Source organism: Phodopus roborovskii, unplaced genomic scaffold, assembly GCF_943737965.1.
Source record: "Phodopus roborovskii unplaced genomic scaffold, PHOROB, whole genome shotgun sequence".
NCBI classification, from domain to species: domain Eukaryota; kingdom Metazoa; phylum Chordata; class Mammalia; order Rodentia; family Cricetidae; genus Phodopus; species Phodopus roborovskii.
The window spans coordinates 1,590,965-1,708,371 of NW_026126461.1; the positions used below are offsets into that span (position 1 = coordinate 1,590,965).

General features: G+C 47.1%; 1 protein-coding gene across 1 annotated transcript; it reads left to right on the forward strand.

Annotated features, from left to right (window-relative positions):
• Positions 1–5,215: 5,215 nt before the first annotated feature.
• Positions 5,216–101,618, forward strand: Inpp5d (inositol polyphosphate-5-phosphatase D). The gene is made up of 27 exons (XM_051190732.1): positions 5,216–5,702; positions 19,048–19,111; positions 48,314–48,461; positions 50,672–50,843; positions 52,926–53,066; positions 57,435–57,522; positions 63,034–63,114; positions 63,234–63,305; positions 64,584–64,707; positions 73,128–73,234; positions 75,541–75,643; positions 77,144–77,340; positions 77,767–77,884; positions 78,999–79,095; positions 79,576–79,714; positions 81,093–81,201; positions 81,348–81,436; positions 83,820–83,901; positions 87,355–87,444; positions 88,345–88,458; positions 89,727–89,809; positions 90,653–90,740; positions 91,852–92,001; positions 93,349–93,445; positions 94,205–94,480; positions 98,001–98,592; positions 100,465–101,618. The coding sequence occupies exons 1-27, from the start codon at positions 5,560–5,562 to the stop codon at positions 100,465–100,467; spliced, it is 3,567 nt and encodes a 1,188-aa protein (XP_051046689.1). The 5' UTR covers positions 5,216–5,559; the 3' UTR covers positions 100,468–101,618.
• The last annotated feature ends 15,789 nt before the right edge of the window (positions 101,619–117,407 follow it).

The window sequence follows — 117,407 nt, forward strand, 5'->3', positions numbered from 1 at the left end:
AACAAAATAATTTTATGGTTAGGGGTCACAACAACATAAGGAACCGTATTAAGAGTTAGCAGCATTAGGAAGGTTGAGAACCACTATACTAGATGGATAGATGATTGAAGGATAGATGGACATATTGGTTCCCCAGTAGCTCAGGAGACAAGCAAGTCCAAGTCTTTCAGGTAAGAGTGGACGCTGCAGTTAGAATGAGTAGGCAATCTTCTGGCAAGTGCCTCTCTTAAAGCCTTCAAGCCTTTGGGTGAGCCCAACCCACCACAAGAAGGATAATTTGCTTTACTCGATGCCTACTGATTCCAATGATAATTTCTTCTTTAAAAGTGCCTTCACAGGGACATCTGGAGTAATACTTGACCAAACCTCTGGCCCCTCTGCTAATTAAGTTGACTGATAAAATTATCATTATGACTGTCTTTGCATTTGGTAATGTTGTGAGTGCTGATGCTCCCTGCTCCAGGTAATAAGTGACATGTGCTTATTTTCCCAGAGTAGCAAGGGAGTACAGAACAGCAAAGGGGTTTGACGGACACGGGAAGGAAGGGAAGTATGAAGACTGATCCATGTTTGCCTGCTCATGTGTGGTGTGGCCTCTACTGTCTCAATTCCCATCCAAACAACTGGTACTTCATGGTTCTTTTTCTCCTGTTTCTCCATCCATCAGTCATCTATCTAACAGGTGTATTGATAGATATGTAGATTTGCATTCAGGTTAGAATGTAACTCAGTGGTAGAGTGCTTACCTAGTATGTGTGAGGCCTAAAGTTCAATTCTCAGAACTGAATAAAACAATGAAATCCATATACATACATACATACATACATACATACATACATATATATATATCCAATCACTTGTTGATGTAGTAATGCATTACTTAACAACAGTAGTCCCTTTTCAGCCCCCAGAGTCGAATCTATCCCAGTAGAAGGACCCCTGGACAGGTAGATTGCTGGTGTTCCCATTGTACCTCTCTTCTAGATTTTTCCAATGAAGAGATGCAGCCTTCGCCTTTTAGACACAGAATTTGTGATGTCTGGCGCCAGTCCTGTGAGCTGGCTCTTCCAACACAGCTCTCTCTGTTCCTCCAGGAGCTCTAGAGATGGCCCAGTGCCCAAGACAGAGGCCTGCCAGACCACCCTGTTGCTGTCACTAACTTGACTTCCCAGAAAGTTTCCAAGCCTCCCTCCAGTGCCCTGATACTGGCCATAGCTGGCAAGGATGCTCTAACTGGGCTTGCGACCATGTGAGTATTAATCTTACTTCTCTTCCTCAGATATTATCCAAACCTCTGCCCCAGATGAGAGATTAACAGATTGCCCAAAGAAGCATAGAGCTCCATACCAATATATGTGGCTTCCAGAAATAGCCTGGGGAACAGGTCATTCCTGTGTGACCCTAAGTACCAAGTGGAGCAGAGGTGGTGTGCTGTAGAGTATTAAAGATTTGTTACATTTGTTTGTGCTGTGGAACATTTGTTTAATGATACAAAGATGTGTTGCATTCTTTTATGTTGCATTTATTTGACTCTAAAAATCTGTGTTACTTTGCCTGTCTAAAACAGCTGATTGGTCTAATAAAGAGGTGAACGGCCAATAGCAAAGCAGGAGAAAGGATAGGTGAGGCTGGCAGGAAGAGAGACTAAATAAGTCAAAGGGTGAAGAGTAAAAACAACTACAGTGGTGTCAGATGCCCTTTAACCTCTGTGGCCCTGCCAACCTGATCCAGACAGCCACTCCTCCCCTCTGGAGGCCCCCAACCTCCAGTATTCTTCTCCAATAGCAACTGGGAATTTGGATGCACAATGCCCACAGGAGCATCTCTCTCACCTCCCATTCCTACTGCATTGCTGCGTGCCTGTTCTTCCATATGGATGGCTGGTCTGTAGTCATCTTTGAAAAAGATCGCCCTATAGGAGTGGGACAAGTAAAACTTAAGATGTCCAGAGAACATGACCCAGTAATATGTTGTTATAAAATTCAGATCGGTAAGTTCAAGATTACAAGAAAACAAAATCCCAGCACCTGGAAAATAGGGGCAGAAGGATAAGAATTCAAGGTCAGTCTAGAACACATAATCAGTCTGTGTCTTGTTAAAAAAAAAAATGTAAGTGAATTATCATCATTTGCTTGCATGTCCTAGGTAAGTCTGGCATTGTGGTCATGAACAAAGCAAAGGTACAATGTCAGGAAGCCAAATTCCAGGGCAGCCTGTGTGAACAAACCGGCAATGTTCATTAACTAGCAGAAGGGCATGGAGCTAGGGAAATCTGGAAGCTGCATGCTCAGGTTCTGCAGAGCTCTGGCACTGTGAATGAAGCAGCTGTTGTTACCCTTAGTGTTCAATGGAAACACAGAGTCAGCCAGGACAGTATATCAGACAATGATAAGGCCCCAAGGCTGGAGCAGTAAAACAGAAAAGCATAAAGATGCTTTATGTGCTCACACTAGTCTTTGATCGTTTGTTATTCCTTTTCTGACTGTCATTCCTAGTACTCACTGTCTCCTCTCTTCATCTCAGGAGGTTCTGTGGACTTTGTGGCATAATTTAACTGAATTATTGATGGAGACAAAAGCTCTACGCACCATCAGGGCAATGTTGATCCTATGTCAGGGTCTTCTCATAGTAGAGAGGACATGGGAACTTACTGTGTTCATGCCCCAGGCATGTGTGTAGGGAAGGAACTAAAGAAGGATGGGCCTTGAAAAGCAGGGAAGCATGAATGTGCCATGTGTGTGTTACATATATAGTAAGCGATCCTTTTTTATTTTATTTATTTATTTGTTTGTTTGTTTGTTTGTTTTTGTTTTTGACAGAGTTTCTCTGTGTAGCCCTGGCTGTCCTTGAGCTTCTTTGTAGACTAGGCTAGCCTCACACTTACAGAGATCTGACTGCCTGCCTCTGCCTCCTGAGTTCTGGGATTAAAGGTGTATGCCACCACTGCCTGGCTTGTAGTAGGCAATTTTATTGAGTTAAAAGGCAACCAGATGTGGCAATACACATCTTTAATCCCAACACTTTAATTCCAGGAGACAAAAGCAGGGGCATCTCTGTGAGTTTGAGGCCAGCCTGATCTGTATAGCAAGTTCCAAGCCAATAAGGGCTATGTAGTGAGACCTTGTCTCAAAACAACAACAATGGAATGGAGAAAAAGGATGTAGGAAGGAGCCAGGGATAAGAGAGAACTCTAAAGGCCACACCCCCCAGTGATCTACTTCCTCTAGCTGGGCCTCACCTTCTCACCTTTCACCTTCTTTCAATAACATGCATTCACTAAAGGATCAATCTATATTAGGTCTGATTGTCTCTGGAAATGCCCTGGCAGACACCCCCAGAGGTGTGCTTTACCAGTTTCCTAAGTGCTTCTTAGCCCAGCGAAGTTGACAGGCAAGGTTAACCACACCAGGAGGGATACGGGCAACAGAAGGGATGCTGAGAGGTGCAGAGGGCACTTATCCATGAGTGAGTCGGTCTCGGATGCTGAGGGATCGATAGAGCTGAGTTAGTCAAAGCACAGAGGGGCTAAGACTGTGATGGATCTGGATCCTCGTGATGGACTCTGGAGGCCCCAGGGATAAGAACAATGAAACAGTTGACAGAGGTGTTCAAGATAGAGAAGAGAGGGGTTCAAGGGTACATGTTGTACATGCGATGGACAGAAACTTCCCAAGAACAGGGTGGATGAGGTTCTGTGAATGTGAGAGGCCTCCATGATCAGCCCATTATAGAGTTTGCCCAGATGGCTAGGCAAAGTCAGAATGTGGAAGTGAGCTCTAGACACCACTGTCCCCTCCCTTTGGCTCGGGACCTGGCTGGAGGGGACTTTGACCAAGAGAGTGCTCTGTTTACTCTCTGACTTCTCACAAGCTGTGCCCTGCAGGCCCTAGGGCTCTCTTTGTGGATGTCATCAGCACAGGCCCCAGGCTCTCCTCACACTGGAGCTCCTTTCAGTGCACTCTTCAGGCTAAAGAAGAGGAAACTGAGGCTGGGAGCGACAAGAAACTCGGCTAAGCTTGGGGTGGGGTGGGGGCTGCCTGGCTTAGATCTGTTGTTACTTATTATGAGACAAGGTTCAGGTGAAGGAATGAAGGAGCGTCACTTCTGCCATAAGCCAACACTTTGCATTTTCCCCTTGATGGACTTGGCCTGAGGAATGAGGCCACCTCGCTATGGGGTCCAAGGGACAGTGGTTACCTTAGAGCTTGCAGAACTCAGCTGGTAACCTTTGAGAGGTGAGCAAATGTGGTCATGTCCAGGCCCAGAGGGAGTGGGCCAACTGACCTTTTGGGCTACTGTGATGCGGAAGTCAGTAACAAATGTCACCCAAGTGGCCAGCTTGCTCCATGAGGATATGTAAGTCCCTCCGTGAGCTTTTCCCCCTAAGTGCCCAGCAGAGGTCCAGAGGGATCAGTGCACCCGATATAGGGACAGAGTGGTGCCCATGGAGAATGGGTGACCACAGAGTGAGTGAAATCCAGTCTCCAAGCTGTCCCGAGACACTTGGAGTCCTCAGGAGGGCGGCTGTCACGATTGGCCCCGCACAGGGATGGTGTATGTCTGGAACCCTGGGAGTCTCCAGTGAGGAGAGAGTTGGAAACCTATGCTCCCTCCATTTTACTGCTGTGGTCTAAGCCTTAGTTCGATTTGAGAAGCTCTGCTCCTTGGGTGTGTTTTAGATTCACTCCTGTTAACTGGGACGAACAGGCTATAGACCACCATTGTGGAGAAGTCACAGAGGAGTCACTGTGGAGAGCTTCGAGTAGCTAGGCCATCACATCCACAGACGAGAGCAGAGAGAAACAACTGTGTGCATGCCTCTCGCTTGCTTGTGTTAGCTCTGTTTCTCTACCCTTGTATAGTTCAGCACTTGCTGCCTAGGGATTAGTGCCGCCCACAGTAGGCTGGGTCTTCTGACATCAATAAACTTCACTAAGACAACTCCCCCCCACCGTCAAGCCACCCCCATGTAAACATTGCCTTATTGAGACTCTCTCTTCCCAGGTAATTCTAGGTTGTGTCAGTTTAATGATGAAAGCTAACCATCACAAGTATGTTGGGAATGGTGCAAAATGGAAAAGGGTTAGGACTGCCCTTGTGGATATCTGCACAGGTTTCCAAATGGCCATTCCTTCTATCCATCCACACATACTAGGCCACACTTGAGAAGCCAGCCATGAAACCTGATGCTAAAAGAGCCTACGCCTTTCCCTGAGAAGAACTCGGGCTGATAATAGAAGCTTCTGGAGGTTGAGTCCCATGCAGGAGATACTGAAAGCCAGTGAGTGAGAGGGTGGGGCGGGCAGCCAGTGGCTGGGCTGGGTGGGAAGGTAGATGATGGCCCCCCCAACTTGGTTTCTATAATGAGGAAGTTCTCTGCAGCTCAGTTTCCTCTCCCTCGCTGAGCGCCTGAAACAGGAAGTCAGTCAGTTAAGCTGGTAGTAGCAGCTAGAGGCAACTTCTGAGAGGCAACAGGCTGCAGGTCTCAGCCTACGGCCCTTAAGTGCTCTGCTGGTGTGTCCGTCCTGGGAGTGGCTGCTGACCCAGCCCAGGAGACCCATGCCTGCCATGGTCCCTGGGTGGAACCATGGCAACATTACCCGCTCCAAGGCAGAGGAGCTGCTTTCCAGGGCCGGCAAGGACGGCAGTTTCCTTGTGCGTGCCAGCGAGTCCATCCCCCGGGCCTACGCGCTCTGCGTGCTGTGAGTACCTGTCTCCTCCCAACTGTCAGATCCAGGGACCCTGAGGGGTGAATCAAAAGGGGAACCCTGTGATGGCTTGAGTTACTTTCATGTCACAGGATGGTGGGGCATGGCTGGCATGTTGTTACCCTACGGGGAGGGTAGAGGTGGGCAGCCTCTGAGGCCCAATTTAGACCTTGGCTTTGGAGTTTAGGGGGCCTGTGTCATGACAGGCTGTGCAGAGCTGGGGCTCTCTAAGTCACTCTGGGCCTGGCTCACACTGTAGTCCTTCATGACCTGCGCTGCCAGGGGCCTTCCTGGACTCTGATAGCGGGAGAAGCTGTCCTCACTTTAAGCCAGGAAGAAACTCGGGCCTCTCTGGTGGAGAATATGTTGGAAAACATCTTGGTCAACATAAGTGTCAGTCAGGGACCCATAAAAGGGCTATGGTGACAAGAGGGATCCCTTCCTCCACACAGCTGTGGTCTCGGAGCTGAGTCTGGAGTGCATTTAGTCAGGAATGAACCTCTCACCCAGAAGTGTTATTCCAGGTAGTGAGGACAGGGAAGCCTCAGAGCTGCTCTTTGAGCATGTCTCTGGCCCTCCGTGCACTCAGCTGCATCCCCATCCAGCTGGGTCTCTGCCCCTATTGGTTCCCCCTACAGCCCAGAGTGGAGATGTTGCTGAATGGGCGGGTTATCCTAACAACAGAGGAAACAGCTACTTGCTGAAGGTTCCTTTTTAACACTCCATCTGTCTAGTGTTTGAGGAAGGCCCTTACCCCTACAGCCCTGTGGTCTGACTCTGTCCCAGCTTCAGACTGGAGCAGGGCAGGAACATAGTCAGGAAGGGTGTGTCCACTTGAACAGCTCAGGTAGCATCAGACAGAAGGTCTCTGAACTGACAGAAAGAGCTTTCAGAACAGCCAGGGCCCTCCTATCTTCATGCAGGAGGGAAGTGGGTGACTGACCACAGACGGTTCTGAGCTCTGACTCATGTTGGGACCTGCTGTGCTAGGCATTTATTGGCTGGTTTCGTCTTCAAGACAATCAAGAGTGGGGTCCTAGAACCCCTAGACCTGCAGATGAGGAGTGTGAGGCTTGGACATACGAGGGACCTTGAACAGACAAGGCTAAGGTCATTTGCTCCCAGAGACCATGAGTTTTTGCTGCCCACCTCCTTCTGCCACCATCAAGGTGGCCAACCCAGTGGATAGAGTAGAACAAGGGGAGCTAGGGTGTTCATGGAGTTGGGGCTGGGGCGCACTAGAAACCGGTGCAGGCTCATGGCTGGCTGACCTTCTTGCCGTGCTGGAGTTAGCAAGCAGCTTCCTGCACGCCCACCAGCGTGTCTCAGGAGAAGGGCTGCAGGTGGCCAGGACCTCCCCAAAGCACGTCCCTTGGGAACCTACCAGTGAGGGGCCTTAAAGAGGGAAGGAAGGTACTTTTTAGCATCCACATTTCTTTTCTGCCCCAGTGGGATTTGGGCCAGGGGCAAATCTGTTGGGAGTTGGCTATGGGCTGAGAGACTGGTGGTGTGCCTGGGTTACAAATGAGAGCCATGGCATGGCTTCTCTTACTCTAAGTGGTAGCATCTGGAAGGCTGAAGTCAGAGGAGGAACAGCCTGGCTGAGCCCTAAGAGTCTTTCAGGACCTTTAGGCAGATAGCCCTTGGCCTTTTTCCTTCCCTACCTCAGCTACCTTAGGCTCCTGCAAAGGCAAAGTGATTTGGAGATTTTCAAACCAATTGGGTGACTACTATAACCGAAGTGATGGAATAAAGCACCCTTTCATGTCTCCCCCCAAAATGCAGGAGAGGCATATATTTTCTTATTTGAAAACTTGTTAGAAGCCAGCCCTTTAATGCAAAGAGACTTAACTTCCTGAAAAACAAACTTGACACCCTCACTTTCCCCTGTGCCCTGTGGATGATGGAACCTCATCTACTTCATCTCCCACCCCTACCTCATCCCCCCCCCATCTGCCCTGGCCAGAGTCCAGGCTCCTGTCAGAGGAGATCAAGGCAGTAACATCGGGGCAACAGCAGGGTAGAGGTAAGGGAAGGGGCTGCAAAGCAGAGGTGGTGTGCAGGGTGGAGGTGGGTACAGGGTGCAGGGTGGAGGGGGGTACAGGGTGCAGGGTGGAGGCGGGGTACAGGGTGCAGGGTGGAGGGGGGTACAGGGTACAGGGTGGAGGCGGGGTACAGGGTGCAGGGTGGAGGCGGGGTACAGGGTGCAGGGTGGAGGTGGGTACAGGGTGCAGGGTGGAGGCGGGGGAAGGAGAGAGGCGGGGTAAGGAGAGAGGTGGGTATAGGGCAGTAGAGTTTTCTTCAGTTTTGGAGGTAATAGATTTGGCATGTGAGCCGTCTTCCCTGGACACCAGCCAGTCTGTGCAGCTATGGGCCAGGAGCTTAGTGGCCCTGAAGCCGGAGCTTCATCCATGTCCCTTCTTGTGACGGAAAGGATGGCATTGAGGCCTCATGCCTGTGGCTTGGGTGTGTGTGGCGCTCTGGAAAGAGCAAAGTCTTGTCAGGAGGACCTTCCGGATAGGAGATTTGACTAAACACAATCAGGGAGAGGGAGGTAAATGCTGGAAGACAAGGTTGCAATTCAGTACCACCCATGTGACATAAGAACGCAGTTCACCCCACACCCTGGCCTTCTTCATTTCCTGAGAGAGATCAGTCCCGTCATCTACCACCAATCAAGAGGGATTTTGTCACTTCTCAGTCACCCAAAGAGCCTTGGTTTAGGGCAGCCTGGAGTTGCACTGGGGGCTTAGAGCACTGTCTTGGGGAGATCTTGCTAGTATGATTGGAGTCCTACTCTGCCTTCCTTGAAAGGGAGTGTGAGCTCTTGTAAGTGGGGTCTGTGTCGTCTTCCCTCACTTCTACTCAGCCCCTCCATGGTGAGTTAGCTATGCTCCAGGGAGCCTGTGGGCCCTGGGTTAGATATTGGCCAGGTGGATGGAGGCCATTTAAGAGGCTCTGGGGCTCAGGAGCAGGGACAGCACAGCTGCCTGGTACTGTGTGCTACAGAGAAGACAATGCTTTTGAGGGTAGATCAGCTGATGCAAGGTCTGTGGGCCAGCCAGGTAGCTTCTTTTTTTGCTTCAGCTACATTGGAAGAATTTGAATGATGTCCAGCACTTGGGTGCTACTTGATCTTCCTGGAAGAGCTGATTGGGACCAGATAGAACCCAAATTCAGCTAGGTCAAGTTAGCTGCTGCCCATGAGTGGCATTTCCCCCGAACCACTCCGAAGCCGTCTGGCTTCCTCTCTTGCTGGGGCAATGTGGCTGCTTTTGATGTGTGAGGGATTCCTCAGCATGTGACCTCCCATAGTGCACCCAGGCCTGATGGTGGCTTGGGAGCCCTGGCAGTGCAGAAAGAGGGACATTTACCACCAAATCTGCCCTCAGAGAGGGCATTCTAGTAATTTGAAGGAAAGCATGTGACCAGCCACTGGTATGAGAGCAGGCCCCAAGGCTGCCAGAGGTGATAAATCAGGCTGGGTTTTCGGGACTAATGGACAGCCGCGTGAGGACTGTGTCACACCTGTTTTTTGGTGGAAAGAGATGAATCACAGAGAAGGGCTTCCCAGGTTGGAAATGCAGAGGGTCATGGCATGGATTGTGCTGTGAGAGGGTGTGCTATCATCCAACCTCCCTTTAAAGTTTCTGTGAGATCCACAGCTTGCTAATGCCCTTTGTGCAAATCCAATGTGGTGTTGTTTTACCATATCTGGCATTGAAGGCAAATGAGGAAATGCCAGCATAGGCAGAAGCCAGAGCTGGAAGCCCACAACCTCCTGAAGTCCTCTGTCTGAGGATGGCGCTCTTGAAGATTACTCCTGTGTCCAAGACTGGGGGGGGGGTGCTGAACCCAGGGAGGACCATTTAATTATATCACTTATGTGCCGTTACAAAGAAAGACTGTGTTTATGCCCAGGTACAGGGTAGCACTGGCTGAGGTGCATTTTGCAACTCTGCCTATCGCATAGGTTACACTCACCTGTGCAAGGACATTAGCACTTTTAAACAACAACCCCATCTCTCTGGGGCATGAGGCTTCTAGATGGAACAAGAATTCTGCTATTGCTCCCCAATTCATGCCAGGTCATGTGGTCCTGAGGGGCAAGACTTGCTTAGAACCTGGTTAGAATCCTTTTGTGGTATTAGCAAGACAGCCAGAACCCAACTCCAAAGTGGGGCTGGCCAGGACTGTCCATGGCTTACATTGCTCCAGCGAGGTTAGCACACACTCTGTAAAGCCAACTGTCCACATGACAGTTTGTGGTTCAGTGGTCCTTAGTGCAGCCACATAGTCATGCAACCAACACCACTGTCCAGTTTCAGGGCATTCTCATTGTCCCCAAAGGCCAACCCCACACCCACAAGCAGCTGCTTGTTGCTGCCCTTTCCCCGGACCTCTGGAAGAGCCAATTCACTTTCCATCTCTAAGGACTTACCTGACCTGGGAATTTTTCAGTTTGTGGGATTATGTAACGTGTGGCTTTTGGTGTCTGAATTTGTTCACTCGGCATCATGCCTTCAAGCTCACCTAACTTGTAGCAGACATCCATCTTTTGGGCAGCTCATTAGTAACCCGTTGTGTGGGCACTCCACAGTCACCTGTTGAATGACATTTGCACTGTTTTTTACCTTTTTATTGCTGTGAGCAATGCCCCTGTGAAAAGTCATGAACTAGCCTCTGTGTGGATGTCTGCTTGCAGTAGTCTTGGGTGCGGATGGCCCTGAGAGGCAGGGCTGGGTCATGTGGTGATTCGATGTTTAGCATTTTCAGGGACTGCTGGACCCTTGTGCTCATCTGTGGCACCCTCTCACCAGCCATATGTGAGGGCCCAGTTTTTCCACCGGTTTGTTATCTGGGGGGAGTGTGTGTGTGTGTGTGTGTGTGTGTGTGTGTGTGTGCGTGTTCACATCAGCCAGAGGACAACCTCAGGAGTTGGTCCTCTCCTTCTTCCATGTGGGTCCCAGGGACCAAACTCAGGCAGTCAGGCTTGGTGGCGAACGCCCTAACCCTCTGAGCCATCTCGCCAGCCTCACCTTTTCCATTTGTTGTTTGTGTTTTACGAGAGAACTTGTCACGTAGGTTAGGCCGGCTGATGAGAGAATGTACATTCTGGGCATCAAACTTAGATTATGCTTTCCAGGGAAGTGCTTTACCTCTCTCCCCGGCCCCTTGCTTGTCTGCGTGTTTGTGAGCTGCGGTCTCATGTAGCCTAGGCCAGCCTGAAACTTTCTATTACAGTCAAAATTGGTCTTGAACTCCTGATCCTCCTGCCTCCACCTCCTGAATGTGTTTGCTGCCACATCTGCCTGTGTTTTTTATTCTACCCAGCTTAGTGGCTGTGAAGAAACATCCATCTGTGACTTTAAGTTCTATCCCTAATGTCACTAATTCCTTATTTGGAGAACTGTCTATACTGCCTTTACACATTCGAATAGCTAGATCATTGAGAGGATAAAATAGGAAGACAGGAGTAAGATGAATATCCCAAGGCCTAGCCTGAGACTGGCTGGAGTATACCCACCATGTGCTTTGCATATGTAAAAATACAGCTGGCCATCAGTTTTATGAGCTGAAAACAACCAGTGATGTCCCAGGTACAGAGGAGCAGAGGTCCCATCTGTGAAGAAAGTTCCATGACAGGAGGAGCTGTGACGGTGCCACTTCCGGGACTTCCTGGAGGCCTCTGGGAGACACGGAGCTGTCATGTGGGGCCTCCACAGAGGAAGTTCTCAAAGCGATTGAGGCAGGAAGAGGACTTCAATGACGCAAGAATGTCTGGTGGCTGCTGCGCCACCAGGGTAGACCTCCTGGAAGCCTGCAGGGGGGAGGGGAGTGGTCTCAGTACAGACACAGAAAAAGAACGCCCAGGGGAACAGAGAGTGAAGATGAAGTCTAGAGGAGAGGCAGGCCCTGGTAACCTTCCCATCCCAGCTCCATCTTAGTAAGGAGTTGCCAAAGGGATGAAGTCCCACAGTTGTGAACAAGCTGGACAGGACACAGAATGTTCTATGAGAGGGAGCTCCATATTGGCAGCTGTAGTGGGCTCTTGACCTTCGGGAGAGAGTGGGAAAGAGGCGTGGAGAAGGAGCATATGAAATGTGTGGGGTCAGATTTGGTTCATGACAAATTTGCCCATCTTGTAAAGTTGCTTCAACTTAGCGTGCATGTTCTCATGTTCTTTTTGTCTCCGTCACTGGGGAAACCATCTTATTGGGCTAGAGAGATGGCTCAGTTGGTAATGGGTTTGTCTTGCAACAACAAGGACCTGAGTTCAATCCCTACAACTCAACTTACACAAAAAAAGCCAAGTGTGATGATGTATGCTTATAATCCCAGTGCTAGGGAGGCAGAGACAAGAGGGTCCCTGGGGTTCACTGACTAGCTGGCCTAGCTGAATTAATGAGCCCCAGGCCTGTGAGAGAGTGAGAGACCCTGTCTCAAAAAAAAAAAAAAAAGATGGATAGATAGATACACACATACATACATACATACATACATACATACATACATACATAGATGATAGATGGCATCTGAGGGAGGACACTCAAGATTGTCCTGTGGCTGCTACTCCCATATTTATACATGTACACTTGTGCCCCTAAACAAATACATGGGGGTGGATGGAGACATACTATTAACATGTACCAGAACCCCTGTCAGTTTGGGTTTAGTTTGCAATGGGGATAATACTGTGGAGTGCTGGCCAAAGGAATCTCTGCAGAAAGGGAGTGCTCTCTTGGCCTGGCAGCTGGAGTGAGCAGTGTAGGAGTGGACAGAGCTAAACAGTGCGCCTTCTTTTGGGTAACAGAAATGGTATTGGATGTGTTTGCCGGAACACGCATCTAACTCCACACTCAGAAAGCCGAGGCAGGAGATTGCTGAGCGTTTCAGATCAGCCTCCCAGGCCTACACAGTGAGACCCTGTCCCAGGTTCAACTCCACAAAGAGTTAAGCATGAAGTCAAAAGTACAAAACAACAACAAAAAACCTAGCACCCAGTTACTGAGAGACTACCATAAGCCTTGTTGATCTGTTGGTATGTCTTCTCATTCTCTCTCCATATATATGTAATCTTCATTATAACACACACACACATGCACACGCACGCATGCACGCACACACACACACACACACACACACACGCACCACAGAGAGCACCACCTTTCATTTGTGGTCTGAGGTTTCCAGCAACTTCAATTTTTCCCACCTAGTTAGAATTTCTTCCTAAACATCTTGCTGAAAGCACAGACTTCCCTTCCAGGATGGTTCATGCTTTTGGAATGGTTCTTTGATTGTCTGACATTTATATTATCGGCACTCTTGCTGTAAGTGTGACAGCAGCAAGGAAGATCTTCCAACGGAGTTGTTACACACATTACTGGTTACAAATCCCCAAGGGATGATTAGATCACAGAGCAGGAACCTTCAAAGGCTGTGGATACAAAATGGCAAATTGGTTTCCAGAGGTTTTGACTTAATTTTTGCTTCTGGCAAGCAGCATAAGAGAGCACCTACCTCATTCCAATCCTATTCTGCATATTGTTGCTTTTAAGAAAATTACAGTGTCTGTGGTGCAAGGTCATCCTTGCTCGTTTTGATTTACTTTTGATGGCTGATCTTGATAGCCTGTTGGCCATCTTCTTTTGTAGATGGTCCTCTCTATTCTCTTAGCCTCTTTTCTTCAATTAAAACTTTATTTAGCTTGGGAAGAAGGATTGTTATGTGTTCCAGGCCACCATAGACTATATAATGAGGTCTCGCCTCAACAAAAGGTAGAGTGGGGCTGGAGATGTAGCCCAGTGGTTAAGTGCTTACCTAGTGTGCATGAGGTACTGGGTTCAATCCCCAGCATCAGAGATGCTGCAAGCTTCATTATCTGCCTATGTGAGTTATTTATGTCATGTTTGTTGCAAATACATTTTTACGATGGTTTGCCTTTAAGCTTTATATTCTCTGACATGAAAGGATCATAATGTTTGCAAAACCTATTGCTTTTTTTCTTTTGTTTTCTTTTGTGACAGGGACTCCTTCTGCATGCAGAAATCCACTCATGAGGGTTAGGACTGCGTCTTTGTAGCTAATCAACTCTGGTTAAGGGAGAAAGCTCCAACAGTTTATCTAATGACCCTAGGCCCTAGCCTCCTCATCTGAAAACTAAGCATAAGAGGATCTATGCAGTAGAATTGCTGTGTGTGTTCCCTGAATAATATGTATTGTGTGTTTAGCATCCTGACTACATAAATATAGCAGTGGCTGTGGCTGTTGTTTCCATATTTTTTATTGTTCACATTTCAGGCTTAAATCTTGTTGGACTTAATGTAATGGATGACAAATGATAAAGATTTGTGCTTGTTTTTCTCAAGCAGCCATCTTTCTCCAGCCTCTTATTAAATGATTTATCCCCTTTCCCACCATGATTCCTTTGTCTGCCACTTATTAAATCTTACAAAGTTCTTTGTTGGTTATTTATCTGTCCAAGTATGTCCTATGTCACTATTGTTACAAAGACATTAGCATAATTTTGCAATTTTGGGGGTATTTTCTTTTATATTATCTTATATTCAAGTTTTTTTTCCTGTTAAACCAGATAATAATGTTTTTCAAGTTGGACAAAACTTCCTATCGTAATTTTCATTGGGATGGCAGGAAATCCTTATGTAATCTGAGCTTGACATTTTAGTGACATTCAGTCTTATTATGTTATCTCTTTGATTGTATAATGTTTTTTATACAGACCCTGAGTATTTCTTGTTAGGGTCTTTGCTGATGACTTTATATTTTTGTTACCATTGTTAATGTTACATTTCCCCATAGTTACTGGATCACAATAACCAATTGCCTGAACCAAATTTTATGCTTTCACCTTTTACTCTGTCACTTTCTTGGACCATTCTTCATTGATCTTGCAGCTGATTCTTTTATCTTTCCTTTTTAAGGAAATTTTATCATCTGTGGTATGTGCAGTACCATACATGTGCGAAGATGTGTGTGCACATTTTTGTGTTTTCCTGTTGTATTGGCTGGTTTTGTGTATCAACTTGACACAAGCTAGGAGCATGAGAGAGACAGGAGCCTCAGTTGAGGAAATGCCTCCATGAGATCCAGCTATAAGCCATTTTCTCAATCATTAGTAATCAGTGTGGGGGGGGGAGAGGGTACAGCCCATGATAGATGATGCTATTCCTGGGCTGGTGGTCCTGGGTTCTGTAAGAAAGCAGGCTGAGCAAGTCATGGGGAACAAGCTAGTAAGCAGAATGACCTCTGCATCAGCTCCTGCCTCCATGTTTCTGCCCTGCTTGAGTTCCTGTCCACATGGAAGTGTAAGCCAAATAAACCCTTTCCTCCCCAACTTGCCTTTTGGTCATGATGTGTTTGTCACAGTAATAGAAACCCTAACTAAGACACCTGTGTGTGTGAGGAGAGGCCAGAGGAGGACATCTGATCTCCTAATCTATCACTCTCTGCCTTGTTCCCTTGATACAGTGTCTTACTGAACATAGAGCTTGCTGTTTTGGGGTAGGCTAGCTGACCAGAACCAGCAAGCTTCCTGTCTCTGCTACACACACACACACACACACACACACACACACACACACACACACACCAGAACTGTAGTTATGGATGTATAAATACACACCTGGATTTTTTTTTTTTTTTAATTTTGAGACAGGGTTTCACTATGTAGCTCTGGCTGGTTTAGAACTCACAGAGATGTGCCTACTTTCAAGCGCTGGGACTCAAGACACACACCATCACACAGACTTTATCCCCTGCTCTTACATGGGGTCTAGGGATCTGAACTCAGGTCTGAATGCTTGCACAACATTCTCAGCAACCTAGCCTTCTCCCCAGCCCTAGGTCTTCTGAATAGGCCTTCACATCACCCACAAATCCAGATCATAGTCTTCCCTTCCGAAAGCTTACACCACTTACTCAAATTTCATAGCTCATCACATCGACCGGTATTTCTAAGTCATATAATGGGGCCTGATATAAAAAGGAAATGACTACCTTAAGGAGGATCTCTTATACCCTGTCAAATAAGTCCTCTCTTTCCTGGGGATTGCCTTTTGGTCGGGGTGGAACTAGGACATGTGGGTCCTAGGAATGGAGATTTACCTCCCTGGGCCTCACCATGCTGTTTTGGAACAATAGGTTTATTTAAGACAGAGATAACTCCTTTATGTCCCTTGTGGAGTAAGGAACTGTCTTTTGAATAGTAATGTATTTTACAGTCTAGTGATTCCTTTTCTGACAACTGTGTGTGGGGGCAGCGGGGGCGGGGGCTTCTTTTAGAGTAGAAACTTCGTTTCTGGCCTTATCAAACAAACAAGAAGGAAGGGGGTAAGAGGTCCTCCGAGGCCAATAAGACCAGGCGGTATTGGGCCAAGTGGCAAACCCTTAACAGATAGATGGGGGCTCCCTTCCAGGGACCTTACTCCAAGTCTTTGCTTCCTAAAGCTTTAGGTCAAGAGTGACAACTTGGGTCCCTGTGGCTGGGGAGAGTGTTGTGCCTGCCTTTCCTCAGCTTCTCGTCTGCTGACCACTTGGACCTTTCTCCTCTTGTATCTGTTCTGGAGGGGCCCCTCTAAGCAACAGATGGCCTCTGTCAATGCATGGATCTTAGCTCTGTGACACCAATGTTCTTTAGGTTTGGACAGTAAGTGTCAAACACTCTTGCTTCCCGGAGCTATGTCCATTCTCTCTTATTCTGTGCTAGACAAAATGACTTAACCTCTCTTTTCATTGGGGCATGGGGACAGGGTCACTACGTAGCCCAGGTTGGCTTTGAAGTCTCCATCCTCCTGCTTCAGCCTCCCAGTTGCTGGGATTATAGGTGCACAGGACCATGCCCAACTCCAGATGACTTTCTGAATGCAGACTTTCCATTTTGCCTGTCTTCTATCCCATCTTGCCCAGAAGTGTGCAGCATTTAGCCTTGAAACAAGAAAACGCATGCCAAGAGTGTTTGCTAGAAATTAGAAGTGACACATAGCAGGAGTCACAGTGGGATTTACAGGCAATAACAGGAGCAGATCATGCGGTGAGGCAAGCCCTCGTGTCTGTTTTCAAGTTCGATTTCTCTGCCTCTCTGTGGAACTCACTGGGTAAAAAGCATTTCTGGCCATTATTGGTGTCATTTGACCAGGAATCATCAGACTTGGCCAGTTTCCCTGCTTGAATAGGACTGTCCTCTCTTCTCGTGGTGAAACACGATTTCTCATGCTATTAATTTCTGAATCGCCCCCCCCTTCACCCAACCCCTACCCCAGGAAAGGCAACTTCCCACTTCTGCTCCTCCTGCAGGACCAGCTCACATCTGCCACTTGGACCCAGCGGAGCAAGTCAAGTGGCAATTCTGCCCTTAGACCCCCTTCCCTTGAAAATGGAAGATGTCCTATGGTGACGGAAGGGAGGGCTGCCCTGATCTGAATCCCCAGTGAGGATATTAGTACAAAATTAAATTTCAAAGAGTTCTGAGGCCTCCACGGGAGGTCAGCCACACTACTCCCGTTCACCAGCGGCTGCCCTTATCCCTGTTCTCATGTGGAATATTTGCCACATATGTGTGCACAGGTCAACCCATGTGCAAATGCATGACACATATGTCCACATGTGCATCCACATAACATACACACATGCACGTATGGATGAATAGCACACTTCCACAATGCTGAGAGCAGGCTGCATATGGATCCATGGTAGAGCACGCGACTAGCATATGAGCAGCCCTGGATTTGATCCTTGACTCCACAGAGGGGACTCCACAGGGGGCCTGAGAGAGCCATCCTCACCCTCCCAAGCCTTTGATTATCTGTAAGAGGAAATGTCAGGGCTCCTAAGAGATAAACCCTGAGCTGGGCCCCCTGGCTCTGCACAGGTTTGAGGTGAGGAGCCATGGGGATGGGGAAGGGGATGCGTGAGGATTCTCGGTGTTCCAGAGATATCTCTGAAGATGTGAGATACTACCAGAGGGTGGTAGTATCATCTTGGGCTGTGGATATAGATAGGTTCTTGGGGGTGGGGGTGGGGGACAGAAAATTGTCTAAAGCCAGAAGAACTTTCCAGAGATTTCCCATGGGGGATGAAGCAGCAAAGTTATGAAATCTCCCAAAAGCATTGCCCCAAATTTTCTTTAGATACATATGAATGCAAAGCTGTAAAAGAAATGATTATAAAGCTGGCTACATAAAGGCATAAAATTCCACAGCTACAAAAGACAACCAATCACACCGTTGGAATGAATGGTAACACAGATCAGGGTTCTGCAAACAGGCACAAGGTGGCATAAAGAAAAGGAAAGACAAAGACGTACAAAGGAATTCAAAGAAAAAGAAACAGAAACAGCCAAGAACGAGAACAAACTGAACCTTTCTCACAGGGAGAGGCAAATTAAGGCAAGCTGTCTGTGTTCTTCCTCTCTCAGATTTGCAAAGATTAAGAAATCTGATAAACCAGTCAGCAGGGTGTGGGGAAATAGACACTCTCATATCCGTTAGGAGGAAGAAAAAACGACAGCCTCTCCGTTAAAATACAGACATGGTGGCTCACACCTGTAATCCCAGCGCTCGAGAGGCTGAGGCAGGAGGATGACCACCAGTTTGAAGTGGGTGTAGGCTACATAAACGTGCATGTGCGGACGAACACCTGTGTGTAAAATGCCTATGTCTAGCTGACTGCTTAGTTTCGTTTATCTGTGATAACTAACAAACGCTGACTGACACACGTAGTGTCTAGTGTGGCCTAGGCACTACTACCCTTCCTGGCAGCAAGGAGACGTGGCATTGCTATCATCTTAATTTTTATGATGAGCTGTTTGTTGGCTGCAGCATAAAGCAGGGAGTCTGGGGGGAAGGAGCCAAGCAGGGGGAGGGAGGTCTCAGCAGAAGGTAGGTACTGGGGGCCTCACTTTGGCCAATGTGTTGCCTCTGAGGTTGGACTGGAGACCCAGTTATCACACCATCTTCCTGAGCCCCTGGGAGTTTTAGTTCTTCAAACATGTCTCTTGCTCCATTATCTTGGACAACACAGCAGCTAAAAGGTTGAGGAAGCCCCTCTAGGATGAAGCATTTAGATCAGACTCCCATGGCTGTCTAGCAGTGACATACATGGCACATCCATGGCCACTCTGTGTGCTGGGGGTTGAGGGGAAGTGCTGTATGCAGGACTGGGAGACCTCAGGTTTGGCTCCGCCTCAGAACACCATCAATCCTGACATTTGGAGCTTTTGTGTGCAGACTCCCCAAGCTATGTCAGAAAGCCTCGTCCTCCTTGGTCTGAGCAAACTTTGTTTTCCTGCATGGTTTCTAATGTCATCTTTGATCTATTTCAGGTTCCGGAATTGCGTTTACACTTACAGGATTCTGCCCAACGAGGATGATAAATTCACTGTTCAGGTAAGTCCTGAACAAACTTGTGCCTTTCTCCGGGAGAAAGTGAAAAAGCAGGTGGTCTGAAGAGCCTCCATGTGAGGACCTGGCAGAGCTTAGCGTTGTCCCCAAAGACATGTTTTGGGCTGAGTAAATAACAGTGACTCTTCATAGGTGACAGTGGGAAGATGATAGTCACACACGCCAGCGACAGTTGGTGGCCTTGGCTGAGAGAAGGACATGATAGTGAAGGGAGCCGAGCCAGTGGCTGGGTCTCCATGCATTATTTTCTTTGACTACCACAAATGAGCAAATGCTAGTGGTCCAGGAAGCGGCAAAGGGCAGTGAGCTTGCAAGGGAACAAGATCAGGTGAGACGGTGGCTTTAAATTCCCATAACCCGCTTCTGCCCAATGCTGATAGTCATGGCATCTGAATTCGCTGGATAAAGACAAGATACACAAAGCCATAAAGAAACCAATTATTTATTTACAGGGTATGCCATGGTATGCTTGTAGAGGTGAGAGGACAATTTTCACGAGTTAGTTCTCTCTGCCATGTGGGTTCTGAGGAACTGAACTCAAATCCTGAGGCTTGGTAGCAAATGCCTGTACCTACTGAGTCATCTTACCAACCACAGCTGCACTTTAAAAGGAAAATATCAGCAGTGCCAATTGAACCCTGAGAAGTCCATCTTGGTACAGTTGGTGTGGCAAACATAAGGGCTTTGTTTGACCATGTGTGTGACAGCTGAGTGACTTGGAAGCTATATTTTGCCTGGCTTCATTAAGAGAACATGGAGGTGTAAAGAAAGAAGGAGGTGACAGTCTCAGTGTCCTCGGTAGAGGAGGGGCTGTGTGTCACTAAGTTCCCGGGGACCACAGCAAGAGCCACAGCAGCATGTGGCTCACGTTGGAGCAGTGCAGGAAGAGGGTAGACAAGCATTTAGGGACTGTGGCACTAGAATGGCAAGGAACAAAATTTTCAGGGTTTAGCTGAAGAGAAAGTAGAAATGGGAAGGGACATTGATGAATTCCAAAACTTGAAGGACACGATTAATTACTTAGGCCTAAGAGGTAGACTCACAACAGCCTTGACAAAAGACAGCCCCTGGAAAAGCCCCTAGAGACGTGGAAGAGAGAGAAGCTATGAGCAAAGGAAAGCCTTGCAGAGTGACTAGTGATGTAATTCAGAAGAAATCCCTTCAATCACTCCCACCAGCCTCTTGGTTCCGAGAGAGGCTGGATGGGGACTGGCTCCACCCAGATGTGGCAGAACCGCCTGCTGAGGGACAGATCTGCTCACACTGGGCTTCATGGGAGAGGCCAGTGTGAGCTCTACGGCATGGCATGGCGTTGTGCTGTTTAAGCCTCTCTCCCCGTCAGATTAGTCTAGGGGTCATAGAACGCCAGCCCGGTCTTCAGTGGAAATCACCAGGACAGACTTTGGGCACACTTAAGCAAACACTGTTTTTGAGGTTTCGGCAAATGTTCGTCATCTGAATACTTTCTCAGATGTGGACTTCGCAGCTTCTGAAGGAAGACATGGTTGGCTGGGGAAGGTGGCTTAGGCAAGTGGTGGGCCTCTGTGGTCTCTACTTTATCCAAGTCTAGGACTGTGTGAACTTTGCCTGGAGGCATGGGTTCCATTGAAGGTGGCTTCCTGCTAGGAGTCAACTCTCTTAAGTTAAAAGTCAGTCGGTGTCTTTGATCTCCCACTCTGTGGTTTCTTCTATTCCTTCAAAGTGATGAAAACTTTAAGTATGACTGGAAAAGACATGACTTTGTGGCTTCTTGCCCACAGCTTGTAAACCTGTAACTTTGTCTGTCTGGAGTCTGTGCCCACGTTGTCTTCACACTCTTGCTGTGGTGGCTTCCTGTAACCCCATAAATGACCACAGACCTTGAGTGGCTCTTAACTGAGAGCTTCAGTGGGCTTAGGGGGTCACTCTGGCTAACTTGTGCAAGGGAGGGACACTGTCCCTGGTGGCCCGAAGGACGCTAGGCTAGCCCAGGGCTTGGGCCCAGAGGAGCTGGGGCCTGGCTGGGTTCTACCTCAGTGAGTCAGCTCTTCTCTGTGGGCTTGCTCCTCCCCTGCTGACTGACAGCAGTGCCCTTCTCAAGGCCCAATCCCCAGAGGGAATCTGATTGGCTCTGCCACCAACAGCTTTCTCTGTCTGAACCACTCACAGGCTACCGAGCTCTATGTTGTTTGGCTGTTAGGAAGCAGGTGTCTGCCCACCACTGACAGACAGGGGACAGAGCAGAACCTCTTATGGCCACCTCGACAAGGGCAGTAGACAGGTAGTTTTCAAGGAAGAGATATGGCCTTGCTAGACATAATTGTTTCCAATCTTGCACTTGACCTTCTTGGACACCAATACCAGCTAACTAAGGGACAAGAAACCATGAACCAAGATGGTCTAGGACATTCCTCACCTGTGAGGATATCCTTTCCTATTAAAACGCAAAAACACAGGTGCTAGTGGCTAGGTATGTTGCGCAATTGGTAGAGAGCCTGCCTAGCAATTGCAGCCCACAGTTCCATTCCCCAGTACTGCATAATGCCTGGCCTAGTAGCACACGCATGTAATCTTAGCACTTAGGGATAGAGGTGAGGTGATGGAAAGTTCAAAGTCACCCTCGGCTACACAGTGAAAGAGCCCACACTACATGAGACCCTGCCTCAAACACACAAACACATGCCACCCTAAGTTAACAGATTTGACTACTGAGAAGCAAATCAAAGCTCACAGCCAGTGAAGCCAAGTCAGAGCTGTCCTGCAGGAAGCCCCAGTACTGGTCACAGCTTATTTTAACTCCAGTTCCTCTTTTCATGTTGAAATAAAAACCTGCATTCTTTCCTGAGTTTAGCCACAGTTTCTGTATAACTCATTCCTTATACCCGAAGCCATTTGGTGTCAGCAGAAGCAGGAGCTAGGCTGAGACACTGCGCAGTGGAACATTAAGACTGTTTCATGGATGGGAGGTAGGGCAGCAGTCTCTCTGAGATGGGCCCTTCCTCACCTGCTTGGATGGGATTTGGTCATGAACAGCACTGGGCCATGTGCCCCACGCCTTCAGGACTTTGCTGACCCTGACTTTGTTCAGAGACTGCTGGGAAACCAAACAGGAAAGCAGAATGTCACATTTTCCCTGCTGTGGTCACAGTTCTGTGAAAGGGTGGGGGTAGTGGTCTGCATGGAGGCCATTCCTCCCTTCACTGCCCTCATTCTTAGGGAGATAGCCATGTTCAAACCTTGGTAAGAAGGGAGACAGCCATATCTACTTCCTCGGTCTGCAAGGTGAGAAAAGGACAGGAACACGGAAGAAAATGCGAAGGTATGAGAAGGAGAGGCGAGTAGTATAAAGAGAGAAAGCAAGGGAAGACATGGGGGGGGACAGTAAGAGAGAAAGGGAAAGATAATGAGGGAAGGAAGAGCCGAGAAAAGGGAAGGTTTGGATGAGATGGGAACAGTTTCTACAAAGGGAACGTGGGTGTTGTATGAGAAGCAGCAGAGCTGATGGTGAGGGAGGGTGGCTGTGACAGTATCTATTAGGACTATGGGAAGGTGTCTGGGGCAGCTGTGTACCCCAGGCTCTGTTCCCTGTGCTGAAAGTGAGGATCTGCAGTGATCCCAGGAGACCGTGAAGCAGCTTTAAGACAGGTCCTTAGACCCAGAGACTCTTCTGCAGTAAGGTTCATGTTGACCTCCTCTGGGTACTGTGTGAGACCAGAGGCAGGCAGGATGGTCAGCCCATTAGGTCCCAGGCTCCCACACCCAGAGATGGGGTTCTTGCGAATCCTGGGTCCTTCCTGAAACGACAAAGGAAGTAACTCCCCCCTCGGGGAAGTGGCACCCATCATGGCTGGTGGCTTCAGAATGAGTTGTTGTCCCAGTGCTGCCTTCTGGAACAGCTCTGCTCCCCGGGAAGCAAGGGAAGGTCTGAGGCAGGACAAGGTGACTTAACAGGCAACTGCATTGTAGCTGAGGGAGGCTGCAGGGCTCCGGGCAGCCCCTAGACATGGTACCCTAATCAGGCCCACCACTGAAGTGAGTAGGGGCCTTGCTGCCTGATGCTTCCTATGAATAAAAAGAAAAAATAGCCCTGCTCGCCACTCAATCACACAGATATCTCTGAGAACTTCCTGTCTCTGCTGAGCTGGCAGCGTATCAGGATTAAGGACTGTGAAGACTGGGGTACCATGACTCTTCACGCATGTCTCCAAGAAGAGGGACTCCGAGATGATCTTTCTCACAGAGGCTAGTCTTTCAGACAGAAGGAAACCCCAGTGGCCAGAGCCTGCCATGACCTGTGTAGGTCAGACTGTGACTCAAGTTCCTGGTCCCTGGTGGTGTCTGTCGCGTGGCAGTGCGGCATCTGGAGAAGGAACAAAACCACGGTCTAAGAGCTGGCCTGTCACAAGCGTCTGGGAGGGCAAACGGTTGAGTCGTTGTTATGAAGTTCAGGAAGCGGGTGGCAGCTGTTATTGTTCTGAGTGGTCACCAAGTGAAATAAAGATTCCGTCTGAGCCTTTGGGCAAAGGATGTGGCTCAAACACAGGCTTCCTGAAGTTGCAAAAGCCGGGGCGCAGAGCAGGTTCAGGGGTTAGCATGGCCATGCGAGGACACGGGGCCCCTTTGTGTCATGGAAGCCATGTTCTGGGGTCCTAAATCTTAATTTTTCTTTTTTTCTTTCTTTCTTTCTTTTTTTTTTTTGGTCTGTTGCAAACATGAACAGATTTATTTTTATAATCCTCTGATTCTCTCAAAACATATTGCAGCTGGGTTCACGTGAAAGGGAAATTCTTGAGACCAAGTTTTCCTTCAATATTTCCCATAGGTGTAGTTCCGTAGCCTTTGAGTAGGCAGTGAAACTGAGTCCCAGGCACCAACCCAAGGCCAAGTTCATGCTGTTCTAGTAGAGGGATGGGCCTTATTGTCTTCTCTCTCCATGCCATTTTCCTCCCGTGGCTAACGTCTGGATTGTTTTAAGTATGATCACTTTGCAAACTCAGGTCTTTCTTTGACTCAAAGGTGGTGGTTGTTGTTTTTTTTCCAGCTCATCTGTTTTATTTTCTCAGATTCTGCTGAGGAAATCAAGTCTCTCTCTCATTTGTTAGCCGTCCAGAGCATCCTAACCCTCAGGAACAAACACCCCCCTCCTTCTCCTAGAAGCCTGTGGGAGATACAATTCATTCCCCGGTGTTTGGGGAAAGGGCTCATTCTATCTGCCCTCTCTACCTCTAAATGACTGTCATTTTCTCCCGCCATCTCTGCACACCCCAGCCATCTTGTTGCTACTTCTCCATCGCCCAGAGCCTTATGGTCTGCTTTAGTTTTGCTGGAAACGCCATCCTTTCTTGTCCCACATAGCACAGAGCTGACGCTAGCCATGCCTTGAAGGTAACAGGCCCTAATTAGACCAGGGAACAGTATGCAATCCCAGTCAATGAGATGTGACAGAAAGACTCTGTGAGGAGTCCAATCAAAGACTTTCTTAGAAACAGACGCAAGACAAAATGGCTCCCTTCCCACCAAATGAGATATGGTGGGTGAGTGGAGTTGCTGCTGCTGTTTTGCAACCATAAGAAAAGGTAACCACAGAGTGAGGTCAGCGTGCAGAGCAGAAACATAAAACGAACCCCAGCCTGAATGGCACCATTGGATTCACTGCACAGAACTAACAAGCCTGGGGGCGGGGGGGGGGGGGTGGCCAGCCACAGGGCTTCCTATTTAGTGAGATGATTCCTTTGTTTTTAAAGTACTTAGAGGGTTATCTGTTACCTGCAGCTGAAAGCACCCCAACATACAAGGTTTGGCCCACTCTAGGGAATCTCAAAACAAAGAATACGTTTTGAATTGAGCGCCAACATCACTTCACCACAGCCTATAAGCAATGGTTGGCAGCCTCTTAAACACCCCTCTCCTTAGTCCCAGCCAGCACCATGCTGACATGACTGGCTCTGCCCCCACCACACACTCCTAATGACTTGTCTATGGGCTCAATATCCTAGTTCTCTAACTCAAATCAGAAAAGGCACAAAAATCAATCACCATGTTAGCAACCTCTGTGCCCGGGGAAGACATCTCAATTTCTGGCTCTCTGTGGGATGATTTAGTTTCCCATCTCAGCTTTGCCCTTTGAGATCCGGGGCCACTAACTTCTCACCCACCCATTCTCTGCCCAGAAACACAGCTAGCCAATGAGCCCAGCCTTCACTATCTGCAGTCCTCAGGGACACCTCCCCCACGCCGTCTGCCCAGGGCTCAGTAGATTCCCCTAAGATAAACGATGAGTGGGTGGGATAATCTTGACCTCAAGATGAAAATGCTCACAGGAAGAACAAGGGGGATTAGTGTGGTCCGAGAGAACTGGAGACAGCAATAGGCATCCTCCCAATCCCAGGGATCCACGAAGGCTACCGAGTACCACAGTCCTCAAGGTTAACATCTGAGGGTTGCTGTGTCAGCGTGTGCTGGCCCTCTCAGATTCTTTTCTTTAAGGAAGGTAAAAAGCAGGAATAAGGGCGTTCCAATAAAAAATAGGAAACACAAGTAAAATCCCCTCACCCGGAGACCAGTTCCCCTTCCTGGGAAAGTCTCAGTGTGAATACATTTCTCTCCAGTGCAGCTGTAGAGTCTGTAATGTGTTTGACACTTCAGAAATAGCATTGGAACATGCCGAGGGCTCACAGAGGCATTCTTTAAAGGTCTGTGCAGGGAAGAGCTGCAAAAGCTTGGCTATAGGGGCTGGGGCAGTGGGTTGGTCTGGAACACACTTGCCTTGCAAGCACAAGGACCTAAGATCGATTCTCAGAAACAAAATGACAGCACTTGGTGGGGTGAGAATTACTCTCAGCACTGGGCAAGAGACAGGGAGATCCATGGAGCTTACCTGGCCCAGGCTAATGAGGGACCCTATCTCAAAAGATCCTGAGGAGGTCAGCCGAGGTAATACCTAGTCGCCACAGGAATGCACATACACGTGTACAAAAACATGCATACGTATGTGCACACATGCGTAAGTATACACAAACAAGAGGAAGAAACTATTGACATCTCAACAGCAACAACTGGCTTCCATAGAACACCACATATATACACACAAAGAAATACATAATTTAATTTTTTTTAAATTTGGGAATAATTATATGATGTCTGCTCTGCTAAACAGTTGTGTCCGGTATGAAGTGCACTGGGATTCCTTTTTGAACAGTGTTGGGCTTGTTGCCTAGGAACAGACACTACAGGTTGAGTGACCCTCTTTGGGGAGCAGAAGTGGTTTGAATTTAGGACTTTTCCCCCTGGATGTTGGAATATGTGTATATACAACCTGAGACCAAAGGCCAAGGCAGGGCCTAGACCCAAGTGAAAACACAGGACCCTTTTGTTTCCTATAGACCTTACACAGCTAGCCTGAAAGCCACTCTCTAAGTACACTTAGCATTCCTGTTTTTCGACTAAGACCTGTCCTGTGACGTCAGGTGTAGAATTCCCCACTTGTGGCATCTGCTGGTTTACACAAAAAGTTTGGAATTTTTGAAGCGTTTCGGATTTGGGGGTTTTGGATTAGAAGTACTCCCTGCCTTAGTCCCTGTTCTATGGCTGTGAAGAGACACCATGACTCTTACCAAAGAAAGCATTTTAACTGGAGCCTTGCTTACAGTTTCAGAGCTTTAGTCCATTATCATGGTGGCGAATATGGTGGCACACAGGCAGACATGGTGCTGGAGAAGCAGCTGAGAGTTCTATATCCAAATCTACAGGCAGAGAGACACTGGGCCTGGCATAGGCTTTTGAAGCCTCAAAACCTACCCCACAGTGACACACTTCCTCCAACGAGGCCACACCTACTTCAACAAAGCCACGCCTCCTAACCCCTCTAACCCTTTTCAAATAGTGCCACTCCCTGATGACTGAGCATTCAAATGTGTGAGCCCATGGGGACCATTCTTATCCAAACCACCGCAGCCCCTCTGTAATAATTAATGTGACAATAGCATCTATCACTTGAGTCCTCCGAAAAGTGTGCATGTGTTATATTTAAAACCTTCAAGGCAAAAACTGGCTGGCAGTGTGATCTTTTGGTTCTTGAATTTTATTAATTAGTTGTTGATTACAGTTACACTGGCTGCTGGCCTCCTGGGAGAGAAGACTCCTCCTTAGGCTGGAATTACCCTTGGTCAAGTGCAGGCTGGAGGCTGCTCTGCGTTGTGGGAGAAATAGCTGGTCTGCCTACAAACAGTTGCTACTCACACACACACACACACAGAGCAAGCTTTCTTTACTAAGAAAGAGACTTATGTTGAAGACTTTTATTGTAGATTTGGCCAAGTTACCTTGCCCAAAACTTTGTCAAGTGAGCCTCCCCCTGATACCTCTTAGCTCCTACCAAGTCCCCTCCGCTCAGTACTGGACATTATCTGTGTCTGTAAGGTTCCTCAAACAATGGGTGAAGTTTGCATTCTCAGCATGTTGTTTTGCATTTCCCGTGTTAGAAATGACATTAGGCCTTTCTTCACATGTGTACTCATTGTTTGCATCTCTTTTCTTGTAACTTGCATGTTTATTTTTTTGTCAATGTTTTCCTGCTTTTTTGTCTGTCTGTCTGAAGTAGAACTGGTCGCTTTTGTAGCAGGTTGGCAGCACACTGGCTATGTAACTGAGGCTGGCTTAAAACCTCCATTCTTTTGCTTCTGCACTTGATGTTCTTTTGGAGGATGTGGGTTTCATTCCCAGCACCCATATGGTGGCTCACAATCATCCGTGACCCCAATTTTAGGGGACCCAACAAGCACACATGTGATGCACACACATGGATGCAGGTAAAACATTCGTGTGTGTGTGTGTGTGTGTGTGTGTGTGTGTGTGTGTGTTGTATATATTGGTGTGTGTATGCATATGTGGTGTGTGTGTGTGTGTGTGTGTGTTGTATATGTGTGGTGTGTGTGTGTGTTGTATATGTGTGGTGTGTGTGTGTGTGGTTTGTATATGTGTGTGGTATGTGTGCCATTTGTGCCTACAGGCTGGAGGTCACTGTCCAGCGCCTTTCCTTGATCACTCTCTTGCTTTATTTTTTGCAACATTGACCTTTAGATCATTAATTCCACTAGGCTGTCTGACCAGTGAGCTGCAGGGTTCCACCTGTCTCTAACCCCATCACCACTGCTGGGGTTACATGCACACCCCACCACACCCCTGCTCTTTATTTGACTTTTTGGGGATCTGAACTCAGGTCTTTTTTGCTTGTGCAGCAGAAAATTTGTAGACTAAATCATCTCTCCAGCCCCTCCCCCTTAGTGAGATTATTTATAGTCTATCATGTCTTGTGAAATGTTTAAATGGAGGCTGGGATATACTTCAGTTACTGCTTGCCTAGCACACATGGTGGAGCCCTGTGGTCGGTCAATCAGCACCGTATAACACTGGGCGTGGTGGCACACACCTGTAATCCCAGTACTTGGGGAGTGCAGGTGGGACAAACAGAAGATCAAGGTCATTTTCAGCTAAATAGGGAGTTTGCAGCTAGCCTGGGCAACATGAGATCCTGTTTCAAAATATATATATTTAGTTTTCATGTGGATTCTGGGTCTTGTGACTCACCAATTTCAATTATCGGGAGAAAGTAGCATTTTTTTTTTCTTATTTTCTAACTCTTATCGTGTTTTTATGTCAAGTTCTTTATTTTGACATGTTCTATAAAATGGGGAATATAATTTTTCTTCCCAGTGACTCAGCATCCTCAAATAGTAAACAGTCCACCCTTTCCTGCTGACTCATGATTCATCAGCCCATATGCTAATTTTCCTCTGCATCTCAGTCTGGATGAAGACTCCTCCTTCTGTTCCCCTGACCCATTAGTCTCTTCCTGCAGTGAAGCAGCTATGCTCATTGGCAGCAGTGCTAGTCCCTGTGGCCTATTCCTGATTTCTGCTCCAGAAAGAGGCTATAAATCAGGACTAGGAATAAAAAGGCATGCCTGGAGAAAGGCATTGACCAGACAGTGCCACAGCAGGGCAGCAAAGGGGACAGGAAGTAGGTAAATATTACACAGGTCAGCAGAGGTCCTGTGAGACGTCCACTGTGGACGTGTTAGTTAAAGCTCAGTGGTAGGTAATGCTCAGCACCAGGCACCAGAAGCTCTCAGATGAGCATCCCACAGTATGTCCTTAAAGGAGAAGGAAATCTTCCTGCTAGGACCATCCTTACAAGATGCAAAGACCTCAGCTATTTGGAGAACAAGCAACTGCTGCTCCATTTTCCTTCAGGTCAAGCTCTGAGTTCTGTCCACCAGTCAGTATGTCCTCTTCTTACTCATGATGTACTCTGCCTGGTATCTCCTTCCTGAGGGGCCTTTGGAACCCAGTGCTGCGGGGTTCCTCTCCCATTCAGCACTCTTCCCAGGGAGCTCAGCTTGGCCAGCTCTTGCTTCCAGAAGGCGATGCCAAACCTTTCCTCACACTGTGTTTGCTGTGAAACTCTTTCTTGCGTGTATGTCTTCCTCTAGCTTGTTTTTCTCTGAACTTCACATGGCCACGGCTGGCATGTTACTTCGGAACACTGAGATCCTCTTTCTTCTGGTTCGGTCACCCAGCAAGCTGGAGATGCAGCCTTGTGTCAGTAAGCCCATATCTAACAATCTGAGCAGCTGATGGAGCAGAAACCTGTGTGCATGTTGACTTGGTCTCACTGAGCCTGTGTGGTCTCCAACAACTCATGAATGCATTTCTCAAGATGCTTTGTCCAAATCTATATGTATGAGATTTAGAGTCACAAGCAGGTGGCTGCTGTGTTAAATAGGGTTTAGCACTGTTGGTTATCTGGCAGATGTTTTTCTTTAGTGACAGATCAAAGAAAAAAAATCTTAATATTCAGAGATTTTCCCACATAATTATCGACATTCTTGGCTTCTTTTGAAAAAAAAAAATGAAGTTCTGGTGAACTGAGGCTTCCATTCCCCCGTGATAATATGCTGGAGATGGGTGGAACCTTGTCCCCTTCAATGCCATAGTTCCCTCCTCATCTGCTATCTCAGCCAAGCCTGTTCTACCATGGATACAAAAACGAATCCTCTTGTTATGGAAAGGGGAGGGATTTGTGAGCCCAGCCCCCCCCCAAGATTTATAAGCACTTAACAATGTCCAGGGGAAGGAGAGACCATTTCTTCAGTAGTGTAGCCACTGGTAAGTTGCCCATGCTCCTACATCTACACTCTCATAAACAACCCTGATTAAACTCATCAGTACACACACATATGCACGCACACACACACACATACTCATACACAAATGCGCACATACACACACAGAGTGAATGAGACATAAAGAGGGGGGTTAGAAACAGAAAGAGATCAGCAGGAGTGTGAGGGGAACAACAGAGGGTAATAGGGGTGAATGTGAACAACATACATTACACACACACACACACACACACACACACACACACATATATATATATATATATAACATCCCAATGCAACCTGTTATTGTGTATAATTAATGTATACCAATCTAAAAGCAAACAAACAGGCACTGACCTACTACACAAGATGTGAAAATCCGTTTTTGCTGACTGGATGAGTTCCCAGTACACACCCACTGGTTCCTAGACCACTACACACTGCATTTTCTCATAGGCCCCTGCTTTGGCAAAGTAACCTAAAACCTTACCCAGGATGCACATGAAGCCACCAAAGTGTGAACTGCAGAGTAAGCTATCTCACCCATTGTGAAAGTCGCAACTTCCCCATCTGCCCTTCCCCTTAGGTCTACCCTCCCCCACAGTTCAACTCTCATGCTTAGAGTTCTCTTCCTTTCCTGGGATGGGGCTTGTGTGTCACAGCAGCAGGTGTAACTGCAGCTCCTTGACTGCCTTGGCCTCAGGCCTCAGGTCTCAGGTTGGACTGGGCCTTGCTCAGTTCCTCTGGGCAGCAGGAGGCTCCAGTGGTGACTTTCAGTTCCTCTGAGGGCTAGTGTTTATCGAAGCCACTGTCTACCTACCTGAGCTTCTGGTCCCAGAGCAAGGGGAGCTGGAGGGCTCATGACTGTCATGACAGCTTGCCAAGCAAAGAACACTTTGTTCTTGTCTCTTTCCGGCATCTCTTGGCCTCAGACAACCCCACCACCCACCAAAGCAGGCTGGAAGCTTCCTGTTTTGGTCTGGGCCTTTGCCATCTTTAAGTGGGAAAATCTTTGTCCTTGATGAATACTGCTTTCCTTCTGCATTGCCCCAACAGTCATTAACCTTTTTGTGACCGCTGTACTTTTTCCTGATCCAATGTTGCCTTCTAATGCGGGGACCATGTAGAAGGAAAACCAGGTGTGGACAGAGGCCCAGCCTGTAGGAATTGGAGAGATGATGTCGTCTACGTGGCCGATGTCACTCCATATGACATATGAAGTAGCAGACTTTTGACAGTTGTTCTCCAACAGGGGGAAAAAATGACCCATCATCTGCCCATGTCAATACTCCCACTACGGTGCCCACGGGATGGAGCTTTGAGCAGCCAGCTCTTGGGGTTTCTGAAGAATTGGGATTTAATCCAGTAGGGACCACAGGTAACAACCTAGTATAGTGTGGCATAAACTCTAATTGGAAGAGCTGGCAAGGTCAGCAGCCTTATCAGGTCGCCTTGTCCTAGTTAGGGTTTCTATTGTTGTGGTGAAACACCATGACCAAAATCAAGTTGGTGAGGAAAGGGTTTATTTGGCTCATACTTCCATACTGCAGTCCATCGTTGAAGGAAGTCAGGACAGGAACTCAAACAGGCCAGAGCTGATGCAGAGTCCCTGGAGAGGTGCTTCTTGCTGGCTTGCTCCCCATGGCTTGCTCAGCCTATTTTCTTATAGAACCCAGGACCACCAGCCAAGGGATGTCACCACCCACCATGGGCGGGGCCCTCCCCTATCAGCTAGCATACAACCACATCACGTGGAGGGAATTGAAGTTCCCTCCTCCCGGATGACTTTACCTTGTGTCTAGTTGACATAGAACTAGCTGGCACACTCCTGTAGCTCACGGTGGTGGTGTGGGGTGTTGTCAGATATATCCACAATCACTTCCATCTATCTCAGAGTCCCTTCAGGCTCCAAACCCTATCCATAGTTGTTTAATTTCAGAGTTTTCTTTTTGTCACTTTTTTTTGGGGGGGGGGGCGGGGAGAGGATTTTTTTTCCACCTGCCTCTTTTACGGACTTGATGGTGTAATCAAACTTCCCACCGCAAATTTGAAAAGTGGGAGGCGATCCTGATCCCTGGGGATGATGACTCACTCGAGCCTTGTGCTTACAGCACCAGCTAACTTAAGCTCTTAGCCAAATAGGTCTTACACCCCTTCTTCACTGGCAGGGAGACCGGCATAGTCCGAGTGTTAAGTATGACACTCCCACGACCAAATGTCCCGATAAGAAGCAGCTTAAGGAAGTGAGGTTTATTATGGCTCACGGTTTGAGGAGATGTGGTCCATTGAAGTGGGGAAGCATTGTAATGGGAGCATAAGGTGACTGACTGGCCTTACTGCATCCACTGGCAGGAAGCTGAAAGAGACAAATGCCGGTGCTCAGCCGGCCTTCTCTTTTTTCACTTTTTTTTTTTTTAATTGAGTGGCAGATATAATGCTTTAAAAACAAAATCAATTGTGCACATTAAAAAAAAAATCTGAAAACCTGGAGTTTTACTTCCTCTCCACATGTGTAAATTCTAGCAACTCTTGGCCTTTGTTCCTCCCCCATGGATATAACAGGAACTTGATGGGGATGTCCTCCTGTATATATGCTTCTCTTATTGGTTAATGAATAAAACACTGTTCATCCAATGAGGCAGGAAGATAGGTGGTTTAGGAGACAAGGAGAATTCTGGGAAAGGTAGGCAGTGGGAGCCCACCAGAGCTGCAATACTGCCGAAGGAGTAATACTATGCCAGGCATTACCGGGTAAGCCACAGCCTCGTGGCAATACAAAGATTGATAGAAATGAGTTAGTAATTAAGACAGAGCTAGCCAATGAGAAGCTCTAGTCATCGGCCACATAATTAATAGAGCGTCTGTGTGTTTATTTGGGGCTGAAGGGCGGCTGCAGAACCCTGCGGGCCAGGAAATGTTCGTCAACAGGAACTAAATGGAAATTTCTTTAAGGGGTAATTCTCCCTTGTGCCACAGTCACCACCTCTCCCTAGTGTCTTACCCTGCCTACCTCACTCACATTCTTCAGATTTTATACCTTCTCCAATGTTACTTATTCCTGTCCAGTTCTTTTGCACTTATTAATTTTACATTTGTATCTATCTATTTGACAGGATGTTGTTGTTCTGTAACCCAAGCTTGAACTAACCATGGTAGCTTACATTTGTTTCCAACCAGCAGTGATCCTCCACGTGCTGGGATTACAGGTGTGAACCATCAGGCTTTGCTCTCTCTTCATTTAACCAAAGGGGGGGGGGGGAACTCAAGCACAAAATCTTTTGGCAATAAATTCAGATCAGAGAGCTAGGAACCAATATTAATCAATTTAGATGATCAAAACCATAGCCCAAGCTCATCACAAAGCAGTAACTTTACAAAATGATTTAATTTAAGCCTTTCTACTGTATAACATGTGTACATGACTTCCCCTCCATAGGCAACCATTTAAGGAGCGTCTTCTGTTTGATACTTCCCACAGAATGTATTTTGTATGCACACATCTTTGACTCAAGTGATATCCCAGGTCTCATTCTGGTTTCTATTGTTTTCTATCCGAGAATCTTTGTAAGTTTTTTTTTCAAATTTTTAAGTTGTATTTATTTATAATGCATATGTACACATGTACATGTACCATAACACATACATGGAGGTCACAGAAAAACCTGTGGGGGTTGGCTCTCTTCTTTTGCCTTGTGGGTCTCAGAGATAAAACTCAGATTGTTAGTCTAGGCGGCAAGTGCCTTGACCTGGTGGGCTATCTCACTGGCACTACAAGATTTTTCCATGTTAGCTGAGTGTGGTGGCTCATGCCTTTAATTAATTTCAGTACTTGGGAGGCTGAGGCAGACAGACCTCTGAGTTCAAGGCCAGCCTGGTCTACAGAATGAGTTCCAAGACAGCCAGGGCTACACAGAGAAACCCTGTCTCACAACAAAACCAACATTTTTTCCCCATGTTGGCGCATACCCATCCAATCCTTGCTTCCTGCTGATGGGATATCCTGTGTGTGCCTTGATCAACCTCACCTGTCCAGTCTTCCAGGGGCACTCACCCAGGCTCCCTCCAAATCTTACCTGCCATGTACTAACCTGTGATCATGATCCACAGTATGAGCCGTATGCTACAGGCTAGGAGTGGAATTGTTATATCATGGGATATTAGCCCTTGGGAGGGAGCAGCAGGTGGATCTCTGTGATTTCAAGGCCAGCCTGATCTACAGAACGTGTTCCAGTTTAGCCAAGGCTACACAGAGAAAGTCTATCAACAAAATACAATAACAACAACAGCAAAACTAAAAATCATGCTTTGGACCCAGGAGTAAGCAGTCACACCACGAACCTGGTAGGAACACTGTAAATTTTAACGCTAACAGCATGTGAACAGTCTGCTGTCTTACTGAGCATCCATCTCTAGTCACTGAAGCCCACCTCTGATGTTAAAGGGTAATGTGTGGTATATCCTGGATAATAGCTTCCATGCGCAAGAATTGCTTTGGAGAGTGGAGGGCACCAGGTAGAGGTTCTGGGAACCACGTGAGAGGACCGGGGGCGGGCGGGGGGGGGGGGACTGAAGACCTCCACAAAGATTGAGATGGAAGGACAGTGAACCCCGTGAAGCTGGAATGATTGTGTTAGAGATTTATCCCTGGTGACAGTCCCGCTGTTAAAATGAACTGAGTAGCACTGGACCAGATACTCAATCTCTCACAGCTTCAGCTTCCTTGGACCAGTGAAGATGATTACATCATAAAGTTCAGTAAAAGGAAGATCCTTGGGGAACACTCATTTTCCCATTGTCTGTGCATGACCTTTTCATGACCCTGCATGCTGTCGACTGTCATTTGAGCAACACACTAGAGACCCCACTTTAACTCTGTGCTAGAATTAAAAGTGGTTTGTTTCCCCATCCAAAAAAAGTCTGTATACTAACAATAAACATTGATTTTTTTTTCCTTCTCCTGGCTTATACAGTCTGGTCATCAGACACTGACTGACCTAACTGGGGTCTGCTGGGTCAAGTTGGACCCCAGGCATCTGGTCAGATCTGGGTCTGCTTCTTATATGTTCTTGTTCCAGGATGATGGGCATCTCTTCTAGAAGCTCATAGGTTCCAGGGGTGTCAAGAAGAGACCCATACCACTCTCTGCTCAGAATTGGTTTGTTTGCCCACATTAAGTTGGCTAAGGCAAGTCACATGGCTGAGTCACACTGATAGGACAAAGAAGTAGGTCTCTCACATTGAAGTATAAGATGTCGCAAAGCCCTGGGATGTGGATATGGATCCATATTTCCACAACAGGGAAAGTCTGCTCTGCCACAGCTGCCTCGCTTTCACGAGGAGAAAGTGTAGCAATGGTTTCCACAGGTATCTGACAACCTCACTGCAATGCTGGGATGAGGCACAATGTCTAGTTGTCTTCTCTGACCCCAATAATCAAAACCCCATCTTGTCCCAGAGTTTCATTGTGTCCCGGGGAACCAGATGAAGTTTCCTCCATCCAAATACCTGTTCCATATGCTGACAGATGGCATTGCCATCATTCCCTTCTTTAGTCACTGTGGTGATACCAGAGAGCTCTGCGGAAGCACCTAGAGCTGTCATAGCCAGGGATGTATAAGATGTTCAAAGTGCTTCATAAGCTGCTCAAATCCTTAAAAAAAAAAAAAAGTTGGGTCTTGATCCACAACCCAGATTCAAGACAGTGGGGTCATGGATTTGGGCCCAGTGACCCTTGCCCCTCAGCAGGGATCACAGCACATGGGAGATAAAGCTGAAGGAGCCCAAGTAGATACTGGCATAGGAGATCCCTGGAATCCTGAGTTTCCCCAGCAGGAGGGTGCCAGGGGCTGAGGGCAGAACCCATACTAAGTCATCCCACAGGGTCTTCTCAAAGGCATATGAGCAAAACACTAGTGTAAAGAGGACCCTGCCTCTGATGGATAGCCTGGTGCTCCCTAGATATCTAGGTCAGCAAAAATGATTTCATTGTGGCTCCCGCCTCATAGTTGGAGCTGGAGCAGGGTTAGCATTGTGTCCACTTGTATTCCTTATACTGCTGGTGTCCTTCCTAGAGCTATGTGGCATTCCCTTCTGCTCATTACTCTGCACTTGCTTTCCAAGTCCTGTTTGGGAGTCCCAAGATGGCACAAAGCAGCAGAAATAGGATTTTGCCCAGAGAAATGAGTGCCAGCCTACTGCCCCTACCTTCATCTCCATTGGGAAGGAAGAGCAGGGTCCCCCATACAGGGTCCTCCCAAACCCCACCCAAACCACCGTCTGAGCCCAGCAAGCTTGAATCTTCAGGTACCACTCATTTGGATTAATTAAGCCTACAGGAGCTGAGAGAGAAGAGGGTAGGGTCCACCTTGACTTCCATTCTTAAGTCTGCCAGACAGCTTCTCCCACTCACAAGCAAGTCCCTGTATGAGGGGACTTTGGCAGGAGCCAGATCCACCGTACCCAATTGCTCATGCCACCTTGAATTCTCTAACCCCAAGCCCAAGACCTGTGCCAATCAAGGGGATACTGCCCCTCCCCAGGCAAGCCTCATATCACTGCAGGTAAGACAACAGCTTGTACTCACTTAGTGAAAGCTTGCCTGGGGCTTTCACCACCTTCTCACCTCTATCCACTCGCCCAAAACTACCAGACTCCTGGATTGCTTTTATGTTCTTACTGTATCTGAATTATTCCAGTTGTCTGAGCACTGTAGACGACCCAAGATAGCTACATATTTTATACAAAGCCTCTAAAAGTATATAAACCTGGAATGGTTTTATATGGACCTCTAAAATCTGACACTTTTAGACAAACTCTTTCCTGTATATACATGTGTGTGTGCATGTGTGTATATGCCTGCATGTGCACATGCTAAAGAAATGATCTAGGTTACATAAACTGAATGCTTTTTATAATCATGTTGTGCTCAAAAAAATGTTTGCATGTAACTAACTAAGGTATAAACCATTCCCAGACTGGTTGTCTTAAAAAATAATAATAATAATAATAACTTACTTTGAAAGTAATTTGACTTAGGAAGATTTTAAGAACAGTATAAAGAATTGCATTTTCCTCTCTCGTTTTCCCCCACTGAGCATCTTAACATGTAGTATGCTGATTGTTCTCTCATATTACCATTTGTTTTTCTCAGTTACTAAAGAGTAAGAGTTGACGATGCCCTGTTGCCCCTCTTCTCTTCTGCCATAGCCGCATTCAGCCATCACAATCAGGACATTAATACTGATCCACCATCCAATCCCAAAACTCCGTCCAAACCTCTCCAACAGCCTCAGCAGCAATATAAAAATATCCTATGTGTGTATTTATGTAAACCATAACTTACATACATAAAACAATTTTCCTCCTGGGCCAGTGTTCAATCCGGAGTCACATGTGACATGTACCCGTCCTGTCTCTTTAATGCTCTAAAGCTGGGCATGCTGTTGTATTGTCCCTTCTTTCATGACATTGACTTTTGCTTCCTTCTTCCTTCCTTCCTTCCTTCCTTCCTTTCTTTCTTTCTCCCTCCCTCCTTTCCTCCCTCTCCCTCCCTTCCTCTCCCTCAACCCCCCCCTCTTTCTTTTTCTTTAAGAACTAGCTAGTAATTCTGTAGGCTGCCTCTTGATTTGAGTTCTCCTGGCTTTCCCCATGACTGGGTGCAGTCTTGTCATTCCATCGGAACTTCTCAACAGTGGTGCACCCACTCCAGAAGGGGCATGGGTCACTCTGTCCTGTTGGGGTAAACTTAGAGTATGGGGCTAAGATGGCATCTCCAGGATTTCCTCTTTGCAAAAGTACTATCGATACTTATTAAGGTTTTCATTCTCTCTCTCTCTCTCTCTCTCTCTCTCTCTCTCTCTCTCTCTCTCTCTCTCTGTGTGTGTGTGTGTGTGTGTGTGTGTGTGTGTGTGCTTGGGGTTGAAACCAGAGTCCCATACATGTTAGCCACTCTGCCACTGAGATATATCTCCCCCAGGAATTTAAAATCGTTCCAGGTTTCACAGTAAGTACAAGGCCAGCTTAGACTATGAGTCCCTGTCTAAAATAATAAAAATAAAATAAATAACCGAAGTCAGGTAAAATCATGAGTCTGAGTGGAGCTTGGGATAAATAATAAGACCCTGTCTCCAGATAAAATAAATAAATAACAACCTGATAACTAAGCTCAGGGTATGCCTCGGGGGTAGATTGCTTGCCTACCATACCTTATGCTTCAAATTTGATACCTAAGGTGTAAATAAAATAAAATTAGAAGATTCATCAGACACACACAATTTTGTGGAAATAGTCTGAGACTGTCTATTCCATCCCTGGCTTTAGCATCTCCTGGTGAAACTTGCCTGAATCAATTATTATAACAATGCCTGCCAAAAGCTAACTGCCCCTTCCTGTCATTGGTTTCACGGTTATTAATTGGCATTCTACCATGGGAGGAGCTTGCCCCCTGGTTTATTTATTAAAGATCGACTCATGAATTCTCATTGTACTCAGTGGATTGTAACTATTTTCATTATTCATTTTGATGTCCAGATTGTGCTAACTGCTGTCTCCCACTGTTCTTCCAGTTGGTTCCTGGCTCTTTTTTTTTTTTTTTTTTTTTTTTTTAACAAATTGTCTTCATGTTCGAAGCATGTCTTCCCTCTCTAGAGCAGTGTGGTTCGCAACCTTATTAATGCTGTGACCCTTTAACACTGTTCCTCATGTTGTGTTGATACCTAACCATACAATTATTTGTGTTGCTGTTTCATAACCATAATTTTGCTACCATTATGAATAGCAATGTAAATATTTTTTGGAAATAGAGGTTTGCCAAAGGGGTTGTGATCCACAGGTTGAGAACCACTGCTCTAGAGCAGTAGATATTACAGGTTCTGCCGTACTATCCTGGCGCCAGATTGTAGGCTGTTAGCTGAATAAAAGGATCTCTGGATCTTCCTAATGGGGAAAGATGTTTGCCACCCCAAGATTTGAGCAATGAGTGTGCTCATTGGCGTTAGTGAGTTATTACTTCTAGGCCCTCTCAGCAGACAAAACCAGGAAATGGTGTGTGTCTGTGCGCGCACACTTGTGTGTGTGTGTGTGTGTGTGTGTACATGCACATTCATATTTTTCACCTGGAATCACCTACATATTAAAGACAACGAGTTTGAGGGTCTAGAAAGATGTGAAAAGCACTTTCTGTGCAATCCTGAGCACCAAAATTTTTATCCCAGCACCCAGGCAGAAGGCATACATTTCTGCCCATACATCATTATAATAATTCCTGCAGCCATCATTATAATAATTGATTTAGTGAAGTTTCACCAGGAGGTCTACAATCAGGGATGAGATAGATAGTTTCAGACTATTTCCACAAGCCTGTGTGTGTGTGTGTGTGTGTGTGTGTGTGTGTGTGTTGGATTTTCTAGTTTTATTTTATTTACACCTTAGGTATCAAATTCAGAGCGTTAGGTATGCTAGGTAAGCAATTACCCCTGAGACAGGAGGACTTCAGGAGCTTGCTGGCTTCCAGAAAAGCTGAGAAAAAAATGATTGCCAGGTTCAAGGGAGACTCTGCCTCAAAAGAGGGGTGATAAAAGAGGACACCTGACACCCTCCTTAAACACACACACACACACACACACACACACACACACACACACACACACTGAATTCGCACTGTTCAAGATCCCATTCCAATCCAAAGCTGCAGAGTTGCTCTGCAGCTCCTTCCCCAGCCTGGCTTGCATCCTTCTGCTTGTTCCCTAGCAGGTAGGGAGCCAGTCAGTCCCCTGCTCTGCTGTCCCTTTGGCTTGACCATCCCCAGTGGCTTCCCAGGCCCTGGATACTTCCTTATCTCAGCCTCCACTGTGTCTCCAGCCCAGTTAGCTGTGCCCTTCTGCATCTTGACCATCTCCATGATCCCAGATCGGAAATTGACCCTAGCTACTTCAAGGCGATGAAACATTGAAAATGTGTTAATAAAAAGTGGAAAGGGAGCTGGGCATGGTGGGTCACACCTATAATTCCAATACTTGGAAGCTGAGGTGGAAGGATCTCAAGCTCTGGACCAGCCTGAGCTATATGGTGACTGCCAGTCCAGCCAGGGCTCCAGAGTGAAATCCTTTCTCAGTGCGTGTGTGAAGGGGTGTTCGCTGTCTTCTAAGGGGATGTGCTATAGAGGTGCCACTCTAAGCCTTATAACTACTCAAAGGTTTCTGAGACCAAAGCAGCCTCCAAAACTATTCCCAGCCCAATCCCCTCTTTCCCCAGGCCCTGGGTCTCTCTAGCTGGCTGTACTTCCTGGGTGTATTAGTGTTCTAGCTGTACCAGTTCCCCACCCTGCCCATTTCTCCTTCTTGCCACTGTACCTCCCTAATTCGAGCACAGCACCCTCTCATGACCCATGCTGCAGCTAAAGTGATGTCAACCTGGCCAGCTGTAATTGTCACATTCCAGAAGCCAAGGCAGGTGGAGGATGAGTTTAAGTTAAATCTAGGCTATAATGTGAGCCCTTGTGTCAAAAAAAAAAAAAAATTAAAACAACAGTCCATTTATACTACATATATATATATACACCCCAACACTTAAACACTCCCGGGAGCTTCAAATCACTTTTTTTTTTTTTAATGCAAATGCTGCCAAAGCCCCCAGAGACCCAAGGAACCATGCTCTCTCTCCTATTTCTTCACCCCTGTTGAGTCTGTAATTCTCAAGAAGACATTTGGTTGAGGCAGAGGAGGTGACTAGACATTGAGAAGAACCCTGCAGGCTGAATGGAGATAGAGGAAACCACGTGGGGGCGAGACCCAGGAAAAGGTGTGTCCTAACCACAGTGATAACCACATAGGAAAATGGCACATCTTGGTATCCACTGTGCTGAGCAGCTTGGAGCAGAACACAAAAGCCTGGCCAGGCCCACTGATCTCTAAGCTTCCCCAACTCTCCTCCCAGCCAGCATTGCTCTAAGCTCTTCTGTCTAAGTTGTATCCCTGGAGCACCCCAAGGCCCGGACTGAATCTAGCTCATGCCTATTCCTCCTTCACCATCATTCCAACTTCCACAGACCCAGGGTCCTTGCTGAGGAGCAGAAATAGTAAGAGCAGCCCTATGTACAGCAGACTAACCTATGTTCGCCCCCTGCCTAAGCCCTACTTCTCCTGACTTTCTCCTTGGGCTTGAAGCAAGCGCTTGGATGTAGTGGAAACGTGCACAGAGCTTCTTGTTTGGTTTGAGTTTTCCACTTCACACTTCCCATCATCTATAAAATCTCCATGGTAACTAAATACCTGGCCTCTAACTGCCTCTATCGCTGAAGATGGCCTTGAATCCCTGATGCTCCCGACTCTGCCTCCTGAGTGCTGGCCTTGCAGGTCTGCAGCCCGGTTCTGGATATTCTTTTCAATGAAAAATGAAAGGGAGCTGCCCAGACCTTTGGGAGTGGCCACCTGAAGCGCCATGCTTCCTGCTTCACGGCTGGCAGACTTCCTCCCCTGTGCCCAGTTTTATTTCAGTTCTGCATTTAGAGATGGCAGACGGTGCTGACATTAAAATTATCGCCTGGGAAATTTCAGCTTGTCTAGGGTTCTGACCTCCCTGGCCTGCTCTCCCTCCCCCTCCCCTGAGGGTGTTCTCAGTCACCCTGAGGATTGAATCTGGAAAGGCACTGTCAGTCTGGATACCAGCTGTCCTTCAGCTGCCCTTTGTCTTTAAAGACATTAGCACCTTCCTCTTCCTGACACCCCATCCCCCAGTCTGAGGGGGGTAGGCTTGAGCCCGACTTTGTGCTTTCTAGGATATTGCTGTCTGGTAGGTGCAAGTACCCAGCGCCAGGAGAATAAGATCTCTCTCTGTCCAGCTGGGCAGTCTGAATTCCTCTGCCTTCCTCCACCTCTTCCAATGGCGAGGTCTGTTTTTAATAAGTAGATATAGCTCAGAACAATGGTGGGTCATTATGTATCTAACAAGTTTCCCTTGTTAAAATACTTGGGCTATAAAGCTAGGTTTCTCAAGGCTCTTGTGAACTTGTAGGGGAGGCAGGCTCTGAAATTGTATCCCGAGGCAGAGTGAACTGGGCTCTGTGGGTTGCTGTCTATAAAGACCTTATAGAAATGCTGTTTCTGGATATTCATTATAGGCATATTAATTAATTGGAGGCAAGGGAATAGGTTATATTTTGTTTTGTAATAATTTGAAATAGTTTGAATAATTTGTAATAGTTTGAAAATACGGTAATACTTACCTTATTTTCGTGTGTGTGAATTTTGATTCTGAACGTGTCCAGTCTGTTGATTAAGCAAATCTAAGAGAGAGGTCTGCCTCAAGCCTGGGATATCCCAGTTACAGGCTGTTTGAAGTAGAAACAGGTTGGGGCTGAGGACAGCGCTCAGTGGAAGGCACCACCCAGCATGCACCAGACCCAACACCATGACAAATATTTTTCATCAGTCATGCTCATCTTCATTTTTTCTAATCAAGCCGCCTGCCACATGTTCTAGTTGATCTGTTAAAGAGAAAATGGATGCACCCCTGGCAAATAGAAGGGAAGAGTCACAGTGGAGCAGGAGTCCCCTGGGTATCCCTGAGGGGTATCCCAAGCAAGGGAACATCCATCAATAAACAGCTCAGGAATGTGTTAGCAGTACACAGCTAACACGAGACCTTTGGAGTTCCTTCTCTATTTCAAAATTACTTGATGCATCTTTTAAGGAAGGTCATAGCTGCAGAATGAGGAACAAGAGCTGGCAGCCTGGACGTTTAGAATCCAGGGCCACACCCCTCCTCGGGCAGAGCACCATGATCAGGGCCTTCTTGATCTGAGCCCCTGTCCCATGCAATGCGCAGGCGCTGTTCTCCGCCTGTGAACTTAAGTACTGAGATTCTTCTATTTGCCAGTCCATTCACTGCCCTGGGTTCCCTTTGGGTTTAACAGTGGGAGCCCCAGACAGGCGACAAGAGCGTGAGAGGAAGACAGTGAAGAATCGGTCCATCCCTGTGAGGTCCTGTGGGCCACTGCACAGAGGCCTCCATCCCTGCTGGGTGCTCTCTCTGGGTTCCAGCATTACCCTTCCCCTGGGAGCTTCCAGGGGCTGGGGTAAGCTGCTCCCCTCAGTAATTAGCCCTGGGACTCTGCTCCGCTACCTACCAAACTCTCCCCAGACTCCAAATTTATATGACGCTTGCTTCTTGCTAGGACTCTGACTAATGCCTGTGACAACTTTCTACACTTTAAAATAGTTGAAAAAGTTTGCTGGGTGATGGTGGGGCATGCCTTTAATCCCAGCACTCAGGAGGCAGAGGCAGATAGATCTCTGTGAGTTCGAGGCCAGCCTGGTCTACAAAGTGAGTTCCAGGACAGCCAGGGCTGCACAGAGAAACCCTGCCTCAAAAACAAACCAACAATAGTTGCAAAAGCATCAGGCTTGGGATTGTTGGGAGGGAAGGGGGCACACTGTCTCCCCACCCCTCACAGCTTCTCTGTATCTCTACACTCACAGAAGTGCCTGTCCTAGTTGATGTAATAACAAAAAGCAGTTTAGGAAAGAACAGATTTATTTTTGCTCACAATTCCACATTACAGTTCTTCGTAACAGGGAAATGGAAGTGGCAGACAGGCTGTGGGGGCACAGTCTTTAATCCCAGCACTCGGGAGGCAGAGGCAGGCACTGAATTCAAGGCCAGCCTGATCTATAGAGTGAGTTCTAGGACAGCCAGGGCTACACAGAGGAACCCTGTCTCAAAACAAACAAACTAACCGACAAACAAACACAAAAGCAACCCCCAGAAAAGAAAAGAAAGAAGGTGGCAAGAACTTCAACAGCTACTCACATCCACAGTCAAGAGCACGGAGAAATGCATGCATTCATGTATATATTCCACTCAGGTCCTCCACTCACTCTTACACAGTCCAGGACCCAAAGCTAGAGAACGGTGCCACCCATAGTGGGCTGGCTCTTCCCAATCTACTAAGTTAAGATAGCACTCCCTCCCCCCACCCACACACACACATTCCACCTGAGCTAGACAGTCCCTCACTGAGTGTCTCTTCCTAGGTAATTCTAAATTGTGTCAAGGTCACAATTAAGACCAACCACCACAGTCCCACCACCGCTCTTCCAGGCTCCACATTTTTGCCTATCATTCTGGTCCCATTGTAGAAACCCAGAGACGGTAATTTCCAGGTGCCTAGCTTGTCAGGAAGTGTGGTTGATCTAGATGTAGTATGCAAACCTAGCTTCTGGTGAGGGGGAGGGCGGCTCTCAGGCAGGTAGACATGGCACTATCTAATGTAGGAAGGGACTCAAGGACATTACTGATCTTCCTGCCCCACAGTCAGTACACTGCCTCTATTTGACGGGAACTTTGAGCCGCACTACAACAGGGCTTAGGGTATCACGGCCAGACAGCAACTTTGAGTTTGCTTTTTGTCTGCTCAAAGAGCCACTGATGCCATCATGGGGCCTCCCCCTTCCAAAGGCTTTACCTCCAAATGTGAATATAGGGATTGCCTTTCCAACACTAGACTAGGGGACGCAATCCAAAGTGCCCCACTCTTAGAGAGTGGTGCCTGTGTGGGAGGAGGAGCGAAGTTTCCCTCCACAGTAGGGCCATTACCCACTAGCTAAGCATCCACCCAGAGGTGCCTGCTTCACCACCCTTGAAGTCTGAACTCAACTCTGCATTCCCCATCTTCCTGGAAGCCTGTGCCACCTGGGTAGTCAGCCACCATGGGCTGCCAGGCCCTGCTCCCTGACCCCTCTGACTGGTGCAAACACAAGCAGTGGCCCTCTCCCTCTCTCTCTCCTCTTTCCCTCTCTCTTCTTTTTTTCCAGTGATACGGCATATTGTGCATCTCATCTTGGGTGCCCAAATCGCATGTGCTTTCACACACGCAATCCTCAGGCACTCGCCATCCCCTGCTAAGACTCCTTTCACGGATTTACACACGGACCAGCCTACCTGATCCATTTCTTTGATATTTTCATACTCTTTCCAAATGCACAATGGCATGCCGTCCATTAGGTGTAACCCCAGCCCCCGACAGGAACTCACATACTTACAACCGCTTTAACTGAATTGACTTCAAAGGTCTTACATCTCATCAAGTTATGTCTGTTATTCCATTCTTGTTTGCATTTGAACAATTGAAAGACTATTCTGGAAATCTCGGTTGGTTAACTCACAAGAGATTATGGCAGTGTGGAGCTTTGAGAAAACAAGAGACTTTAATGAAAAGAATAAACGAACAGTTTTGTTAAGCTCTCTACAAATTTACTAAAACAGCCTAAGCCATAAACACACACACACAGAGAGAGAGATTTTTGTATGCAGTGCACATGAACACGCAAGTACACTTGGCAGACAGAGGGAGGCAGGGAGCCTTGTCTTCGCTACAGTGTGGAAGACTCATGAGCCTGGGTTCAGAGATAAGTCTGAGAGCTCGCATTCCTCGTTGTATCAGTTGCTTGTCCCATTGCTGTGACAACATACCTAACAAAAGCGACTTGAGGAGGAAAGGGGTTAGTTTGGTGTACAGTTCCAGGGGATACAGTCCACCTTGATGGGGGATGGGAAAGGTGCAGCAGGAGAAGCAGCGGTAGCTGATCACACTGTTCATACCCAGGAAGCAGAGAATGGTGAGTGTTGGTATCCGTTTGCTTCGTCCATTTTATTCATTTCTGGACCTCAGTCCATGGGGTGATGTCACCTCCATTTAGGATGGGCCTTCAATAACCCTAACCTAGACAGGCCCAAAGACTTGTATCCATGGCAAATCTTAATCCCATCAAGTTGGCAGGACACTTCATTCTGTTCCACTCACCTATGATCCTGATGTCACCAGATCATGGTCCTACCAAGTCTCCCAAATGAAGCCCTCCAACTCTCCGAAATGAGTGAATCTAATGTAGAGGTGATTGAGTCAGCCACCTGCTCGCCCTCCTGTGAGGACTTTCTAACCCAGAGCCATCTTCTTAGTGACCTCATAAGTAGTGGGTCTCTTTCAGCAAGAAGGCAACCAGCAGCTGCTCAAGAAACAGTTCAACCTCTGACCTCTAAACCTGAAGACAGGGACAGCTGGACATGGTGGCTCAGGCCTGTAATTCCAACATCCAGGTAGCTAAGGCAGGAGGATTGTCATGAGTTTGAGTTCAGTCTGAGCTACAATGTAAGACATTGTCTTAAAAGACAAGAGTGAACTATGGGTACTCCAGACTTGGTGTTTGGAGGCCCAGGTAGAGAAACTGTAACCCTGCAAAGCCACAGAAGACACATTAGAGAAAAGGGTTATGTGGTTCCTACCCCTCAGTATCTTAGTCTCTTGCTCCAATCTGGCTGCCGGCAGGGATATTGTCTTAGCAAGGGTATGCCTAGATGGATGAAAGGGCATCTTGGTGGGGGCTAGGCTAGATGTTCAGAGAAGACCTTGAATTTTCTGCTGCAGTTCCCTCTTCTACCAACATACAAGAGTCCCGGTCCAAGTGTTGGAACGGTAGAGCAGAGTTACCTCCACCATCAACAGCAGGGACACAAAGTGGTGAAGATCCCCGGGTTGCTTGGGCCACTTCCTGACCTTTAATTAAAACAAGCATAACCAAGGCCTGGATAGGTGGCCATGTGGCTAAGAGCACTGGCTGCTCTTGTAGAGGACCCAGGATTCAGTTTCTAGCACCCACGTGGATACCACGCACTGATCTCTAACTCCAGTGGGTACTGCACTCACGTGGTGCACATGCAAATATGAAAGCAAAACATACACATAAAATAATTTTATCTGTAAAAAGGTAGCTAAATCTAGCATAGTAGTGCACACCTTTCATCCCAGCACTCAGGAGGCAGGAACAAATAAATCTCTGTGAGTTCCAGGCCAACTAGGACTGCATGGTGAAACCAGTCTCAAAAACTAAACAAACGAAAACAGAATTATAACAAATGAAAAAAATCACAATAACAAGTTTTCCTGTTTTTAAAAGTAATAATCTGTCACAGTGGCACACACTTGTGATTTTAAGCACCTGAGAGTCTGAGGCAGGAGCATGGTTGCAAGTTTGAGGCCACCTTGTGCTACATAGCCAGACCCCAGTTCAAAACCTTAAATAAACAAACAACAAACAAACAAGCCTTGTTTGGTGGCATGTGTCCTTATTCCAAGTTAATCTGGGGTTTGAGCCAGGAGAAGGATGAACTCAAGCTTAGCCTGGATAATTTAGAGAAACTCTGCCTCAAAATTAAGTTAAAAGGGGCAGGAAACAACTGTGCCCTGTATGTATGCCCTATGTCTGTAATCCCAGCACTCAGGAGGCGGAGGTAGGAGATGTAGCACATGGTAGGATGCTCACCTAGCACGTGCAAAACCCTAGGTTCAATCCCCAGCACTGTAAATATGAGTAATTAATAAACAAATAGCCCAGGGCTGGGAGTGTCATTTAGTGGTAGGGTTGTGCTTTGCATGTGTGAGGATCTGAGTTCAACCTTCAACACCAAAAATAAAAAAAATATTTTTAGAAGTGATCTTTGTTTGGGGGGGGGGAGCAAAAATAGCTCTGTTCAGCACACACACCTAAACTATTAAAAATAGAACTCTTGGGCCTTTGAAATATGGTGATTTTTTTCAAAAATCTATATTTCCTAATTTGGGTATAAAAAATACTATATTTGTACAGTGAAATACTTATAAAAATAACTGCTAAAAAGAGAAAATAGTTTTTTGTTTTGTTTGTTTGGTTTTGGTTTTTTGAGACGGGGTTTCTCTGTGGTTTTGGAGGCTGTCCTGGAACTAGCTTTTGTAGACCAGGTTGGTCTTGAACTCACAGAGATCTGCCTGCCTCTGCCTCCTGAGTGCCTGGATTAAAGGCGTGTGCCACCACCGCCCTGCAAAAGAATAGTTTTTAAAACACCCCTATTTGCACCTTTGCAGAGGGCTCCTGGGGGCCACTGGCTACAGGATGTGGGGTGTGGGTGGAGAGCCTGCAGCTTTCTCTGGAGTATGGCCACCCCTGTCTCTTCGGTCTCTGCTGCAGGTGGACCTTGTGGTTGGGTGGCATTCCAGTTAAAATGTACTCTGTCCTCAGGCATCCGAAGGTGTCCCCATGAGGTTCTTCACAAAGTTGGACCAGCTCATCGAGTTTTACAAGAAAGAAAACATGGGGCTGGTGACCCACCTGCAGTACCCTGTGCCCCTGGAGGAGGACGCCATCGACGAGGCTGAAGAGGACACTGGTAAGAAGGGAGGAGAGGGTGCCAAGGGTGGGGAGGGAGGCGCCAGCAGGACTCTCGTCTCCCGGGTGCTCACAGAGCAGAGGGCCTTGCTGGCAGAGGGTGAGTATAGCACAGTGAGGATGGGTGGGGAACACGGGCTCCAAAGTCAGGTGTGGACCAGATTTCCTGCTCTCCAGCTTGTTGCCTTTGTGACTTTGGGTGACTTCGACTCTGAAGCACAAGCTTCCCTTTAAAGAGATTAGGTAACAATGACAGGTATCAGATGCCACAGGATCAGATGAGCCCATGAATGGACCTTCATTCACAGTCCACAGCAAACTCTCCTCCACACATGAAGCTCCCATCCCCGTTCATCACCATAACGAAAACAAGGCGATCCTTGCACCTAAGTGAGAGCTGGACCAAGTGCTTCTTCTTGTACCATCATTAAAGGCAACAAAAAAAAAAAAAAAAAAAAAAAAAAAAAAAAAATTGGCCATGGTGGTACATCCCCGAAATTGGGGAGGCTGAGGCAGGAGGAGCATGCGTTTGAGCTAGCCTGAGCTACATAGTGAGACACTACCATCTCTAAAGAGGCTCCTGAAATATGTCATGGAGAGACAGCTAATTAGAGAGCCTTGCAGCAGGCCACCCTTCTCAGAGGTCCCTTGCCTGTCAGAAGCAACCTCTTGACCCCCTCAGCTGGACAGTGTGCTCCTGGCAGGCTCCCTAGGGAAGACATTAGGCCAGCAATGCTGACATCCCAGGCCTGGCTCTTGCCTGGCCCTGGTGAGAAAATGCCAGGCACGTTCAAGGCATCTTGTTCTCCTGTGGGCTAGCTCCAGATCACCTGCCCCCTTCTCCAACCTCCTGCCTCCCAAGAGACCCCCCCCACCCCTTCCTGCTTGTTTAGCTCATGATACCTGCCAAGAGGCAGCCAGGTGATATGGCTACCAGCCCCGAGGAAGCAGTAGAGGAGGGCCAGGAGAAGCATGTGTCCTAGATGACCACAGTTCCGAGCCTGCTGATGGGGACTGCCATGTCTCCTCTGTCTGGCCTTTAGAGATTGGCAGCTGTGGTATAGCTCGGGCCAAAGATGACATGAGGGTCACATGGCAGCCTTGATCTTGCCCTCCACAGATGGCTGTTCTCACTGCCCTCCGGCCACGCACCCAACTTTTCTTCAGCTTTCTCTGCCCCTGGGATGCCATCGGACGCAAACCCCCAATGCTTCCTATAAAAGGCTCCAGAGACAAGTGGGGTTTCCTGACATTGACTGAGCCAGTTCCCCAAACAAGGCTCCTGGTCACATACAAGACCCAGAGCTAAGGGATATCCAGTGCCTGGACTAGCTGTCCGATCAATCTGTCTTGGGTCTTCACAAGGGCCTGAAGTGCCTGGGGTGTAGAATAGAATCAGAACTGTTTTCCACAGCCAGAGAGGGAGAGGAAAGGGTGTGCACATACATTCAAGGAAAAGCCCCCTTCTTCCTGTCACCTGGGCAGTGAGTGCTGTGGCTGAGAGCCAGGGTAGCCATTAGGGGTCTGGAGGGGCTTGGGCAGGAAGTCCTGAACCTAAATGGCTTAGTGACCTTTGTCTCTGTGTACATGAAAGATATTTGAAGGGAATTGGCACGGATCTCAATCTCTCAGACAAAGGTCTAGTTGTTTGTTTGATATGTCGGGTCTCTGAATGAGAGAACCCTTATTTTCTCAGTGTGTTTCTGGGGGTCTAGAAGAGGGAAGGGAGGCCGGAGTCTGGAGGGAAAGGAGAGAGGAGGAGACGGAAGTGGGGGGGGGAAGCAATTGAGGGGGCGGGCGGTTGGATGGGCTTGATGTCCTACTCATAAACCCTGGCTATATGTTGTAGCTCTGAAAGCCACGTCACTGTACTGATCTGCCGTTTGGTCTGTCCAAGACCAGCAATCCTGCAGGCATCCTTGTGCTTCTCAGGGCCAAATGACAACACAAGGTCTCTGCTGAGCAACATGGTAGCACAGACCACAGCCAGAGAGGACCCAGGTCTCAGGATTATGAAACCAGATCTATCTCAGGAAGCTCTCTATCTAATCAGGGAGTGGACATGGATGTGGGGAGGAGGAATAGGAACAATGGGACAGACCAGGACCTGGAACTTGGTAGCCTCTCCCTCACAGGGCTTTGGCAGAGATGCAGAGCAGGCTTATGCACACAGTGTCCTCACAGAGATGTTTGTCTCTGCTCTTTTGGTAGAAAGTGTCATGTCACCACCAGAGCTGCCTCCCAGAAACATTCCCGTGTCTGCTGGGCCCTGCGAGGCCAAGGACCCTCCTCTTCCAGTAGAGAACCCCCGAGCCCCTGAAGTCACCCGCCCCAGTCTCTCGGAGACGCTGTTTCAGCGACTACAGAGCATGGACACCTGTGGGTAAGTTTCTACCTGGAGCCCCCCTGAGAGGCTGGCCTGTGCCTAGTACCCAGCATCTGTACCCAGGCAAGCACAGGCCAGGCCCAGGCTGTAGGAAGCAGCAGGCCTTCTCATTCTCCTTACTAATAGTAAAGTTGAAAGACAACTTCTGTGTTCTTATCAGACTATCTCCCTCAAAAAAAAAAAAAAAAAAAAAAAAAAAAAAAAGTCATTTTTGTCCTTGGCTCATTTCTTTCAGATCAGGGTCTTTGTATTTGTCTTGTGAGATTTTATAATCTCCTTGTACACCAACCTTCATCATTATCTTTGTGAGGGAAAATGTCTCTTCTCCTTTTTCACTTACTTTTAAAGTTCTGGAGTGTTTTTAGTTCTTTCTGCCATAGTAAGTGCCAAGATTGCTTTCCATTTAGAAGGTCACTACCATTGTGTGGTCAGGTGGCACCTCCACACCCACGGTCGCCCACGTTCCTAAAGTGTTTCTCACAGGAAATCACTCTGCGGGCCGCCCCTGCTCATGGTATTGCATCCTATCATAGTCAGCCGCAGGGCAAGCTCTCTGTCTCACAGGCACACCCTACTCTCAGAAACAGTAGCCCCCCCCCCGCCCCGAACCCTAGGAAATCCAATGTGATTGTCCATGTGCTCTCCTCACACAGCTCCTATGGGGCCCCAGGATGGCACCACCAACTTATGGCTTCACTGGTAGGGTACTATCCCGTCAGACAGCTCTGTCCCACCAGCTGGCTCCCAAATAACCACACAGATACTTATTATTAATTATAGATGCTCGGCCAATAGCTTAGGCTTGTTACTAACTAGCCCTTACATCTTAAATTAACCCATATTTTTATCTATACCCTACCACATGGCAGTACATTTTTTCAGCACAGCGTATTCATCTCCTGCTTCCTCTGCATCTCCCTGGTGGCCCCTCACGACTCTGCCCTCCTTCTTCCTGGCATCCATTTAGTTTGGGTCTCCTGCTTAATCTCTTCCTGCCTAGCTATTGGCCAGTCCGCTTTTTATTAACAATGAGAACAACACTTCTTCACAGTGCATGAAAGGATTATTCCACAGCAGGGTGCAGACAATATTCATAGGGGAACTACATCAGATGCTGGGGGAAGGCTGGCTCCTAAGAGCTAGAGTCCAGGGAATGTATGGTCCCTGGGGATAAGTGATGGTGGGGGTGGGGGAGGTCAGGTGGTTCATCCTGATGGAAAGGAGACAACTTGGGTCCCAGAGTTGGAAACACACAGACACAAACACCTGCCCTTGTCCCTATCACTTTGTAAACTGAAAAAAACTAGGCCAAGCAGGGGTCCGGAATAGGTGGGCAGGCAGTCAGGCCACCTGAACATCCACTGCCTGGTCTCACATTCCTGTCCCAGTCACACAGAGAAGCCAGACATGATGAGATGTGTCTGTAATTCCAACATTTGTGAAGCGAGCTGGAGGTGCCAGCACTAAAGACGCAGAGACAGAAGATCAACAGTTCAAACAACCTGGGCTGCACAGGCAGACCCTAACCTACCTCCACCCCACCTCCAGCCCCTAAGAAAACAAAACTGGTAATACTTTGACTCTCCCATAGAGACCAGGGTGACCCCAACCCCTCTATATTTTTGTGCTCTGGATCACCTTTGACTGTGAATTTGGACTTTGTTTGAGGGTCATACCTACTTGTTACCTGTAGGCTGAATTGTCCTTCCAACCCTTGGATTCCACCTGTATGAGCTGAGATGTTTCAGAGGCTTTTGTCTCTAATAATAATAATAATAATAATAATAATAATAATAATGATGATGATGATGATGATGATGATGATGATGATGATGATGATAAACATTTCCCAGCCCCCAGCAGTACCCAAAAGTGCTCATCCCAAGAGTATTCTTGCTGGCCTCTACCTGGCTTTGATCTTCTCCTCTGCCTCTGCAGTCCCCACCTAAGGCACTGTCTCCACACAGGCACACAGCTCTCCAGCAAATGTCTCAGCCAGAGACTGAGAATCTTCAGTGTGTCACCATGGCTGTGGCCGGAACAGGCCAAGCAGGCTTTCACTTCCTTTTTCATTGTCAGGCTCCCAGAGGAGCATCTCAAAGCCATCCAGGATTATTTGAACACTCAGCTTGTCCTGGACTCTGACTTTGTGAAGACGGGCTCCAGCAACCTCCCTCACCTGAAGAAGCTGACTTCACTGCTCTGCAAGGAACTCCATGGGTAATGGAGGCCCCTGAGGGGGAGATGGGGGAGGGGGCGTCACAGGTAATGGGAGCCAGTGGATAAGGGCACCCCCAGAGGAGGATGGCCACAGCCAGAGAAGGCACTCATTAAAGTGGCCCTGTCGTGTTCTCCTCTCTGTCCAAAGGTCTCGGCTGCACTCACAGTAATTGGACAGTGGGCAGAGTCTGGAAAGCACCACGCTCATTTTAAAGCTCTTGTTCTCATAGAATCTGAATCTGGGCTGGGGAGGGTGGCTAATCCGCTTGTTCTTTCTTGTTGTTGTTGTTGTTGTTTGAGGGGGTGCATGTATGCATGTTGGAGATGCAGAGTCTTATATATGCTGTTTCCATTTTCTTGTTGCTGTACCAATCTTAGGTGGGTTGATAGTCAGAGAAGAGTCTTCCATCATTGGTACCTAAATCCCTGTACTCTTTAAAGATACAGGCAGTACATTTGGTACATGTGACAAATAATTCCTTTGGCATACCAAACAATCCTCAGGTTGGCCTTCCAGCTGTTTGTTTCAATTAACCGGCTTTCTCGGCTGCTGCTGTTGTACAGCCAGCTGGACTCAGGGTCGTCTTTTCTTTTCTTCTTCTGTTTTTTTGTTTTTTTGTTTTTTTTTCTGTTTTCTTTTTCTGTTTTTTCCAAGACAGGGTTTCTCTCTGTAGCTTTGGAGTCTGTCCTGGAACTAGCTCTGTAGACCAGGCTGGCTTAGAACTGACAGAAATTCTCCTGCCTCTGCCTCCCAAGTGCTGGGATTAAAGGTGTGTGCCACCAATACCTGGCTTTGGGGCTGTCATTTTTATAGGTCTCCATGGTATATTTTGTTCCATTGTTACAAATCATTCATCGCTAGGGGAAAATACACACGAATTGCTACACACACACACACACACACACACACACAAACACACATGGTTTTGTGACAGCTTATAACAAGCTACTATTTCTGCCTGGACACAGGTCCTGACCTCTGATGCTCACAACCATTTTAGTTCTAGTTCCAGGGGATCTGATGTCCTCTTCTGACCTCCATAAATACAAGTCGTACATATAGTGCACATGTACTCATATGCATAAAGTAAATTTTTAAAAATATTTTTAAAATAAAGGAATTATTTTCATAATGTTCAAAAAGGCAAGAATCCATTTCTACATTTTATTATTTTTAGGTTTAAATTTATTTTTATTTGAGTGTGTGCCTCCTTATCTGTATATGTACCATGTGCATGCATGTACCCATAGAGACAGGAATAGGGCAGCAGACTCCGGAAACTGGAATGATTGGATATTGTGAGCCACTCCATATAGATATTCAGACTCTAACTTCTTTCTCTGCCACAGCAGCCAGCTCTTAACTACTGAGTCACCTCTCTAGCCTCCCTTTTTTCAAACTTTTAAAGCTCGCCCTCCACCTCTTTTTGAGACAGGGTCTCAATATGTAGCTTATCCTGATTTGACACTGAATTGAGCCCTGTTCAATTCCCAGCACCTATATGGCAGCTAACAACTGTCTATCACTCTAGTCAGAGAGGACCCACACCCTCACACAGACAGACATGGAGACAAAGACCAAAGGGGGGGGGGAACTCACCCACAACCTGTGGGTGGTGGTGCATGCCTTTAATTCTAAAACTGGGGAGGCAGAGGCAGATGGCTCTCTGAGTTCCAGGCCAGCCTGGTTTACAGAGTGAGTTCCAGGGCCACAGGGATAAACTCTGACTCAGGAAAAAAAAAAAAAAAAAAAAAAAGCCCCAACCATAGCCCAGCAGTAGACAAATGGGAGGATCACTGGAGCTGGCCAGACACCAGCCTTGCTTCAAATTCAGTGAAAAAAACCCCTATCTCAAGGGAATGAGGCGAAGAGGATAAAGCTGGACACCTGACATCTTCCTCTGGCATAGTGCACGTGCACACTCGAATGTGCATACACCACCACACACACAACGAAATTTTAATGAGCAAATAATTGCTCCCTAGTAAATACTAATGATAAGTTTCTAACTATGCCATATAAGGAATTGCTAGAGAAAAGATAATAGGGGAAATAAAAAGTTATAAATTGCTTTATAAGAGCAACTAATCTGTCTAGAGTGAAAATAATGTGATAATGCAAAAGGCACAGTGCCCAGATTAACTAAAAAGCAGAGTGCTGAGTAAGTTTTTTAATGATGTATGAAAATGACGAAATTCCCAACAAATACTTGGTGAAAGAGATAGGCCATTCGTTCATTTAAAGAGAACTAGAGTAGAAATCAACCACCAAAAAAAAAAAAAAAAAAACTTAAAGGCATTAGAAATTAATATAGAACCCCACTCAGGACCCCATGACATAATTGCAGACATTACCATGTATGGCAGTACATACCTATAATCTTGGCAAATGGAGGCAAAAGGACCAGAAGTTCAAGGTCATCCTCAGCTTCATAGCAAGGATGAGACTAGCGGGGTTACATGAGACCCTGGGGGGTGGGGGGAGCCAGAACGGGAGAAAGGGCGATAGAGAAAAAAAGTAGTAAAAGCAACACAGAAATTCAGTCAAGCCATTGTTCCAGTAACAGAACCAGCAGCCTGGCAACCGTGCTGTTTGTTACAAGGGTTGTCAGCAATGAAATAAAGCCACAATCCCTGGCTCTTCTCATTTTCTAATCGGAAATAAAAAAAGAAAGTCTCTCCGAACAACACTGTTGGGGACAGTATTTATAATGACAAAGATCTCACACTAACCCAAACTTCTACGATTTGGGCACATCCCTTGGCAGCTTATTTTGAAAACTTTTGGATGTTAAACATGTAGAAGCATGGCCAGTTTTATAACATGCTAAGTGAAAAATCAGACTTAAGACTTTAAGGGTGTGGCAGTAACAGAAAGAGAGGAATACAGAACTCATCAAACCTAGTTCTGGGATTATCGACAAACTCGATACTCTTCAACTGCCAGGAGATCTGAATTTGAACACAGGGAACCCCACCCAGCACCCCAAAGTTGAATTATTTATTTACTTTTCCTTATTTTCTTTTTTCTCCCTTTTCTTTGTAGTCCTAGCTGTCCTGGAACTCACTATGTAGACCAGGCTAGCCTTAAACTCAGAGATCCACCTACCGCTGCCTCTGCCTCCTGCATGCTGAGATTAAAGGTGTGTGCTGTCACTTCCAGCTTCCTTTATCATTTTAAAAAGGAATTTCATACTTCGTGGGTACTGTATTTATATTATTTCCTCCTCCCTGTCCTCTCTCTGACTCTTCCAAAATCCCCTCCACTCACTCAAATTCCTACCTCAGACTCTATTATTGTTACATACACACATATAAATATATAATGCTATCTGCTGAGTTCATTTAGTGTTGCTCATATGTTGCCTATTTAAAATGTGCTCTCTAGGCCAGGCATTGGTGGCACATGCCATTTCGTCCAGGCCCTCAGAAGGGAGAGGCAGGCAGATCTCTGTGAGTGAGTGTGTGAGTTTGAGGCCAGCCTGATCTACACAGTGAGTTCCAGGACAGTCTCCACAGTGAGTTCCAGGACAGTCTCCACAGTGAGTTCCAGGACAGTCTCCAAAGCAATACAGAGAAACCCTGTCTCAAAACAACAACAACAAAGGTGCTTTCCAGGAGGCTGGATAAAGTTCTTGCTGTGTAAGCCTAAGGACCAGAGCTCAGCTCCCCATTTACCATGTAAAGACCAGATGGGTGTGGTAGCTCACCTGTGATCCCGGCATGCATGCCGGAAGCAAAGACAGGGAGTCCCTGGAGACATGGAATTCCTGAAGCAAAATGGTTGGACAGACTAGCTGAACTGGACCCTACCCCCAACATAAAGTGGAGGGAGTGTGATGGAGAAAGATGCCTAAAGTCAACCTCAGTCCTCGGCACGCATGTGCACACATATACATACTCATTACACACACACACACACACAAACACACACACACAAGTAAATGGATTTAAAAATGGACTCTTCAGACCAAAGTGTAGTGAAGCCCAGTCATTTGCATTTTTAATGATGGGTGTGTGTGTGTGTGTGTGTGTGTGGTGTGCATTTCCTACAAAAACACTAAATATTGGGAATCGTGTTCCTAAATGATCTTAAAGTAGTTTGTGTTTCCTGATTGGAGTTCTCCACAGGCTACATAGTGCTGAGTGGGTTATGCTCCTGTCTGATGGGGATGGAAAGGGTAGGGGGTCTGGGTAGGAGGGTGAGCCAGGCCAACAGGATGACCGATCTTTGCCTGGGCATGTCCTACTGGGGAGGGTTCTGGGATTTGCCACTAGGGTGTGACCTGCTGCAGCTAGGGCCTGTGTTGCCTTGAGTGCTTCTAGTTCCCACTAATTCTTGAACTTTACCTTGATCTCTGCTTTCAGGGAAGTCATCAGGACCCTCCCATCCCTGGAGTCCTTGCAGAGGTTGTTTGACCAGCAGCTGTCCCCAGGCCTCCGACCGAGACCTCAGGTACGGGGTTGGGGTTGGAGTTTGGAAAGATGAAATTGCTACACTGAGGAGAGGGAAGAGCTATGGAGCGCCTGAGGGACTCTGAAGGCAGATGGAAGCACTGCCCGTCAATGTCTGCTAGTTTAATGAGACGTCGTGGGGGCTGGGGCTGGGGGTGGGTAAAACCCCTGCCCTGTAAAGGCATTTCCTGGCACCAGCCTCCATTTCAGACAGTGCACCACTCAGACAAACTGCCGGTGTTGGATGAGGAGGCAAGCAGGGCCGTTCCCATCATTTCTTTCCAGAAATTGAAAAAAAAAAAAAAAAACTATGAGGTCCCAAAGTTCTTCATACATTTAACTCCAGGGACTGCAAGATGGTGGTGCCCCTCCCCCACAGCTGCTCATGCCTGGGCAGGAGTCAAGGGTCAAATTAAGAATATATATATATATATATATATATATATATATATATATATATTTGTGTGTGTGTGTGTGTGTGGGTGGGTGTGTGGGTGGGTGTGTGTGTGTGTGCCCTCAGTAAATTTAAAATCAAGTAAGGACCAGAACTTAGATCCGTATGTTTCAGCATTGTTAAAAGTGAGACCACATAGCCCAGCAGTGGTGGTGCATGCCTTTAATGCCAGCAATTGGGAGGAGGAGACAGGTGGATCTCTGTGAGTCTGAGGCCAGCCAGCTTGGTCCTCACAGCAAGTTCCAAGACAGCCAGGGCTGTTATACAGAGAAAGCCTGTCTAAATAAAAAGTGGGAACATGAAAGAACACAGCATGGTCTAGGGTCAGAGAGGCCAATGTCTCCAAAGATACAAATATTACTTACTGTTAAATACTAGGAACAACAAATAAAATAGATAAAAATTAGCCCTATTCTAATGATGTACGTATATTTTTGATTTTGGAAAACTGGCCACCTGCTTTCCATCTCCTGCCTTAGCCTCCAAAGTGCTAGGGTTCCAGACATATGTGAACATACCTGGCTAAAGCCTATTGTGAAGGGGGGTGATGAGTGTGTGTTTGGCCCGTGTACATGAATGTGTGTGTGCACGAATGTACATGTACTGGCACATGAAGACCAGAGGTGAATGTCAGATGTCTTCTTCACTTGCTATCCACCTCATGCTTTTTATCACGTTTTATCTATTTATTGTATGTGTGCATGCATGCATACACTCATGAGCGTGTACCAGGGCACGGGCGCGAAGGTGACTTGCAGGAATCGGCCCCTTCCTTACACCATATGAGTCCCAGAATCAAACTCCTGGCCATACCTTTACACGATGCGCCGTCTTCCTGGCTCTCCCTTATCTTTTGAGATAGGATCTCTCACTGAACCTGGAGCTCATCTAGATTCCCCTTGGCTGGCTAGCCAATAATCTTCAAGGGTTAAACCCTCATTCTATCCACATCCAACTTCCACCCTCAGGGCCGGAGTTCCAGATGCCTGCCACCAAGCCCAGGTCTTTCCTGGAAGCCTGCGATCCAAACTCAGTTCCCATGTTTGTATGGCAGGCACATTATCAAATTAAGCCTTCTCTCCAGCCCTTTAGTTTTTGAGTGGGGGAAAGACTATAAACCAGGCCACTCACTGACTGTAGGTAGGAAATAGACCATATACATGAGAAAAGATGGGTAACCAGGAAATGCTATTCAACTCCTCTCTTGCTTATCAGATAGGAGAAACGTTGACTGCTGCAGGTAATTTTGACTTTGGGAGTGACGGTGAATACACACAGGTTTTCTGAAGGGCAGAAACGTTGGCTGCTCTCTCCTGAAGGGAAACGGGGGAGTGGATCTGGGGGAGAGGGTAGGGGGACTAAGAGGGTGGGAGGGGAGGGAAACTGCAGAGGAACATATTGGCTGGGAGAAGAATTAAAAACAAAATTTAAAAAAGACTGCAAGCATCGTTTGAGTAGTCCTCTGTCTGGGTGGGAAGCTGGCTTAGAGACCACATGGGCACTGAGAGGCACTGATAAGGGCAGGTACGGATGCTACGTCTGAAAATGAAGACAGGCAATTAGATGGATGAGCAGATATGGCACAATAAGAGAATTCTGTCCACAGAAGCCGCTGTGGAGTGAGCTCTGGGTATTCTCATTTGCTGTTTAGGGATAGCATTTTACAATCCAAAGAGTGCTGATTGCCACTGGAGAGAGATGGGCCCGCCAAGGAGCTTGAGTTTGTAGGGGTGTTAAAATTACTCTGAAGAGTTAGTATTTCAAGACTCCTGAGCAAGCTGACAGCGGATTAGACACATAAGTGGGGGTGTCACAAAAGTGTGGGGCTCGGAGAAAGCCCCTGGGATGGCAATTTTTAAGCCACCCTCAGGCAAAAAGAATAGGTAGGGGCTTGGAACCTGGTGTGCCGGAATCGGGTGACCATGCAGCTCTTGGGAACACGAGGAAGGAAATTCCTGGAAAGAAAGGTCGCTTCATAGCAGCCTTGAAAATAGATGAGTGATTAGTAGTCCTAGTTCTTCAGAAGACTGAGGCAGGAGGATTACTTGAGCCCAGAGGTTCTTTCTAGATCAGTATGCCTAGCATAGCAAGACTCCAATCAGAAAGGGGGTGGGGGGAGGAAGGAAGGAAGAAAGGAAGGAAGGAAGGAAAGAAGGAAAAGGAAGAAAGGTGAAACCAAATAGGTGAAGGGTCATGCTCGTCTTTTCCTGCTCCACGTGTCCTGTGCACAAGAACTTCCCTAGTGCCACACCCAGCAAAGGAAAAGAGGGCAGAGTCCCTCTTCTCCGTCACCCTTGACCTTACTAACAGCCAGCTATAATCTGTTTTCACAAAAGAACAGCTTTCCGGAGCTGTTCCCATCTGCAGTTGCTCTGAATAGCCATCTTGAAATATGCCAGAGAAGAATATTTTGAGCTAGCCTATTTTGGTCTCCCACAAGGATTTTACAGGGAAAAATATATTTGTGTTCTATTTATACAACTAAAAATATTCATCAGAGCGGGGGAAACTGGTTCTTCGCTGTTCTTGAAGTGAAGGATGGGTTAATTTCTAAGAAATCAAACGCAAGTCTAGGTGAAATGGGTGCTGCCAGACACTAGCATTTACACAGCTTGAACGGGAGCACACATTCCAAATCTTTGAAGTAGGTAAGGAGAGAGCCCAGGTCTCCAGAATGGGGCCTGCAGCAGGCAGTAAGGAGGACTGTGCTTGCAATTGGAAGCAGAAAAAAGTAGTGACCGGGTAGAGAGTGGCAAGGTTGCGCCCTCTACATAGGGTAGAATATATATCTCACTCCTACCCCTCATAAGGCAGAGAAATATCTATCTTTGTTTTAAATGTTTATCTTTTCTTCTTCTTCTTCTTCTTCTTCTTCTTCTTCTTCTTCTTCTTCTTCTTCTTCTTCTTCTTCTTCTTCTTCTTCTTCTTCTTCTTCTTCTTCTTCTTCTTCTTCTTTTTAACTCACTGAGACCCACCTGCCTCTGCCTCCCCAATGCTGGGATCAAAGGCATGCACCATCATACTCGGCTGGCTCTTGGTTGTTTGTTTGGGTTTTGGTGTGTGTGTGTGTGTGTGTGTGTGTGTGTGAGTGGGTGTGTGTGGGTGTGTGTGTGTGAGTGAGTGTGTGTGTGTGAGTGAGTGTGTGTGTGTGTGTGTGTGTGTGTGTGTGTGTGTGTTATGAGCAGATGTCCACAGAGGCAAGAAGAAGGTGTTGGATCCCCTGGAACTAGAGTTACAGGCAGTTGTTTGTAAAAATATCCAACGTGGGTGTTGGGAGCTGAACTCAGGTCCTCTTGAACACTGAAAAAAATGCTCTTAACCACTGAGCCATCTGTCAGCCCCAAGAATATCTATCTGGATGGGCCTTCAGCCTTACAGTCTTACAGTCCAGAGGAGTGGCCTAATGCAGGGGTAGGGAAAGAAGACTGCTCTTCACTCCCTGAAGTAATGGCCTGCCCTGCACAGTGGGGGGAGGAGCAGATATGCCCAGGTTTGTGTCTGACATCTTGTCAAGGCACTGACTCTTGCCACCACAGAGCCCTTTTCCTTGGGGAGGCAAAGAAGATCATACTGGAGACTTGAAAAAATACAACAGCCAAAATAGTTGCTGGTCAAGGGGATGGCATTAGCCCTGAGTCAAGCCTACAAACCCCTTTAAAAGTGTAGCTAAGCTCTGAATGGTTTCATGCCTTTAATGCCAGCACTTGGTGGGTGGGGGCACCGCAGAGGTAGGAAATGTCTGTGAGTTTGAGACCAGCCTGGTCTATGGAGTGAGTTCCAGGACAGCCAGGGCTATACAGGGAAACTCTGTAGCTAAAGCTGGGTTTGATTAATCAGGCCTGTAAGTCCAGTTTGTAAGATGCTAAGAAAGGAAGATTGAAAGCTGAAGGTTTGCCTGGGCTTTGTCTCCAGACCGTGTCTCAAGCAAACAGAAAACAGCGCAAATCAAAAGCCATTGTAGCCTGGCTGATAGCATGAGCAAGGGCTCTGGTGAAAGACTAGTGTCCAAGTTAGTCACACACAGGTCTAGTGTGTTCATCCCACTTCCGTAGGCAGGGGCTGGGCCTCGTTAACCCCGCCTCTCTCGCAGGACAGCAATTCTGAGGTAAAAGAGATATTTTAGAATTTAGCTTTTGCTTTGGTTTTTCTCCTTTCAGTGCTTGGGATTGAACTTGGACCTCACTCATGCAGCTCATGCCTCAGCCTTGCAAATGTCTATTCTATAAATATATGCTTGGAGTCAGGCCCAGCATACATGGGGACCGGACCCAGTCTGCCATTTATTAGCTATGTGTGTTTGGATAAGTGACTATGCTTTGGGGCCCCATTGTTAACTAGACAGGCTTGTTAAGTATCCTCATTGGGCAGACATCAGTGCTGAAACCCTGAACACTGTGGTCTCATGGAACTCACACTCCAGCAAGGGAACCATATACCAAACCCACAACTGAAAGCAACAACTTCACCCCACGGTGAAGATCACAGCAGGGTGATTTCACAGTGACAACCAGGCGTTGTTTAAGCTGTGGTAGTCAGAGAGGAGCTCTTTGTGGATCCGAGATGTTCTGAGATCCAAGCCTCTGGATATTCTTTAGCAAGCATAGCTCAAGGCAGACCAGAAGGGAGGAGGAAGATGGTTCAGAGTAGAGCATCCTTACCTGCAGCACCTTCAGAGGCAGGGTATGGAGTTTGCCTGGGCTGCCCTGGGAAGCAACCAGCCAGGCTTTGGGGGGGGGATATGATGGTATATTTTGGAAGTAGAGCAATAACACCAGCTCAGGCGACGTAGGAGGGCAGGAAGGTGATGATCGAGGATGTCCCCAGAGTTTTAAGGACTGTGTGGGTGGGGTGAGAAGCATTGTGGGTGAGGCAGAGTCAAAGAGAAGAGTGGAGATCTATTTTTTAGCCATGAGGAATTTGGGGTGTTTATATATACACCTCAGTATCCTTGTCTTCAGACAGGAGTGATAATGATACTGGTGGTAGACGGGTGGAGAGAGGAGCAGTATGGGAAGTGTTGTGTGCCAAACCTCACTTGTTATCATTTTCATTTCCCAGGTGCCCAGTGAAGCCAACCCTATCAACATGGTGGCCAAGCTCAGCCAGCTGACAAGTCTACTGTCTTCCATTGAAGATAAGGTACTCACAGGGATATTACTACACCTCTTGATTTTCCTGGAGTTCCCTCTTTACACCAAGAGCATCAAAGTCCCAGGTTGTGCAGTCCTATGACTCTGACTCATCACTGCTGTCCACAGGTCAAAGCCTTGTTGCATGAGGGCTCTGAGTCTCCCAACAGATGTTCCCTCATCCCTCCAGTCACCTTTGAGGTAAGTGACTCTGGAAGAGTGGTGCTGTACCTGCAGATCTATCCACCCTTGGGGCCACCGTGGTTCCTGTGAAAAGAAGGCTTTTGACCTGGGCTGGAGAAGGAAGGGCAAGGCACCCAGTGGCAGAGAACAGTGGGTGAAGCCACCTACTTGGGAAAGCGGATAAATGTTAACATTGCTGCCTAACTGTATCGGTGAAGCCCCCCATCATGGGGAGCCTGTGAAGAAAGAGCTCCTCACTGGTCCCAAGGTGCTTTAAACCTTATCCTCCTTAAATCAGGAGGAAGAATAACATCAAACCGAGGGTTACAGACTGCTTATAAAAATAGTGTCTGGGGGAGGGGGCAGTTAGAGAAATCAATTCTTGTCATTTCCTTAAAAATGACTGGCTTAGGCTGAGACCCAGAAAGGTGTTTTATTCTTTATGGACCCCCACATTTCTGGTGCTTCCAGGCCTACCTAGTCCCACCTTCATGAGACACTCCAAGGTTCCTTCCTCATCCCTGAAAACAATCCCATAGAAGATGAATTTCTATCACTTTCTTCCTCCACTGTTCTTTTTAGTTTTATTTCTAGTTAGTTATTTTGTGCGCATGTGTGCATGCGTGCATGCATGCATGCATGTGTGTGTCTGTGGGGGTAAGAGGACAGCTTGCAAGAATGGGTTCTCTCCTCCTACCATGTGGGTCCCAAGGACTGACTCCAGGTCACCAGGCTTGGTGGCAGGCTCCTTTACCCACAAAACCATCTGGCCTGAGTCTTCTATCATTCTTATTTGTTTGTTTGTTTGTTTGAAATAAAGTCCCACCACACTCATTTTCATTTTCTGAACATGCCCAGGCAAGAGTGTTCTTCATAATTATTATCAGTAGATGTTCAATTAGCGGTTGTAACAAGGCCCCAGAGTGTGAATCTATTAGTAAGATTCTTCCCAGAAGTAGATGACACATCAGATTAATGACTGTTGTCAAACTAATCAGTGAATGAACCATTTCCCAACAGTTCATCTGTTTCCTCCACCAAAGCTGTTGGGGGAACAGCTGGGTTGAGCAATGGGCAGGCCTAGCTCAGCTTCGGTGTGAGCCATTTTCAGGCATGTTATGGAACAGAGGGGTGTTATGCAGTGTGCCTGTGTCAGGCCAGGTGGGGAAGGCCTAGAGTTGATAGCCAGATAGCCCTACACAGGACACTGACCCAGGTTCCCCCAACTGTGTAGGCAAATTGATCAGAGCTGGCATCCCAAGCCCAGCCACTGACTACATCTCTTACCCTGTGAAGGTGAAGTCAGAGTCCCTGGGGATTCCTCAGAAAATGCATCTCAAAGTGGACGTCGAGTCTGGGAAACTGATCATTAAGAAGTCCAAAGATGGTTCTGAGGACAAGTTCTACAGCCACAAAAAAAGTAAGCCACCCCTCCCCATCCTGCCCCAACCCTTCAACATACACCCCGTGTTCTGGTTCTGTGTGGCAACTCTTACAATAAGTGTCCAAAGAGTCTTAGTTACTTTTCTACTCCTGTGACAAAATAATTACAGTCAAGACAACTTGCAAAATAAAATGTTAGCTGTGGGGCTCATGGTTCCAGAGGGCTAGCATCCATGACCATCACGATGGAGAGCACGGCAGCAGGCAGGCAGGCATGGACCTGGAGCAGTAGCTGAGAGCCTACGTCTGCACTCACAAGCATGAGGCAGAGAGAGTTAATTGAGGATGCTGTGGGCTTCTGAAACCACAAAGCCCACCCCCCATACACACACTGCCACACCTCCCCCAACAAGGCCATAGCTCCTAATTCTTCCTAAATACCAACTGGGAACCAAACATTCAAGTACACGAGCCTATGTTGACCACAGTAACTGTCAGCAAAAGCCAGTCCCCCTCCCCCCTTTTTGAGAGTGGTCCCTGTGCCTGGGTGCTCCCTGAGCTTCTCCTGACATTGAAATTCCTTTCTTGATACAAAGACACACTTTAGGGGTCTCCCCTGTATACTTTGCCAAAACCCCTGGAAATGAGATGATAAATTAACTACTTGTCCCAACTGCCCCGTAGCTGTCCTGTGTGTACATGTGGGGTTTTCATATCTGCGTGTGTGACTGCTTACCTCTTCCCCGCAAGCATGTAGTTACCTGTCCACATGGAATAGGCCCTATACTGATGGTATGGCTGGGAGAACTACTGGGTGCTGGGTGGGCTCCTTTAGGAAAGCACTAACCCCGTGGAACTGATGTGCATGAACTCTGTGTCTCAGTGGTTTAGACTCACACCCCAGCTCTGACACTTAGAAGCTGGGGACCTTGGTCCACCTCTCCAAGCCTCTGTTTCTCATTCTCAGGGATGAGAAAGGTTGAGACACCAGCTGCTCTCATGGACGCTGCCGAGCCACTGCAGCTCTGTCTGTCACACTATCTGGTATTTTTATGCACAGAGGGAATGACCCCCACAACAGCTGGTGGAGAAGCTGCTGTGGGCAGAACAGTGTCCAGGGCAGCAAGCGACCCATCTGGTCCCTGCCCACGTGCAATTTGCATTCTGGTGCATTGAGGGTGAATACATACTCAGATAAATCTATCAATACAGGGGTTTCAGCTCCTTGGAAGCAAATGGAGCAGCGTACAGTGGAGGCTAGCCCCTTTAAGCAATGAGCTTGTGAGTGGAGGGCTCAGGGTGTGAAATGACAGGGGCAAACACCGTGAGGTGGAGTGATCGGGGTCTTGAAGATCAGAAGTGGGCCTGGGGGTGGTGTAGCAACTGAACTGGAGGGCAAGGGGAGTGTTGGATGCCCTAGCCTTCAGGCAAGGTGAGCATCTCATGAAGAGGACCGTGGAAAACTCCCAAGCAGGAAGTTTCAGGCTAGACCTTGGTGCTGTTGGGTTAGCACCGAAGGTGGTTCTTGGGGTGACTGTTCACCACCACAACATGGGGTTTGACTGCACACCTTCACATCCAGGCATACCTCCTGTCAGCGGGGTCACCTAGCCTCTCTGTGCCTCTAGTCTTTATGTCACCAGGGGGACTGCATAAGAAGCCATGAATTCATGCTCATGAGAGAAATTTTCACGTCTCCTTACTGCTCTGAGGTGAATGGGAAAATGTCCAGGCAGGGGCTAAAGATGGGGCCCTATCAGGGGTAGAGCACAGCCAGGGAGGGGCCAAGGTAGTACTGGGCAGGAGAAGGTCTCTTTTCCTCTCTTGCATCTTGAGTTCTTGGCAGAGTCAGGACAAATTACCAAGAGAAAAGAGAATGGATTGGTCACATGTAAGTCTCATGTGATGTGGAAGCTTTCACAGGGACACCGGGACTGGCAGGGTGGCTGAGCAGGCTGTCAGGGCCAGGTTTGGGAAGAGTCGGGGCTGGAGACTGACAGCACAGAAAAACTGCAAGTTAGGGCAGTGGGAGGAGCCCAGCCAGGCCTGCAAGCCAGAATCCTCTCAACCTATTTGTCCTTGGCAATAGGATGGCCTTCCCTCCAGGGGTGGATAGCGTATTTGTCACATGAGGGTCTTATCACCAGCGTAAAGATAGACCAGTAAGTCCTCTCTGCCACTGCAGCCCTTCTGTCAAGGTGCTGTGTTTTGGGCTACAGGTACTGTGTTTGGGGTACAGGTGCTACGTACTGGGTCCCCAGACCATCAATAGATACCACAAGCAGTGTTCCCATTCTCCTCCTCATGTTGCTGTAAGGACAGACTGGGATGAGGTGGGGGCAGGGAGAAGAATCAGGAAAGAGGGCCCCTGGACTCTGAAGTAAGATGCTGCCAGGTAATTGTAGAATTGAGCTCGCAGCATCCAGGCAGGGCTTCGCCTTACTGCATCCAGTTGGGGAGTGACAGATGTTTGAGCAGGCAGCCTGTGCTTAGACAAGTGTGTGCCACTTGTGCAGGGAGAGCTGGTCAAGGGATCCATGGCTAACAAGGTCACTCTAAGCTCCTGAGAAGTGCTGAGAACCGGGTGTCAGTGCTAGGTGCTGTAGCCACTGTTGACAGCTATGGAATTTACCTCCCATGCTACTTAGACAGATTCACCCATTCCACACTGTACCCATGTTTCAGAGCCTCCTGTGCGCTGTTATGTATGTGTAGCTTTCTCTACCAATAAAAATAAATAAATAAATAAATTGAAATGTTGAGAGAGGATGGAGGGAAGGAGAAAGAGGCTTCCTTTCTGTAGGTATTTTTGATTTATTTGGTTGGCTGGTTTTTTTTTTTTTTTTTTTTTTTTAAACAGAGGCTCTTGTTTTCCAAGCTAGTTTTTAATTCACTGTGTAGATAAGGCTGGTCTAGAATTCCAGATGCTTCTGACACCACCTGTGTAATTGCATTCCATACTCATAATCTATATCTCACTGGTTTCAAGAAAGGAGAAAAGACAAATAAGCAAATGTTTAAAACAAAATCCTATGTTGCCAAATGACCTTAGACTGCACCCTCCCAGATGCTTTCCAAATAGTGTGAGGCTGTGCATGGTGGTACAGCCTTTTAATTCCAGTGCTTAGAATGCAGAACAGGCAGATCTTCATGAATTCGAGGCCAATGTAATCTATATAGTGAGCCTCAGGACAGCTAGGGCTGCATAATGAGACCCTGTCTCAAATAAATAAATAAATAAATAAATAAATAAATAAATAACAGCAACAATAATAGTGCAAGCTGGGTGTTGTACATGTCTGCAATCTTAGCACCTGGAAACTTGTACTTTCTTTCTATAAATTTGCATTTGTGTGTGTGTGTGTGTGTGTGTGTGTGTAGAGGCTTTGGATTCCCTGGTGTGGAGTCACAGACAGTTGTAAACTGCTGGGCATGGGTGCTGGCAACTAAGATTGTATCCTCTACAAGAGATCACAGTCTCTTAACCACCGAGCCTCTCCAGCCTACACTTTAAATGAGAGTACAATGTTCTATCCTGTGTCACATGAAAGGACCAAAGCTATTTCAGACCCCTCAAACCCCAGAAATTTCATGATTCAACCTCATAATTGCAAACCTCAGTTGTCCCCTCTTCATATTCCAAAAATGTAAAGGTGGCCTCTTTACTGAAACCTGTCTTTAACTGGAAATGGCTCAAGGTTTGTTGTCTTGGTTAGCTCCATGCCTTTATTCTTCTGAGCTTGCAGCAATGAGGGAGTGTGGGACAACATGACAAAAAAGAATGAAAAGGCAAACACACAAAGCGGGGGATGAGTTGTGAAGATAAAAAGAAACTGAACTATGAAGTAATAACACAAGACTATGAAATAAACTGGAGAGATGCTAAGAGCACTGGCCGTTCTTTCAGGAGACCTAGGTTTGGTTTCAGCACAGGTGTGACAGTTCTCAAACACGTGTGGCCCTGATTCTGGAAGACCAAATGCCCTCTTCTGTTACCACGCCAAATGGGCTATGCATGAATTTGGTGCACAGATCCATGCAGGCAAAATACCCATATACATTAAATAAAAACTTAATTTAGCTGGGTGTGCTGGCACACACTTTTAATCCCAGCACTCAGGAGGCAGAGGAAGGTGGATCTCTGAGTTCTAGAACAAACGGGGCCATATAGAGAGACCCTGTATCAAAAAAAAACTGCTTAAAAAGTTAATTAACTAATTAATTAAAGCCAGGAATAGTGGTATATGCTTTTAATCCCAGCATTTAGGAGGTAGAGACAGGTGGATCTCTTGTGAGTTTGAGGACAGGGTAGTCTATGTAGAGAGTTCAGGAATAGTCAGAACTACATAGAGAGACTCTGTCTCAGAAAAAAAACAATAGAATTTTTGACTAAAAAAGAATTTTAAGTTAACAGAAAGAGGAAAGAAAAAGGAGGAACCACTTTGCACAGAGGCAGGGGGAACAGGAGTTCAAGCCATTGGCTATAAAGGGTACAAAGAAAAATTAAGAGAAAGGGAAAGCACATGAGGAGAAGTCTGGAGGTCTTCACAAGCCTTTGGAGCAGTGGTTCTCAACCTTCCTAATGCTCTGACCCTTTAATACAGTTCCTCATGTTGTGGTGACCCTCAACCATAAAATTATTTTCATTGCTGCTTTGTAGCTTAAGAGACCTGAGAAAAAGTCCTTCTACCCCCAAAGGGGTCACAACCTACAGGTTGAGAACCACCGCTCTATTCGCTTACCCACTGGAGTCATAAAAGACACACTCCATCCCTCTACCTCTGTTAGCTGTGATAAGTCAACCGAAACTGGGGTTTAATGAGTCCCCAGACACAAGATAGATGATAAATAGGTATTTATTAGGGAGACACACACACAGATAAGAGTTAATAACCGTCACGGCCTTCCCGCTCCAGCAGATGCAGTCTCTGCCCTTCCTATGCCCTCCACAACCCAAGAGAGCACAAGCCAGTCCCTGTTCTACCTTATAATGGGTCAAGTCTGCATCTAGGCTGTGGCTTCCACCACAAGCACACTGGCAAGACAAGATGTCACTATAGTCTACCAGGGACTCTCAGAGACTCAGTGTCCAATGTGGTTGGTTGGTTGGTTGGTTGTTTAGTTAGTTTTGCAGTCATGGGGAAAAAAACCCAAGGTCCTACCCATGTCAGGCAAGTACTAGATGAAACTAGGAAAAGTCACATCAATAAACATAGGCAAAGAGAAAGGCCTCATGTGGCCCAGGCACTCTCTCCTCAACCCCTTGTCTTCACCTCCCAAGTGCTGGCATTATGGTGTCTGCCACTAGGCCTAGCTGTGGGTAAGGGCTCCCCCCCCCAAAAAAAAAACTTCAGTAGCTCAGGAAATATAGCAAAAATTGACTAATGGAAGTCTATAAAACTAAAAAGCTTCTGGCCAGCAGGGGAAACAGTTAAGAGAGTGAAAAGGCAGCCTACAGAATGGGAGAAAGTCTTTTCTGGCCATTCATCTGACAGGGGATTAATATCATAGTGATAACAGACACACCCATGTTTATCATAGCCACATTCATTATAGCCAAGTTATGGAATTGGCCTTGGTGCCCATCAGCAAATGAAGGCAATGTACTGTACATGATGGAATGGATATTACTCAGCCGTAAAGAACATGAGATAGCATTTATAGGAAAATGGATGGAGCTGAAGAAGAGAAAGGGAGGGAGAGGGAAGGGGGGAGGAAGAGAAGACAGCAACGGAGAGAAGCAGAGAGGACTACCAGGAAAACAAGGGACCAAGGTGGGGCAGAGAAGTAGGGGCAACGGAGAAACGGGAATGATCAAAAGCGCGCCCAGTGCATGAATGGAGATGATACAATGACTGGATATGTTAATCTATGCCAATTTAAAAGCAAGACAAGCTTCAGAAAATAGTTCTTGGAAAGCTCCTAGAGATGTTACTGTGTCAAAATGAAGGTGTAAACAAAGGAAGAGGAAGACATGGAGACAAAGGAGTAGATTCCAGGGTGCTGAAGAAGGAAGGTTCTCGGCAGGCCTCAAAGTCACCTGACCTAGAGGTTCTGGAAAAGTGCTTAGTCACAGGACAGGGACAACAGAGAAGTGCTTAGTCATGTGGGAATGAGTGTTACAAATGGGGGGGGGGAGTTTGAATTGAGGAAAGCACATACCACAGGGGTAGGACAGTAGCTCAGTGTGCAGTGTGACTCACAGCACCATCAAAAAAAAAAAAAAAAAAAATAGAAAAGAGCAGAGCAATTGTACAATTACAAAAGCCCAGGGAGAGTTAACATAGTATTTTTATTCCTTGAGATTTCATACATGTTTACCACGCCTTGTGGTCATATTCACTCCACACTCCTCCCCCTAGCTCCTCTCAGATCTACCCCGCCCATACGGCTCCTCCCAACTTCATGTCCTTTTACTGAGTCCAGTTTGTGGTACCAGAGGCCACGCCCTTAAAGAATTGGCTTTCCCTCCCCCAGCAGCGGGCTGTCAATAGCTCTTAGCTAAGGGTGAGGGTGCTTGAGTCCACCTATGGGGAAGGAAGAGCAAAGGGAAAGACTAGGACTAGTCTGCCCGGAGCATCATCATAGTCATAGTGACACAGCATTGAGTGTTTATCTGGCAAAAATATGACATGATGGGAAAACTGAAATTATGTTTGATAAGACGTTAGAGGAAAGTACAAGGTTGTATGTGTGAATAACAGCAAACAGTTAAACCTTGATCTTCTATAGGAGAAAGCTAAAATGTAATAGGAAATCTTTCTAGTGTTGTGTATGGTTTGTGTGTGTATGGTGTGTGTGTGTATGTATGTGTATGTGTATGTATATGGTGTATGTATGTGTGTATGGTTTGTGTGTATATGGTGTATATTTGTGTGTATGGTGTGTTTGTGTGTGTGTGTGTTTGTACGTATGGTGTATGTATGTATGTGTGTATGGTGTGCGTGTGTGTGGTGTGTATATGGTGTATATTTGTGTGTGTGGTGTGTGTATAGTGTGTGTGTGTGTGTGCGTGCATGTGCATGTGTGCTGGAGTGTGGGCATGATCTATGACTCTGTGCTGTGTTGAGATCAGAAAACAACTTCCAGGAATCAGTCTTGCCTTTTATCTCTTTTTTGCTACCTTGTACATACTCTTGGTCGGCTGGCTCTTGAGTTTCTAGGTAATTCTATCTCCACCTCCCATCTCCCTGTAGGAACATAACATGCTTCTGATTCTAAATTTTTCTTAAAGTTCTGGAGATTAGAATTCAGGTCACTGAGGCAAATTATTTTACTCACTGAGCCATTTCCTGACCCCAGAAAATGTTTTCAAGTGAGACCTCAGGAAACAGAAAACTGAGGATTTTTTTTTTTTTTTTTTAAGAAACTTGGGATTGGAGCTGCAGAGTTGACTCAGGGGTTAAGAGCACTTGTTGCTCTTAGAAAGGACCTGGGTTCAGTTCTCAGAACCCACATGATGGCTAACAACCATCTGTACTCCAGTGGGGGTGATGGTGGTGGTGGCATGAAGATCTAATGCCCCCTTCTGGCCCCCAAGGGTACTGCATTTATGTGGTTCACAGACACATGCAGGGAAAACAACCATACACATTAAATAAAAAATTAAAATTAATGAGAAACATGGAATAAATTTTAAAAGAGTTCATTGAAAATTGTTCATTGAAATTAGTTGCTTTTAGGGGGAAGAACATTAGAGAGAGGTGGGCAGGAAAGGTATTATTAACTAAAGGAAAAAATCTTATGGAATGACTTCTCTTCCTTCCTTCCTCCATTCTTTCCTTCCTTCCTTCTTTCCTTCCTTTCCTTCTTGGTTTTTGGAGGCAGGGTTTCTCTGTGTAGTCTTGGATATTCTGGAACTTGCTCTGTAGACCAGGCTGGCCTCGAACTCAAAGATCCATCAGTCTCTGCCTCCCAAGTGCTGGGATTAAAGATGTCACCACCACTGCCCCGTTCAGTTTTAGTTGTATTTTTATTGTTTTCAATTGTGTATATGTGTCTGTGTCTATGAGTTCAGGTGCCCACCAAGAAACCAGAGGAGCCACACCCCTCTGGAACTGGAGCTACAGGTGATTGTGACCTGCCTGATGTGGGTGCTGGGGATTGAACTCAGAACCTCTGATAGAGCAGTTCATGCTCTTAACTGCTGAGTTCCCTCTCCAGCCCCTCAACTTCTGATAAAAAAAAATGAAAACTACAATTTTTTGTGAGTTTTTCACATATTTAGCAAAACAGAAAGGAGAGGGGGAAACAGAGAAGATGAAAGGGTGGAATTGACCAGTCTGTGTGTGAAACCACTTCTAGATGGTTCTGGGTACCACACTTCTCAAGAACAACCCCTAGGGCTTAGCCCAGGTATGTGAGGGTCAGGCTGAGGGTTGGGCGCCTAGAACGCAGCAGACATTGGACATAGCGGCTGAAGAGCAGATGAGTCCGTGAACTTCTGCTTTTCTGAAGTCCTACAGCTCATCAAGTCCCAGAAGTTCCTCAACAAGCTGGTGATTTTGGTGGAGACAGAGAAGGAGAAAATCCTGCGGAAGGAATATGTGTTCGCTGACTCTAAAGTAAGTGACAAGAGACCTCTAATGTAGGGCAAGGAGGGACATGTGTCTTGGGGACTGTGATGTGCCAGGAGGTTGCAGTCATTAGTTCCCCGGGTTACAGGACACCCTTTTCACACCCCGGAAGCTGAGCTTCAGTGACCAGGCTCTGGGCCAGCTGGGATTTGCAGGTTCTAGTTCCACTGTCCCAGGATCTCGAGTGCTGTCTTCTAGAGGAGAGAAGGCATCCCTTGCCTCATGCCCAGTGCTGAGCTGGCTAGGGGGCTTCTTGTCTCTTGGCTGAATTTAGGAGCCCTTTGGGTCAGATTTGAATTTAAATCTGAGCCCTGACTAGTGCCTCCTTGTGAAGACTTCTGTTTTTAAACTTTGCCCCTCCCTGTGGAAATAAGATGCCTCTGCCATCATTGGCGGACAGAGGAAGAGGCATTGGGCCCTGAGTAAGATGGCTCCTCCATCATTGGATAAAAGAAGAGGCATGATGGGCTATGAGAAAACCCTAGAAGGTGCCCCATCCCAGCCAGATCTGTGTTCTCTGCCCCTTGGTTGCTTACCTCACAAGTTACCCCAAATGATCTGAATCCCACACAGAGGCCTTGCTGTCCACCTGTCCACGCTTATCAGTACCATTTATAAGAGGCAGTGAAAATGGATGGGAGAGCATATAGGTCATGTATCCTGGCATGTGTGGCTGACCCTGCATGTCAGATACTGAAGACAAGCTAACGGGCGGTGGGGGGAGGGGGTGTCCCAGTACAGTCTCACAGAGGTAACCCCTGCCAAGTTCCCTAAAACATCTGCTTTCACCTGTCCTGGGAGTAACTGAGTATAGCAGCAGGTATGTACTGACAGGAACAACATTGATGGCGTACAGACTGGTGATAGGAAGTAGAGAGAGGTCACAGAGCTCGCTAGGCAGTGTTCTGGGCTTTGGGAGCAAAGGTCCAAAACTAGTTATTTCTGCCCGGTTGCTGCACGATCAAAAGGGTTGAGACACTGACTCTTGAGCCATCCCCCAGCTAAAGAGAGGTTTCAATAAAGAAGCCATTATTATGTCTTGATGAGCTGGTGGTTTCGGAGTGGGCAATGGTGAGGCTTGCAATGGTGAAGCTGTGTCGTATAAATTGCTGGTTTTGCGACCAGGGACATCAGGCGTCCGGCCTTTCATATTGCACTACTTGAAATTTTGTGGGCCCTCATTTAAAGCCAGCTGCCCTATTGACAACAGCACTCTCAACTAAGAGGGGACAAGTCAGTCTCGTGTGCCACTGTGAACGCAGGAAAAATAAGTGTAAGAGATTAGGGCGGCTCTTTTCTTAATAGACTCTTTTGTCTTTGCTTAATTTCATCAGATTTTCTTTTTTAAAAAAATCAGATTTCTGTATTTGGAGGTGGGGCTTGCATGTGTGCAGGTCAGAGGGCAGCTGGTGGGGGTCTGTTCTCTCTACTATATGTGTTCCAAGGATAGGATTCAGCTCCACAGCAGATGCCTTCCCCCAATGAGCCATTGCATTGGCCCTAGTTTCTTTAAATATCCTTTCATTGACTAAGTCAATGAAAAAATAATAATAAGCAGCAAATACAAATAGTCAAAAGTTTAAAATAAACACAGCACTCACCACTAACTGACTCTGAACTAACCCCTTCCAGGCATCTTAAGGGATTTTTGTTTGTTTTCGTGTTTTGCTTTGGTTTGGGCTTTTTTAAGACAGGAGTTTGCAATGCAGCCCTGTCTAGCCTGATACTCACTATGTAGCCCAGGCTGACCTTGAACTCTGGCAGTCTTCTAACCTCCACCTTCCACATGCTGGGATTAAAGGCATGAATTCCCAGGCCCCGTGCATGTTTTTGTTTTTTAATATGAAAGTCTAGTGGTGGCACCCAGACCATTTTTGACTGATGTGTTATGGCCACTTCTCTATGGCTAAAGTATCTCTGTACCATAACTTTCAAACTGGAGTTATAGCTTAGGGATGGTGTAGAATATAGTCACTTGTGAGCCCCCTACCTATGGATTCTGCAATACTCTGATGTGGTTGGATCTTGGTTCAGTTCCTGATTTGGGGCATCAAATCACACCCTCGCAGCAGAATGGCTGGATCCGAGAAGCTCTACACTCTCATGGCTTTATACACCTCTCTCTAGGTGGCTGTTCTTCTCGTTTATAGTAATATATATGTATCATATATCTCTCAGTCTGTTTACTTATATAACCTCCCCCTCAGTATTTTTAAGCTGACCACATCCTTTGTAGAGGCCAATGTGCAGGGAGGTGGAGGTCCTTCTCAGTGTGTCTGCCCTTCCTCCTCCAGAAGAGAGAAGGCTTCTGCCAGCTTCTACAGCAGATGAAGAACAAGCATTCAGAGCAGCCGGAGCCTGACATGATCACGATCTTCATTGGCACTTGGAACATGGGTGGGTCCCTGTGCCCCTCTCTCCTCCCAGTTTCGCTTGGGTCCACCTTCCTCCTGCAAATGGCAAAGGGCACCTCCACCTCTCATTCATGGTTCTGCTCTCCATCTCATCTGTACAACCCCTTTCCTAGAGAATTCTACCTCTGTCCGATGATAATGAACAAGAAAAGTGCACCCTAAGAGTAGCCACAGTAGGTTGCTCTATAGCTTGCTAAAGGGCCCCATGTCTTGAAGAAAGAGGCCTGACCCTGGTTTATGTAGCAAGGAGGTGAGGGGAGAGATAGAGAGAGATGGATGGGTGAGTGGATGGATAGATAAGTGGTCCTAAGTTTAAATTCTGTATAAATAATATATAAATTTTTAGCATAGGCGTGTGGCTAAAAGTAAATAAACAGCAAATATATGTGCTAAAAATATGGTAATATAGTCCATATGATAAATATATAAGTGAAATATTTAGATAGTTATTTGGTATAAGTACTTAGCTAGAAATAAAAGCCAAGATACAAAATATATATTGGGCTAAATATATACACTATATATTTACATGTATAGTTATATAACCATATGTTATTATACTAAATATATACATTATACTAATTGTAAATTATACTGAATAATGTTTTCGTATAAATATTGAGCTGGAGATAAATAGTTGGAAGATGTCCAGTTAAATCTGAGTCTCAGACAGACAACCATTGCATGAGGAATACTTATTCTAAAAAATCACCCATTGATCAGAAATTCAAATAGACAGGTATCTTGGTCTATTAATAACTCCCCAGGTTCTTATTCCCCGGGGTTTGTGCATGTGACATGAGGGTGAGCAGATCTCCATATATGGTCACCAAGAGTCCTGGGAAGCAGAGTCTGGCAGCAATTGTTATTCGAACTCTTAGCTTCCTGTCTCTCTGTTGGCCAAGAGACATCCAGCTCTTTGGAGTATGGGGAAAACATCTATTCATACTCAGGGCTCCAGAAGTAGATCTCCCATCATTCCTTGAGGGAGCTGCTCCCACTCTTTTTTTCAAAATGGCATGCTCCTCTTGTTTCTCTGTTGAGAACCTCTTCATCTTAGTTCTTAGCTGAACGTAACTCCCTTCCCGGAAGCCTTTGGTGTTTCCTGGCAGTGGGATAGAAACCTCCATCTGGAAGGTGTCACTCACCATTGGAATTGTAAACTCCTGAGTGACAGGGTCACACCTTATGTGTTAGTGCCACCCTAGAGCTCAGGACACTTTTGCCAACCTGCTCTTTTAGACCGGGGCTCCATAGAGATCTCCCAGTGTTTCTGTTCTTGGAAATGTACTATTTATTACCTTTAAAAAGATTTCACTGAGCTCTGACACATAAGGTGATGTCAGCATTGAGTTCTTTATCTAGGGCATTTGCCGCAGTGATTTTGTAACCATGTGGTCCTCTTCTCCCCTGTTTTGAATCCCCTAATGCCCTTGACCTGACCTGCCTTTGACTCACTCGGTGTTGGGTTTTGCTGTTGAAGGTAACGCACCCCCTCCCAAGAAGATCACGTCCTGGTTTCTCTCCAAGGGGCAGGGAAAGACTCGGGATGATTCTGCTGATTACATCCCCCACGACATCTACGTGATTGGCACCCAGGAGGACCCCCTTGGAGAGAAGGAGTGGCTGGAGATACTCAAGCACTCCCTGCAAGAAGTCACCAGCATGACGTTTAAAACAGTGAGCAGCTGGCCCAGCCCCGGGTTGGGAAGACAACATGCTGTTCCAAGCATCTCAGAAGTCAGACCAGATACTTTCCAAAGATGTGTAGGAGCGCAAGGGCTCCCCCATTTTCAGAGCCAAAGATATGCATCCAGGTGCCATCCTCAGAAGTTGATAGGGTCCTGAGTCCGTCACCTTCCCTGCTCCTGATTAAAGGAATAATATTTACTTCCTGGAAGTATCTTCAGCCCCAGGTCTCATCTGTGAGGTGCTTTGTCTCATTCTTAGGCATCATTAGAAGTTCCCCTGAAAGTTAGGGATTGCAGATAGGATGCCTTACTCCCAGGGGGCGAGCTGGGGTGAATCCCCTTGGGATGCTTAGGGTTCCAATACTAGACCTCAACCCAGTGTTGCAACATCGTCTCCCACCACTGCCACCACCAGGTCGCCATCCACACACTCTGGAACATTCGCATAGTTGTGCTTGCCAAGCCAGAGCATGAGAACCGGATCAGCCACATCTGCACTGACAATGTGAAGACAGGCATCGCCAACACCCTAGGTGAGCAAGGAGGGCAGTCCCATCCCTTACGTGCTGCACCTCTTCCTTCTCCTGGCAATGTCCCCAGAATAAACCCTGAGAGTCCTGTCCTGGGATCCCGTAGTCTTTAGCAAATCCAGATAGTTTCCCTGTAAAAACTCATCCATGGTCTATACCAGCTCTGGAAAGCTGCTTAAAATGTGGGTTCTGACTTAGTAAGTTGCAGGTGGTTTCCAAGGTGCCATTGACCCTACATGCTAATCCTCCTCCCTACAGAACCTAGTGGTAGAGTGCTTGCCTAGTGTATGCAAGGTCCTGGGCCCGGGTCCCCAGCACCAAAAGAAAATTAAACAGTTTCTGTTTGTAATGAGCCCATGTCTACCAACCCCTTGCCCATAGGGTTTGTCAAGCACATATTTTTAAATTTTTAAGCCCTGTAATCTCTGGTTCAGGTGCCTGGTATCTGCCTCTCCAGTGGACTCCCTGGGGCTGCTGTGCTGGCCTAGGGGCATATTTTAAATCACCAGTGTAGGGCTGGAGAGATGGCTCAGAGGATAAGAGCACTGGCTGCCTGAGTTCAATTCCCCCCAACCAAACGGTGGCTCACAACCATCTATAATGAGATCTGATGCCCCTTTTCTGTGTGCAGGCAAACATAGACACAACACGTATACATAGTAAATAAATCTTTTTTAAAAGAAAGAATCACTAATGTAAAATAAATTAAAACATCAGCAATGTGTGTGTGTGTAACAGGAGGGATGAAGGTTTTTATTGCACTCGAGACCCCAAGTGGATAGTCAGTTTACTCAGCTGGGTAGAGAGAACACCCCCAAATCCCAGGGTTTCGGGCTGCTTTGATCCTCCCTGTCCCCTATGTGCTTGGTACAGTGACCCCGAACATCCCCATACCCAGAAGTGGATGGCAACACCCTTCCTCTGTCCTATTTAGAAAATCACGAAGCTACTCCATCTGCCGGTCACTGGCGTGTCCCGCCCGTCTACTTTCCTCTCTTTCCTCAGCCTGCTTCTCTTACTCGGTTAATACTGCTAGTGCCCTTTACCTCACCTCAGCTTCCGACCCTTTGACAGACCTGTCCTGTTGACTTTCTGCTGCTTCTCCTTCTTCCCTCAGGAAACAAGGGAGCTGTGGGAGTGTCCTTCATGTTCAATGGAACCTCCTTGGGGTTTGTCAACAGCCACCTGACTTCTGGAAGTGAAAAGAAACTCAGGTAATGACACTCATCCCCTCCACACACCCTGATGGCTTGCTCAGCCTTAGCCTCAGACCTGGGCCTCCGTCTGAGCAAAGACAACTGTAGAATAGTAGAGACTACAGGTATATGTGACAGGGCAGAAACGATATTTATGTCATTAACCCATAGAACTCTTAAGCCTGGTCCATTTCTAAAGGGAAATACTCTTCAGGAGCATCCTATAGCTCAAGGCTCATTCTGTCCTCGGGCATCCCTATCATGACCATAGATCTATCTAGTACATTTGCTAGCCCTATTTCCTGATGGGTAGGTTCAGGCTAGGGACCTAGGCTCTGTGATCCCAGCTGGGTCTCTTAGGTATGCTCAGGTGCCCACTGAGACAGACCTGCAGTCTAAGTTTCCGTTTCCCACCTGTCGCCCTGGCTTCCTGCTGTGGCAGAGTGAGGACAGTGTCCCATGCTAGATGTGCTAGATGGCCCTTTTTCCCCGAATTAGGCGAAATCAAAACTATATGAACATCCTGCGGTTCCTGGCTCTGGGAGACAAGAAGCTAAGCCCATTTAACATCACTCACCGCTTCACCCACCTCTTCTGGCTTGGGGATCTCAACTATCGTGTGGAACTGCCCACCTGGGTAAGGAGAATCCGCCTTGGGTGGAGCTGTATGGAACAGAGGCTCCCAAGAGTCCACTCTGGACAGAAGAGCAAAGAGACACCTGAACACTCAGAACCAGGCTAAGGCAGCAGCCCCTCTCTGGGCCACAATACAGCTCCTGTCATGGAGCCTCTGTCTTTCCAGTTCCTTTCTGATTATGTCCACTTTGTCCCAGGACTTCAGTGGCCACCCCTCATCACTGACACTGTCCCTCAGTGAGCTGTCCCTCAGCAGCTGGGCTATGGCAGAAAGCACAGGCATCTTGGAGGATCCGCTCCAACAGCGGATCTCAACAACTCATGGGGGTCCTTAGTTGTCCTAAGGCATTGCTTGCCAGCCTGCCGGAAGGGGACCAATAAATGTGACCACATGATGAGTCTAGAACCCACACAGTTATTTTTTATGCTCATAAAAGTGAAGGCGGGAGACAGCGTGGGGTGGGACAATGAGTGTCCTTCTGTCTGGAAATCAGAGTTAGCAGCCTGTTTCCCTCCCACTGAGGGACTTTGATGCATTCCCACACTCTAGTCTGTGAGGGACAAAGGGAACCCAGCAGGAGCTGACCCCGTTTTACAATCAATCACACACAGAGGCGAGGAAACCTGCAGGGAGCAGATTACACATCATTTATAGTTGTGGTTGAACCTCAGGTGTCCCTTTATCTCCATGTGACCCCATGTCCCTGAGCCGGCCCTGGGACTTCAGCCACCACCACAGCTCTGTCTGTACATTGTGAGCATCTGCAGCCAGCTCAGCATACTTTTCTCACTAAAGATCCCCAACTGACAGTGACATCTTTCCTCTGTGGAGATAAGCAGGCAGGTAGGAACACGAGAAGAGTTCACATCCTGACCCTCCTGGGGAAGGGCAGCCACAGTTCCACACTTAGCTGGGCAGGGTCCCAGAGTCTAGTTCAAAGTCACAGAGAAATAGACAGGAGGGGGAACTGCTAGACACCAAGGCCAGCACACGCCCTGTCCCCAAGGGTGGAACCAGCTTTTGCTGGGTGGGACTTAGGAAGGCTGGTGCTCAGAGGCCTCAGAGCCAGAAATTCCTTCCCACTTGTGGGTCTATAGCTGGATGTCCCTGATCTCACAGAAGGAGTCTGAGAAAACAAAGGAGACATACTACCTGTTTCATGAAGTATTACTATCAATGGTGTTTGAAAGCCAGTATGCAAAAACAACAAATCCCACATGCAAATTTGAGCCAGCCTGGAGCTACTTATGGTGGTGTTAGAGCCCTTCAGGCTTTCCTTATCCTTATAGCAACCCAGACTGCTGGGGCCCAGGCCTTGGTGTGGTCAGTGGGAGGTGTGATGAGGAATAGGGTCTGACCTGGCATGTCCTCATACCAGGAGGCAGAGGCCATCATTCAGAAGATTAAGCAGCAGCAGTATTCAGATCTGCTGGCCCATGACCAACTGCTCCTGGAGAGGAAGGAACAGAAGGTCTTCCTGCACTTTGGTGAGAGCACACTGCTTCTCCTTTGTACCCTACCCATCTTCTCTCTGCCCGAATGTCCTAATCAGGGGAAGGGTTGTGTCTCCAGAGGAGGGAAGCTGGGCTGGGGGTGACATGGAAGACAAACTGAGGGCCCTTGGCTGTTTCAGAGGAGGAGGAGATCACCTTCGCCCCCACCTACCGATTCGAAAGACTGACCCGGGACAAGTACGCCTACACGAAGCAGAAAGCGACAGGGGTAAGTCCTTCCGGAAGCAGCTCTCCTGCCCCATCCCACTTCCTTTGCCCAAATCACCATTCCACAGTGGTTCCTAGAAAGTGGGAAGCTTCCTCCATCACCAGGCAACAACAAAAACAAAAATCGGAATGCACATTCGGGGTCTGGGGATGTTGGTAGAGTGCTTGCTTAGTGTGTACAAAGCCCTGAGTTCCATTTCCAGCCTCAAGCCGGGCATGTACCATGCATCCCTAAACCCACTACTCAGGAGACAGAAGCAAGAGGATCTGGAGTTCAAGGTCATCCTTGACTATATAGTGAGTTTGAGGCCACTCTGGGCTTCATGAGACTGTCTCCAAAAACAGAACTTTCACATGCAAAAAACTGCCACCAACTTGCACACACAAAAAGCTGAGTTAATAATGGCCCTATTCTGAGATGCTGAGAGCATTTTAAAGCATAGGTTTTTAACTGAACAGAAAGGCTAGTTTTTAAAGATTTGTCTATTTTTATTTTATGTGTGTGGGTGTTTTTGCCTGCAAGAATGTCTGTGCATCACATGCATGCAGTGTCCACAGAAGCCGGAAGAGGATATCAGATCCCCAGAACGGAAGTTAATGAATGGTTGTGAGTTGCGCTGTTCATACTGGGAAGCAAATCCAGAGTCTTCTGCAAGATCAACCAACACTCTTAACAACTGAGCACTGACTACAGCCCTGTAAAGCTGACTTTGAAAGACCAAAACAAATAAAGCCCTCCCCACAAATTCTGTTAGTCAAGATTTAACAGGCTTCCATGCATCTGAGTGTGGTGATGCATGCGTGTAATGCCAATAACCTGGGAAGCTTAGTTGAGAGAATCATAGGTTCAAGGCCAGCCTGAACTATGTGGCTAGATTCCAAAACAACTTCAGCAAAAACCTGTTTCTTTGCTACTGAGCTTATCAGAGCCTATAAGAGCTTGCAGCATTACAGTTTTCCATAGGTAAAGCCAAACTAAGCTGATCACAGAAAAACTATTAATATATTGAGGCCACGCCTTTTGAAGCATCTGGGGAAAGATGCAATAACATACTTATGTATTCATAGGGTTACCAATGGCCAGTAATGGGCAAAACACTCTCCTGGGTGCAGAACTCTCCCAGGTGTTGAGAGGTCAGAACTGAATGTACATTGGTAGTCCCGGGCTGTTTATAGGAGGAGAGAACAGACAACTGTGCAACTGAGTACCCCAACAGGACACGATGTCACAAGGAGCAGGATGGGGAGGAGACAACCATTGGACAGGAAGGATGGGAAAGCTTCTTAAAATTTGAAAACTTCCATCTGAGGTGCTTTGAAGGGCAGCGGGAGTTTGGACTTGGATGTATGAGGGAGGGGGCTGGTGACATGTTTCAAGTTCAAGGACACACTAGAGAGAGCGCAGCCATCGGTCGTTTTTTTATGGAGTCCAACCCAAGGCCATCAACCTAGACAAGTTCAGGGACAAGCAGTACCAGATGATGGGCATTGAGAGCTGCTCAAGCTAAGCATGCAGAGAGAAGGCTCAGAGCCCTATCTGGATGAGATCTAGGTACTGCCTGGGCTCAGGGGCAAAAGACAATGAAATGGAAGGGGGAAGTGGAGTGAAATGCTGGGAGGGTTCTAGCAGGAAGGAAGAGGGTGTCCAGGTACAAGGTGAATTAACAAACAGGACTCCAGGACATCTGAAAGTGTGGAGCCCAAAGTAGAGTTTAAAGAGCTGGGAAGTTTAAAGCTTAGTGGAGTAAGCCAGACTCAAATGCAGATATCATGTTTTCTCTCATATGCAGAATTTAGGGTTAAATATATACTCTTGTTTCTACTTATAATCATGAAAATACTTTTATATTTTTCACATATAACGCCTGTGTGGGGGAAAGAAGGGAGGCAGAAGAGATGGGGAGGAACAAGAGAGGATACTGAGGGGTGGATATGGTACATATATGATGATGTGATGAAGAAACTCATTGTTTTACATGACACCCTAAGAAGAAACATTTACAAGATAGGGTAAAGGGCCGAGATGGCTCAGTCATTAAGAGCACTGGATGATCTTACAGAGGACCTGGGTTCAGTTCCCAGCAGCTACAGGGCTGCTTGCAACCAACTGTAACTCCAGCTTCAGAAGATGCAACACCCTCTTCTGATCTCTGTGGGCACTGCACACATGTAGTGCATACATGCAGACAAAACACTCACACACATAAAAGAAATAAAATATACTTTAGATAGTTTGAAGCTACCTGCAGGGAAATTCCCTAAAGAGCCAACAACGGATGAATTTGAGGATGGCAGATATTTGCAGTTAATATCGTGCTTCTTGTTTTTACTAATAACAATGGAGGTAGTGTGCGTGCTATGAAACTATGATGTTGCTTTTGCAGATGAAGTACAATTTGCCATCCTGGTGCGACCGAGTCCTCTGGAAATCTTACCCGCTGGTGCATGTGGTTTGTCAGTCTTATGGTGAGTGAAACAGTAGGTTGTGGGTGCTGAGGACAGTGGCAAACCAAGGGGCTTCAATTTGCTCAGAGCCCTAACCAGGAATCCTGAAAGAGTTGGTGCAAACCTATCCTGCTCGGAGAGACATTAAAGCACATTTAACAGCTGTATGTATTCTGATCAAATCCACCCCCACTTCCTCCCTCCAGTTCCTCTCCTATCCCTCCCAGCATGCTACCTTCCCAATTTCATGGACTCTCTCTCTTTTTTTTAAACCTACTCAGTCTACTTAGTGCTATCTGTATGTGTGTGCGTACAGGAGTATCTACTGGAACATGGGTAGCCTTTTAAAGACCAAATCCCTGAAGAAAAAATATCCTGTCTCTCCCCCAGTAGCCATCAATTGCCAGTAGCTCCTCAGCTAGGGTGGGACTTCATGAGTCCCTCTTCCATCCATGCTGGGATTTTGGATGGCTTGATCTTGTGCAGGTCTTATACATGCAGTCATAGCTGTTTTGGTTTGTTCTCACATTTAACAAATGTTTTGCTGCATATGTCCACTCCCTCTGGCTCTTACAAACTTTCCACCCCGTCTTCTGCAGTGATCACTGAGCCTTGGAGGGAGTAGGTGTGATATATATATGTGTCCCATTTAGAACTTATCGCTCTGCATGTTGACTGCTTGTGGGTTTCTATGTTAATCTCCATCTACTGGAGAAACGAAGCTTCTCTGATGATGGCTAAGAAATGTACTAATCTAGGGATATAAAGATAATAACTTAAAGGACAATATAATACATGTTAATTTAGCAGAATAATAGCAGCATATTCCCCCCTAAAGCATGTGGCCCAGCCAGTCAAAGACAGTAACAGACATGCGTTCTGTCTTGGGCAAGGGGTGGAGGAGGCTTTAAATTCAGTCAGAAAGTGGTTGGTTACGCCCATGACACTATTGCACAATGTGCGCTCTTTCCAGGCCAGTTGTCACTGTGGCTCACAGGGTTCACAGATGGTAAGTTTGCTGAACATTTTTCTCCCCTAATAGCATAAATAGATACTATTCTTTTTAAAAGAACCATATTCCATTTGAGCCATATAAAAGTGATGTTTTTGCAGGTATAAAACAGGCAACTACCAGAGAGTCACATGGTTCATCCTAATATATTTCCTTAATTGTATTCATGTGGATTTGGGAGGCCTAAGAATAGTTTTCTGTGGGGCTAGAGATACGGCTCAGCAGTTAAGAGCACGTGCTGATCTTCCAGAGAACCTGAGTTTAATTCTCAGCACACTTACTTACAACTACCTATAACTCTAGCTCCAAGAAATACAACTTCCTCTTCTAGCCTCCAAGGGCATCTACACACACACACACACACACACACACACACACACACACACACACCACAAGCACATGAGCACATGCTTTGAAAGACATCACGAGATCCTAGTCAGTGACACTCAACCCTCATCCCACAATGCACCACAAATGAGCAGTTCACAAGCCAGAGATCCCTGATAAGCAGTTCATGACCCATACCTGTTCAGCTGAGTCCACATACCTACCCGCCACTCAGAATAAGGAAATAGGTTGGGGGAGTTTGCCACTGTCTGGCAGCTGCCTTATGGCCCCACCCTCTCTGGGGACCATCAGATCCTACAGATGAAGTTGGCTTCTGTTCATGTCTACTGTCTCACTGGGATAGTTTAGCATATGCATGACTGTCCCCCTCCCTTCTCTTTAACTCTGTCTCCCAGGACTGACCTCGATAGATGAACTTCAGACAGCACCTTTAGCGGTGTGTGGTACAGCACCATCTCTTACACTGTCAGCTTACACACCTACATCTCTTACATTTGTAGCTTTGGCCAGGTGTACATTCTGCCTTCAGAACCTGAAAGTGGGGCAAGAGCTATGTATAGCTCAGGGGTAGAGTATTTTCCTTCTGTGACAAGGTCCTGGCTTCAATCCCCAGTGCTGCCCAAGCCAGCCAGACAAAATAAACAAAGACAGGAGATACCCATTTCTCATCCTTTACCCAGACTCCCTGAGTGTTTCCTGTTTTCCTACACCCACCCCACCTGAGCTCTTCAGCCAGTGACCCTCTTCCCAGAAATACACAGAGTCAATCACATGGGTACCTACTCCCCAAATCCTGCAGCCCTGAGGGTCCTCTTAATTTCTGTCTCAGAAGATAGTGCCAGCTATCTCCATCAGTCTGCTGCCTCCTCAGCCAAATGATGGAGGAGGCTCATGGAATTGCCACTTTCTCTTTTGACCCTAACCTTGGCCTTCAGAACTGCCCCATAGTGTAGGTTTTAGGAAAGGAGAAGGCTCTGGAAGTGGCAACTGGGGTTGAAGGGAGCGTACATCCCACACATCACCCAGTGTGTGAGGGGCAAAAAGAAAAACCAACTTACGTGTAAAGCTGTGTTGTCTTCCATGGAAGGCTGGAGACATATTATTTTGCTAACATTCTATTGAGTACCAGAGGACACAGTAGAAGGGTTTAAGGAGTTGAAAGTGGAGAAGGCCAAGAAGGAGGCCAGAGAAAAGAGAATGCATGTCTAGAACCTAAGGGTAGGACCGGGAGCCTTAAGGGGAGGACTGGGAGCCCTGGTTTCCTTCCAGCTGTTAACATAATTAGGTGTAGCGGCTATCTATTACTGCATAACAAACCCTAAATCCCTGGTCTTTTTTTTTCTCTCTCTTTTTAATTGATTTATTTTTTTACATTCCAATCCCAGTTCCCCCTCCTCCTCTTCCCCTCACTCCCACCTTCTCCTCTCCTTGGAGAGGGTAAGGCCTCCTCTAGGAAGTCTGCTAAGTCTTTCCCATCATCTCATTGAAAATGGACCAAGGCACCTCTCTGCCCCCAAACCCCTGCGTCTAGGCTGGGCAAGTTATCTCTCCATATATAATGGGCTCCACTAAAGTCAGTTTGTGCATTAGTGTTAGATGTTGGACCCACTGCCAGTGACCTCATATATTGTCCCAGTCAACCATTGTCACCCATATTAAGGGAGTCTAGTTTAGTCTTATGCAGGTTCCTCCATTTGTCAGACCTGAGTCAGTGATCTCTCACTGGCTCTGGTCAGCTGATTCTGTGGGTTTCTCTATCACGGTCTTGACTCCTTTATTCATATTATCGCTCCTCCCTCACTTTGACTGTACTCCAGGAGCTCGGCCCATTGGTTAGTTGTGGTTCTTAAAACACTGAATCCTTTGCTCATGATCCTCTGGACTGGACCAAGTTTGGACTGCTCCTTTCTGCTGTTTAGTGTCAGCTGGCCACACTGAGAGGTATCTGATCAGATCTGGAGTTGGCTGGCTGTCAGGAGGGTGATGGTGATAACTCCTGGCCCAAGAGGCAAGCTCAGGCACCTTTGCTTCCTGGACTCAGGATTCCCAACTTAAGGTCCCACCAGCCTGCCCCTGCTATGGGTTTGCTTAGAAATGCCTTCCCTCCCTTGCAGGCAGTACCAGTGACATCATGACGAGTGACCACAGCCCTGTCTTTGCCACATTTGAAGCAGGAGTCACATCGCAATTCGTCTCCAAGAATGGTAAGCAGTGGGCAGCATCAACTTTTATTGTTTTCCTCAACGACAAAGGCCCTAGAGGCATTTACTTCTCTGGTACAGCTACCAATGCCCATGCTGGATGTAGGCCCCTCCTTCCCACAGGCCCACAGTCTGCCTACCTGATCTCTTCATGTCCAGGCCACATCACAGTTTCAATTCAGAAAACCTACTTTTGAAACTCATTTTGATAGTTAAAAGTGGGAGGTTGTAAATCAGTGTTTACCAAGGTAAGGGTACACCTCCCTTGCTATGGACTCAAAACAGCAGATTTGAGTGGTGAACCTTTAATTAGCTGTATGAACTCTCTGTCAGAACTACTGGGGGAATCCGGGCATGTTAGCTTATGCCTTTATCCCTAGCAATTGAGAACTTGATGCAGGAGGATCACAGGTAGCCTTGGCTACATAGTAAGTTCCAGGCAAGCCTGGGCTAGTTAGCAAAAGATAGAGGGGGGAGGGGAGAGATGGAGGGAAAGAGGAAAGAAAGAGGGAAGGAAGGAAGGAAGAGAAAGAGAATTAGTAGAGAGACTACAGATGAGATTGAGGGGTTGACTGAGCCCACGCAGATTTGTTGGCAAAACTGAGATTAGATCTTGGGTCCTTGCTTGCTGTCTTTACTCTTTCTGCTCCGTAGTCAACATGGCCAGCCTGTGACATATTAGAAAGGCTGTGGCCATCATCAGGGATGCTGAGCTTGTGTGGTGAGTCGTGAAACTTTAAGGAAAATCTCTCCTTCCACCCGGACATTCCCCATCCTTGGGCCCTGAGAGGGAGCCCAGTGTGGTGCTTGGACAGAGAGGAAAGAATCCCTGCAGAGAAGCTGGGAGGAACCTCCATCTCCAGGTACAGTGTGCAGATAAATCCCTGGTCTCCCCTGCTCCAGGTCCTGGTACTGTGGACAGCCAAGGGCAGATCGAGTTCCTTGCATGCTATGCCACACTGAAGACAAAATCCCAGACCAAGTTCTACTTGGAGTTCCACTCAAGCTGCTTAGAGAGTAAGTGGCTGGAAAACCACCCTTCAGGGTGATTCTTTCACTTAAGTACCTTCTCAGTAATGATCCATCCCTCACCCAGCTTCCTTCCTCTCTGATGAGGTTCCACAGATGGGCCCCAGTGGGTTAGTGAGGTAGGCAGGCTACAGGTGGGTACCCACCCATGGCCATGAGGCCCCCTCTGCACTGCTGTGGTCTGTGCTTCCACTCCCTCAGCCCTGGAGATAGGAGCAGCCACTAGGGTGCTGACCCCTGTGTCCCCTGGCTTCCCAGTCAACATTCTCTAGGCAGACTCTTGCCCATTTGAGTTTCCACCAAGCTGGGCTCTTACTCATCTTTGCCCTGGGCAAAGCTCTAGGATCAGACAGGGTCTAAACAGCTGCTGCTGCCTTCCTGCGGGTGCCCATTGCATGTCATGGCACTTTCATTGTAGGTCTCACTGTGGCTGGAAGCAAGAAAGGGATGGATGGTTCCATTTCTGGTGGCCATGTTGAGTACACACTGTGCTTATGTAGGATTCTTTCTCTATACAACAACTCCAGGCATGTTGTCTGAGACTCCCATGCAAGAGAGCTACATGCTTTCTAGTTCTCCCTGGAACGGCCTCAGGAGTAGTGGGGGGAAGGGTATGAGCCAATTCTGCAAACAGGCATGGACTCCTTGCTTCTAGGGCCCAGGAGTGCTGCCAGCCAGAATTCTGCCCCCACGTACCTTTCTGCACCTTCCTTCTCCAACCCATCGCTCCCCTTCCCTGGGATAGTACCACCTTCTCCATAACACCCTGAAGCCCCAGTTCAGAAGGCAGGGTCAAAACAGTTCCAACAGGGATGAGGGATTTTGTGCGGGTGTTTTAAATAAACTATCGAGACATTTGCATAGATTTCTATGGAAACAGCATATTAGGAGGCTTAAATTAGAATTTCAAAAGGCTGCTATCTTGAGTGGCGTGGGATGAGCTGTCATGCTTCCCAATCTTCTTGCCTGCAGTGTGATGACTTCTTTGTTGCCTGGTATGTTGCAAAAAAAAAAAAAAAAAAAAAAAAAAAGTCAAAAAGGAGGGGGGATCTCTTTGATTTTCCTAAAAATAATTAGACTTGTGTTGGCAAATGACCATGCCTTGAACAAAAACAGAATCCCCAGCAAACCTGATTTCTAAATGGTGCTGGGCCCTAGAGACTTCAGAAGAAAGAGAGTCTTCCATGGTCCAAGGAAGGCGGCTCTCGGAGTCTTTCCTGTCTGGTCCACAAACCCAGCTGCTGATTCTCTGACAGGTTTTGTCAAGAGTCAGGAAGGGGAAAATGAAGAAGGAAGTGAAGGAGAACTGATTGTGCGGTTTGGAGAGACTCTTCCGAAGGTAACGCAGAAGGAGAAGGTGTCTGGGGAGGGGCCACGGCAGTGGAGACCAGCGTCCCCCGCAGCAGGTCTGCCCAGATTGTAGGCATCACTGACCAAGGCCAGAGGCCAGCTTAGACTTGGTTCTCTAGTGGGTTAAAGCACACTTTTCAATACGGATAAGTGACCTCAGTGCTCCTAAGAAGCCCATTTTCAGCTTCTAGTAAGCCCATTCCCCTTCAGTCCTTATTGCTCACTTGGTGCTTGTAGTACCTGAGATCGAATCAAAGCCTTTGCACATGCCAGGCAAGCACCCTACCATTGTGCTATGTCCCTGGTATCTCTGAACAATTTTTAGCTGCAGGAAGTTGGGGGCAGTGCTGACATTCAGGAGTCTGTCACTCGCCAAGCCACACCTTTAGCAAGCCAGGGGATACTTCAAGCCCAACTGAGGGTCTTTGACAGAAGACATGTTTCCCCAGGTGGGGAGCAGCCCCATGGTGCCCTCTTTATATGCAGCCCCTTGGAGGGGCTGGAGGGGAAGAATGGTATTGCAGGCTTCATTCCAGACCTGGCTGCTGGTCATTCCCCTGGCCCCTGAAATATGCAAAGAAGGACAGGAAGAATGGAGATAATGGACAAGGGACCTGGAACCTCAACCCAGTTTGGGGCTGGGAGGGGGGCAGTTATTACTCATTTGGCTGAGCAATGAGCTACACCTGCTCTCATGGGCATGGAGAGACAAGACCTGAGTTTGGTTACAAGAACATCTTCAGTTTCATCTTCCTCTGTATTATAACATCAAGACTGATGGCCCACATTCACTGTCCTTACCTGTCCCCACTTGGTGTCTCCTCTGCTACAGCTAAAGCCTATTATCTCTGATCCCGAGTACCTACTGGACCAGCACATCCTGATCAGCATCAAATCCTCCGACAGTGATGAATCCTATGGTAAGCATCCCAGGCCAGGGACCATACTTACCTATTAGCCTCAGCCTCTCACGTGAAGGTGATGGTGACTCAGCCTTCCAAGAAAACCTATCTGGGGCTACAGAGATGGCTCAGAAGTTAAGAACACTGGCCGCTCTTCCAGAGGTCCTGAGTTCAATTCTCAGCAAACACATAGTGGCTCACAGCCATCCATGATGAAATCTGGTGCCCTCTTCTGGCCTGCAGGTGTACTTGCAGGCAGAACATTTTACATAATAAATAAATAAACCTTGTATGAGTGTGTGTGTGTGTGTGTGTGTGTGTGTGTGTGTGTGTGTGTAAGCCCATCCTACCATGATGCTGTCTCTTACTCTGTCCCTTGATCCAGGAGGAACTTTTCCTGATGGGTTACCATCCCTCCCTGCTCTTTGTGACTTCTGGGTGCAACTGCCAGCAACCTCCCTCTTAGCCTTGCTGGGTGAGCTGCAAGTACCATGTAATTTAATCTTGACAAGACCTCAAGAGGCAGGTTCTGTTCTCCCAATGAGTAAACAGGCAAACTGAAGCTCACAGAGGTCAAGTGACTCGCCCAGGTCACACAGTCATCATCTGAGCTATGCCTTGAACCCAAGTCTTCCTGGGCCACTGCACCTCTCTTGCATCCCCAGACAAGCTCCTCAGACCTAGGTACAGAACAGCAGCCACTTCCTGCTGCCAAGTCAGCTCTCCAGCCTGTGTCCCTTCCGTCCCAGACTTCCCTGTATAGACATTTTAGACTGACCTGTGCTCTTCCCTACTCATCTGGTTTTGTTTCTTTCTTACACTGTTTCAAGCCTTGAGTCATGAGTTTTTCCTGCAGCAATCAGATTAGCATTTAATGCTGTTTCTTGGGTGGATCTTCTAGGATTTAATTTTTCTTTCAACATTGATCCATATAGAGTTCTTTTTTCTATGAGGCTTCAGACATTTGCCCCATGTTGCTAAGGCATTGATTGAAAGGGTTTGTCAGTTAATCCATGCCTGGCTAATTGCTTCAAGAATTGTCTCCCGGTGCTACAGCTACGTCTCCAGTAGTGCTCCATGTCTGTCTCATGGCATAGTTTTCATGTTGATGCTGTCTCCTCTCCGCCAGGTGAAGGTTGCATTGCCCTTCATCTGGAGACCACAGAGACCCAGCTGCCCATCTACACACCTCTCACCCACCATGGGGAGATGACTGGCCACTTCAGAGGGGAGATTAAGCTGCAGACCTCGCAGGGCAAGATGAGGGAGAAGCTCTACGGTAGGCCAGCCCTTCCCAGTCTTCCCAGAGGCCACTGCACTAAGGACGGGCATGTGCTTTTTCTCAGCAAAGCTATCTAGTGTTCTGTGATCCATTCCCTCAGAGTACAGCGTGGATGGAAAGCCTCTAGGGCAGCATGGTTGTGCACACTTGAAACCCATACACTCGGGAGGCTGAAGCTGGAGGATCATGAGTTCAAGGCTAGCCTAGGTGATGTAGTAAGATGATGTCTTTGACGAAAAGGAAAAAAAAAAAAAGTGGCTTATTTAACTCTCACAACAGCCCTGTGAGCCAAGTATGATTATCTCAACTAGGCAAATAGAGAAACTGAGACACAGATAGGTTAGGTGATTGGGTGGAAGGTTATAAACTCAGGAAGTGGTTAAGATAATGTTCACCCAGGACCAAGCAGGAGTTGGTAGGCACAGTGTTTGCTTACTCACAACACAGGGGAGTGAGGTCCCCATGCCAGGGAAGGCTATAGTTCAGCAAGGACTCCTGCTTCTGTCCATGTGACTCCCCTGTGCCCTGTGAGAGGTCTTTTCTCTAGCAGGACAGTGGGTTAGAGAGACAGTGGTTGTAATTTTAAAAAGTGGCTCAACAGAGAAAGATGCCATGCAACAGAGTTAATTCAGAGGGGTTTTTATTAAGGGAAAAGGATGGGAAAGGGGAGGAGGGAGAGCGACCTCCCGGGACAGGAGCAGTGTGAGAGAGGAAAGAGAGGGAGGGAGAGAAAGAGAGAGAGAGAGAGAGAGAGAGAGGGAGGAGGGAGGAGGGAGGGACAGAGGGGGGATGGGAGCTGGGCAGAGCCCTTTTACAGGGGAACATATTGAATAGGCACAGGTGTTGCTCTTAGTGGCAGCAGGTGAGGGTGTATCCTGTCAGAACTCCAAAGACAGGCCAGTACAGATGCCTAAATACTAAGAGTGGTCATCACCTAGCAATCATGTGCCAGATTCAGAAATAAAGTTGGGGGTCCCCTTAAGCCCCATAAACAGATACCTCTGCATGTGAGGTACTCTTATGGGATGACCTAATGATGTTCATTTTGTTCTAATCTGATGAGAAACATTTGTCTGTCATGTCCCTGGCTAAGCTAACAAGTTAGAAATATTTCATGGAATAACAACTGAGTCATAAGTACCCGTTTTTCTCCTTCTGGACTCATGGTAAACATCATTAACCAATCACCAAGCATAAGGATTTTGAAGCCTGGAAATCTTGCTTGAAATGCTTCCCCCTGTATTTACTTTTCCAGGTTTGGCTTGCAAATGGATAGTACTTTGCATTCCCAATTCGTGTGATAGCCTGGCCCTTACATACTTTTTCCTGAACCTTCTCTTCCAGACTTTGTGAAGACAGAGAGGGATGAGTCCAGTGGAATGAAGTGCCTGAAGAACCTAACCAGCCATGACCCCATGAAGCAGTGGGAGCCTGCTGGCAGGTAGATGAAACTTATCGAGAGGTATTACAACTAGCTGGGCTGTGTAAGTCAGAGTCCAGGAGAGAGTAAGATGGGGCACAGGAAAGCCAAGATCAGAGGAAAAGAAACATTATGGTCCAGGGGAACCACTCTCCTACCTCATTTCTACATCCTGAGTTCAAATCCTCATCTTTGACAAAAGCTTGGAGACTCTTCCATGTTGGAACAGTTCAGCTCAACTGTCCCTTCATGAGCACCTACTGTGAATCAGAAAGAAACCAATGGAAGTACAGTGTAGTCCATGATCTAAGGACTCACCTCCATCCAGGAAGGATGTGCAGTCCAGGGAGAAGGAACTATAGATGGAGGAATAATTCCAGGGCAAAAGATGGAGGTCAGGAACACAAGTGGTCAAAAGTTCCCATCTGTGACGTCCTAGTTTCATTTCTGTTGCTGTGGCCTCTGGGCCTTGGCTTGGACCTTTGCCACTGCTGGGATCATCCTTCTTTCTTCTTTCTTCTGCATTTCACCTCATTTCAATTCAAAGGCAACCTTGAATGTTTCTTCTCTAGTCACCTTCTGCCTAGGAGGTCTCAACCTTCCTGCTCATCTCACCGTGGTCTCTAATTTCTCTTTACATGCATACATAAATGAGTGAATGAATTAATGTGCCCCAGGAATGAAGGTACCAAGAGGCTGAGAAGCCCGGGAACTTTTCCTCAGGCTGGTCCCAACTGAGAAGGGAAGAGGCCTCAGATGTGCCTCTGTATCTTCCTACAGGGTCCCTGCATGTGGTGTCTCCAGTCTCAATGAGATCATCAATCCAAACTACATTGGTGTAGGGCCCTTCGGACAGCCCCTGCATGGGAAATCAACCCTATCCCCAGACCAGCAGCTCACAGCCTGGAGTTATGACCAGCCACCCAAGGACTCCTCCTTGGGGCCCGGGAAGGGAGAGGGTCCTCCCACTCCTCCCTCCCAACCGCCTCTGTCTCCAAAGAAGTTTTCATCCTCCACAGCCAACAGAGGCCCCAGCCCTAGGGTACAAGAGACAAGGTTAGTGTCCTCTGAATTGTGCCTTCCTGCTCTTAAGCGCCCCCTGGGGGCTCCCAAGGATGGTGGTCTAAACAATTGGTGCAATTTGATTTTAATCTGAAGGGTGAGAATTTACTATTGCTAGGACATTGGTGGTGTAAACCTTTAATCCCAGCACTCAAGAGGCAGAGGCAGGTGGATCTCTGTGAGTTCGAGGCCAGCCTGGTCTACAGAGTTAGTTCCAGAACAGCCAAGGCTACACAGAGAAATCTTGTTTCCAAACACCAAAACCAACCAACCAACCAAACAAACAAACAAACAAAAAAAGACCTGAATTTACTGATGAAGACATTTCTGAAAACTGATACCCTCTGGCATTCTCCACTCCCGGGAGGTTTCTGGGAAAGAGGTGAGGATTTCTGATTAGAAGCCTTCATCCACTCTAAATCTCTCTTTTCTTAAAAGCAAGCATCCATGTTCTCATATATAACTCTCTGGTGTCAATTTAAAAAAAAAATAGCAGGGTATCAGTGGCTCACACCTTTAATCCCAGTACTCGGGAGGCAGAGGCAGGGGGATCTCTATGAGTTTGAGGCCAGCCTGGTCTACCGAGAGAGTAGCAATACAGAGAAACCCTGTCTCAAAGAAAGAAAGAAGGAAGGAAGGAAGGAAAAAAGAAAGAAGTTGGGACTAGAAATCCAAATGAAGGCAGAGCTGTCACCCCACAAGACTGGCCAAAACCGGTTTAGGTGGAAGACCCACTCAGCCCAGGGATGAAGTCCCTAAGCAGATAAGGGAAACACTAGGTGGGGGTCTTGTTCTTACAGGATAACAGATGGCCAAGAGACATCGGGACCCAGTTAACAGTGACACAGCCGTGTCTCCACTCACAGCTGCCTTGGACACTGTCGTGACACAGGCTCTCTCTAACATGCAGTCTCTTTCCCGAATACCGTTTTCTTTCTTTCCTCCTCAGGACTTCAGTTCCTTAGCAGAGCTAACCAATAGTGGTCAGGACCCAATGCTGGGGCATCATCCCCAGTGTGGTTCTCCCCAAACCATCCGAGTCAAACGCCGATGCCTGGCCTGCCTGGGATTCCTCTGGAGAGGCACTGTGCCTTAGCTGTTACCTGACCTAGCTGAAAGGGGGGTGGGCAGGTCCCTGAACCTAGCCAGGTCTAGAGCCAGCCTCAGTACCCCTCCCCGGGATGAGGACTAAGGTTTCCATCCAGTAGGTCTGAGGTGTTTGCTTGCGCGTTTGACAGAGGCCATCCCTTCAAAGCAAAGCTAGAATCAGCCACAGAGAAAATGGAAGTTCATGCCAGGCGTTGGTGATGCATGACTTTAATCCCAGCACTTGGGAGGCAGAGGCAGGATGATCTTTGTGAGTTCGAGGCCAGCCTGGTCTGCAGAGCAGGCTCCAAAACAATACAGAGAAACCCTGTCTTGAAAAAGAAAGAAAGGAAGGAAATGGAAGTCCATGGTGTAATTATCAGAAGTTGCCAGGGTAGAGGTCACTTCATGCTTCACACTGTGAACAGAGCTCGGTGGGGACATGTTCCGTCTAGCCTTGGGTGACAGCACAAGGGTAGGCATCCTTCAGGGTCCCATAGGATGAGGCTCTAAGCTTGTCTCTCACCAATGAGAGAATTAGAAGCAAAACCTTTGAATGCACCATACCTGTTGCTCCAGATACCCAGCTCAGTCAGAGTAATGACAATGGGGTACCTCAAGGTCCTCCCATCAGTCCCGCAGGACTAACGGACAATGGCCATATATCCCAGCTAGACCAGGGCTGCCCCAGTTTTAGCATTTAAGTCCCATTTCCTGGGAAACACTTCAGTCTTGGTCAGTGAGGACAGCTGCTGTCGAGAAAGAAGTCTCTGCTGTGCCCCTGGCTCTGTCCCCTGCCCCCTCCGTGTACACACACACACACACACACACACACACACACACGGGTGTGTTACCCATTTCTGTCTACCACACCCAGTGCCCTCAGAGGCCAGAAGAGGACATTGGATATCCAATCATTGCAGTTACATACAGTTGTGAGCCACTGTGTAGATGCCAGGAGTCAAACCTGGGTCCTCTGGAAGACGTGCAGGTACTCTTAACCACTGAGCCATCTCTCCAGCCCCTGACCTTGCATTTTCACTTTTTCTATCCAGCATATGCTCCATCTGAGATTGTGATCGGAATGTCTCTCTGATCTCTTTCTGAGGTCTACCCATAGTACAGGTCTTACAGGGTCCAGACAGGTTCAAAAGAGGGCCAGAGACAAGGGATGGCTTTTGGCATCTGTCAAGGTCTCCACATTCCTGGATATGTAATGACTTTCAGTTTTCCCAAAAAGTAAAACGTAGGCTGCTGGGTTGGCTCAGTGGGCAAAGGTGCTTGCTTGCCACCAGACCTGACTTGCCAGTCCCTGGAATTAATGTAGTGGAAGAAGAGAGATGTCCCCTATAAGCTGTCCTCTGACCTCCACACATGTCATGGTTTCTCCTTTGGTTTTCTCAGTGTGGGACTTCAGCCTGTGGGATGGTGCTGCCCACAACCGGCAAGTCTTCCCTCATAATTATCTAATCAAGATAACCTCCCAGAGGCTGTCTCCCAGGTCACTCCAGACCTCATCAAGTTGACAACTGAGACTAGTTGTCACAGAGACCATGCTTTCCAGGGCGTTCCGGAGGGAAAGCCTTCTGCCCCGGGAAGAACACTGTCACTATCGGCCCCTGAGCCCAGGGGTTGTTTTGTGGGGTATGGTAACTCTGCTGTGTCACAGCAGCATCTCAATCATGTGGTGGCTTCCTGCATGTTACCCTTTCTACAGAATCCCCAGATATACCCCACCTGCTTACAGATGCTCTGGTTCAAACAGAATTAAGGTTGCTCTGAGAACACAGAGAAACTTGGAATGTCACAGTACCATCCCCTCTCAGTCTGTCTCTCTCTCTCTTTCTCTCTCTCTGAGACAGGCTCTCTCTATTATGTAGCTCTAAATAAGTCAGAACTTGCCATGTAGACCAGATTGGCCTCAAACTCAGAGATCTGCCTGCCTTTGTCTCCCAAGCAATGCAATTAAAGGCGTGCACTACCACACCCTGCTCCACCACCTCTTGTTTATGTGCTAATTTTGAGACGATATCACTAGTTGTGGTGACACAAACAGGTAAGATGTGCTGAAGGGGTGGAGGCAGGAGGACTGTGAGGCTTCCCGGACTATACCTTTAGCCTGGCATAGTATTACATGGCTTTTATCCCAAGGCTCAGCAGATAGAGAGGCAGCTGGATCTCCGTCAGTTCTACATCAGCCAGAGATACATTGTGAGACCCTGTGTTTAATATATAAATACATATTTATATATTAAATTCATGTAAGATTATCCCCTGGAAAATGTACAATTTGGTATATTACTATATTTAGTTCCAGGACATTTTTATCACCCCTAAATGAAAGCCCAGAGGCATGAAGCATCCTACTCCCTAGGTCCTGAGTTCTGAATGTGTTTCCTCCCCACTCGCCTCTTCCCCTTGGTTCCAGACCCAGTGATCCTGGAAAGGCGGAAGCTCTGTTACAGGAAGAACCGCTGACAAAGCCAGAGATGTTTGAGAACCCCCTGTATGGGTCTGTGAGTTCCTTCCCTAAGCTGGTGCCCAGGAAAGAGCAGGAGTCCCCCAAGATGCTGCGGAAGGAGCCCCCGCCCTGTCCAGACCCAGGAATCTCACCACCCAGCATACTGCTCCCCAAAGCCCAAGAGGTGGAAGGTGTCAAGGGGACAAGCAAACAGGTCCCTGTGCCTGTCTTTGGCCCCACACCGCGGATGCGCTCCTTCACCTGTTCCTCCTCTGCTGAGGGAAGAATGCCCAGTGGGGACAAAAACCAAGGGAAGTCCAAGACAGCAGCCAGTTCCCAAGCTCCGGTGCCAGTCAAGAGGCCTATCAAGCCTTCCAGGTCCGAAATGAGCCAACAGACGACTCCCATCCCAGCTCCAAGGCCGCCCCTGCCCGTCAAGAGCCCTGCAGTCCTACAGCTACAGCATTCCAAAGGCCGAGACTACCGAGACAACTCGGAACTCCCCCACCACGGCAAGCACCGCCATGAGGAGGGGCTGCTTGGCAGGACTACCATGCAGGTATGTTGAGCCATATGTATCTGCATGCAAGTGTGTGTGTGTGTGTGTGTGTGTGTGTGTGTGTGTGTCTGTGTGTGTCTGTGTCTGTGTCTGTGTGTCTATGTGTGTCCTGGAAAGTGCTCTATGAGGAAGGGCTGAACCTGGGGTTTGAACCTGGCACCTCTGTGCCCCTACACTACACCTGCAAATTGAGAGGGACATGGGGAGGAGCAATGTATAAATTCCTAGCTTTGTAAAATATGAGAATTTAAGTCATTTATATCTTAGTTTTATCATCCTTTTTTTTTTTAAGATTATTTATTATGTATACAATGTTCTGCCTGCATGTATCCCTGAAGGTCAAAAGATGGCACCAGATCTCATTACATATGGTTATGAGCCACCAATGGTTGACGGGAATTGAACTCAGGACCTCTGGAAGAGCAGTCAGTGCTCTTAACCACTGAGCCATGTCTCCAGTCCAGTTTTATCATCCTTAATTAATATCCTTAATTTAAAACATTCCTGGTATTTTAGAAATTTCAGGTAGAATATTCCCTTCCAATAGAGTCTATTTATTCTACAGCAAAGCTAACAACAATTTAAAAAAAAAATCACAGTTGAGATTGGACATAGTAGTAAACCCCTATAATCCTAGCACTCTGAAAGTCTAAGGCAGAAGGACCAGGTGTTTAAGATCAGCCTAGGCTATATGGCAAGACACTGGCTTAAAAAGAACCAATAGCAGCATTCTGGGAGCTAAGGTTGTTACACATGAAGCTTCCCTGAAGCCTTCAGCTGAATCCACAGTACCACAAGAAAACTGAACAGACTCTAGAACCAAACTGCTGGCTGTTCTGTTATTGTATTGTTATTATCATTTTGTGTTTTTTTTTTTCTTGAGACAGGGTTTCTCAGTGTAGTCCTGGCTGTCCTAGAACTTGTTCTGTAGACCTGGCTAGCCTTGAACTCAAAGATCTGCCTGCCTCTGCCTCCTGAGTGCTGGGATTAAAAGCTTTCGCCAACATGTCTAGCCCATTATTGTATTTTATTGCAGTATTGAGAGGCCTTACACAATAGACAAATGCTGTACTGCTGTTCTGTGTCAGATTTAAACCCCAAGTCTCTACTGCCCAGCTCTTTGCCTCTTTAATCCATAAAAAGATGATATTAATGGTGTCTGCTGTATAGATTTATGGAGAGAAATAGATTATGCCATACACTGTTACCTTATTATCATTCTTACAGTTATCACTCATGTTTCATATATATAACGTGTACCTATGGCATATATAGTATATGCATATAACGTGTGAATTAGCATATGAGACACTTAGGACAGCGCCCTAAGTATAGTATACTTTCATGTCAACCTGATCTAGCCCACAATACTAGGGATCTGTTGGGGAATATTATTTAAAGGTGTGTGAGTTTTGTTTATGCTGCATTTGTTTAATTCCGTGAAGCTGTGTTACTGTGCCTGTCTAAAACACCTGATGGTGGGCCTAATAAAGAGCTGAATGGCCAATGGGGAGGCAGGAGTAAGGATGGATGGGGCTGTCGGGCAGTGAGAAAGAACAGGAGAAATGAGGAAGAGAAGGAGCAGCAATAGAACAAGGAGAGGAGGACAAAAGTAAGAAAGATACAAGCCCAGAGGGGAAAGGCAGACAGGTTCATTTAAGATAAGAAAAGCTGGCTAGCAACAAGCCATGCTAAGGCCAGGCAGTCATAAGTAATAAGACTCTGTGTGTGACTTACTTGGGAGCTGGGTGGTGGGCCCCTCAAAAAGACCTAAAGAGCAAACAGACAAAAGAGTAAATCATTACACAATAGGGGTCAGATGTGGCTTGGAGATAGCAAGGCCCTGATAGTCCTTCTGCTCTCATCCTACAGTGAAGTCCTTGGTGAGCTGCTGGTGACGGGAGCTCGGAAACAGCACAAAGCGGGTCAAAGCCTCTCTCAGGATGCCTCTCCCAGCACCTCCTGCTAGCTCCTCTTGCCCAGCTTCAAGTCCAAGGCTGTTGTACTTTTCAGGAAACGGGGCTTCACTTCCCTGTGGTCCAAGAGTGTGCTGGCTGCATCAGTGGGTGGCAGATGATGAAGCTGGATGGAAAACACTTAACCATATGGACAACAGACAGCTGCACCTGGGTCTCAGAACTTGGACTCCGGGGACTTCTTCCAGTCACTGTTTTAAAGAAAGGAACTGAGACATTGTCTGAGGGTAAAGATATAAATAATAATAATATTAATAATAATAATGGTCAGGTGCCACGTGCTGTGTTGAGTGCTTTACGAACATTTGTCAGGTCAGGCTGGCCTCCAGAGCTGAGGTTCCAGACCCATCAATCCCAAGTGGTAGGTCCTGAGAAGTTTAAACAAAGCATTAAGAAAGCCAGCAAACCCCTAGAGCTAGCCGGGTTCCACTGCAGGGACCTGAAGAGTCTGTATAGGTAATTGAGGGTACAAGGAGCCCGTCCCTGTCCAACTTCAGAAATGCAAGCTGCTTTAGCTAAGCCTGGGGTTCTGTCACAGCCCAGATCTGCCTGATTTCTGTTGGGTTTTCAGTCTGCCAGAGTCAAGAGATCAGCTCCAACTGCCCAGTGAAGAGATCTGGCCTCAACCTTGCCCGGCCTTGTTAGATCCCTGCTGAGCCTATGGCCCAAAACTCCCCATGCCGCTATAGGTGGGCAGCTACCACCATACCCTAGATTGGGCCAAGCACACCCCCCCAACCCTCCATAACCTTTCTGATGTACTGAGGAAGAATCTCTACCACTGTCCCCAATGGCTGAGCTCTCCAGCCTGCTATCAGAGAAGGGGAGCCTTGGTCCCAGGTTCTCCAAATAGTGCGGCCTTCTCTTCCCAAGTGGTGTGGCTCATCCTCGGTTACACCGAGAGAACGGGATAACGATGTCTTTTCTTGTCTTGCTTTTTGATATATCAGGGTTAATGTAGGAAACCAGATCCAGGGTGTGCAGCAAAGCAGGTATATCCCCTATGTGTCCCAGTCTATGTGACCAATAAATTGTGCCTTTCTAACTAGGTTCCTGACTGTGTGGCATTTTCCTGTTCCCCAGGGAACAGGGAACAGTCTTCACTGTGTTGTAACCACTGCAGAGAGACTTTGGAGCAGGAGGAGGTAGTTAAGGGTCCCTGATAGCTGGAAAATAGTATTCTCACTGTGGAGACAGTCTGAAGTTGGGCATGGACATAGCCATGGGTAGACATCCTAACTACTTTCATACATATCTGTGTGTGGGACTCCAAATGTCCTGCAGCAACCCAGCTTCCACAAGTGTCCTCTGACACAGGCTGACCAACAGCCCATAAGTTCTTCCTAGCTTTTACCAGTGTTGATTATTTCCAGGACAATAGACCCATGAGAACCATCCTTAGGACATGGGTTCACAGGAGGAATAGCCTCCAGCCAAAGGACCAGCACAGACACTGCTTGGAGCCACTGGTGGTACCATGGCCATTCCTTCCACCTTGAGATATTCAGCATCTCTCCTTCTTCTCACAGACCCCAGGCCTGGGCTCTAAACAGAGTTCCAGGGAGCTGCATCCTTGGCAGGCACTGAGTAAGCCATTCACTGCCTACTTCAGTGTCCTTGTGGACTGCTAGACTCAAGGCAAAGAATATCACAGAATAGCTCCTCACCTCTACTTAGGTGAATGTCTCTCTTCAGATTCACTATTTGGTTCCAACAAAGACCTTCACCCCTATCTCCAGTCCTCCCCCCACCCCCAGCATTCTGACCCAGTAGACCAAGAGCCAAGTAGTGCCACAGCTGGAGATACCTTGATAGTTTAGAGGAAGTACAGGCAGGCTCCACCCTGCTCTTCTTTGGCTCACTTCCTGGGACTCTACTTTGGGTCATACTCCCTTGTGACCCCAGAGCTGAGGACCAGGACCCTTTTGCCTTTGGCCCGCGGGATACCTCCTGATATTATCATGTGCAGGCTTGCTATGTGAGATGTTTGCAGCTGCCCATCCATGGAATATCAAATAGCTCCTTCCGGTAGATGTCCAGCCTCTGCTATCATTTCTGCAGGCTCAAGGAGAGGCAGCAAGGTAGGACCTATGTGTGCTTCCTGTTCATGCATGCTGAGCTCTAGTCACCAGTGCAGAGTCTAACCCCTTTTCCTCTTCCTCCTTTGAATGTGGATGGTCATCTGGGGCTGCCTGATGATCAAAGCTGGAAACAGAAGGATTAAAGTTTCATTCTCATCCTCCCAGCCCCTCTCAGTCCTGTACAGAGTTCTGAACTCCCTGACCACCTTCTATGGGCTCTGAGCCACCACCGTCTCCCAGAACCCACTCTGTTTCTTTTGCTAGCAATTCTGTCTTAACCCCACCCTCCAACACTCAGTTCCCCCTTCTGTGGCAGAGGAATGGGAAGCCAGATATCAGCCCCCTGTCACCTCAGTTTTCTTTGCTGAGCTCCAAAAGAAGTTAACAGGCTTTGCTCACAAACTGTCCCACCCCTAAAATGACCCATCACCCCTAAAATTGTAGATCAACGGTCACTTTGACTTTCAAGAGGCAAATCTGCCCTTCTTTGCAAGGCTATATGAATCTAATCAGAGCCCATATTTCCTGTTACCATGATAATGGTCTCTAGTGTGAATGTATCTGCCTCTAATCACTGTGCAAGGGATCCAGAGGGTGGTGGCTGCCCTGTCAGGCCTCCTGAGGGACTCGATGGGCAGCCACTTTACTCCTCCTCCGTCCAGCGTCTCTGTTGCTTTACTGTGGTTTTCTAACCACTGATAGATAAGAGGGAAATGAGTGAGTCACTGAGCACAGCTCCCTCCCACAGATGCCTTCCCTAACCCCAACCTACCAGGTCTGTCTTTGCTTGTCCTTAAAATAGCTCCTTTCTGCAAATTAATTTCCATGGAGACTCAGCTATGGAAAGACCCAGAAGTTTTCTGTGAGGCAGTTAACTCAGTTGCAGCCTTCATTCCAACAAGGAGACCCTTTATGATGCAAATATCTGGTCTCACCCTCCCATTTACCCAGCAAGGTCCTGTTCTGGGGAAACTGCTCTGCACACAGGCACATGGAGTTCCAGTACTGACAATCTATGTCTGCTTATGCCCTGGTTAGTAACTGCTCCAAGCTTATCGTTTCTCTCTCACCACCCATTGGTCCTTCATTCAAATGATCTTAAACTTGATGTGGATAGTTCCTGTTCTCCATCATTCATTTGTGCCAGGCTGAGCAGACCATGGGGCAGGACATGGCCAATGCTGTGGGTCAGACAGAATGGGGTTTAAATACCTTAGTATGTGTTTTCGAGAATAGAATCTTAAGCAAGCCCTACAACTTGAGTTGGATCCCCAGAACTCATGTAAAAAGCTGGATGCATAACCTGTGATGGTGGCGCATGCCTTTAATCCCAGCACTCAGGAGACAGGAAGGTGGATCTAAGTTCAAGGCCAGCCTGGTCTACAGAGCAAGTTCCCAGGACAGCCACGGCTACATAGAGAAACCCTGTCTAAAAAAAAAAAAAAAAAAAAAAAAAAAAAAGTAAAGAAAACCTGGATGCAGTTATGCATCTGTAATCACAGCACTCCTACTGAACGGTGGAAGGAAAGTACAGGAGAATTGCCTGGAAACTGGGGCCAGATAGCCAATGTGTATGCATCATAGCAGCAGAAACAAGAGAGGCCATGCCTCAACTAAATTGAAGGTGAGAACCAACTCCCAAAAGTTGTCATCTCACATCCACACATACTCTGTGGCATGTATATGTTCATACCCACATATACATACGTGCAACATACTACTCAAGTATGCACACACACAAGAAGAGGAGGTGACAGAGGAGGAGGAGGAAATAATTACAGTTGTCAGGGTGGTCAATTTGAGGCCAGGAAATCTGTCCTTGCCTCATCTGTTTGGGTTCAGACAGTAAAGCAGATTCAAAGGCAAGGGGGCATTCAGTAGAAGGAAGGAAAGAATGTCCTCGTGAATAGGTGACTGCCGGGGACAGCTGGGCTTGACTGGTGGACAACTGCATGTGGCAAATACCTATTGCCCCATCCAAAGAGAGTCATGTTAAAGGGTGCCTCTGGGAGCTGACTGATCCTCGGGTCTTCTAGTCTAAGCAGAACGCTAGCTCCAAAAGGCAGGCAAGAGCCCTACAGCTTGAAGGGCAGCATATGGGAAAGCCATGCATGATATGGGTAAGGTAGCAGTGTGTCTGCTCCACTTACCGATAGCACCGTAGGCAGAGTTTCAGCAGGCTTGCCAATAGAACACCGGCCCCTCCTGCTGCTGTGTGTCCTACAGGCTGAGATTCCTGGATGCTCAGACAAGACATCCCTGAAGAGGGGCACTCCCTTTGGATGGGTTCTGTCTCTTGAGAAAAGCCAGCATGAAAGGCCCAGGAAAGAACATTCTAGATGGAAGGAGGTGCGCAGTCCCTAAAGGAGTATCATGGTGTGTGGTGAAGTGGGGAAGATGGAGTGGGAGCAGGAAGGGATGCCAGGAGGTGGAGGGGTGCTGGGAGGGGTCCTATAGGAACCGGTGTTCAGATTTACAGAGAGCCATAGGATCTGTGTGGGCGCGAGAGGCCCATTACTCAGAGTAGATCTAAACCAGGATGCTGGTTGGTAACCAAAAGAAGGTATTTATGAGATGGGACTAGGGAGGTAGTGACAGAAGAGGGGACACCGCAGGAACCTATGTGAGTGTCTTCTGCACCCTGTCCCTGGCGCTTGACCTGGGACCTTAGCAAAAGCTGGGAAAGACACAAACATAGTGGGCCAAGGAGCTCTACACATAGGGCTCCGTGGTCAAAAAGTCAGCAAGTTTAACAAATAATGGCGTAAGATGCCCAATTCATTTGATCATCTAAACAACAGTTTTTAGTGAAAGTATATCTCTGTAGAGTAGGTTTGAGGTTTACTGTCTGGATTTTGATTAGCGATCCTGTGTGTGTTTGTCCTTCGCTGCCTCCTCCCCAGGGGGTTTACCATGCTTCCAAAGCTGGAATAAGGGACTACCACCTTGAATCCATAAGACATAAGTCCAAGGCAAGCAAAGAGAGAAGAGATGGTAAATAAAATCCACCACAGACCAAGCTCATATTCTGGCTTAACTTCAAAAAGAACTACATGGAGGCTGAGACAGCACCATTTGCTAAGTTAGATTTTATAGATGTGAATCTTGATGTGTGGTGGTGGTGGCATATGCCTTTAATCCCAGCATTCAGGAGGCAGCCTGATCTAGGAGAGGCTCTAAACCTTGCCTTAAAAACCAAACCAAAACAAAAAAGAATTTAGATAAGTAGACCATCTTTGCTTAACTTATGCCAAGCGTAAGTTATTGACACATGCCTGCAATCCTATAACTCAAGGGGCAGAATGCTGTAAGCTTGAGACCAGCCTGATTTATGTAGTGAGTTCCAGGACACCCAGGACTACCGAGTGAGGCTGAATCTCAATACTGCCATCACTAATAATAAAAATATAACTAATCACCTGAATTTAATTACCTATTAGCTGTAAGCCTTTGGACAAGTATTTTCCCCAAGAGACAGAATTCAGCTAAGATGACGATTTAAAATAAAAGTTACTGTACTTCAGAGGAGCATACTAAAACTCAGAATTTCATCATGTCCAGGAAAAATAATACATGAAGTGTGATGGTTTGGATAAGAACATACTCCTTATAGCCTTGTATATTTGATGCTTAATGGCCAGGGTGTGAATTTCTTCTATAGGGTTAGAAGGATTAGGAGGTGCGAGCTTGTTGGAAGAAGTATGTTACTGGGGGTGGGCTTTGACGTTTTCTAAAGCCCACCCCACCCCCACCTCTCTCTCTCTCTCTCTCTCTCTCTCTCTCTCTCTCTCTCTCTCTCTCCCCCTCTCTGCCAGTGGATCAGGACATAGCTCTCAGCTACTGCTTCCAGCACCGCATGTGTCCCGTGCCCCTTCCATGTTGATAATGAACTAAATCTCTGCAACTGTAAGCAAGCCCACAGATAAATGCCTTCTTTTATAGGTTTTGCCTTGGTCATGGCATCTCTTTATAGCAATAGAGCAGTGACTAAGACACAAAGCTTGGCACAACTCAAGAGAAATCAGGGTAACAACCCTGTTCCAGAGGCTGGAATTAGCCAAGATGTCAGTGAAGCCATCACTATAGACCAAGGATTTTTCTGGCTTCTCATGCTGCTATGACACCATTTGTACAGAAGTTTATTTGGTTTGTGGTTCTGGAGTTTGGGAAATCCAAGAATGAGGAAGACCAAGAAGGGCCAAGGGCTTTCTTCCTGCACTAGAACATGGCAGCGATCAGGACATGGTAAAAGAATGCACTCCTGAGAGAGGCGAGGGCCCTGAATGCAACTTTTATCAGAAACCCACTTCCTTGATAACTAGCCTGCTCCCTTGAGAAAGACACAAATCTACTCACGGGGCTCTGTCTCTTTGAAGACCCACCTCTCCACATTGCTCCACTGCGGCTGAGGTTCCCAGAATGTAACTTGGAGGACATATTGAGGTCACTGGCTAAAGATGCTGGCTGCCAAGGCTGACTACCTGAGTTCCACCCCTGGGATCCTCATGATGAAAAGTGTACTTAGTCCTCTCACACATGTTCACACATGCATATTGAATAAATAATCAAATTTAATAATAATAATGTTATTATTATTTGAGAGACAGGGTTTCTCTATTGCTGGAATTCACTACGTAGACCCGGCTTGCCTCAAACTCATAGAGATCTGCCTGCCTTTGCCTCTCGAGGGCTAGAATTAAAGGTGTGAGCCACCACCACCTGACAACAAATGTAATTTTTAAAGTTTAAAGGAAAATACTTTTGAAATCAATAAAAGAGGTAGGAAATGTCAGCAAGAAAAAGAAAATATTGGGAAGTCAACCCAAAATTTTCCAGAGATAAAGGTGAAGAAAAGACGTTATTATAGAAAAGAAAATAAATTTGTTGCCACCAGATTAACTATCAATAATGCCAAAGGCGCCAGGTGTGGTGGCACACGCCTTTAGTCCAGCACTTGGAAAGCAGAGGCAGGTGGATCTCTGTAGAGTTCAAGCCAGCCTGATCTGCATTGCTAGTTCCAGGACAGCCAGGGCTACATAGAGAAACATATCACATAAAATAACAGCACATCAAGAGGACCGTTGGCCTTAGGATGTGGCAATAGGGTGAAACTCAGACAGGAATGAGGAACCCTGAAAAAGGGAAGAAATAGATAAATAGAAATAACTTTTTCTCAGAATTTCCCTCAAATGTGACGAGATGAAGCAATTGCTGTAACAGGGTTTATAATGCAGACACAATGCTTTGATAACAGTTGGGTGAAGGATGGATGAGGAGGTGGTGAGTAGTTAGATAATTGTGACGGTGATGCTTCATTGTCAACTGGACTCCATGTAGAATTCTGTAGGATTTATCTGTGAGGTGTTTCCAGAGAGGCTTAACTGAAGAGGGAAGTCCTACCCTGAATATGGGCAGCACCATCTCCTAGGCTGGGTTCCTGGGCTCAGTGAAAAAACAGGAAGGAAGAGGGATGAGTCCTCAAACTCCTAGCTCTGGAGGCAATGTCACCTCATGCTCCTGCCACCACACCTCCCCAACATAGTGGACAGTAACGCTCAAACCAGGAGCCAGAATGAACCTTTCAAGGTGCTTTTGTCAGATGCATTGTCCCACAGTGAATAAAGGAGTAAGTTTATGTGTTTCTCCTTGAGTAAGACTATATTCGATGTAAATAGGCTGTGGTGTATGGTTTTGTCTCCAGGGCAACCACTCAGAAGTGGGGTCCTTGAACTGGTGGCAGACCTCAGTGGTAGAGTACTTACTCGCATGTGGGCTCAGTGATAAGACATGGGACTCTTAGGACTTTGTGTTTCTTCCACTGGTTTCCAATTCCACATCCACATCTCTTCCCTAAGTCTGGTCTTCTGACCCTTCTCTGCTCATACCAGACCCTGTCCATTTGCTTCCCTCCCCAAATGCCCCCCAGCCGAAGGCTGGATCATCAAGCGGACTTCACTGAGAGTTTTGCTATATCCGGATCTATACAGCCAACTGTGCACAAATAACTGCTACCCATCCTTTTTGTTTGTTTTTTGAGACAGGGTTTCCCTGTGTAGTTCTGGCTGTCCCAGGTCTCACTCTGTAGACCAGGCTAGCCGTGAACTCACATAGATCCATCTGCCTCTGCTTCTCTGAGTGCTGGGATTATAAGTGTGCACCATCACCACCTGGCTACTATTATCCATCTTTGTTATGAAAATTCTTCAGTCAACTGGCTGACCAGAAGTCTTTCTTTAACCCCCACACCCCCAATTTACGCAAACCCCATCCTTGCCATACCTTAAGGCATGACAGCTTATAACCCTTGTGCTGTCTCTTACAAGACCACATTCTTTCTAAAAAAAATTCACAATCAGCTTTTGAACCCATGTTTTCCCCCTCCTACATATAGACTATTCAACTATCTCCTGGCCCCATTTGCAGAGCAAAAGCACTCAGATCCAAACTTGCAAAACATACTTATCCAGGCTTGGAACCCAATGAGAGCCTTAAAGGCATCAATCCACAACTCTTTCCTTGGGCACCATTTGCCATCCCAAGTGGCTTTTTTTCCATCCAAATATATACGTGTGTGTGTGTGTGTGTGTGTGTGTGTGTGTGTGTGTGTGTGTGTGTATTTAGGTATACAGTTTTGGGTCACTCAAAATACATTCTTAACTTTCCCTAGGAGGAATCTTTCTGTCCTCTCCAAATCCTCTCCGTGGTGCTGGCATGCCAGCCAGTTCCAAAGATGCAAGTCTGGCCGTACAGCCTTTGTTGCAGTCATCTGGTGCCAGTAATAAACTGCCCACAGCTTGGCAGTTTTTAATAATGACGCACTTTGTTCATCCCACTCGGCCTCACTCTCCTCTGGAGGAGAGAGGCTACAGACAACAGCATGGTCGCTCATCTACAAGACTCCCAAACCTCATGCAATGACGATGCTGTCTGCCATGGGCTGGGTTGCAGCAACAACAGCTAGAGTCATTCCCCATGCGATTGGCTTGCTTCCTCACTAGTAGTTGCAGGGGAGGGGCAGTGCTGACGAACATTAGTTTAAGGTGTGTTACCTTTTTGTACGCTCAGGAGCATTTGTTTTTAATGATGCAAAGATGTGTTTGATTAAATAAAATTCACCTGTGGTCAGGAGTCTGGATCAGCAACCAGCTGACAGGAAGTCGTAGGCAGGAGCCAGGTGGAGCAGGGTTTATAAGGAGGGCGAGAAAAACCACCAGGACTTCTTGGGAGACCAGAAGAGGTGAACTAGCTGTGCTGCTTGTATTTAGCTTCTCTGGGAAGCAGGATTCTACCTCGACATTTGAATTTTGTTTTGTTTTTGTTTGTTTTGGGTGTTTTGTTTTGTTTTGTTTTCAAGACAGGGGGGAAGGGCAAGAAGGGGAAGGGGGGGAAGGGAGGGCAAGAAGGGGAAGGCGGGGGAGGGAGGGCAAGAAGGGGAAGGCGGGGAGGGGGGGCAAGAAGGGGAAGGCGGGGAGGGGGGGGGCAAGAAGGGGAGGGCGGGGAGGGGGGGCAAGAAGGGGAGGGCGGGGAGGGGGGGCAAGAAGGGGAGGGCGGGGAGGGAGGGCAAGAAGGGGAGGGCGGGGAGGGAGGGCAAGAAGGGGAGGGCGGGGAGGGAGGGCAAGAAGGGGAGGGCGGGGAGGGAGGGCAAGAAGGGGAGGGGGGAGGGCAAGAAGGGGAAGGGAGGGAGGGCAAGAAGGGGGAGGGGGGAAGGGCAAGAAGGGGAGGGGGGAGGGAGGGCAAGAAGGGGAGGGGGGGAGGGAGGGCAAGAAGGGGAGGGGGGGAGGGAGGGCAAGAAGGGGAGGGGGGGAGGGAGGGCAAGAAGGGGAGGGGGGAGGGAGGGCAAGAAGGGGAGGGGGGAGGGAGGGCAAGAAGGGGAGGGGGGAGGGAGGGCAAGAAGGGGAGGGGGGGAGGGAGGGCAAGAAGGGGAGGGGGGGGAGGGAGAAACAGACAGGCAGAAACAGACAGGCAGAGTTGAAGACCCAGTCACCATGCTAAGGCACTTGGAGACGTCCAGGGGATTGGGTGGGGTGGGGTGGGGTGGGGTGGGGGTGCTAAGCTTTCACTTTTCTTGGGTCTGATGGGTATGTGTTACCCAATTAGCTGGAGTCCAGGAAGATCTACAGCTAACTCTAGAGGAAATCAAACCCTCCAGGGAGGCAGGAAAGATGTGGGTTAACCTTACGTTAGCCTCTCTTCTATCCTCTTAGCTGTCTGATTCTTCTCATTGTTCATACTCAGCCAGAACCCAGAGGGCTAGGGAGCCTGGTTTGGAATAGTGCTCTTGAGTGCTAGCCTGCAACCCAGAGCTCATTGAGAAGTGCAGAAAATTCATGGAGAGGAAGAGTTTTGTAAGCGAAGAAAAGCAAACACAACCTGTTACAAAGATGAGTAAGACCATCTTTGAAGGCAGCTCTCAGACTATGCATATATTGAGAGTATGGGAGGGGGGTGTCGCGTAGAGGACAAGTGTCCAAACAGGGAAAACAGACAGCGCCAGTGATTGGCATGGCAGTCATTTGTAATTTCATGAGCTAACAAAGCAGAATTCCTAGCATGTCCTCCCCCAAAGTCATTTAGATTTGGCTTAGAAAGCAGAATGGTTTTTGTAACAGATTTTTCTAATTATGTTTTGCTTATGTTAATATGAAGATCTTATTCCTCAAGCAAACACCACCTGATCACAAAGCAGCAGGGCCCAAAAGTACACTGAGCGCCAGGTGGAAGTCAGGCTGGGGTTTTGAGATTTGCTGCCGCGCAAAGGTCTGTGTTGGTTCTGCGTGGGCCGCTCTCTCCAGCTCATCTGCGAAGCATGAGGGCAGCTACTCTATCTTCTGGGCTTCCTCTGAATTCCTTCAAAATAGCTACAAGTAGCTGGGTGTGTCGGCACATGCCTGACAGGAGGCTGAGGCAGGAGGATGCAAACTCAAGGTTGACCTGGGCTTCAGAGGAAGTACAAAGGCAACCTGGGCAATTTAGGGAGACCCTGCCGCAAAATAAACAAGGTTTAAAGGGGTCTGGGGTTTATAGATAAGTGGTAGAGCTCTTGCCAGTGGATGAAGCTCTGGGGTCAATCCCAGTGCTAAGAAAAGACCACTCCAACTTGGTTTCACATAAAATTAAAGAACCTGTTTAAATGTAGGTTTCTAGGCCCTGCCAGAGTGACAGGTAGTTGGTTCTCTTGGTCTAGGTGGTACCTTGGAAGCTGAATTTCAGCAAGTGTTCTAGTTCCTTCTGGGGATACCTGGGCATGCCATTTCATTTGTTTAAAAAAAAAAATGCTTCTCAAAGGACTAGATGCTTGTTTCATACTTGAGGTAAAGCATGTAAAATGAGAAAACAAAAGCCAGACCTGGGCTTGGACACCACCTCGGCATTAATGAGGGCATGCTTCCTTCTCAGACTGCCGTTTGTGAGCATGCATGGGAAGACTGGAGGAAATGATCCACAAGTTAAAACTGAGTACTACAGAGTGGCTCTCAGTGTTGTTCTAGAGAAAGTTCTAGAGAATTTCTGATTCTTGCCTTCAAAGCCTCAGAGGGTCCACACCTGGGAGCACTAACCTTATTCCCATGTCACTGAGCCATCTTGTAATTCTGTTTCAGAATTACAGAATTTCAGATAGTGTATCAGTCTCTCCTCTCTGTGTGTGTGTACACGCATCACCTATGGGGAGGCAGGAAGTCAAATTTGAATCTTTCTCTAATCTCAATCCACCCTATCTTTGAGACAGGGTCTCTGGCTGCGTCCGAACCTTGCTGTTTCTGGGATCTATCTGGTCCCCTTTCATTCCAGCATTGGCACTATGGTCACACACTGTCACACCCAGCTCTTACATGGCTTCTGTAGATCCCAACACAGGTCCTTATGCTTGTGCTACAAGTGCTTCTCACTTGAACTGTCTCCCCAGCCCGGAGCTCAGACCTTTTAGGCTCCTCTGCCTCTTGTTTCCACTCATGCTGTTGTTCACCCTACATCATATGGACAGCAGGTTTTATACCCACTCTCCCTTGTTGTTGGCGCACACCATTCAACAATATGGTGTTAACAAAAAATATTAAAACTCGCTGTCTTACATTTTTGGTTCTTGCTCATAATGTTGCATAATGAAAAGGAAAATCTTTTCTCACAGTCCCAGTGGCGCAGAAACATTTAGAGATGACTCTAAATATAGCCTCCCAGATGACGGAGAGGTTGTTTTGTGTCATTCTGTGATTTCTTTTTCACAGCATGTTCTGTGTGCAGGAATAAAAAAATTAAACGAAGTCAGAATGCTAAATTTAAAGGCACTTTTGCTCTTTGCTGGTTGCAAAAACACATTTTGCTGCCATTTAATTGGCTGTGTATCTTGGCATTGGGCTCCAATGACAAAATAAAAAGCAGAAAGCAATAGTCCTGAGTACACCAGATCCTATCCTTCATATCTTTCCTAACCTCATTGATTCCCAGTGGCTGAATGTAAAAAGGGTTGCAACAGTTTTCTTTTAATTCTTATTGGGCTTGGGTATGTGGTGAGAACAGACTGAAGGGATCCAGTATTTTACATAATGTAATTATTATTCCCAGGTAATATATAACAAGCTTCCAAATAGCCTCAGAATACTGGTTGTTAAGGAGAGTAAATTTTAACTGCAAATACCTCTATCTCAGATACAAAATCTGTAGTAACCTATTTGTGGCTATAAAACTTCAGTCCTCTGGCCAATACAATTATAACAAGCTTGGGGCTTCTGCACATGAATCAGGAGACATGACTCAACCCATAGGACATAGGTTTGGTTATTTTCCAGGAAAGCAGCTTTAGGAAGATGCATATGGATTGTTTTCCTCAACTGAGCAGCAAAACTTCTACCTGAGAAGACACCTTTCCAACCTCTTTCTCTTTGGTGGTAAAGTGGGCGGTTTATTAGGAAGTCAACATTTTTTTTTAGTTGGGGGAATCCAGGAGATGGGGTGGCTGCTGAGCTATGTTCCAAAGTGACTCCAGTCCAATTGTATGCGAACAGCCATGTAGGTGTGTGTGCTTCCTGTATCAGTGTGCTTGTTTCCTGGGGAGTCATGTTCAAGATGAGGCTGGCTCTCCTTGAAGTGGGTGTGGAGGAGTGAGTACCATGGTAGGGCTCCCTTAACTTCTTGAGAGCCTACCTACCGGGTGGGTTCTGGAGATTTAACTCAGGTGGTCAAGCCTGGCAGGCAGCTTTACCTGCTAAACCTGCTTGACAGTTTAGAAATATTTTTTTTTCATTTATTTTAACATAAGTTTCTCCTCCCTCTGCTCTTCCCATGACCCTCCCCCCCTCCACTCCTCAGTTTAGAAAGGGGCAGGCCTCCTCCCATGGGAGTCAACAAAGCATGGTATATCAAGTTGAGGCAGGACCAAGCTCCTCCAGCTTGCATCAAGGCTAAGTGAGGCATCCCAGCATGGGAAATAGGTTCCAAAGAACCAGCTCATGTGCCAGGGACAGGTCCTGATCCCATTGCTGGGAGCCCCACAAACAGACAAAACTACACAGCTGTCACTCACATGTGGAGGGCCTAGGTCAATCCCATGCAGGCTACCTGGCTGTTGGTCCAGAGTCCATCAGCTCCCACTAGCTCATAGCTTAAAGCCTGGAAATCACCAGCCACAGTCAAAGTGTTGATTGTCTTTCTGATGCTTCCCAGCCACCCACATCTTGTCAAGATCATGAAGACCACCTCTCCTTTCAAAAAGTTCTCTGAGGGAGTGGCTAGAATGGAGAATGGTGGACAGCCTTGCCTTCACAGCTAGGATCATATCAGATCAAGGAGATGATACCTTGGGAATTTAAGAAAATGGGACGAGGGAGGGAAGGGGGGAAAGGGAGGAATCAAGTAGTTGAAGGGATACAGTTACTCCACCTAGCCAGTGGTTTATTTCCAAGGTCTATGGCAGAGTCAGATCCTGGATAGAGTCAAAGGTAGATTAGGACCAGAGATGCCGCTCCTTAATCTGTTTCAGCATGGACTTTGTAAGGGTAGGGCTATATTGCTTGAGCCTCAAGGAAAGGACAGTTAGACATTTTCTGAGATCCTATTGTGCTTCACAGGTGCTGCGGTTTGGATGTGTTCCCATAGTTCATGTGTTGGGAACTGTATCCCCAGTGTGGCAGTGGGAAGAGGAATGTGCCTTCATTGATTGGGTTGGTGCTGTTACTGAGGGAGTGGCCCCTAATAAAGGATGAGTACACCCTTCCCTCCCTCCCACTACCCTTCCTCTCTGTAGTCCTTTGACTGCACTGCGGTGTGGCCAGAAGACCCTCGGCAGACTCCATTCCTCCATCTTGGATAGCTCAGCCTACAAAATCATAATCTTCATTGTCTACTTCCACACTTAAAATGTTCTATTAGGAGACAGCATGCTGGGTTAACATGCTAGGCCCTTCTGCCCTAGGCTGGACTGTCCACATTTTCCCTTTAGTTACTGGAGAAGCTTCTTGTCCTATATACTTTGATAAAATTAAAGACATGAAGAAATTTCCAAGGAATCTTTAGCTATGGGAAGCTTAACAAGAGACTAAGGTGTTTACAGGGATAGAAAATTTCTCTTATTTAAAAGACGTTTGGAACAAAGAGCTGATGAAATGTTGCTATAGAGTGTCGCTCAATCCTCATGAGAGAGGCTTCTCCTTGCAGCAGACAGTACAAAGGAATCCACAACTGGATGATATGCAGAGAGACTTAGGAGAACCCTAAATGGGATGTCTCTATCAAACCTCCCTTCAAGGTTCAGAGATCTATGTGGAATGCTGTATAACAATCTTGGTACACTGTAAATGTGCATTGATCTCGTTAATAAAAAGCTGATTGGCAGGTTGGGAGGTGGTGGCACACACCACACCTATAATCCCAGCACTCAAGAAGCAAAGGCAGGCAGATCTCAGTGAGTTCCAGGCCAGCCTGGTCTACAGAGCCAGGACTGTTACATCGAAAAACCCTCTCGAAAAACAAAAAGAACAAAAAGCTGACTGGCCAATAGTTGGGCAGCAAGAGATTGGGTAAGACAACCTGGCACAGAATTCTGGGAGGAGGAAGGGCATAGTCAGAGGAAAGAAGCCAGCTGCCAGGCAAGCAGGATATGTTTAAAAAAAAAAAAAAAAAAGTAACAAGCTACAGGCCGTATGGCAAATTGAAATAGAGACACGGATTCATTTAAGTGTGAGAGTTAGCTAGTAACAAGCCTGAGCTATTAGCCAAGCATTTATAATTTATGTTTAGCCTCTGAGTCAGTTATTCGGGACCAGGTAGTCAGGACAGGAAACACCCATCTACATGGAAAAAAAGGGGAAAGACTCAAAGCCAGAGGTTGGGGATAACTCCAAGGAAACAGCATCATCCAGACACAGCAGGGCTGACACACATGAACTCAGAGGCTGTGACAGCATGAATGCACATCTATACAGGTTCAAACCAGACAGCGTCCCAACATAGGGAAGGGGAAGTAGACACAAAGTCCTACCCTAACCAAGAAGCTATTTAAGCTAGATACCTGCTGGGAAAGGAAAAATCCGTTCTCTCCAGTGCAGTGAAAGGGGAATATCAATCATACTAAAGGGCAGGCTGCTGCTCTGGAGTTGTTGGGCAACACAAACTAAGAACATGAAGTTGGATGAGTAAGGAATGGGGAGGACCTGGGAGTAGCTGAAGATGGGGAAGAATATGATCAAAATATATTGTATGAAGATTATTTTAATTAAAATTTTTTCAAGTCAATGTTTTTCTGTGTAGCCCTGGCTGTCCTGGAACTTGCTCTGTAGACCAGGCTGGCCTCAAACTCAGAGATCTGCTTGCCTCTGCCTTTCAAGTGCTGGGATTAAAGACATTCACCATCACCCAGCTAAAAGCTTTTTTTAAAATGGTGACATCAGTAGCCAACGTTGGCCTCCCTAAAGAAAGCTGTGTCTCTGGACTTCTCTTTGTACTTGGGTTTCACCGTCAGATTTCATCCATGTGACAGACATCTGAAACCATTCACGGAAGGCAAGCTTTAGTGTTGGGTTGGTATTTCAGGCCTCAATGGTACAGAGCTTGTGCCAGATCTCACATCACAAGAGCAGGAAGTCAAGTGTGTACCTGTGCTATCTGGCTTCCTCCTCCTGTGAAACCCTGTATATTCCATCCAGGCCCCCTATTTATTGGACAATGCCACCTATAGTCAAGGCAGGTCTTTATCCATTAGTTAATCTCTCTAGAAATCCCTCATGGACACATTCTGAGTTCTTTGCTAATCTAGGCATCCTCAGTCCAGTCCAGCTGGCAGTCAAGTTTCTGGGGGAGAGTGGATGCCCCTAGTATATATACTCACCTGGTACATTCAGATGTGTGCATGTGGTATGTGCAGGTGCACATGTGTACTTGGTCATACAAAGGCTAGAGGTCAACCCTGGGAGTCCCATTTTATATCATTCTCTACCTTTTTTTCCAAGGCTGGAGCTCACCGCAGGGCAATTCTAGTTGGGCAATGAGCTTCAGGGTCAGGTTGCCTCCTTCTGCCCCATCCTAGTTCTTGCATTTTACACATACACAGCATGTCCATCTCTTCTGCATGGACTCTGCGGTTCCAAACTCTTAACAGATCCTCAAGCTTCAGTGTTAGCACTCGACTGAGTTAGCTCCTCTGTCCAACAGTCAAGAGTAGCTGCTACATTAGGTGTTCTAATTTGCAAAGCAGAAAGACAAAATGTCAGCTTGACCATTAAAGAACCACGTCTCATGGCCTATGATATTTCAATACCCATTTGTCGAA

Bases quoted from the DNA above. Each gene is read 5' to 3' on its own strand.
- Inpp5d (XM_051190732.1), top strand. From the start codon at position 5,560: ATGCCTGCCATGGTCCCTGGGTGGAACCATGGCAACATTACCCGCTCC. The intron at 48,462-50,671 runs GTAAGAAGGGAG...CTCTTTTGGTAG, and splicing joins CGAGGCTGAAGAGGACACTG to AAAGTGTCATGTCACCACCA. The intron at 73,235-75,540 runs GTAAGTGACAAG...TTCCTCCTCCAG, and splicing joins ATGTGTTCGCTGACTCTAAA to AAGAGAGAAGGCTTCTGCCA.